General features: G+C 38.2%; 7 protein-coding genes and 1 pseudogene across 7 annotated transcripts; all 8 read left to right on the top strand.

Moving 5' to 3' along the window:
• The first annotated feature begins 12,687 nt into the window (after positions 1-12,687).
• Positions 12,688-20,465, top strand: LOC129430392 (uncharacterized). The gene is given in 4 exon segments (XM_073875533.1): positions 12,688-12,865; positions 12,980-13,469; positions 13,471-13,637; positions 19,033-20,465. Coding segments are annotated over 4 exon segments (1,299 nt in total). The 5' UTR covers positions 12,688-12,816; the 3' UTR covers positions 19,626-20,465.
• On the top strand, positions 17,557-27,822 carry LOC129430391 (uncharacterized; annotated as a pseudogene).
• Positions 27,823-30,737: 2,915 nt separating this feature from the next.
• Positions 30,738-33,586, top strand: LOC141369326 (uncharacterized). The gene is made up of 3 exons (XM_073875528.1): positions 30,738-30,879; positions 31,629-31,682; positions 32,405-33,586. The coding sequence occupies exons 2-3, from the start codon at positions 31,634-31,636 to the stop codon at positions 33,403-33,405; spliced, it is 1,050 nt and encodes a 349-aa protein (XP_073731629.1). The 5' UTR covers positions 30,738-30,879; positions 31,629-31,633; the 3' UTR covers positions 33,406-33,586.
• Positions 33,587-37,416: 3,830 nt separating this feature from the next.
• LOC129430942 (uncharacterized) lies at positions 37,417-39,672 on the top strand. The gene is made up of 2 exons (XM_055188594.2): positions 37,417-37,652; positions 38,419-39,672. Exons 1-2 carry the CDS (start codon positions 37,604-37,606, stop codon positions 39,417-39,419), a joined length of 1,050 nt encoding a protein of 349 aa, XP_055044569.2. The 5' UTR covers positions 37,417-37,603; the 3' UTR covers positions 39,420-39,672.
• A 2,970-nt stretch (positions 39,673-42,642) lies between these two features.
• Positions 42,643-52,588, top strand: LOC141369325 (uncharacterized). The gene is made up of 3 exons (XM_073875527.1): positions 42,643-43,922; positions 44,221-44,253; positions 49,773-52,588. Exons 1-3 carry the CDS (start codon positions 43,907-43,909, stop codon positions 50,939-50,941), a joined length of 1,218 nt encoding a protein of 405 aa, XP_073731628.1. The 5' UTR covers positions 42,643-43,906; the 3' UTR covers positions 50,942-52,588.
• A 2,703-nt stretch (positions 52,589-55,291) lies between these two features.
• Positions 55,292-67,180, top strand: LOC129430389 (uncharacterized). Its single transcript, XM_073874837.1, has 8 exons — positions 55,292-55,412; positions 55,610-55,663; positions 55,795-56,537; positions 60,558-60,602; positions 60,666-60,722; positions 60,843-61,008; positions 61,879-61,932; positions 65,084-67,180. The coding sequence occupies exons 2-8, from the start codon at positions 55,615-55,617 to the stop codon at positions 65,848-65,850; spliced, it is 1,881 nt and encodes a 626-aa protein (XP_073730938.1). The 5' UTR covers positions 55,292-55,412; positions 55,610-55,614; the 3' UTR covers positions 65,851-67,180.
• Positions 67,181-72,057: 4,877 nt separating this feature from the next.
• On the top strand, positions 72,058-106,220 carry LOC129430940 (uncharacterized). The gene is made up of 11 exons (XM_073874836.1): positions 72,058-72,110; positions 72,249-72,907; positions 91,676-91,783; positions 95,032-95,076; positions 95,317-95,482; positions 96,621-96,770; positions 96,908-97,902; positions 100,305-100,349; positions 100,591-100,756; positions 101,316-101,369; positions 102,853-106,220. Exons 1-11 carry the CDS (start codon positions 72,062-72,064, stop codon positions 103,506-103,508), a joined length of 3,093 nt encoding a protein of 1,030 aa, XP_073730937.1. The 5' UTR covers positions 72,058-72,061; the 3' UTR covers positions 103,509-106,220.
• Positions 106,221-111,595: 5,375 nt separating this feature from the next.
• LOC141369253 (uncharacterized) lies at positions 111,596-115,452 on the top strand. The gene is made up of 3 exons (XM_073874835.1): positions 111,596-111,709; positions 112,659-112,824; positions 114,071-115,452. Exons 1-3 carry the CDS (start codon positions 111,596-111,598, stop codon positions 115,069-115,071), a joined length of 1,281 nt encoding a protein of 426 aa, XP_073730936.1. The 3' UTR covers positions 115,072-115,452.
• Positions 115,453-118,754: the final 3,302 nt, after the last annotated feature.

Genomic DNA, 118,754 nt, shown 5'->3' with positions numbered 1-118,754 from the left:
ACTTTACCCAATGCGCCCACAGTAAGCCCACACTTTGCCCACAGTTAGCCCACGCTTTGCCCAATGTGCCCACAGTAAGCCCACACCTAGCCCACACTTTGGGCTGTCCCACTGGGGCCCCATTGTGGCCCCATAGTGTGGGGCCCACACGTGCCCCGCATGTCACGCCGGTAGTGGGGCCCACAGGGGCCGCCCGCGGTGGGCCCCAATTTTTTGCCCACAGTGGCCCCACCTGGGGCCCAATGGGACATGTTTGCTGGGGAAGAGTCGAACGAATGTCCGGTAGTGAATTAATTGTTTACAGTTTTTATGTTGCAATTCGGTCAGAAACGTCAAGATTGTGAGGCGAACAAATCGTTTTGGATTAAAAGGTTGGATATAACATTTCCTTGAACTCTAGGGATTTATGATCAATTTCTTTTGGACAATTTTACCAAAGCGGATAAAGGGAAGATTTTGAAGATAAGTAAACACACTGAAGGAAGAAAACAAGCAACTACGTTAACATTCAGCCTTTCATCCTCTCTAGAAAGATCAAAAATGATCTGTAAGTACAGTGACAGTCAGAAGACATCCGATTGAAGCTGATCTGTTTGCAAGAAGCCCCCATAAAGCAACATTGGTGAAAAAAAGCCATGAGCAAAATCACATCAACACATAAATTGCCCAAAGAAAAATGGCGTAACATGATGAGAATAAAATTGTTCTTTTCGAGTCAAGTGGTAATCGGCAGACTCGGATACTGAATTCAAACTAAAGATCGTTTTATCGAGCACACGTGCGGTGACGTGATAAGCGTCTGGTCCGAACTTTACTTCCGGTTTCTGTTTGTTTAATAGTCTGACTAGTTGCTGAAACTGAACTCTTAAACAAATACCTCGTCGAAAATAACAATGTTTTGGGTTCCTATGTAATCTACATGTTGTTTATTTTGCTTGTTATATAAATAAATTACTTTAAAATTACTTTGTTGTAGTGATGCTCCGATCGATCGGCCGCCGATCGTAATCGGCCGATAACGACATTAAATGACGCGATCGGCACTCGCTAAATTTGCCGATCTCATGAGCCGATTTTTCTGTTTACTTTTGTCATCATAGCGTTCCTGATACGGCTGCAATAAGAGACCATTTTACACAGTGCGAGCATTTTGTAACCTATTGCTCATGTCCAGGGCCGGAGTGGGACTCATTTTCAGCCCTGGAGTTTCATGCCTTAGACCGGCCCACTTTAGTTCACGACTGACTATTAAAATAATATCTTTAAACCCTCAGTACTATAAGTCTGCAGTAGTGCGCTGCTCTCTGCAGCCTTGCAATTCACTGTATTTTTCAAATCATATTCTGTGCAAATGCAGTAAACAATTATAATTTTGGCCATAATCATGCAGCCCTACCATAAGACCATAATATTACTAAAGTAAACTTATTCAAAAACTAAAGGAAACAAATGTGTTTGTGTTTTCCTCTATATTTCTATTTCTAAAAAATTGTGAGTCTTGAGATTAACTGTTGGGTTGATAACGTTTGGAAACCCCTGTACAATACACAAGCAAGATTTATCAAGTATGCATTGGAAACAAATGGAAAATATCTGTATCTTTTTTAGTACTTAGATCATGTCTATTGCTAAATAATGTAGGCCTACATTGTGTTAAAAAAAGAAAACATCATGGATATACTTTTGAAACTAGTTTTTTTTCAAATAAACTAATGAGTTTTGCATCAAATAGATTTTTGTTCCTCTTGCAATAAACGATGAATAATGACTATTCAATTCATCTATGACTTGGATAAAAAAATACGTTTTGTAAATTCTTTTCCTTTTAGAGGCCAGCCCGTTTGTATTAAGACGCGCTCAAGTTTATTTAAAATATAATAGACGCGCGGCCGGCAAGCGCACTCAAAAGACGCGCTCAAGTTCATTTAAAATATAGATGCGCGGCCGGTGTTGTGTCGAAGTCTGTTCCCCTTATGTTCCCCCTATTTTTCCCCTCAGTGCAGTGCTGTCACGGCGCCCCCATCACGTTATAGGTTTTATTATTTATATATTTAAAGTTTTAATGGCTACTGAGATGTATATGTGTGCATTTCTGTAATGTATCTGTATTGTTCTTAATGGTAAGTCAATTATTTTTACAGTATGAATCATATTATATGTATAATATTTTTTTAATTATGTATGCAAACGTTACATTTTTAAAACAACCAGTAAAAGGAAAAAAAGAAAAAGACAGGCTATATTTTAAAAGAAATACCCTAATAGAAAACTGTCAAATGTATGAAATATTTAATAAATTGTATTATAAAATACATGATATTATGCGTTTTAGTCTAACCAATTCAAATCTTTAATCTTTCTAAATGTAACGTGATGAAAACGCTATAAACGCACTACACTAAAGGGAAACATAGGGGGAACTGAGTTCGACACAACACCGGCAAGCGCACTCAAAAGACGCGCTCAAGTTTATTTTAAATATAGATGCGCGGCCGGCGAGCGCACTCAAAATAGGCGCTCAAGTTTATTTAAAATATAATAGACGCGCGGCCGGTGTTGTGTCGAACTCAGTTCCCCCTATGTTTCCCTTTAGTGTAGTGCTTTTATAGCGTTTTCATCACGTTACATTTAGAAAGATTAAAGATTTGAATTGGTTATACTAAAAAGGCATAATATCATGTATTTTATAATACAATTTATTAAATATTTCATACATTTGACAGTTTTCTATTAGGGTATTTCTTTTAAAATATAGCCTGTCTTTTTCTTTTTTCTTTTCTTTACTGATTGTTTTAAAAATGTAATGTTTGCATACATAATTAAATAAATATTATACATATAATATGATTCATACTGTAAAAATTATTGACTTACCATTAAGAACAATACAGATACATTACAGAAATGCACACATATACATCTCAGTAGCCATTAAAACTTTAAATATATAAATAATAAAACCTACAACGTGATAAAAACGCCATAAAAACACTACACTGAAGGGAAAAATAGGGGGAACAGACTTCGACACAACACCGGCAAGCGCACTCAAAAGACGCGCTCAAGTCCAGAAGCTTTGAAAACCAGAAGACAGCGGCACGTCCTGCGTTTCCCATGCGTTTAAGATGTCAATGAACCATAATGCAAGAATTCTTCCAGTAAGTGGTCGGGACTCGGACACAATCAACTTGTGCATAAAGCGGGGGGAACATCTCTCACCCGCAAATACGCGTCATCCCGGTGGCATGACAACACCGGCCCTCGTGGCCAAAAAAAACAGACCGGCCCACCGGGAATCCTCCCGGTTCTCCCTATGGCCAATCCGGGCCTGCTCATGTCTGTGTGACGTGCAGATTTGGATTTCCTCTCTGCCTTTAACAGAGATATGCGTATTTTCTATGAGGACGCGCGATGCGTCTTCACATCCCTATCAAACAGCGTATACAACACATATCTATCGCGGACAATTGCATCCTCGTGCCTAAAGTTTATTACTTGCATTCGTTTTAAAGTTTTGAAGGTTTAAACATCCATTTTCCTCACAGCTGCTCTTGTTTGCGGACTACGAGGACGCGCTCTGGTCCTCAGCGCAATGCGTCTTCACATCAGCGTATACAACACATATCTATCGCGGATAATTGCATCCTCATGCCGAAAGTTTATTACTTGCATTCGTTTTAAAGTTTTGAAGGTTTAAACTTCCATTTTCCTCACAGCTGCTCTTGTTTGCGGACACCCGCCGCACGCATACACAGCAGCCTGTCATCAGTGCACGTGAAGAGAATGATCTCTCTCACGTCTTAAAGCTACAGTATCCTAATTCATCTCTCAATAAAATTACTCTGTGCTCATCAGTGAAAAACTGTTGTACTTCATACGAATGCGTGTATATTTAATTCATACAGTAAAGACTGTGAAGTGTTTTATTTTAATCACTTTTAACAGACATAAACCTTTTTAAAGGCATATTACATTTCTCTTTGCAAGAAGAAATATTTGTTGTGCTTATTTATTTGATTCTCTTATTAAAACAATAATACACCTAATTTATAGTTAATTTCATTTCTACAAATGGTGCAAACTCTGCTAGATTATAGATAAAAGATTCCCATTCCACTGCCATTCTGTGATCGGCACTGATCGGCGATCGGCAGATCATGATTTTGGTGATCGGTAATCGGTGATCGGCCCCAAAAATGCTGATCGGAGCATCTCTACTTTGTTGTTATTTATTCTTTGCAGAGTTTATCGGAACTTACGTGATGACCACGAAAGACGCGTGTTTATGTTGTTGTTACTGCCGAAACAGTTAAACATGGTGGTGCAAAAATCATGGTATCGGGATGTTTTTCATACTACTGTGTATATTGTATACAAGAGAAAAAGGATCAGTTTGAATCCATCAGAATAAGATAAGATTATGTTGCCCTTGACCGAAGAGGAAATGGCCCTAAAATGGGTGTTTCAACAAGACAACAACCTCAAATACACAAGCAAGAGGGCAAAATCTTGGTTCCAGACAAAAAGGATTGAGGTTATTATGGAGTGTCCAGCTCAATCCCCTGATCTCTACCCCATTGAAAACTTGTGGGGTGACAATAAAAATGCAGTTTTTGACGTAAAACCTAAAAATGAACAGGAACTGTGGATCTTGGGGTAAAATAGCTGTTTCTGGGTGCCAGATGTGCAGCAGTTATCAACAACAATGGTTATGCAACTAAATATACTAAATATAAATAATTCAAAAGTTTAAAGTGAAGTTAAATCTTAACACATTTTTTCAGTTTTAAGTGTCTACAGAGAAAAATGTTACACTGCTATATATTTTTTTTAAACAGATTAATATTCATTTTATTTGCTTCCCTTTAAAACAGGAGTGGGGAACCCTGGGTCCTGGAGGGCCACTGTCCTGCAGAGTTTAGTTCCAACCCTAACCAAACACACCTGAATTTCATTTACAAGTAATCCTGAAGACTTGAATAAGATTTTTTTTAGGTGTGTTTAATTGGCGTTGGAACTAAACTCTGCAGGACAGTGGCCCTCCAGGACCCAGGGTTGGTTACCCTGCTTTAAAAGAACAAGACAGACTTGTAAACTGTGTTAATGCTTTGATTCGTAGTTGAATGTGTAATGTTTTCAATACTTTGAAATTTTTTGCACTTTATTCACTTTTATTAGTACACTGCTATTATTTTGAACACAACTGTATGTGTGTAACTATGATAAAAGACTGTTGTTAAGCAGCTGTTGCGTCACGCTCCCGTCCAGCAGATGGCGCAAACTCACCGCGTGTTTCATAAAACAACAGAAGAAGAAGAAAAAGAGAAACTCGATTAGAGCAGCAGTAAATGTTGTTTGCTTTTTATATGTGTGTTAAAATTCTGTGTGTAATCTTTGTGGTGAACGAAGTTTTATTCTTGCTTACTGTAAATAGTTGTATTTTCATACACTTTGTTTCCAGAGTTGGTTCTGTAGTCAGTAAGGTTTTGTTTCTTGATTTAACAAAGCTGCAGTCGTTTATTGAAATGATGTTTTTGTGTGAATATTATAATGTTGATGTGTTTGTGTTCAGATGTTCATCATGAGAGATCAGATGGATGTGATGTGCTGTAAATCAGTAGGAACTGATCTGTCCATGCTGGATATTGATGATTTGATGACAGAAATCTCTCAGCTGAAGAAAGAGGTGGCGTTACTGGAGTCAAAGCTCAGACAGAGAGATGAACTGAACACAAAGGTTTGTATAAATTAAAACACTTAAACACTCTTTGTCATCATGATTGAAGTTTGTGTGTTCAGTGTTGATCCTATAGTAAAAGTACATCATCACAGTCTGTTTGTTTTAATGTTATTTCCAGGATGTATCTGGTGTCTCTTTCTGTGTCTTTACTGATCAAACATCTACAGATCTTCTGGTTTCTGTCAGTAATGAAGACCAGAAGACATCAGTGAATCTGCTGGACTGTGGGATAGAAGTGAAACAAGAAGACACAGAAGCAGATGATTTGATTTATTTGGGTATTTATAGGTTTTTCCTGAGACAAAATCTAATAAGTTTCAGTGTTGGACCGATTAGTTGTTTCAATCTTTCATTAAAATAAATCCGTACAAATTAGTAATTTGTTCCTGAATCGAACATTAAAGAAAGTAAACGCGTTGTGTGCAAATCCCAGCTGGGCATGTAAAACTTTAGTTCCCTTTCAGTCGGTCACTACGACGTCACGTCGTGACCGACGAATTGGGAACTCGCTTAGAGAGACCAATCTGCTTCGAATACTACTAAAACGCCAATGAACTTGGCATTGAGATATTTGCATAATGCTGGCGCCGCCCCGCCAGGTGCGTATATAAGGCGCACGTGCAAATAGAGAAATCAGCTTTTTATCGCTTCGAAAGCCGGCTTTATCTGACTGAGAAGCTACTCTCTGCTCTTCTGGGAACGGTTGCTTAAGTTGATTGACAAGCAGTACTAACACAGCGGACGCTTGCAGTATTCCACTGCTCTGCATATTTTTTGTTTTGAGTTTAGTGTGTGCGTTGCCTTTCCCTGTGCGCATCATCAGCTGAGCACCTAAAGAGTGATTTCCCTAAAAGAGTGATACGTGAGAGCCCTGTGTCTTTTTAAAGACAGCCACTCTCTCGTATATACGGAGATCAGCGTCCTTTTCAGGATTGCTTTTCGTCCGTGCGATCTTGGATGTGAGAGGTATAGGGTTCCAGTTACGGTCACGAGCGCTGTCTTCATGCTTGGGCATCAAACACTCTGAGGCTGCGTTCGTGGAGAGTTTTTGTTCTCTCTGTGAGAGCATAACCCTCTTGGATTGCGGAGACGAGTGACGTTTCTACGGGAATGCTGTCCGCGCCTTTGCAGTGCTGACACCGCCATGGTGCGGCTGTCAAGCGCTCGCATGACGCTCTTCGCATCACTACGCTGAGTAGGTCGGGGGATGCGTCCTCCACCTGCCGGCCTTTCATCCTCAGCCGGTTGAGGCTCCGGTGGAGACGGCAGAGTCGTGTTCTACGATTTCTGCCGAATCCATTGGACCTCCTTCTGGTCCCGTTCACTTCTGCAGCAGCAGAGGGGTGTCCAATTTTCCTCCGAAGTGGAGTCGTTCCGGAGATGGCGGCCGTGCCCGCTCGAGCGGCGGAAACGGTAGAGTTGGAGAGGTTAACCCCTCTCCGCCCGAACCGTACCGCCCACGTGATTGGTATTTCGGAGCTGCTCGGGCCTCTCGGTCCTCTGCTCCTGTGCCTTTCTTCCCGACGGCACGAAGAGCTGACGTGATTTGCGTCCATCCGGCCGTTCAGCTTCAGCTTTCACCCCTCACCTCCCTCACCAATGGAGCCGCTAAGGGCAGGGACCTTCAGTGGAGCGGGGGGTTGCGATGCAGCTGCGTTCCTGGAGGGACCACCCAACCCTTCCCTCCCGTGTTTGTAGACAGTCGTCCGGTTACGGGCGCTGTCCGTCAGGCATGCGGAGAGGCGGCTTCAGCCCTGCACGCAATAACGTTGCTACGGGTTCACCAAGGATTTACGAGGGAAGCCGCGACCTTCAGTCGTGCGATGTTCACGACAGTGGTTCAAGATCGCCACCTTTGGCTGTGTCTGGCTGACGGACGCAGGCGAGAACAACTTCTTGAATGCTCCTGTCTCACAGACCGGCCTCTTCGGCGAGGCCGTGGAGTCGTACAGCTCCGCTGCGCAGACTGAGCCGATCTCTGAGGTCATGCCCCGGCGAAGGAGAGCTGCCCTTGGTAAAAACCACCACGCCGGCTCCTCAGTCTGCCTCTCGCCGTCGGCGTCCTGCGGCGACCACCTCCGTTTCCCTCCTCGGACCCCATCTCGGCAGCGCGGGGGAACCGGTCGTCAGCAGCGACCCGGATTGGCAGAGGATCACTCTTCAGGAGACGGTGATTCGCTCCTTCCCCCGATAGAGGGTCGGGTGGAAAATTCTTGGTTTGCATATGTTCCACCGGCTGTTTAGCCGGTACCCACTAACCACACATAGAGTGCATTCCTCTTCCCTCTCCAGGTCTCCAGAGGATCGAGAGAGCCGTGAGCGGGCACACACCAGCTCACCCTACCTCTCCTCTATCGCCAGCGGGTGTTCTGAGGAGTCCGAGCCCTCCACTCAGGAGACCGGACCACCAGCACCCTCATCGGAGTCTGCGATCTCCGCAGAGGAGACCAGACGACCGTCACCTTCAGCGGGGTCAGTGTTACACACACATACTGTAGATGCTTATGCTGTCACAGCAGACGCACCGGCAGTCTCACCTGTCTCGCTTCGCTGCCCCACCGCGGGTACTTTGGTAGTGTCGTTAATTCTCCTCGTACGGTGCCTGGGTGCTTGGCTTCAGTTCCCAGCCCGTTTCGTTGGGTTTTACGCACGATCCGCCTCGGTTACGAAATACAATTACTGGCACAACCCCAAAATTCTCGGGCTTTCGTTTCACTATAGTGAAAGTGTCCGATGCACATGTACTGCGTGCATAAGTCGATGTCCTGCTGGCGAAGGATTATCGAGCCGGTCCCTCTTACCGAGATGATGATATGATGATAGGGTTTTCCAGCCTTTATCTCATAGTACCCAAAATACGCGGTGGGTTACGATCGATTTGATTTACGCACCGGCTCTACAAAGGTGGTCTTTTTTTGGATGATAACGCAGAGGCTCGTATTTCAATATTCAGATCGGTTTGCAGCCTTAGACCTGTAAGACGTGTACTTTTTGTGTCCATCTCCCCTCGCCTTAGACCGTTTTTTCGCTCTGCGTCGTGGGGTGGGCATATTAATATTAAGTACACCATTCGAGCTGTCTCTCTCTCTCCGTGTCTCCATGAAAGTGCTAGTCACGGCATTAAAATATCAGAGAGAGAGCGTTGTTCGCATTCTGCTTTATTTACGTTGACTTATAATAGCCCGTTCTTGGCAGAAGTGCGCGAACACAGAGAGTTAATGCTTCGGCATCTCGCTCGTTTAAGTCATCAGGTCGACTGGGAAAGAGCAACTTTGCCCCGTGCAGAGGATCCTTTTTCTCAGTATGGAATTAGACTCGATCAACTAATTGGCGTGTTTTACAAAAGCGCGCAACTAGTCAGTTCTGACTTGCCTCGGTTTAATTCGAGGGAAGTACGCAGTCCCTCTGAAACAATTTCAGAAGCTCCTGGACATATGACAGCATGCTGCAGCTGTGACTCTGCATTCAGCGTTGGCTTTACGATCGAGTCTCGAGGAGAGCGTGGCGCACCGGCATACATTGCGTAAACACTACACCTGCGTGTCATTTAGATTTCCCCGTAGTAGACCCAGCATTTCTGATAGCAAGATATGCCTCTGAGGGGTCTCCTGGCATTCTGTAGCATGCGATGCCCTAAGCACGGGATGTTCAGCCACGTATGACGGGCTTGCAGTCTCTGGGGTGTGCATAGCACCCCAACTGCCGCGAGCGGTGCGCTGTATATCTGGGACTTGTACGCTCCGCTATGGAGATGCGAGGGAAGGATGTATTTGTCGACACCGATAACATTGCGACTGTTGCGTTATTTACCGTTAAGGCGGTTTTGCGCTCTCGTCACCTGTCGCATCTCGCTCGTCATCTCCTCCTTTGGAGTCAGAAGCATCTGAGGTCCCTTCGTGCCATTTACATCCCGGGATCGCTCAATACAGCGGTACGCGCCTCCCGAGCTGCGCCCCGGCGAATGGCGACTCCACCCCCAGACGGTCCAGCTAATTTGGAAGAAGTTCGGTTGTGCGTAGATAGATCTGTTTGCGTCGCCGGACGATACCCACTGTCACCTATTTTTCACTAACCGAGGGCAGCCTCGGCGTGGATGCGTTGGGACACAGCTGACCGCGGGGGGTGCGTAAATACGCATTCCTTCCAGTGAGCTTTATTGCGCAGACACTGTGCAAAGTCAGGCAGGACGAGGAGAGCCTTTTATTAATCGTCCGTACTGGACGACCTAGAATTGGTTTTCATAGTTAATGCTCCTCACGACAGCCCTCCCTGGCGGATTCCCCTGAGGAAGGACTTTCTTTCTTAGGAAGGGGCACATTTGGCACTCGCGCCCCGACCTGTCCATGTATGGTCGTTGAGCGCGCGCAAGGTTTAGGTGATTTATCGCAAGCGGCATCTAACACCATCGACGCGGTTCGAGCACCGTCCACAGGACGGGCTTACACGCTTAATGAAACCTTTTCGTCACCCGGTGCTCTTCGCAACGCGAGGACCCAGAGAATGCCCTTTAACATTATGCTTTTATATCTTTAACATGGGTTAGATGGTAGGCTGTCCCTCCGCCATTAAAGTTGATATCGCCGCTATTTCTGCTCATCACTCACTTATCTACGGCAGATCAGTTGGCCAGCATGATTTAATTATTACATTTTAAGAGGCGCTCGCAGGCTAAACCCCTCGCGCCCTCCCTCTTTCCTCCTGAGACCTGTCCATGGTGCTGAAGCCTTCAGGTCTCCGATTTTAGCCTTTGCAGTTTGCGAGTCTGAAGTTTTTATCAATGAAAACTCTGACCCTGCTAGCATTGGCCTCCATGAAGAGAGTAGGGGATTTACATGCATTCTCGGTTGACGATTCGTGCTTTTAGTTTGGTCCTGCTGTCTCACTGAAGACCCAGACCAGGCTACGTGCCCAAAGTTCCCACCACTCCCTTCAGAGATAAGGTGGTGAGCTTGCAAGCGTTGCCTTTGGAGCAGGCAAACCCAACCGAGGCTTTGCTGTGCCTCGTACGCGCACTGCGATTCTACGTAGTCCGCACGCAAAGCCTCAGGACCTCAGACCAGCTCTTTGTTTGTTATGGTGGCCAGCAGAAAGGGAAAGCTGTCACTAAGCAGAGGATGTCTCATTGGATAGTTGATACTATCGCCCTGGCTTATAATTTGCAGGGCATTCCTTGCCCTTTAATTTGGCAGTTTGGGCATTAGCTCGTGGTTCCTCGCTGACAGACATCTGTAGAGCTGCTGGTTGGGCGACACCTAATACGTTCATTAGATTTTACAATGTTCGTATCGAGCCTGTATCCTCTCGTGTTCTTTCCTCACCAGGGAGGGCACGGAGAGCAGACTCGCAAGTCGGCTTGCAGTCTCCGACTGAGGCTCCAAATTGTGTTTTCCGTATGGAAGGCTAACAGAGCAAAAATGCGTAATGGTTTGATTTGCTCTCTCCACTGCCTTGACAGCCTTTGTTGCGGAGCATTGGCTGTCAGCCTTTCACTAGCTGTATTCTTACGAACCTACGTGTTTGGCCAGGGCCCCACATTGTGTCCCAACGGGTTCCTTTGTGAGTATTATTCCGTGGGGTTAATCCTACCAGCCCACGTTTCCCTTAGCAGAGCACTGCTTTGCTTACACAGCCACGGCTGTCATTTATACCTCAACTTCGGTTGACTTTCGCCCACCAATAGCCCTTAACGGGGCGGTGGCTTCCGCAGCGTCCCTATACCGCTCAGGGCGCTTCCCAGTCGCTGGCACTACTGTGGGTTAAAGGAACATCTAGTGCCCGGCCTTCTGCCTTAAAACCTAATTCTCCTTATCCTAAAGTGGAACTGGAGGGCTTTACGCAGACACTGGAAGAGGTCAGCCCTCAGTGGCGTTTTGGTAGGGATTCCCAATTCGTCGGTCACGACGTGACGTCGTAGTGACCGACTGAAAGGGAACGTCTCGGTTACGGATGTAACCCTCGTTCCCTGAAGGAGGGAACGGAGACGTCACGTCCCGTCGCCACAGGTGCTGCCACCTGCTGTTTAGGCCGGTCCTTCCGGCTTTCTCAGCGAACAGAAGCTGATTTCTCTATTTGCACGTGCGCCTTATATACGCACCTGGCGGGGCGGCGCCAGCATTATGCAAATATCTCAATGCCAAGTTCATTGGCGTTTTAGTAGTATTCGAAGCAGATTGGTCTCTCTAAGCGAGTTCCCAATTCGTCGGTCACGACGTGACGTCTCCGTTCCCTCCTTCAGGGAACGAGGGTTACATCCGTAACCGAGACGTTTTTCCTCACTAGATTAGGATTTAGTCTTTTGACCACTGTATCAGTATTGTTTTGATCAACTTGTGCAAGGAAGAGAGTGAGAGCAGAGAGAAAGAGCCATGCCTGTCAACATTGGGATTTGAAAATAAGGAAAATTTCCAGAACCCTAACAGCCCCCCCATTACTATGTAAGGGAATGGATGGGTACACTGCAAAAAATTATTTTCTTACTTTGTATTGTTGTCTTGTTTGTAGTTCAAATATCTAACATTTCTTAATCAATATGATTAAAATGACCTAAGAATATAATTCTAGTTTTTAAACAACAAATATCAGATTAAAGTGAATTTGTGCTTAAAATTATGAAAATAGTCCCCTACCATTAAAAGTAACCAAGGGGACTATTTTATATATATCACTACGCCTGCTGCAGCCATGTTACATCAGCAAAGTCCTTGATTATTACACCAGAATGAGAGTAAAGTCCTAACCATATCTTCCTAGAAAATCACAACTTTTAATTTTCTGTCGGTCTTAGTACAGAAGAGTCAAGTTTTAAAAAGGAAAAATATCAAAACTCTTTACTATATGAATTTAATATACACACATTCGTATGAAGTATAACAGTTCCTCAGTCAAGAGCAGAGAGTGATTTTATTAAGAGATGAATTAGGTTACTATAGCTTTAAGACATGAGAGAGATCGCTCATGTACAGCATGTGCACTGATGACAGGCTGCTGTGTGTGTGCGTGTCAGGTGTATACAGACAAGAGCAGGTGTGAGGAAAACAAAACCTTAAAATGCATTTTCTGTTTTCGCTTCAGACCTGATGGAGCCAAAAGAAGAAATCACAAATGCAAGAGAACAAACTGATCAAGGTGATTTGATTCATTTAAGGATCTGCCTCTAATTGTGTTTGTGTCTTTGTCATTACTGGTTAAACATTATAGTTGCAGAAGTTTCTTCATAATTACTTTCTCTGTTCATTTAAGATCTGAAAGCGGTAAAGGAGGAAATTTCACAACTCAATGAAATGGAGGAGAGACCTCATCATTTGATACCCAAAGAAGAATCTCTGAGCTGCTTGATTACTGGGAGGAATTTGTCACCTAAAAGGAACAACACGCAAAAGGCAACAGCCAATGATCCTCTTATTTGCCCTCAGTGTGGAAAGACCTTCACAAATAAATATAAACTTAATAAGCACATGAGAATTCACACTGGAGAAAGACCTTACAGCTGTGATCAGTGTGGAAGAAGTTTCATGATTAAATGGAACCTTTATGTTCACATGAGAATCCACACTGGAGAAAAGCCCTACAGATGTGATCAATGTGAAAAAACCTTCACTCGCAAGTCTTGCCTTAATAAGCACATGACAATTCACACTGGAGAAAAACCTTTTAGATGTGACCAATGTGGAAGAACCTTCACTCGCAAACCTGACCTTAATAAGCACATGACGATTCACACTGGAGATACTGTACAGCTGTGATCAGTGTGAAAAGACCTTTACTAGTAAATGCAGCCTTAATGTTCACATAAAAATTCACACTGGAGAAAAGCCTTACAGATGTGATCAGTGTTGAAAGAGCTTCATTGCTAAGTGCAAACTCAACAGGCACATGAGAATTCACACTAAATAAAGGCATTAAAAGCCCTACTATGCCTATTTTACATTTGATGAGTCACCTCCGTTGAAAAATGAGTAAATGATATTATCCGAATACTCTTGGCACGTATTATATGTTAATCAAATACTTGTAGACCATTCAGAAATACAAGTTTGTTGGCACAATCCATTAAAAGAGTTGTCGTCTTTAACAGAAATCACTTTATTAAGATTACAGCGAACATTTAAGTGTTTGTACTCCCAACAGTTAAATGTCAATGTGGGCTTGGTACAAATTAGCAAATTGCTCACTGAGAAGAGAAGCGCAAGAATAATGTAAAATATGTGACATAAATAAATGTGAGGTGCCGATAAATAAGAGGTTTGTGTACTTAGGATCACCTTGTAAAATTGAAGTTTCTGTCCCTGCAGTTTGGAATGAAATCTGTAAGTTGACTTTGAGGATTTGCCAAAGTTTGCCCGGTTAATGGATACATTTTCTATTTTAATAATTACATTTAAAGCATAAGCAGAGTTGTTTATTAATTATATGAAAATCTGTATGTCACTTGTAACTTGTATGTGATGTATTTAAGATACATGCAAAGAAACATGCACTCTCTCATCCACGTCTGTCTCATTGCACCTCTCTCACATGCACGCGCTCTCGTATCTGTCCGAAGTTCACATGTATTTGTTCAGTTTTATGCATTTCATTAAAGTAAGTAAAAAAATTGCCAAAAAATAAAACGGAATTTGCAAAAATTAAACTAAATTGAACTAAAATTTCAAAACCATAACGCCATTTTTCAAGAAGCACAATCATTTTGCTGAACCATAAACCTTACTCCCCTGCTTTAACATATGATTCAGATTTGAGTAACTGTTACTAGAAAAACTCTACACAGAAATCCCTACATTTCTCAGTGCTTACACCATCTGGTCATATGGAAAGCACTAGCATTCAATACTGTTCACTCAAGTCAGCACAGCTTAGGCTCAATTAGCAAACAGTTACCAAGGTGGAAACACTAAGAGTCAAAATTGAACACACATCAATCAGATCCTTCAATAGATAGATTAAAGGGCCCAAATCAGTTCACTGTGCTTTGGAACAATGGATCCACAGATAAATGAAGGAAAAGGTCGAGGTCAAGGAGGAGGAAGCGGGAGAGGAGGTGGCAGAGGAGGAGGGAAAGAACGAGGATGTGGTGAAGGAGGAGGAAGAGGACATAATGAAGAAATAAGTCGAAGAGGAGGAGGGAAAGGAGGAGGACGTGGTGAAAGATGAGGAGGAAGACGAAGGGCAAGGTGACAACCAGTCTCAGATGAAATTTGAGCCACTCTAGCTGACCATGTCCTTGTCCATGGTATGACTATGAGGGAGGCTGAGCAATAAGTAAAGCCTAATTTGAGTCGCTTCACCGTTGCCTCCCTCTTCAGAGACATCAGGGAGGGAAACATGTAGAAGTACTTACAGTAAGATTGCTCTGTACAGTAACTTTAGTGTGCATACACTGTTGGACTATATGCTACTGGAATAAAGAAATGCTTCAAATTGCCTTCCATACAGATAAACATATCAGTAGATGAATGCCAGGGGTGAATCATGCAAGAGGATTTTGCCCTCGCTGTTTGGCTAGGGCCAATATAGCCTGTGATGTGGTTGAGATTCTCTGGCCTGACCCAGAACAAAGACGGGATGTTGAGGCGGAATACTTAAAAAAAAAATTACAGTTGTGCTATGTAGCACTTGAATGAATAAAAATGTGCTAATGCATACATTGATTGTGTCTTTTTTGGTCATGTGAAAAGGTTTTGAGGGGGAGAACCACAAGCAACTTACCAGTTTTGGATATATTGTTTTGAATTTATTGCACCAGTGTGTAATACTATGTTCTAGTGTGTGTGTTTTTGAATGCTTGTGTGTGATGTCTGAGGGGAAAGTTTGGTTGTTCAGAATGGTTTTGTAGTGTAGAGCTTCATTTTGGCCTGAAAATAGGATGTTTGGAGAATTGTGTGAGACATTATGATATTGTGTTTACTGTTTTGAGAATATGAGGCATAGTTTCAAGAAATGTGCTTAAGCAACCGAGAAAAACTGTAACATTTTGACATACATCAGGTAAGTCATTAATGTAAAGATTGGAATAGAATTATACCTAGTATCGAGCCTTGAGGTACCCCTACTGGACAATCAAGAAGGAGGGATTTGGTGTTACTAACACAGACACATTGCTTACTGCTGGACATTCATCCAGCAGAGAGCTTGCTCAGAAAAATTAAAGTATGTACATTTGGATAAAAGAATTTATCTGAAATTCTGCATCGGAAATGCACTGAAACAGAGGCTACTAGAGATGGGTAACAATCTTTTCCTACAAGCTATTTCGAGCAAACAACTTTTGAAACTCATACACCTATTTAACTTGTGGAAAAGCATGCATAAGATGGGGACTTTAAGGATATATTTATATTGCTGTTCTTCAAACCTTTTCAGATATTTTCAAGATAATAAATAATATGTATAATGATTATGTTTGACAAGTGTTGCTTTCTCAAATGCATGTTTTTAAACAAGAACTTACTGATCAAAAGCCGTAGAACATGAAATAGCTGTGAATAATATCGGGTGTGCGAATCAGAATAGTTATCGGCCATGTATTATTAGTGTTTCAGCATTTATTGGAGCACCCCTAATTAATCTCTTCAAATAATTACTTTTGGTTGATTGTCACTTTTCTACAAAGAGCAAATAATATCACAGAAATGATCTGATCAGTATAATGCTTTTGAAATAAAATGCATTATTTTCTATTGTGACATTTAAAGATACAATTTGTAACCACAAATAACCATGGTTTTGACAACTATGGTTTTCAAAATCTATAGTTAACCCTGGTTAGTGTAGTAAAACCATAGTTTTGCTGATAGTAATCAATACACCAAAAAAACATGCACTTTTACCACAAAGGCAAAGTAGCACTGCTTCAAACGTTTTTATTTGCTGATTTCTTCACATAATATACTGGTCACACATTCTTCACATATTTACTGTTTATTACTTGTTTATTAAATCATTTTAGATACCTGGTGTGCTGTAGACGTGCATCAAATCGCGTGAATCCTGTGCTCTTCATTTATTCACCTGACTGAACTTTTAACTAAACCACAAACTCTGTGAACGGTTTCTCTTTTAAACGCATAAATACAGTGTTGGATATTTCTCTTGTTTCCCTCAATATGATAACTAACTGTGGTAAATCGTAGGGATGTGTGTGTAACTATGGTAAATGACTGTTGTCAAGCAGCTGTTGCGTCACACTCCCGTCCAGCAGATGACGCCAACTCACCGCGAGTAACCTAAAACAACAGATGAAGAGGAAGAGAAACTCACACGCTCACAATTTGAGTAGCAGTAAGTGTTTTGTTGTTTATACTTTTAATTTTTGTGTGAATATAATGTTTGTGTTGTCTTTGTGGTAAACGAAGTTTTAATCTTGCTTGAGAAGAAAAAATTTACCAGACATTTGTTTTCAGAAGTTAAAAGTTATCTCTTTAGTCAGGAAGGTTTCGTTTCTTGATTTAACAAAGCTGCAGTCGTTTATTGAAATTATGTTTTTGTGTGAATATTATAAAGGTGATGTGTTTTTGTTCAGATGTTCATCATGAGAGATCAGATGGATGTGATGTGCTGTAAATCAGTAGGAACTGATCTGTCCATGCTGGATATTGATGATTTGATGACAGAAATCTCTCAGCTGAAGAAAGAGGTGGCGTTACTGGAGTCAAAGCTCAGACAGAGAGATGAAATCAACACAAAGGTTTGTATAAATTAAAACACTTAAACACTCTTTGTCATCATGATTGAGGTTTGTGTGTTCAGTGTTGTTCCTATAGTGAAAGTGCATCATCACAACTGTTTGTTATAATGTTATTTCCAGGATGTATCTGGTGTCTCTCTTTCTGGCTTTACTGATCAAACATCTACAGATCTTTTGGTTTCTGTCTGTAATGAAGATCAGAAGACATCAGTGAATCTGCTGGACTGTGGGATAGAAGTGAAACAAGAAGACACAGAAGCAGATGAAGGTGATTTGATTTATTCAGGTATGTACCGTTTTTTCCTGGGACTAAATTGGTCTTTGGTGGTGGTTGATGAACATTTTTATACATTCACACATTAAAAAGTACCTCACCCATTTAAACATAATGTTTGTAAAATGTATTTCATATTTAAAAATGTCAATTAAACACAAAGTATGCTTAAAAATGTTATAACCTCCTCCATGTTATATATAAAGGCTATGCATTTATCAGACACAGATATTATTTATTACTTGTCAATCTCGCCACCATCATTTTCCAGGTGAAAAAGTAGTACACTTCCATTGTGTACTTAAAGTACTTTATTTTCGCAAACTAATTTTGTACTTAATGAACTAAAATTCATCTTTAGTACTTCTTGAGATAATCTTAAAAACATTTAAGTGTACTTCACTGTGCTACAGTATTTTTGAGACACCATAAATATGAACTAAAATATGCTAAAATTTATTTCAGTACCATTTGTAGTAAACTTGAACCAATCTTTGTATAAAAGTTGAGTTTAAGTTTAATACAAGTGTTAACTAAATAATTTTTTTTTATTACAGAGATAGTATGTTAAAAGTAAATTTGATTTCAAATTCATGGTGTCTCAAAATAGTGGAGTACACTTAGATAATCTTAAGATCATTTTTAAAAGTACTAAAGATGAATTTTTAGTATATTAAATACAAAATTAGTGTGTGCACTTTAAAATAAAGCAGTTTAAGTACACTGTGGAAGTGTACAACTTTTTCACCTGGGTTCTTGCCCTCTCAGCAAAAAAGTATGGTTGTTTATTCACTTTTATTGCTTTGTAGGATATCCTTCTTTGGTAGACCTGATTATTAGACTAAGCTTGGTATATAATCATACCAATAACAATTTTACAATATAAAACTAAATTAAATTAGAAGCTAACTTGTGCTTGTTCTGCTTTCACATCACTCCAGTCTAAACTAATAAACCTTTACTACACAATGTCATAAATAATAAATGTTGGCCAGTATTGACATAAAAGACAGGAAAACTACAATTGCAGTTTCAAAAATGATCTGTTTTATGTTTTTACAGACCTGGTAAAAGCCAAAAGAAGAAAAGACAAATGCAAAAGAACAGACAGATCAAAACAATTATAGTTGCAGAAGTTCTCAGTGCTGTCAAATTCTTCATTTCCTCTGTTCATTTTAGATCAGAAAGCGGTAAAGGAGGAAATTTCACAACTCAATGAAATGGAGGAGAAACCTCATCATATGATACCCAAAGAAGAATCTCTGAGCTGCTCGATAACTGTGAGGAATTTGTCCCCTAAAAGAAACAACAAGCAAAAATCAACAGCCAAGGATGCTCTTACTTGCCCTCAGTGTGGAAAGACCTTCACCTATAAATATATGCTTAATAATCACATGAGAATTCACACTGGAGAAAAGCCTTACAGATGTGATCAGTGTGGAAAGACCTTCAATAAAAAATCGCATTTAAGTGAGCACACAAAAATTCACACTGGAGAAAAGCCTTACAGATGTGATCAATGTGGAATGAGTTTTATGCGTAGGTTTCATCTCAACGTGCACATAAGAATTCACACTGGAGAAAAACCTTACACATGTGATCAATGTGGAAAGAGTTTCATTCGTAAGTCTGACCTTAGTCAGCACATAAAAATTCACACTGGAGAAAAACCTTACAGATGTGATCAGTGTGGAAAGAGTTATGGTCGTAAGAGCGATCTCAACAGGCACTTGAGTATTCACACTGGAAAAAGGCCTTACAGATGTGATCAGTGTGGGAAGAACTTCAAGAATAAAGCCCACCTTATTGAACACACAAGAATTCACACTGGAGAAAAACCTTTTAGATGTCACCAATGTGGAAAGAGCTTCATTCGTAAGATTGATCTCAACAGGCACATGAGGATTCACACTAAAGAAAGGCCTTAAAATGCCCCTACGGTGATTTTCGTATTTGAAAAGTTCAGATGCATAAACCACTAAACGCAACCTTGGTCAAAAATGAGATAATAATATTAACCGAATGCTCTTGGCATGTATTATACGTTCATCAAGTAGTTTTGCTTCAAATTCCCTTAATCCCAGCCTCAGGCCATTCAGAAATACCAGTTTGTTGGCAGAATCCATTAAGAGTCTGATAGAAATTTAATTTTTGTTAGAAAACACATCAGGGTGGTTCTTGACCAGAGGTTCTCAAAGTTTACATTCAAAGGTCCAAATCTGAATTCTCATCATTTTCATAGGTCCGGAAAAACTGGTTATTACAAAAATTGTCAAGCATGGTAATAATTTTATGTAAATCATTTGTTTATATAACAAATCAACACAAATCCCTACTGAAAAATCCAGCTAAGACCAGCATAAGCTGGATTTTTCAGTAGGGATAGCTTGGGAAAAAGTATTTTCTATTAAAGTACATTCATAACACGTGTATTTTGCATTTAAAGTAAAAAAATTAAACATGAAACAAGAGAAGTATACCAAAAGTAACCAGGTGCAAATTGCAGAGCAACATAATTAGAGAAATGGCAAAGTCTGGCACCGTCCATGAATTCGAATTACAGGCGAAGACAGCAGTTTTACCTAGCTACTTCCTAGGACAAGACCCCTGTTCCAAGATGGCGGCGGTTTTAACGCATGAACCCCAAGGCGACATCTAGTGTATATATCTATGGCACAGCTCCAAGAAATGTCTTAAGGATATATTTATATTGCTGTTCTTCAAATTGTTTCAGGTATTTTCATGATAATAAAGAATTTGTCTAATGATTATGTTTGACAAGTGTTGCTTTTTCAAATGCATGTTTTAAATGACTCAAACCAACAGTGATTTCAGATTGATAAGGACTTACTGATCAAAAGCCGTAGTACATGAACTAGCTGTGCATAATATCTGGGTGTGATGGCTGCAGTGCGTCTCACAGGAAATTTTTAAATAACTAGTTTTTATTTTCGGGCCAGGAATACTCTTAAATCGCTAAAGATAAAAAACTAAACTAATGGTTTACAAGTTTAAATTGAATTTTTAAAGAAGCAAATGCACACATTTAATCAATCACATAGAAATTAATGCACTTGCAATATGAAGTGTATGCGAGTCCAGGTGAAGTTCTCTTTGGGTCCGGACTATCAGATATACAGTTATGTTTAAAATATTAGCAGTGCCAGATCAGTAACGTGATAAATCACTGTTATCCGTAATAGTTTTATTTCTGCATTAGAAATGATTTATTTACAGTTGTAGTAGTGTAATAGAAAAACAATAGACCCATTTGTTATGTTATCCACACTACTTGTTCTGAGTTATAGACTCATTTATTGAAAGTGGCGTGATCAAAATAATATTAGTGTGAAATGATGTTTTATATTAAACAAGGTTTGGGAGGAGCTGATCAGTCAATGAACACGGCTGGCTCTCGATCATTAATCAATGAACACGGCTGGCTCTTAATCACTAATCAATGAACACGGCTGGCTCTTAATCACTAATCAATGAACACTGCCGGCTCTCAATCACTAATCAATGAACACTGCCGGCTCTCAATCACTAATCAATGAACACGGCTGGCTCTCGATGATTAAGCAATGAACACGGCTGGTTAGCAATCACTAATCCACACAACAACTTAGTACCAGCTCTATAAATAATCATAGAGTCATTGTTCTCATTCTCTGGAAAATTATCGCAAACCCACCTCCACCCCTTCGCCTCCGTTCGTACATTTAGCTCAACACCGGGGATAACCCTGGTAAGGGCACGCCCGGGGCTCCTTCCCCGGTCAAGGGATGAACGTCCGAACTCGGGGGGGTATTTCCCGAGCTCGGAACCTTTGCCCCGGGACAGCACGCCACTCGCGCACATTAGCAGTCCCACTTTATTGTCAGTGAGGCGAACTCGTAAAGTTTAATTGGAAAATGAGTTTATTCTGTGAAGAAAAAAACACTTCTTATTTGTCATTTATTAGGAAAGGGTGAAAGCAAATGTTTCACCAATTGTTATAAAATATATCTGCTGCTGAATTACTAAGTAAAATCGACCGTAGACCGTAGGAACAACACAATTTGATTAAAACGTTGATTTGAGAGGAAACGTATAAAGAAATGTAGCAAAGTTTAGGATGCTTAGTTAAAATGATCTCAAATGCTTTAAAAGGGCAACAAAAACCCAAAGCACATGGAAGAAAACAAGCAATACGGTTAATACAGATTGAAGAATAGTCAGGATGGTAAAGATTCAGCATTTCATCCCCTCTAGAAAAATCAAAATACATCAAAAGAAATATTGGAAGACATCTGATTGAAGCTAAGCTGTTTGCAAGAAGCCCTCATCAAGCACCATTGTTGAAAAAAAGGCATGAGCAGAATCACATCAACTGGCCCAAAGAAAAATGGAGTAACATTTTGTGGCCTGATGAGAGTAAAATTGTTCTTTTCGAGTCAAGTGGTTATCGGCAAAACCTCAGGCGACTCCCGGATACTGAATTCATGCCACAGTACACTATAAAGACAGTTAAACATGGTGGTGCAAAAATCATGGCATTGTATCATATACAAGGAAAAAAGATCAGTTTTGTAAGGTGATGGCAAACCCTGACAAAAGGTATTTGTAAAACTGGCACAAAATGGCTGAATCCACAGATAACCGTTTATCAAAGACACTACATTCTGGTGAGAAACTAAAAAGATCTCATCAAGCTCATATCTACCTCAAAGACAACCACCCTTTGTTATTACACAGAGGATCTAAAAGATCTAATCAAATTTACATCTTATCTCAGGACAGCTACCCCATGTGGGGACAGAAGAGTCACACCCTACTACACTTTCTCATCCCTTCTCCTCATTTTCTCAAAGCAAACTGTATATTTGTTAAAATTGCTTTAGTCATGAACCTCTGGTTATTGCATGTTAGATTAATTATTTAACCTTAACTAAGTTGTTATGTAATCATACTGTATGCGGGCTATCGGAGTGATAAGTCAAAACCGCTGGTCATTATTTCTGCTATAGCCTAATTAAGTTGTATATAGTAATATGATTTTACTTTATTCAGCAAGATGGTGCTAAGCCCGAACCTCTGGTTATAGTTTGAATTTTATACTAAGTTGTATACAAACGATTGCATGGGGTTACATGGAACTTTTAGCAAGAGATTGCGTGAGCGGCATTGTTAAACTCCTTTTCCCATAACCTTTAGTACGGTTGAGTTTGTGTTCGGAACACGCACTACGGCTGGTGTGGGGCGATACGACATTGGTAATCGAATGAATGATTTCAATATAAACATGAGTCAAACAGAATGATCAAACGTTTATCCAAATTCTACAATAACATAAATTTGATTCATAATTACTCAAAAACGTGTTTTTTCTTTATCTCTTGGAGTCAGAAGAAGCTACCTGAGTTGCGTAATGTTAAAACGTCATTGGTAAACGCCGGAAAGACCGAATGCGCGACGATCCTTCTGCCATGATGTTTGGTTTTCGCCATTGGGCCAAACGGATTGATTGATATATATTTTATTTTTTCCCCTTACAGTTTGAATACATCAGAATACTTGGTAAGATTATGTTGCCCTTGGCCCGAAGAGGAACTGGCCCTAAAATGTGTGTTTTAACAAGACAACAACCCCAAATACACAAGCAAGAGGGCAAAATCTTGTTTCCAGACAAAAAGGATTGAGGTTATTATGGAGTGTCCAGCCATTGAAAACTTGTGGGGTAGCAATAAAAATGCAGTTTCTGACACAAAACCTATAAATGAACAGGAACTGTGGATCTTGGGCTAAAATATCTGTTTCTGGGTGCCAGAAGTTGGTTGAGTTGATTTGACACAGATGTGCAGCAGATATCAACAACAATGGTTATGCAACTAAATATTATTAATTAAATAGTTTAAAGTGGAGTTAAATCTTAAGAAATTATTTCAGTTTATAAGGTTTACAGAGAAAAATGTTGACTGCAATTTTTTAACAGATTAATATTCATTTTCTTTGCTTCCCTTTAAAGGAACAAGACAGACTTGTAAACTGTGTTAATGCTTTGATTTGTAATTAAATGTGTTATATTTTCAATACATTTGAGATATGGAAATAAACTCAGTTTTTACATGTTTTGTACTTTATTCACTTTTGTTAGTACATTGCTATTATTTTGAACACAACTGTATGTGTGTAACTATGGTAAATGACTGTTATCAAGCAGCTGTTGCGTCACGCTCCCGTCCAGCAGATGGCGCAAACTCACCGCGTGTTACATAAAACAACAGAAGAAGAAGAAGAGAAACTCGATACGAGCAGCAGTAAGTGTTGTGTTGTTTTTGCTTTTTATTTGTGTGTGAATGATGTGTGTCTTATTCTTAGTTTTATTCTTGCTTACTGTAAACAGTTTTTTTTACCATACACTTTGTTTTCGGAGTTATTTCTGTAGTAAGGAAGGTTTTGTTTCTTGATTTAATAAAAAGCTGCAGTCGTTTATAATCCTATTAAATAATGTATTTTTGTGAATATTATAATGTTGATGTGTTTGTGTTCAGATGTTCATCATGAGAGATCAGATGGATGTGATGTGCTGTAAATCAGTAGGAACTGATCTGTCCATGCTGGATATTGATGATTTGATGACAGAAATCTCTCAGCTGAAGAAAGAGGTGGCGTTACTGGAGTCAAAGCTCAGACAGAGAGATGAACTCAACACAAAGGTTTGTACAAAGTAAAACACTTAAACACTCTTTGTCATCATGATTAAGGTTTGTGTGTTCAGTGTTGATCCTATAGTGAAAGTACATCATCACAACTGTTTGTTTTAATGTTATTTTCAGGATGTATCTGATGTCTCTCTCTGTGGCTTTACTGATCAAACATCTACAGATCTTCTGGTTTCTGTCTGTAATGAAGATCAGAAGACATCAGTGAATCTGCTGGACTGTGGGATAGAAGTAAAACAAGAAGACACAGAAGCAGATGAAGGTGATTTGATTTATTCAGGTTATGCACAGTTTTTTCCTGGGACAAAATTAGTCTTTGGTGGTGGTTGATGAACATGTTCATACACTCACACACATTAAAACGTACCTCACCCATTTAAACATAATGTTTATTAAATGTATTTAATATTTAAAAATGTCACTTTAACACAACGTATGGTTAAAAATTGTATAACCTCCTCTACGCTATATATGGCTATGCATTTATGAGACACAGATATTATTTATTACTTGTCACTCTCGCTGCCATTATTTCCCAGGTGAAAATGTGGTACACTTCCATAGGGTACTTAAAGTGCTTCATTTTTGCAGACTAATTTTGTACTTGATGTACTAGAGATTGATCTTTCGTATGTCTTGAGATGATCTTGGGAACATCTAAGTGTACTTCACTGTGCTGTTTTGAGACACCATAAATATGAACTAAAATGTGCTAAAAATGTATTTAAAAATGTATTTTGGTACCACTTATAGTAAACTTAAACCCATGTTTGTATAACAGTTGAGTTTAAGTTTAATACAAGTAAATTTTTTTATACAGAGATAGTATGTTAAAGGGATACTTCACCGATTTAGCATTCAGCTTTGTATCTGTAGAAACCCGGCAGTATTACTGAATGACCATGTTTCCCTCCCTCATTTCCCCCTGAGAGGAGAGATATCTGCATTTTGGTTCTGCAAAAAAGTCCTCCGATGATGTAATATGACGATTTTTGCATCATCGGAGGACTTTTTTGCAGAACCAAAATGCAGATATCTCTCCTCTCAGGGGGAAATGATGGAGGGAAACATGGTCATTCAGTAATACTGCCGGGTTTCTACAGATACAAAGCTGAATGCTAAATCGGTGAAGTATCCCTTTAAAGTGCAGTTTAGTTCATATTCATGGTGTCTCAAAGTAGCGCAGTGAAGTGCACTGGGATGATCTTAAGAACTTCTTAAGAAGTACTAAAGATGGATTTTTGGTGTATTAGGTGCAAGGTTGGTGTGTGAAAATAATGAAGCACTTTGGGTACACTATGGAAGTGTACTTCTTTTTCACCTGGGTTCTTGCCCTCTTAGCAAACAAGTATGGTTGTTTATTCACTTTTATTTCTTTCTAGGATATCCTTCTTTGGTAGACCTGATTATTAGACCAAGCTTGGTATATAATCATACCAATAACAACTTTACAATATAAAACTAAATTAAATTAGAAGCTAACTTGTGCTTTGTTCTGCTTTCACCTCACTCCAGTCTAAACTTAAAAACCTTTACTACACAATGTCATAAATAATAAATGTTGGCCAGTATTGACATAAAAGACAGGAAAACTACAATTGCCGTTTCAAAAATGATCTTCATCATTTCAGACCTGATGAAGCCAAAAGAAGAAATCACAAATGCAAGAGAACAAACAGATCAAGGTGATATGATTCATTTAAAGGATTAGTCAATTTTCTTTAAAAAAAAAATCCAGATAATTTACTCACCACCATGTCATCCAAAATGTTGATGTCTTTCTTTGTTCGGTCGAGAATAAGTTGTGTTTTTTGGGGAAGACATTGCAGAGTTTGTCTGGTTTTGGTGGACTTTGATGGAACCCAGCATTTGGTGCTTGGCTCGACACTTGACAGTTTTTTTCAGCGGAGTTTCAAAGGACTATAAACAATCCCAAACGAGGCATAAGGGTCTTGTCTGGCGAGGCGATTGTCATTTTTGACAAGAAAAATAACAAATATTCACTTTTAAAGCACAACTTCTCGTCGTGTAGATCCGGTCGTGATGCGCCAGCTGACCCCACTACGTCATCGCAATACGTCATGACGTCAAGAGGTCACAGAGGACGAACGCGAAACTCCGCCCCAGTGTTTACAAGCGTCTTAGAAGAGGATTGTTCCTACGTTGTTGTATGTCAACTGATACTAATTAATGTCTTTGTGTCAGTTTATTGTTTAAAATGGTCCGCAAATGTGCGTTTTATATATGTAACACGTGACCTCCCTACGTCACTACGCATTTACGTTAGGTCGCGCTGGACCGGACCTTGACGAGAAGTTGTGGTTTAAAAGTATATATTTTTTATTTTTTTGTCAGGGGTGGCAGTCGTTTCGCTGGATGGGACCCTTGTGCCTCGTTTGGAATTGTTTGTGGTCCTTTGAAACTCCGTTGAAAAAGGACTGTTAAGTGTTGAGTTAAGTATTAAATGTTGGGTTTTATTAAAGTCCATTAAAATTAGAAAAATTCTGCAATGTTTTCTTCAAGAAACATGGTTTCTTCGTGACTGAGCGGGGAGAGACATTGGCATTTTGGATGACATGGTGGTGAGTGAATTGTCTGGATTTTTCTTTTAAGAAAATGGAATATTCCTTTAAGTATCTGCCTCTAATGTTTAACCAGTAATGATAAAGACACTAACACAATTATAGTTGCAGAAGTTCTCAGTGCTGTCAAATTCTTCATAATGATTTTCTCTGTTCATTTAAGATCTGAAAGCGGTAAAGGAGGAAATTTCACAACTCAATGAAATTGAAGAGAAAACTCATCATTTGATACCCAAAGAAGAATCTCTGAGCTGCCCGATAACTGTGAGGAATTTGTCACCTAAAAGAAAAAAAAAGAAAAAATCCACAGCCAAGGAAGCTCTTTCTTGCCCTCAGTGTGGAAAGACCTTCACATATAAATATATACTTAATAATCACATGAGAATTCACACTGGAGAAAAATGTCACCAATGTGATCAGTGTGGAAAAAGTTTCTCAAATAAATGTCACCTTAATGAGCACAAGAGAATCCACACTGGAGAAAAACCCTACAGCTGTGATCAGTGTGAAAAAAAATTCACTCGCAAGTCTTGCCTTATTGTTCACATGAGACATCACACTGGAGAAAAACCTTACAGATGTGATTATTGTGGAAAATCTTTCATTCGCAAGTCTTGCCTTACTGTTCACATGAGACTTCACACTGGAAAAAAACCTTACAGCTGTGATCAGTGTGGAAAAACCTTCAATAAAAAAATCGCATTTAAGTGAGCACACAAAAATTCACACTGGAGAAAAACCTTACAGATGTGATCAGTGTGGAAAGAGCTTCATTCGTAAACTCGAACTCAACAGACACATGAGAATTCACAATAAAGAAAGGCATTAAAATGCCCCAACTATGGTGATTTACATAAATTAGGAGTTCAGATGCAAAAACCATTAAACGCAACTTCGGTCAAAAATGAGATAATAATATTAACCGATTGCTTTTGGGATGTGTTATACGTTCATCAAGTAGTTTTGCTTCAAATTCCCTTAATCCCAGCCTCAGGCCATTCAGAAATAGCAGTTTGTTGACAGAATTCATTAAGAGTCTGATAGAGATTTCACATCACGGCGGTTCTAGACCCTTTTTTAGGGGGGCTTCAGCTACCCTACAATTAATAAATCTATCAAACTATCAGATATACTGTTATGTTCAAAATAATAGCAGTGCCACATCAGTAACGTGATAAACCACTGTTATCCGTAATAGTTTTATTTCTGAATTAGAAATTATTTATTTACAGATGTAGTAGTGTAATAGAAAAACAATAGACCCATTTGTTATGTTATCCACACTACTTGTTCTGTGTTATAGACTCAATTATTGAAAGTGGCATGATCAAAATAATATTAGTGTGAAGTTTAATTGGAAAATGAGTTAATTTTGTGAAAAAAAAAAACACTCCTTTTTGTCCTTTATTAGGAAAGAGTGAAAGCAGATGTTTCACCCATTCGTATAAAATATATCTGCTGCCGAATTTCTAAAATTAATAGGAACTGTGGATCTTGGGCTAAAATATCTGTTTTTGAGTGCCAGAAGTTGGTTGAGTTGATTTGACACAGATGTGCAGCAGACATCAACAACAATGGTTATGCAACTAAATATTAATAATTCAATAGTTTAAAGCAGGGGTCTTCAACCTTTTTTGGGTTGGGGACCCCTTAGATTAGAGAGGCATGGAGCAGGGACCCCCTGATACTAAATGTGTAAAACTGATATTTAAGTAATCAGTAAGTTACGAGAGGCTGCCTTTTCGTATTAGGCACAACGCAAAGTGGACTAAAGTACAACTATTGACAAATCAGAATCAAGGACTGGAACTGTTTTATAAATAGAAACAAACCATATTGTCACACAGCCATACTATATTAAGACAGTACATTGGCACTATTATGCTGTTGTTGTACATGCATAATTTTTTTGTTAAAGTAGATTTCGTTTTTATATTAATATAATCATAATAAAAATATTAATAATAATATGAATATGAATATAATAAAAATAATATAATATTATTTAAAGGTATTTGCAGTGTAATAGATTTTCATTTTACTGTGAATTTACCTGAACCTGGGCTTTCAGTTTATAAAGATGACTGATCATGATGAATGGCACAAAGACTCTCTATTCTGGTGGGGATAGAGGTTGTGCTACTTTATAATTCAGAGGTTTGTTGCCTTTCTCGTGTATCGTCATTGTCATGAGTTTGAGTAACGCAGATTTATTTTCTGCATAGCTTCATATCAGACTCAGGAGAAAACATGGATTGAGTCCGCGCGCATCTCTTTGGGCAACTTTTTGAGAGGCGGATTTCAACTTGACTATGAATCTTGCACAAAGCACCATCACTGTGCGCGTTTCATACATTTTTAAATGCGAGCGATAGTTTTGTCAAAGTTTATAATGCAGACGCGGTCTGGCGTCATTTGCCTTTTGAGTTAGCGCTTTAAATCTGAACTGCGTGAAACAGCTGTCCAAGTTCAGAAATGTAACTTAGATGAGACAATGTCGCACTGATCCTAAAATAACGTTCTGAAAGAAAGACACACATGCCTATAAGATTTACCTGTTTTATGATGCCTTTTCTGTCGCTACTGCTGCTTCCTGAGTGTACATTTATAGTCTTCAGATATTTTATTTTGGTCCGCTTGTTAAACTGAACGCGCGCCTTCGCGGCCACGCACGTGCACAACTTAAAGGGGACATGTAACTTTTTTTGTACATATATTTTACGTTTTTAGCAAAATATAGCTTGTGGTCAAACATCATTTGGCGGACCCCCTGCAGTTCCGTCGCGGACCCCCTGGGGGCCGCGGACCCCCGGTTGAAGACCCATGGTTTAAAGTGCAGTTAAATCTTAAGAAATTTCAGTTTATAAGTGTCTACAGAGAAATATGTTGACTGCTATTTTTTTTTAACAGATAAATATTCATTTTATTTGCTTCCCTCTAAAAGAACAAGACAGACTTGTAAACTGTGTTAATGCTTTGATTTGTAATTGAATGTTTAATGTTTTCAATACATTTGAAATATGGAAATAAAATGTTTGCACTTAATTCACTTTTATTAGTACACTGCTATTATTTTGAACATAACTGTATGTGTGTGTAACTATGATAAATGACTGTTATCAAGCAGCTGTTGCGTCACACTCCCGTCCAGCAGATGGCGCAAACTCACCGCGTGTTACATAGAACAGATGAAGAAGAAGAGAAGCTCACATTTCGAGCAGTAGTAAGTGTTGTGTTGTTTTGCTTTTTATATGTGTGTTAATAATCTATGTGTTATCTTTGTGTCGAAGTTTTATTCTTGTTTACTTTAAATAATTTTTTTAACATACACTTTGTTTCCATGATGATTTTTGTAGTAAGGAAGATTTTGTTTCTTGATTTAAAAAAGCTGCAGTCATTTATTGAAATGATGTTTTTTTGTGAATATTATAATGGTGATGTGTTTGTGTTCAGATGTTCATCATGAGAGATCAGATGGATGTGATGTGCTGTAAATCAGTAGGAACTGATCTGTCCATGCTGGATATTGATGATTTGATGACAGAAATCTCTCAGCTGAAGAAAGAGGTGGCGTTACTGGAGTCAAAGCTCAGACAGAGAGATGAACTCAACACAAAGGTTTGTATAAATTAAAACACTCTTTGTCATCATGATTGATGTTTGTGTGTTCAGTGTTGATCCTATAGTGAAAGTAAATCATCACAACTGTTTGTTTTGATGTTATTTCCAGGATGTATCTGGTGTCTCTCTCTGTGGCTTTACTGATGAAACATCTACAGATCTTCTGGTTTCTGTCTGTAATGAAGATCAGAAGACATCAGTGAATCTGCTGGACTGTGGGATAGAAGTGAAACAAGAAGTCACAGAAGCAGATGAAGATTATTTGATTTATTCAGGTATGCACATGTTTATAAAATGTATTTTATATTTAAAAAGTCACTTAAACACAAAGTATGGCTAAAAATGTTATAACCTCCTCCACGCTATATATAAAGGCTATGCATTTATCAGACACAGGTATTATTTATTACTTGTCACTCTCGCTGTCATAATTTCTTGCCCTCTTAGCAAACAAGTATGGTTGTTTATTCACTTGGCTTTCATTGCTTTGTAGGATATCCTAATTTGGTACGCACAAAATGGGCATAGAAATATGCAAATGCAATTTTCCACGCACATATCGGGATTTTTAAAAAATAAACTTGGCGTAAATAAGTGTGCGCCATACGGATGTTCTCGACCGCGCGTATATATATGTATATGTATATATGTATATGTATATGTATATACACATACATACATAATACTTTCATTATTTTTTAACACATCTATAGTTATGCGCTGGCACAGAATTAGACTCTTTTGACTCCACACAGAAACAGCAATGCGTGCGGCATGACATAAGGAACATCCTGGATCTGTTTTTTCGCTCTTCTTTATTCTTTTTTTATGTATAATAGAAGTATTGGATCAGGACTATGTATCGGTATATACTCAAAATCAAATGAATCAGACTCGAGGGCAAAAAAACATGATCGGGACATCGCTAGCCAATATTGACAGGAAAACTGCAATTGCAGTTTAAAAAAATGATTGGTTTTAAGTTTTTACTTTCATATTGTTTATAATGATTTTCTCTTTTCAGACCTGATGGAGCCAAAAGAAAAAATCACAAATGCAAGAGAACAAACAGATCAAGGTGAATTGAATAATTTAACGATCTTCCTCTAATGTTTAAAGGGACACTCCACTTTTTTGGAAATATGGTAATTTTTCAGCTCCCCTAGAGTTAAACATTTTACCATTTTGGAATCCATTCAGCTGATCTCTGGGTCTGGCGCTAACACTTTTATCATAGCTTAGCACAATCCATTGAATCTGATTAGATCATTAGCATTGCGCTAAAAAATAACCAAAGAGTTTCAATATTTTTCCTATTTAAAACGTGACTCTTCTGTAGTTAGGTTTTCTAGGCAGATATGGTTAGGATTATACTCTCATTCTGGTGTAATAATCAAGGACTTGATGTGAAATGATGTTACGCACTACCTGAAAATAGTCCCTTTAATAACTTTCAATGGCAGGGGACTATTTTCAGGCAGTGCGTAATATCAAGTTTCAAATAGGATAAATATCGAAACTCTTTAGTTATTTTTTTAGTGCGGTGCTAATGTTCTAATCAGATTCAATAGATTGTGCTAAGCTATGCTAAAAGTGCTAGCGCCAGACCCGGAAATCGGCTGAATGGATTTCAAAACGGTAAGAATTTAATGTTTATCTCTAGGGGTGCTGGAAAATGAGCATATTTCCAAAAAATTGGAAAGTCCCTTTAACCAGTAATGACAAAGACACAAACACAATTATAGTTGCATTTTTTTATTGTTTCAAATTCTTCATAATGATTTTCTTTGTTCATTTTAGATCAGAAAGCGGTAAAGGAGGACATTTCACAACTCAATGAAATGGAGGAGAAACCTCATCATTTGATACCCAAGGAAGAATCTCTGAGCTGCTCGAGTACTGCGAGGAATTTGTCACCTAAAAGAAAAAACAAGCAAAAGGCAACAGCTAAGGATGCTCTTACTTGCCCCCAGTGTGGAACGACCTTCACATATAAATATATACTTATTAAAAACACGAGAATCCACATTGGAAAAAAACCCTACAGATGTGATCAGTGTGGAAAAAGTTTCATGCATAAATTTCAATTTAATGAGCACAAGAGAATCCACACTGGAGAAAAACCCTACAGCTGTGATCAGTGTGGAAAAACCTTTAATCGCAGGTTTTGCCTTATTGTTCACATGAGACTTCACACTGGAGAAAAGCCTTACAGATGTGATCAGTGTGGCAAAAACTTCATGCGCAGGTCTTGCCTTTTTATTCACATGAGACATCACACTGGAGAAAAACCTCACACCTGTGATCAGTGTGGAAAGACCTTCCATAGAAAATCGCATTTAAGTGAGCACACAAAAACTCACACTGGAGAAAAGCCTTACAGATGTGGGCAATGTGGAAAGAGTTATGGTCGTAAGAGCGATCTCAACGGGCACATAAGAATTCACACTGGAGAAAAGCCTTACAGCTGTGATCAGTGTGAAAAGAGTTTCGTTCGTAAGTCTGACCTTAATATGCACATAAAAACTCACACTGGAGAAAAGCCTTACAGATGTGATCAGTGTGGAAAGAGTTATGTTCGTAAGAGCGATCTCAACGGGCACATGAGTATTCACACTGGAAAATGGCCTTACAGCTGTGATCAATGTGGAAAAAACTTCATAAATAAAGGCCACCTTAATGAACACACGAGAATTCACACTGGAGAAAAACCTCACAGCTGTGACCAGTGTAAAAAGAGCTTCATTCGTAAGATTGATCTCAAAAGGCACATGACAATTCACACTAAAGAAAGGCCTTAATAATGTCCCTACTATGGTGATTTTTGTAATTTAAGAGTTCAGATGCAAAGAGCACTAAATGAAAAAAACTTTTGCTTCAAATTCGTTTAATCCCAGCCTCAGGCCATTCAGAAATACCAGTTTGTTAGCAGAATTCATTAAGAGTCTGATAGAGATTTCACATCAGGGCGGTTCTAGACCCTTTTTTCTTACAGATGTAGGGCCCTATTTTTAACGATCTGAAACGCAAGTGTGAAGCGCAAGTGACTTTGTGGGTGGATCTTGGGCGCTGGTGCTATTTTTCCCACGGGACTGGCTTTAGGGGACTTTCCCAGTAGACGTAAGGATCAAAGGCGTGCCATGAGGCCCTGAATATGATTCCTGGAATTCGGGCCCGAGACTGTGCCTATAAATTGATGCTGGTGCAGAGCTTAGGCAGATCTGGAGACCGCGCAGCATCCAGCATATCCGTTGTCTGACAGCCTGAAATCTTGTGTGCCCAAGACGTAGTACTTTTTAGACTTTGTATTTTTGTCTCATTACCTTTAGTTAACTTGGTATTTTTATTTATTTTCTTTTTAAATTCGGCAAAACTTGTAATCGCAACTAGCTAAATTGTATTAATAAATTTTATAAAAGACAAGAAGAAGTGTGCTTGCGTGAATTTAGCTCAAATAATCAACCACGGGGAAGTCTTCTGACAATTATGTGAGTATAATCTAATCTGTCGAATTCTACCTGAAGGTAATGTGGGATTGGTATACTTAGGGAAGTAATTGTTAGATTTGACTGTCCTTGCCTACCCTAAATAGAAAGAATAGGCAAAAGGTACAAATTTGATTACCGTAAAACAGCAGCCACACAATAAATAAAAACTATCACCACAATGCCCACCACAATGATTTCCCTTATCTCATGTGTTAATATTTTTTATTGTAACAATTTATGATTAGCAAAAAATAACTGTTGCATCTGTGTAGATTAGATAAGCAAAGTGTGTGCGCGTTGTGCACGCTATACATTATGGTCAAGCATGCGCCCTTAAAATAGCATAATGAACAACGCGCAATGCGCCACTGACTTTAGACTAGTTTTTTTTTTGGTCAGTGGCGCAATTGTTTTTTGAAACTGCAAAATAGCATCAGGGATGGTTTGCGCCGGAACACGCTCCTTTTTTCGCTGAACCGCAAGTTCATTCCCTAGTTTGCCGACGTGCGTCTGTGGAGGGAAAAACCCGCTGTGCGCCGGTGCAAAATACGAATGATGAATGCGCCACTGACAAAGTCAATTGCGCTGGGTGCAAGATAGGGCCTGTAGTAGTGTAATAGAAAAACAATAGACCCATTTGTTATGATATCCACACTACTTGTTATGAGTTATAGACTCATTTATTGAAAGTGGCATGATCAAAATAATATTACTGTAAAGTTTAATTGGAAAATTAAACACCTTTTTGTTCTTTATCAGGAAAGAGTGAAAGCAAATGTTTCACCAATTGCTATAAAATATATCATCTGCTGAATTACTAAGTAAAATCGACCGTAGAGGAACAACTGAATTTTATTAAAAAGGTGATTTGAGAGGGGGAAATGTATAAAGAAATGTAGCGAAGTTAGGATGCTCAGTTAAAATGATCTCAAATACTTTAAAAGGGCTACAAAAATCCGAAGAACATGGAAGAAAACAAGCAATACAGTTAATACAGATTGAAGAATAGTCAGGATGGCAAAGCTTCAGCCTTTCATCCCCGAAAGATCAAAAATGATCTGTAAGTACAGTGACAATTACAAGACATCTGATTAAAGCTAAGCTGTTTTCAAGAAGCCCCCATAAAGCACCATTGTTGAAAAAGGCATGAGCAAAATCACATCAACTGGCCCAAAGAAAAATGGCATAACATTTTGTGGCCTGATGAGAGTAAAATTGTTCTTTTGGGTCAAGTGGTTTTCGGAAGAACCTCATGCGACTCTCGGATACTGAATTCAAGCCACAGTCCACTATAAAGACAGTTCAACATCGTGGTGCAAAAATCATGGTATACGGGTGTGTTTCATACTAATGTGTTGGGCTTATTTATTGTATACAAGGAAAAATGGATCAGTTTGAATACATCAGAATACTTGATAAGATTATGTGGCCGAAGAGGAAATGCCCCTAAAATGGGTGTTTCAACAAGACAACAACCCCAAATACACAAGCAAGAGGGCAAAATCTTTGTTCCAGACAAAAGGATTAAGGTTATTATGGAGTGTCCAGCTCAATCCCCTGATCTCTACCCCATTGAAAACTTGTAGGGTGACAATAAAAATGCAGTTTCTGAGGTAAAACATAACAATTAGCAGGAACTGTGGATCTTGGGGTAAAATAGCTGTTTCTGGGTGCCAGAAGTTGGTTGAGTTGATTTGTAAACTGTGTTAATGCTTTGATTTGTAATTGAATGTTTAATGTTTTCAATACATTTGAAATATGGAAATAAACTCTGTTTTTACATTTTTTTGCACTTTATTCACTTTTATTAGTGCACTGCTATTATTTTGAACACAACTGTATGTGTGTAACTATGGTTAATAACTGTTGTCAAGCAGCTGTTGCGTCACGCTCCCGTCCAGCAGATGGCGCAAACTCACCGCGTGTTACATAAAACAACAGAAGAAGAAGAAGTGAAGATACGAGAAGCAGTAAGTGTTGTCTTGTTTTTGCTTTATATTTGTGTGTGAATAATGTGTGTTTTATCTTTGTGGTGAACATCCTTGCTTACTGTAAATAGTTTTTTGCCATACACTTTGTTTTCGGGGTTATTTCTGTAGTCAGGAAGTTTTTTTTATTTAACAAAGCTGCAGTCGTTTTTAATCCTATTGAAATTATGTTTTTGTGTGAATATTATAATGTTGATGTGTTTGTGTTCAGATGTTCATCATGAGAGATCAGATGGATGTGATGTGCTGTAAATCAGTAGGAACTGATCTGTCCATGCTGGATATTGATGATTTGATGACAGAAATCTCTCAGCTGAAGAAAGAGGTGGCGTTACTGGAGTCAAAGCTCAGACAGAGAGATGAACTGAACACAAAGGTTTGTATAAATTAAAACACTTAAACACTCTTTGTCATCATGATTGAGGTTTGTGTGTTCAGTGTTGATCCTATAGTGAAAGTACACCATCACAGTCTGTTTGTTATAATGTTATTTCCAGGATGTATCTGGTGTCTCTCTCTGTGGCTTTACTGATCAAACATCTACAGAGCTTCTGGTTTCTGTCTGTAATGAAGATCAGAAGACATCAGTGAATCTGCTGGACTGTGGGATAGAAGTGAAACAAGAAGACACAGAAGCAGATGAAGGTGATTTGATTTATTCAGGTATGCACAGTTTTTTCCCGGAGACAAAATTGGTCTTTGGTGGTGGTTGATGAACATTTTTATACACTCACACACATTAAATGTACCTCACCCATGTAAACATAATGTTTATAAAATGTATTTTATATTTAAAAATGTCACTTAAACACAAGGAATGTTTAAAAAATGTATAACCTCCTCCACGCTATATATAAAGGCTATGCATTTATCAGACACAGATATTATTTATCATTTGTCACTCTCGCTGTCATCATTTCTTGGCATCATCTTGGCAAACAAGTGTGGTTGTTTATTTACTTGGCTTTCATTGCTTTGTAGGATATCCTAATTTGGTACGCACAAAGTGGGCATAGAAATATGCAAATGCAATTTCCACGGACATATCGGGATTTGTAAAAAATAAACTTGCCGTGAATAAGTGTGCGCTATACGAATGCTCTCGACCGTGCGTACGCACTCTTTTTGAGCGGAGTGAAAGAACACAAACTCTGTTCTGTACATATATACATAATATTCTCATTATTTTTAACACATTTATAGTTATGCGCTGGAACAGAGTTAGACCCTTTTGACTCCACACAGAAACAGCAACGCGTGCGGCATGACAAGGAACATCCTGGATCTGTTTTTTCGCTCTTCTTTATTCTTTTTTTATGTGTAATAGAAGTATTGGATCAGGACTCAGTATCGGTAGTTCAAATGAAAATGAATCGTACTCGAGGGCAAAAGAACCCTGATCGGGACATCGCTAGTTAATATTGACATAAAAGACAGGAAAACTACAATTACAGTTTCAAAAATGATTGGTTTTATGTTTTTACTGTCATATTGTTTATAATGATTTTCTCTTTTCAGACCTAATGGAGCCAAAAGAAGAAATCACAAATGCAAGAGAACAAACAGATCAAGGTGATTTGATTCATTTAAGGATCTGCCTCTAATGTTTAAAGGGACCGTCCACTTTTTTGGAAATAAGCTAATTTTTCAGCTCCCCTAGAGTTAAACATTTTACCAATTTGGAATCCATTCAGCTCATCTCTGGGTCTGGCGCTAACACTTTTAGCATAGCTTAGCACAATCCATTGAATCTAATTAGATCATTAGCATTGCGCTAAAAAATAATCAAAGAGTTTCAATATTTGACTCTTCTGTAGTTACATCGTGTACTAAGACTGACAGAAAATTAAAAGTTGTGGTTTTCTAGGCAGATATGGTTAGGACTATACACTCTCATTCTGGTGTAATAATCAAGGACTTTGCTGCCGTAACATGGCTGCAAGAGGCGTAATGATATTACACACTGCCTAAAAATAGTCCCTTTAATAACTTTCAATGGCAGGGGACTATTTTCGGGCAGTGCGTAATATCAAGTTTCAAATGGGAAAAATATCGAGACTCTTTGGTTGTTTTTTGGCGCGGTGCTGATGTTCTAGTCAGATTCAATAAATGGTGCTAAGCTATGCTTATAGTGCTAGCGCCAGACCCAGAAATCAGCTGAATGGATTTCAAACCGGTAAGAATCAAATGTTTATCCCCAGGGGAGCTAAAAAATTAGCATATTTTCAAAAAAAGTGGAATGTTCCTTTAACCAGTAATGATAAAGACACAAACACAATTATAGTTGCATTTTTTACTGTTTCAAATTCTTCATAATGATTTTCTCTGTTCATTTTAGATCAGAAAGCGGTAAAGGAGGAAATTTCACAACTCAATGAAATGGAGGAGAAACCTCATCATTTGATACCCAAAGAAGAATCTCTGAGCTGCCCGATTACTGTGAGGAATTTGTCACCTAAAAGAAAAAACAAGCAAAAGGCAACAGCCAAGGATACTCTTACTTGTCCTCAGTGTGGAAAGACCTTCACATATAAATATATGCTTAATAATCACATGAGACTTCACACTGGAGAAAAACCCTACAGATGTGATCAGTGTGGAAAAAGTTTCACAAATAAATTTCAGTTTAATGAGCACAAGAGAATCCACACTGGAGAAAAACCCTACAGATGTGATCAGTGTGAAAAAACCTTCAATCGCAAGTTTTCCCTTATTATTCACATGAGACTTCACATTGGAGAAAGGCCTTACAGATGTGATCAGTGTGGAAAGACCTTCAAAAGAAAATCATATTTAAGCGAGCACACAAAAATTCACACTGGAGAAAAGCCTTACAGCTGTGATCAGTGTGGAAAGACCTTCAATAGAAAATTGCATTTAAGTGAGCACACAAGAATTCACACTGGAGAAAAGCCTTACAGATGTGATCAATGTGGAAAGAGTTATGTTCGTAGGTTCGATCTCAACGGGCACATAAGAATTCACACTGGAGAAAAACCTTATAGCTGTGATCAGTGTGAAAAGAGTTTCGTTCGTAAGACTGACCTTAATCAGCACATAAAAATTCACACTGGAGAAAAGCCTTACAGATGTGATCAGTGTGGAAAGAGTTATGTTCGTAAGAGCGATCTCAACGGGCACATGAGTATTCACACTGGAAAATGGCCTTACAGCTGTGATCAATGTGGAAAGAACTTAAGGAATAAAGCCCACCTTAAAGAACACATGAGCATTCACACTGGAGTAAAACCTCACAGCTGTGATCAGTGTGGAAAGAGCTTCAGTCGTAAGATTGATCTCAAAAGGCACATGACAATTCACACTAAAGAAAGGCCTTAATAATGTCCCTACTATGGTGATTTTTGTAATTTAAGAGTTCAGATGCAAAGAGCACTAAATGAGAAAACTTTTGCTTCAAATTCGTTTAATCCCAGCCTCAGGCTGTTCAGAAATACCAGTTTGTTGACAGAATTCATTAAGAGTCTCATAGAAATTTCACATCAGGGCGGTTCTAGACCCTTTTTAGGGGGGCTTCAGCCACCTTGTCTGTCATCTTAGCCACTCTACAATTATTAAATCTATCAAACTATCAGATATACAGTTATGTTCAAAATAATAGCAGTGCCACATCGGTAACGTGATAAACCGCTGTTATTCGTAGTAGTAATATTTCTGAATTAGAAATGATTTATTTACAGATGTAGTAGTGTAGTAGAAAAACAATAGACCCATTTGTAATCAGGCTTGTGCACAATTCAGAATTTCAGAATTGGCCTCCATTCAATTCATGAATTGGAATTTGAATTGAATTGACTCCGCCCTACAGGAAGTTGAATTTGAATTGGAATTGGAATGACAGGAAGTGGAATTAAATTCATGGCAATTCAAAGAAATTCCACAGTCACACAACAGAAAGAATCTCACATACATTCAGTGTTAGGAAATTGTTTGGCAACCATTTTAAATACTTAGTTAAAGTAAAGCATTCTGGGAAATGAAGTCATGTTCCATCGTGTTCCACAAAATTACAATTACAAAAAAATGTAACTTAATTATTTGTTATGTGACTGGAGTTTTTAACATTAATTGCTGAGGGAAAACATTTCTTGTTAATGTAATCTGTACAAGTAGTTCAAATTAATATAATAGAATATGTAATACAATTCTGACATATACTGAAAGCTTTATTTTTAACACTTTACTTACTTTATAATATGTATATGAATTTATTTGAATTTCTATTGAATTGTAATTCTGCTTCCTTTAATTCAAATTCGAATTGTAATTCTAGATCCTGTTTTTGACATCAATTCAAATTCAATTCAAATTCAAGAATTGAATTGGAATTTAGGAGACATTCTCAATTCAATTCTGAATTGTGCACAAGCCTGTTTGTAATGATATCTATATCAGGTATCAGGTAGGCTATATCAGGTTAGACGGTGCTAACTTGGACCTCTGGTCATAGTTTGAGATCTGTATTAAGTTGTATATAGGTAGTTGGCTGGGGTTACGTAAGTATTTTTAATAAGGGCACGCCAGCATGGGGCAGTTGCTTCAACCATTTCCTCTGGTTACACAGATAGACTATTTATTTAACCCTAGGTTGTGTGTAATCTTGATTACTATAGGCAGGCTATAAGGAGATACGCCTGGACCTCTGGTTATTACCTCTACTTTGATGAAGTTGTTGTATAGTATATGATTCGCTATACCAAATTAGAAGGTGCTAGTTTGGACCTCTGATCATCTTATGGGTTTGTATCAAGTTGTATATAGATGGTTACAGTGGCCGATGTTGTCAGACCTCTGGTGTGGTCGAGTTTTATGTTTTAGAATCCGCACAACGGCCGGTGTGGGCTGATACGACATTGGTAAGCGAATGAAGAGTTCAATGTAAACATGAGTAAATAGAATGATCAAATGTTTATCCAAATTCTACAATTACATCAATTCGATTCATAATTACGAACAATGTGGTTTTTCTTTATCTTTTAGAGTCAGATGAAGCTACCTAAGTTGCGTAATGTTAAAACGTTGCTGGTAAGCGCCGGAAAGTCCAAGCGCGTGATGATCCTTCTGCCATGATGTTTGGTTTCCACCATTGGTCCAAACGGATGAATATATATTTTATTTTTCCCCTTACAGTATAAATACATCAGAATACTTGATAAGATTATGTTGCCCTTGGCTGAAGAGGAAATGCCCCTAAAATGGGTGTTTCAACAAGACAAAAACCCCAAATACACAAGCAAGAGGGCAAAATCTTGGTTCCAGACAAAAAGGATTGAGGTTATTATGGAGTGTCCAGCTCAATCCCCTGATCTCTACCCCATTGAAAACTTGTGGGGTGACACTAAAAATGCAGTTTTTGACGTAAAACCTAAAAATGAACAGGAACTTTGGATCTTGGGCTAAATAGCTGTTTCTGGGTGCCAGAAGTTGGTTGAGTTTTTTTGACACAGATGTGCAGCAAATATCAATGAGAATGGTTATGCAACATTAATAATTTAATAGGTTAAAGTGAAATTAAATCTTAAGAAATTTCTTCAGTTTTAAGTGTCTACAGATAAAAATGTTGACACTGATATTTTTTGAGCAGCTTAATATTCATTATCTTTGCTTCCCTTTAAAAGAACAAGACAGACTTGTAAACTGTGTTAATACTTTAATATGTAATTAAATGTGTAATGTTTTCAATACATTTGAAATAAACTCTTTTAATATAAACTCTTCAAATAAACGTTTTAAATTTTTTTTGCACTTTTCACTTTTATTAGTACACTGCTATTATTATGAACACAACTGTATGTGTGTAACTATGGTAAATAACTGTTGTTAAGCAGCTGTGGCGTCATCCTCCCGTCCAGCAGATGGCGCAAACTCACCGCGTGTTACATAAAACAACAGAAGAAGAAGAAGAGACGCGCACAGTTAGAGAAGTTGTAAGTGTTGTGTTGTTTTTGCTTTTTATTTATGTGTGAATAATATGTGTGTTATCTTTGTGGTGAACGAAGTTTTATTCGTGCTTACTGTAAATAGTTTTTTTACCATATCCTTTGTTTCCAGAGTTACTTTTTTAGTCAGGAATGTTTTGTTTCTTGATATAACAAAGCTGCAGTCGTTTATTTAATTTTTTTGTGAATATTATATTGGTGATGTGTTTGTGTTCAGATGTTCATCATGAGAGATCAGATGGATGTGATGTGCTGTAAATCAGTAGGAACTGATCTGTCCATGCTGGATATTGATGATTTGATGACAGAAATCTCTCAGCTGAAGAAAGAGGTGGAGTTACTGGAGTCAAAGCTCAGACAGAGAGATGAACTCAACACAAAGGTTTGTATAAATTAAAACACTTAAACACTCTTTATCATCATGATTGAGGTTTGTGTGTTCAGTGTTGATCCTATAGTGAACGTACATCATCACAACTGTTTGTTTTAATGTTATTTCCAGGATGTATCTGGTGTCTCTCTCTGTGGCTTTACTGATCAAACATCTACAGATCTTCTGGTTTCTGTCTGTAATGAAGACCAGAAGACATCAGTAAATCTGCTGGACTGTGAGATAGAAGTAAAACAAGAAGACACAGAAGCAGATGAAGGTGATTTGATTTATTCAGGTATGTATAGTTTTTCCTGAGACAAAATTGGTCTTTGGTGGTGGTTGATGAACATTTTTATACACTCACACATTAAAAAGTACCCATGGTAACATAATTTTTATTAAATGTATTTAATATTTTTTAAACATGTCACTTAAACACAAAGTATGGTTAAACATGTTATAACCTCCTACACGCTATATATACATTTATCAGACACAGATATTATTTACTACTTGTCACTCACGCTGTCATCATTTCTTGCCCTCTTAGCAAACAAGTATGGTTGTTTATTCACTTTTATTGCTTTGTAGGATATCCTTCTTTGGTAGACCTGATTATTAGACTAAGCTTGGTATATAATCATACCAATAACAATTTTACAATATAAAACTAAATTAAATTAGAAGCTAACTTGTGCTTGTTTTGGTTTCACCTCACTCCAGTCTAAACTAAAAAAAAACTTTACTACAAAATGTCATAAATGATAAATTTAGGGGTGTAACGATACACCAATGCCACGGTTCGGTCCGATTCGGTTTGCTGTGGGTGTAGGGTTTCTGTCATTTTAACAGCAATGCTAAGGAACAATAGATTAACTTAACTTAATAATAACAACAAAAATAACTTGACACTTTCTTTATTGACTTTGGCAAACAAACTTAAAATCAAACTTTTACTGTAATAATGCAGGACTGTAAATAGCTGTTTATAAGGTGATGAATATCATTACTTAATTAAAATGCTGAAAATGTTACTGTCTAAGTCAACTAATGGATGAAATAAATGTACTATGAATCTGTAAATTTGAGTATAATGTGGGTTTATTATCAGTAATGAACTAATCAAGGTTATCATCACACACACACCAAAGGTCGCGTTAGACTAAAAATTCCGACAACACTTATTATCAGTCATTTCATGCTTTAATGATTAAAATTGTTTCTATTTACATGTTCATTTTTAATCATGAACTTACAAAACAAGCATACAAGTTCAAATGTGTTTATTTATTTGTGAAGAAGAGAACCGATGAACAGAGACCATGCATCACTTTACATGTTTAACACCATGAAACTGATGAATTAATTATTTTTTTCTCTCAGTGACAGCGGAGGCGATTAAACACGAAAACTTTGTTCATCATTTGTTGATCTGCAATCTCAGGCGGAGCAGCCATTCTGCGACCTGCGTTCACTCCCAAGTCAAGTGACATGACATGCACTTGGAAAACAGTAACTTTGGAATATAATATTTAGAACAGCATTTAAAAAGCTCTTATTAGTTGTTACTAATACAATTTAATCAAATGTATGCAATTTTTTTTATAAATAAATTAGTTAGTCAGAGATAAGTGACATTAACCTCAATAATAGGCAGCAGGAGGCATGAGAGTACCACGGCACACCACGAGAGTTTCGCGTTGGCCAGTATTGACATAAAAGACAGGAAAACTACAATTGCAGTTAAAAATGATTGGTGTTATGTTTTTACTGTCATATTGTTTATAATGATTTTCTCTTTTCATTTCAGACCTGATGGAGCCAAGAGAACAATCAGATCAAGGTGATTTGATTCATTTAAGTATCTGCCTCTAATGTTTAACCATTAATGACAAAGACACAAACGCAATATAGTTTTAGAAGTTCTCAGTGCATCTTCATAATGATTTTCTCTGTTTATTTTAGATCAGAAAGCGGTAAAGGAGGAAATTTCACAACTCAATGAAATGGAGGAGAAACCTCATCATTTGATACCCAAGGAAGAATCTCTGAGCTGCTCGATAACTGTGAGGAATTTGTCCCCTAAAAGAAAAAAAAGAAAAAAATCAACAGCCAAGGATGCTCTTATGTGCCCCCAGTGTGGAAAGACCTTTACATATAAACATATGCTTAATAATCACATGAGAATTCACACTGGAGAAAGACCTTACAGCTGTGATCAGTGTGAAAAACGTTTCGCGAATAAATGTCACATTAATGAGCACAAGAGAATCCACACTGGAGAAAAACCTTACAGATGTGATCAGTGTGGAAAAAAATTCACTCGCAAGTCTTGCCTTATTAATCACATGAGACTTCACACTGGAGAAAAACCTTACAGATGTGATCAGTGTGGAAAGAACTTCATTCGTAAGATTGATCTCAACAGGCATATGAGAATTCACACTAAAGAAAGGCCTTAAAATGTCCCTACTACGTTGATTTTCGTATTTGAAAAGTTCAGATGCAAAAACCACTAAATGCTCACTAAAAGTGAGATAATAATATTAAATAGTATTTGATTCGTTCGACTTTGCTCCTCAAACGTGACACCCAAATACAGCATTATAAGTCTTGAATGAGAAGTAAGAGTCGAACGAATGTCCGGTAGTGAACTAATTGTTTACAGTTTTTATGTTGCAATTCGGTCAGAAACGTCAAGATTGTGAGACGAACAAATCGTTTTGGATTAAAAGGCTTGGATATTACATTTCCTTGGACTCTTGGGGATTTATGATCAATTTGTTTTGGACAATTTCACCAAAGTGGATAAAGGGAAGATTTTGAAGATAAGTAAACACACTGAAGGAAGAAAACAAGCAACTACGTTAAGATTCAGCCTTTCATCCTCTCTAGAAAGATCAAAAATGATCTGTAAGTACAGTGACAGTCAGAAGACATCTGATTGAAGCTGAGCTGTTTGCAAAAAGCCCCCATAAAGAACCATTGTTGAAAAAAAGGCATGAGCAGAATCACATCAACACATAAATGGCTCAAAGAAAAATGGCGTAAAATTTTGTGGCCTGATGAGAATAAAATTGTTCTTTTCAGGTCAAGTGGTTATCGGCAGAACCTCAGGCGACTCGGATACTGAATTCAAGCCACGGTACACTATAGACCGTTTTATCGGGCGCCCGTGCGGTGACGCGATAAGCGTCTGGTCCGAATTTTACTTCCGGTTTCTGTTCGTTTAATGGTCTGACTAGTTGCTGAAACTTGTGAACTCTTAAACAAATACCTTGTCGAAAATAACAAATGTTTTGGGTTCCTATTTAATTTATTTTCCTTGTTATATAAATAAACTACTTTAAAAGGACTTTGTTGTTATTTATTCTTCGCAGAGTTTACCGGAAGTTACGTGATGACCACGAAAGCTGCGTGTTTTTGTTGTTACTGCTGAAATCGTCTATAAAGACAGTTAAACATGGTGGTGCAAAAATCATGGTTTTGGGATGTTTTTCATACTACTGTGTATATGGTATAGAGAAAAGGGATCCGTTTGAATACATCAGAATACTTGATAAGATTATGTTGCCCTTGACCGAAGAGGAAATGCCCCTAAAATGGGTGTTTCAACAAGACAACAACCACAAATACACAAGCAAGAGGGCAAAATCTTGGTTCCAAACAAAAGGATTAAGGTTATTATGGAGTTTCCAGCTCAATCCCCTGATCTCTACCCCATTGAAAACTTGTGGGGTGACGATAAAAATGCAGTTTCTGATGTTAAACATAAAAATGAACAGGAACTGTGGATCTTGGGCTAAAATAACTGTTTCTGAGTGCCAGAAGTTGGTTGAGTTGATTTGACACAGATGTGCAGCAGTTATCAACAACAATGGTTATGCAACTAAATATTAATAATTCAATAGTTTAAAGTGAAGTTAAATCTTAAGAAACTTCTTCAGTTTGTAAGTGTCAAGAAAAATGTTGACTGCTGTTTTTTTACAGATTAATATTAGTTTTATTTACTTCCCTTTAAAAGAACAAGACAGACTTGTAAACTGTGTTAATGCTTTGATTTGTAATTAAATGTGTAATGTTTTCAATACATTTGAAATATGGAAATAAACTCTGTTTTTACATTTTTTGCACTTTATTCACTTTTATTAGTACACTGCTATTATTTTAAACACAACTGTATGTGTGTAACTATAGTGAATGACTGTTATCAAGCAGCTGTTGCGTCACGCTCCCGTCCAGCAGATGGCGCAAATTCACCGCGTGTTACATAAAACAACAGAAGAAGAAGAAGTGAAGATACGAGCAGCAGTAAGTGTTGTCTTGTTTTTGCATTATATTTGTGTGTGAGTAATGTGTGTGTTATCTTTGTAGTGAACATTCTTGCTTACTGTAAATAGTTTTTTTACCATACACTTTGTTTTCGTAGTTATTTCTGTAGTCAGGAAGTTTTTTTTTTAACAAAGCTCCAGTCGTTTATTGAAATGATGTTTTTGTGTGAATATTATAATGTTGATGTTTTTGTGTTCAGATGTTCATCATGAGAGATGAGATGGATGTGATGTGCTGTAAATCAGTAGGAACTGATCCGTCCATGCTGGAAAATGATGATTTGATGACAGAAATCTCTCAGCTGAAGAAAGAGGTAGTGTTACCGGAGTCAAAGCTCAGACAGAGAGATGAACTGAACACAAAGGTTTGTATAAATTAAAACGCTCTTTGTCATCATTATTAAGGTTTGTGTATTCAGTGTTGATTCTATAGTGAAAGTACATCATCGTAGTCTGTTTGTTTTAATGTTATTTCCAGGTTGTATCTGGTGTCTCTCTCTGTGGCTTTACTGATCAAACATCTACAGATCTTCTGGTTTCTGTCTGTAATGAAGATCAGAAGACATCAGTGAATCTGCTGGATTGTGGGATAGAAGTGAAACAAGAAGTCACAGAAGCAGATGAAGGTGATTTGATTTATTCAGGTATGCACAGTTTTTTCCCGGAGCGGAGACAAAATTGGTCTTTGGTGGTTGATGAACATTTTTATCCACTCACACACATTAAAAATACCTCACCCATGTAAACATAATGTTTATTAAATGTATTTTATATTTAAAAATGTCACTTAAACACAAAGTATGGCTAAAAATGTTATAACCTCCTCCACGCTATACAGTTGTGTTCAAAATTATTCAACCCCAACTGAAATTGATTGTTTTGGCCGGTTTGACATTGATTTTGATCATTCAGTCATCCTGCTTACAATTACATCAAAGAGGCATGTGTAGGTCAGACAAATATAACATAACATTTATAATGAAATAACCACAAATGTCTTTTCTGTGCTCACATCATTATCAGTTTTATTCAACCCCCAAGTGACATTCAATCTTAGTACTTAGTACAACATCCTTTTACAGTTAAAACAGCTTTTAAACGTGAAGCATAGCTTGACACAAGTGTCTTGCAGCGATCTACGGGTATCTTCGCCCATTCATCATGGGCAAAAGCCTCCAGTTCAGTCACATTCTTAGGCTTGCGCACTGCAACTGCTTTCTTTAAGTCCCACCAGAGGTTCTCAATCGGATTTAAGTCTGGTGACTGCGATGGCCACTTCAAAATGTTCCAGCCTTTTTTCTGCAACCATGCTCTAGTGGATTTGGAGGTATGCTTGGGATCATTGTCCTGTTGAAAGGTCCAACGTCTCCCAAGCCTCAGGTTTGTGACGGACTGCAACACATTGTCATCCAATATCTCCTGGTACTGAAGAGAATTCATGGTACCTTGCACACGCTGAAGTTTCCCTGTACCTGCAGAAGCAAAACAGCCCCAAAGCATGATTGACCCCCCACCATGCTTCACAGTAGGCAAGGTGTTCTTTTCTTCATAGGCATTGTTTTTCCTCCTCCAAACATAGCGTTGATCCATGGGCCCAAACAGTTCTAATTTTCCACAGAACACCATCCCAAAACTTCTGTGGTTTGTCCACATGACTTTTGGCATACTGCAGTCGACTCTTCTTATTCTTTGGAGACAGCAAGGGGGTGCGCCTGGGAGTTCTGGCATGGAGGCCTTCAGTACGCAGGGTGCGCCGTATTGTCTGAGCAGAAACTTCAGTACCCACATCTGACAAATCTTTTCTCAGTTCCTCAGCAGTCACACGGGGACTTTTTTCCACTCTACGCTTCAGATAGCGCACAGCAGTCGCAGTTAGCATCTTTTTTCTGCCACGACCAGGAAGCGTTTCAACAGTGCCCTTTGACTTGAATTTGTGAATGATGCTTCCTATGGTGTCTCTTGGGCCCTGTCCCAAATGGCGCACTTCATGTGGACTTTCGGTCTCGTGGCCTTAAATTGCGCATTCTCGCTTAGTCTACGAGTCCGTAGGATGTCCTGTCATTTCTATGCTTTGATGTGTGCTCGTCAGGGCCTCCTTTGCCCCCTTGATGCGGTCTTCAGCGAAGCCCTCACTGCAGCAGGCTTCACGCACTTTACCAACCCAGAAGTCCTTGTGAAAGGGCAATCAGACCAATCAGACAATGGAAGGGAGGAGTTCACACTGACGGGGAACTTCTCTACCTATTTCCGGTGTGATGCTCGAGTCTGTCCCAAAATACGACTCCGGTGCACCCACGTGGACTCGCATCAAGGGTCCCTAAAGTCTGGACTACGTGGTGTCATCAAAGTGTGGACTCTGAGGAGGACCACAAGTCCGGAGTGTGCCATTTCGGACAGGGCATTGGTATGTTTAACATCTTTGCAATCTTCTTATAGCCATTGGCCTTCCTGTGAAGATTAATCACTTCTTCTCTTGTTTTCCTGGACCATTCTTTTGACTTCACTATGTTTGTAACCACACCAGTAAATGTTTAGAAGGAGTTGAGTATCACAGTCATTTTAAAGCTGCCTAATTGGTGCTTATTAGGCTTTATTGCTGTTCCCTGACATCCATAGGTGTTTTCAATACCTGATTGAAAACACTTCATTGAACCTCTGTTCTTCAGAGTGGTAGTTCTTTAAGGGGTTGAATAATTGTGTCAATGAAGAATTCACAAAAGAATCATTTACTACTATATTACAAAAGCAATTGATGTCATTTTAGTTGCATATGGTTCTTTAAGAAGTCATTGTAGGATTTCATTCTGAATACAATTACAAATGTACACTAAATTCCCTAAAACCCTTAACAGCATTGGGGGGTTGAATAATTTTGAACACAACTGTATATAAAGGCTATGCATTTATCAGACATATTTTCAAAAAAAGTTGAATGTTCCTTTAACCAGTAATGATAAAGACACAAACACAATTATAGTTGCATTTTTTACTGTTTCAAATTCTTCATAATGATTTTCTCTGTTCATTTTAGATCAGAAAGCAGTAAAGGAGGAAATTTCACAACTCAATGAAATGGAGGAGAAACCTCATCATTTGATACCCAAAGAAGAATCTCTGAGCTGCTCGATTACTGTGAGGAATTTGTCACCTAAAAGAAAAAACAAGCAAAAGGCAACAGCTAAGGATGCTCTTACTTGCGCTCAGTGTGGAAAGACCTTCACATATAAATATATGCTTAATAATCACATGAGAATTCACACTGGAGAAAAACCTTACAGCTGTGATCAGTGTGAAAAAAGTTTTACAAATAAATTTCAGTTAAATGAGCACCGGAGAGTTCACACTGGAGAAAAACCCTACAGCTGTGATCAGTGTGAAAAAACCTTCAAACGCAAGTTTTGCCTTATTATTCACATGAGACTTCACACTGGAGAAAGGCCTTACAGATGTGATCAGTGTGGAAAGACCTTCCATAGAAAATCGTATTTAAGTGAGCACACAAAAAATCACACTGGAGAAAAGCCTTACAGATGTGGTCAATGTGGAAAGAGTTTCATTCGTAGGTTTAATCTTAACGGGCACATAAGAATTCACAATGGAGAAAAACCTTACAGCTGTGATCAGTGTGGAAAGACCTTCAATAGAAAATTGCATTTAAGTGAGCACACAAAAACTCACACTGGAGAAAAGCCTTACAGATGTGATCAATGTGGAAAGAGTTTTGTTCGTAGGTTCGATCTCAACGGGCACATAAGAATTCACAATGGAGAAAAGCCTTACAGATGTGATCAATGTGGAAAGAGTTTTATTCGTAGGTTTAATCTTAACGGGCACATAAGAATTCACACTAGAGAAAAACCTTACACCTGTGATCAGTGTGGAAAGACTTTCAATAGAAAATTGCATTTAAGTGAGCATACAAAAATTCACACTGGAGAAAAGCCTTACAGATGTGATCAATGTGGAAAGAGTTATGTTCGTAGGTTCGATCTCAACGGGCACATAAGAATTCACACTGGAGAAAAACCTTACAGCTGTGATCAGTGTGAAAAGAGTTTCGTTCGTAAGACTGACCTTAATCAGCACATAAAAATTCACACTGGAGAAAAACCTTACAAATGTGATCAGTGTGGAAAGAGTTATGTTCGTAAGATTGATCTCAAAAGGCACATGAGAATCCACACTAAAGAAAGGCCTTAAAATGTCCCTACTATGGTGATTTTTGTAATTTAAGAGTTCAGATGCAAAGAGCACTAAATGAAAAAACTTTTGCTTCAAATTCGTTTAATCCCAGCCTCAGACCATTCAGAAATACCAGTTTGTTAGCAGAATTCATTAAGAGTCTGATAGAGATTTCACATCAGGGCGGTTCTAGACCCTTTTTTAGGGGGGCTTCAGCCACCCTGTCTGTCATCTTAGCCACCCTACAATTATTAAATCTATCAAACTTTCAGATATACAGTTATGTTTAAAATAATAGCAGTGCCACATCGGTAATGTGATAAACTGCTGTTATCCGTAGTAGTAATATTTCTGAATTAGAAATGATTTATTTACAGATGTAGTGTTGTAAAAGAAAAACAATAGACCCATTTGTTATGTTATCCACACTACTCGTTCTGAGTTATAGACTCGTTTATTGAAAGTGGCGTGATCAAAATAATATTAGTGTGAAGTTACTGGAAAATGAGTTCATTCTGTGAAAAAAAAACACCTTTTTGTCCTTTATTAGGAAAGGGTGAAAGCAAATGTTTCACCAATTGTTATAAAATATATCTGCTGCTGAATTACTAAGTAAAATCGACCGTAGACTGTAGGAACAACACAATTTTATTAAAAAGGTGATTTGGTGAGTCACACCCTACCGCACTTTCTCATCCCCTCTCCTCATTTTCTCAAAGCAAACTATATTTGTTAAAATTGCTTTAATCATGAACCTCTGGTTATTGCATGGTAGATTAATTATTTAACCTTAACTAAGTTGTTATGTAATCATACTGTATGTGGGCTATCGGAGTGATAAGTCGTAACCGCTGGGCATTATTTCTGTTGTATATAGTAATATGATTGAACTATATTCGGCTAGATGGTGCTAAGCTCGAACCTCTGGTTATAGTTTGAATTTTGTACTAAGTTGTATACAAACGATTGCATGGGGCTACATGGGAACTTTTAGCAAGAGATCTCAGGAGCCGCATTGTTAAACTTGTAAGACAATTTCCTGAATAAAGATAGCCCCTCCCCAAAGGAGACAGCATGAGTTCGCCATGTGAGCCCAGGAAAACAACTCTCCATGATTCACAGTGGACTTCCTACGAGAGCACATTTGGTTTTCGAAGATCACACCTTAGGGCGTCATACATTTGTATTCTCATTCTCTCAAAGCAAACTGTATATAAAATGCCACATTCTACATGCACAAATAATCTAAAACTGATCTTATTTGTTTCTATTGAAATATCTCATTGCAAGTGGTTACAATGGTCTCACTCATATAACAACAGAATTCAATGTTAAAGTATAGGTGAAACTTCATTCAATGTTGACAGACACTTCCCATTCTAAGCACGAACCAATCACTCACTGTATACAAATTAAGGACAGCTTTTAGTTTTAGAACAACCTATCAGTACCAAATTCCTATATGCTTTGTTCTCTGGTTATTTAAGGAGATGTGTAGAAGATTCAGACGGGACTTTCGATATCTAGAAATGCACCCCCATGTCTCCTTACTAGGTATGCAATGGTTTTTCGTTGGTTTCGTATTTGAATTGGAATGTAAATTGGCTTCTGAATTATGTTTTACCTACCTGGTTAATAAATTGTTACGTTTTGCATTCATTCTAATTTGTTATGTATTATTGACTCTTCTAAGTTACTATAAGTATTGTCACCATAAATCTACGACCAGGGTATAAATTCATGCTAATTGTCTATACCGGTGAACTAATATGTCCAGCAATTACATTACTATAGGCAGGCTATAGGGAGATAAGCCTGGACCTCTGATGATAGTCCTTACTTTGATTAAGTTGTTGTATGGCATATGATTCGCTATACCAGGTTAGACGGTGCTAACTTGGACTTCTTGAGATCTGTATTAAGTTGTATATAGGGGTTACGTAAGTATTTTTAATAAGGGCACGCCAGCATGGGGCAGTTGCTTCAATTATTTCCTCTGGTTACACGGATAGACTAATTATTTTACCCTAACTAAGTTGTGTGTAATCTTGATTACTATAGGCAGGCTATAAGGAGATACCCTGGACCTCTGGTTATTACCCCTACTTTGATCAAGTTGTTGTATACTATATGATTCGCTATTCCAAATTAGAAGGTGCTAGTTTGGACCTCTGATCATCTTATGGGTTTGTATCAAGTTGTTTATAGACGGTTACAGTGGCCGATGTTGCCGGACCTCTGGTGTGGTCGAGTTTCAGAATCCGCACAACGGCCGGTGTGGGCTGAAATGACATTAGTAATCGAATGAAGAGTTTAATGTAAACATGAGTAAATAGAATGATCAAATGTTTATCCAAATTCCAAAATTACATCAATTTGATTCAGAATTACGTACAACACTGTTTATATCTTTTTGGAGTCAGATATGAAGTTGCGTAACATTAAAACGGCATTGGTAAGCGCCGGAAAAGACCGAACGCGCGACGATCCTTCTGCCATGATGTCTGGTTACCGTCGTTGGGCCAAACGGATGGATGTATATTTTTATTTTTCCCCTTACAAACTGCTTTAGCCAAAACCTTTAGAACGGTTGAGTTTGTGTTCGGAACCCACACGAATTAATAAATTGAATATAAACATGAGTCAAACAGAATGATCAAATGTCTATCCAAATTCTACAATTACATCAATTTGATTCATAATTACGAACAATGTGGTTTTTCTTTATCTTTTAGAGTCAGATGAAGCTACCTAAGTTGCGTAATGTTAAAACGTTGCTGGTAAGCGCCGGAAAGTCCAAGCGCGTGATGATCCTTCTGCCATGATGTTTGGTTTTCACCATTGGTCCAAACGGATGAATATATATTTTATTTTTCCCCTTACAGTATAAATACATCAGAATACTTGATAAGATTATGTTGCCCTTGGCTGAAGAGGAAATGCCCCTAAAATGGGTGTTTCAACAAGACAAAAACCCCAAATACACAAGCAAGAGGGCAAAATCTTGGTTCCAGACAAAAAGGATTGAGGTTATTATGGAGTGTCCAGCTCAATCCCCTGATCTCTACCCCATTGAAAACTTGTGGGGTGACAATAAAAATGCAGTTTTTGACGTAAAACCTAAAAATTTACAGGAACTGTGGATCTTGGGCTAGAATAGCTGTTTCTGGGTGCCAGAAGTTGGTTGAGTTGATTTGACACAGATGTGCAGCAGATATCAACAACAATGGTTATGCAACTAAATATTAATCATTCAATGGTTTAAAGTTAAATCTTAAGAAACTTCTTCAGTTTATAAGTGTCAAGAAAAATGTTGACACTGCTGTTTTTTTACAGATTAATATTAATTTTATTTACTTCCCTTTAAAAGAACAAGACAGATGTGTAAACTGTGTTAATGCTTTGATTTGTAATTGAATGTTTAATATTTTCAATACATTTGAAATATGGAAATAAACTCTGTTTTTACATTTTTCTGCACTTTATTCACTTTTATTAGTACACTGCTATTATTTTGAACACAACTGTATGATGTAACTGTTGCGTCATCCTCCCGTCCAACAGATGGCGCAAACTCACCGCGTGTTAAAAAAAACAACAGAAGAAGAAGAGAAGTTTACAGTTCGAGACTCGAGCAGGGGCCCGTACCATGAAAATGGTTAAACAAACTCAGGGTTACAGGATTAGTTTCAGGTTGACAAAACCAAGCCAATGTGCAGGCCTTGTTGGTAAAAGCTATTTTCATGGTACCCAAAACCCAGGATTTGCACAAACTAATCCTAAACAAAGCTGGCTAACCAACTAAACCAGCTTCATGGTATAGGCCCCTGTAGTAAGTGTTGTGTTGTTTTTGCTTTTTATTTATGTGTGAATAATATGTGTGTTATCTTGTGGTGAACGAAGTTTTATTCGTGCTTACTGTAAATAGTTTTTTTACCATATACTTTGTTTCCAGAGTTACTTTTTTAGTCAGGATTGTTTTGTTTCTTGATATAACAAAGCTGCAGTCGTTTATTGAAATAATGTTTTTGTGTGAATATTATAATGGTGATGTGTTTGTGTTCAGATGTTCATCATGAGAGATGAGACGGATGTGATGTGCTGTAAATCAGTAGGAACTGATCTGTCCATGCTGGATATTGATGATTTGATGACAGAAATCTCTCAGCTGAAGAAAGAGGTGGCGTTACTGGAGTCAAAGCTCAGACAGAGAGATGAACTCAACACAAAGGTTTGTATGAAATTAAAACACTTAAACACTCTTTGTCATCACGATTGAGGTTTGTGTGTTCAGTGTTGATCCTATAGTGAAAGTACATCATCACAGTCTGTTATTTTCAGGATGTATCTGGTGTCTCTCTCTGTGGCTTTACTGATCAAACATCTACATATCTTTTGGTTTCTGTCTGTAATGAAGACCAGAAGACATCAGTGAATCTGCTGGACTGTGGGATAAAAGTGAAACAAGAAGTCACAGAAGGAGATGAAGGTTAGCAGCTAACTTTTGCTTTGTTCTGGTTTCACCTCACTCCAGTCTAAACTAAAAAAAACTTTACTACACAATGTCATAAATAATAAATGTTCGCCAGTATTGACATAAAAGACAGGAAAACTACAATTGCAGTTTCAAAAATGATCTGTGTGTTATGTTTTTACTGTCATAATGATTTTCTCTTTTCATTTCAGACCTGATGAAGCCAAAAGAAGAAATTACAAATGCAAGAGAACAGGCAGATCAAGGTGATTTTGATTCATTTAAGTATCTGCCTCTAATGTTTAACCAGGAATGACAAAGACACAAACACAATTATAGTTGCAGAAGTTCTCAGTGCTGTCAAATTCTTCATAATGATTTTCTCTGTTTATTTTAGATCAGAAAGTGGTAAAGGAGGAAATTTCACAATTCAATGAAATGGAGGAGAAACCTCATCATTTGATACCCAAGGAAGAATCTCTGAGCTGCTCGATAACTGTGAGGAATTTGTCCCCTAAAAGAAAAAACAAGCAAAAGGCAACAGCCAAGGATGCTCATATTTGCCCTCAGTGTGGAAAGACCTTCAAATATAAACATATACTTAAAAATCACATGAGAATTCACACTGGAGAAAAACCTCACCGATGTGATCAGTGTGGAAAAAGTTTCTTAAAGAAATGTAACCTTAATGAGCACAAAAGAATCCACACTGGAGAAAAACCTTACAGCTGTGATCAGTGTGAAAAGAGTTTCTTTCGTAAGTCTGACCTTAATATGCACATAAAAATTCACACGGAAGGCAAACCTTACAGATGTGATCAGTGTGGAAAGAGTTATGTTCGTAAGAGCGATCTCAACGGGCACATGAGTATTCACACTGGAAAATGGCCTTACAGCTGTGATCAATGTGGAAAGAACTTCAGGAATAAAGCCCCCCTTAATGAGCACACAAGAATTCACACTGGAGAAAAACCTTACAGCTGTGACCAGTGTAAAAAGAGCTTCATTCGTAAACTGGAACTCAACAGGCACATGAGTGTCCACACTGGAGAAAAACCTTTTAGATGTGACCAATGTGGAAAAAGCTTCAGTCGTAAGATTGATCTCAACAGCCACAAGAGAATTCACACGAAAGAAAGACCTTAAAATGCCTCTATGCTGATTTTTGTAATTTAAGAGTTCAGATGCAGAGACCACTAAATGCCACCTTGGTCAAAAATTAGATAATAATATTAACCGAATGCTCTTGGCATTTATTATACATTCATGATTCAAGCAACAATACACTATAAAGACAGTTAAACATGGTGGTGCAAAAAATCATGGTATTGTATCATATACAAGGAAAAAAAGATCAGTTTTGTAAGGTGATGGCAAACCCTGACAAAAGGTATTTGTAAAACTGGCACAAAATGGCTGAATCCACAGGGAACCGTTTATCAAAGACACTACATTCTGGTGAGAAACTAAAAAGATCTCATCAAGCTCATATCTACCTCAAAGACACCACCCTTTGTTATTACACAGAGGATCTAAAAGATCTAATCAAATTTACATCTACCCCCAAGACAGCTACCCCATGTGGGGACAGAAGAGTCACATCCTACCGCACTTTCTCATCCCCTCTCCTCATTTTCTCAAAGCAAACTGTATATTTGTTAAAATTGCTTAAGTCATGAACTTCTGGTTATTGCATGGTAGATTAATTATTTAACCTTAACTAAGTTGTTATGTAAGTGTAACCCTTATTTCATACTGTAGTCTGTATGTGGGCTATCGGAGTGATAAGTCATAACCGCTGGTCATTATTTCTGCTAAAATTAAGTTGTATATTGTAATATGATTTAACTATATTCGGCTAGATGGTGCTAAGCCCGAACCTCTGCCATGATGTTTGGTTTCCACCACTGGGCCAAACAGATGGATACATATTTAATTTTTTCCATTCCATGTTCCAGGCAAAAAGGATTGAGGTTATTATGGAGTGTCCAGCTCAAAACTTGTGGGGTGACAACAAAAACGCACTTTTTGACACGAAACCTAAAAATGAACAGGAACTGTGGATCTTGGGCTAAAATAACTGTTTCTGGGTGCCAGAAGTTTGTTGAGTTGATTTGACACAGATGTGCAGCAGATATCAACAACAATGTTTATGCAACTAAATATTAATAATTAAATAGTTTAAAGTGAAGTTAAATCTTCAGAAATTTCACTACAGAGAAAAATGTTAACACTGCTATTTTTTAACAGATTAATATTCATTTTATTTGCTTCCCTTTAAAAGAACAAGACAGACTTGTAAACTGTGTTAATGCTTTGAAATTAAATGTGTAATGTTTTCAATACATTTGAAATATGGAAATAAACTCTGTTTTTAACATTTTTGCACTTTATTCACTTTTATTAGTACACTGCTATTATTTTAAACACAACTGCATATTGTTCACAAGTTATCAGAAAAGAAAAAAAATTACAAAAATGTGAGTATTTTTAAAATATTATATGTTTTCTGAGCTTTTTTGTTCTTAACTTTTTTCAAAGGGGTACTGTATAATTTGAAATCATTTATAAAATGTGACAGGTTTGGTTTACAAAGGGCCCATTTTGTTTTGTGTATATGATATTTTCCTAATACAATAAATAGCTGTATAATATATTGTTCATTACTTTCCAAATTATCTCTCTCAAAATAAAAAAAACACATCAATTTCTACCACACGAACCAATTTTCTACTAATATAATTTCCACATCTTTCCAGTGTGTAACTATGATTATTACACGGCTCTCTGGAATGCTTGATTCTGATTGGTCAGCTGAGACATTTGCAGGTTCGTTCTTTTCAAATAATAACCGCTCCAAAGTAATAACGCATATCCGGCGCTACTTGCATGTTTTAAATCCCTCCGCACCAACAAAGATTACTGTTTGGCGCCATCTTGTGACAAACACTGGACAACCACAATTAAGAATGGAAAGAGCTTACTGAGACTGAACTTGACAAAATAGAGCATGACAGCTACGAAGCCAACACAAAAAAAAAATACAGAATGGGCATTAAAACTTCTCAAAGACTGGCTAAAAGAGAAAAAAATGGAGACAGACAAGTATGAAGCAGAGGATCTTAATAAGGTATTACGATCGCATCTGTGCAAAGTTTCGCGGAAGGATAAAAATGTTAATTTAAAACAAATATGCCAATAAAATGTTTCAAATTCATATTCGTGACCAGTTTTTTATTATTATGTGGCAAGTAGCTGTGTAATAAGCAGGATAATGTAGAGGCAGCCGGTAGTTATCGGGAAAATAAGCCCCTTCAGTGTGATACAAGACACTCCGCTTCGCGTCGGGTCCTGATCACACTGTCGGGGCTTATTTCCCGATAACTACCGGCTGCTAGGGTGACCACCTGCTAATAAGCCCAAGGGGGGACAAGGGGTGTGTTTCTGAGGGACAATGTGGGACACTCCCTGGCCCGGCGGTGCACCCGACCCACGGGCCGACTTATTGATAGTGGTTTACCCATTTCTAGCACATACCACCTTACACTGCAAAAAATTTATTTTCTAGAAAAAAATCTTGTATTTTTGTCTTGTTTTCAGTAAAGATGTCAAACAGTTCTTGGATGGAGGTGCTTTTTCTTGATGAGCAAGGCAGCCCAAGAAAATAATCTAGTTTTTGGACAAAGATATTGAATTTGGGTGATTTTGTGCACAAAACAAAAAAATCTGCCAATGGGGTAAGCTAAAAAATCTTGAACATTTTTCTAAAACACTTAATTTAAGATTTTTTTCCTTGTTTTATGCACAAAATCACTTAAATTTCATATTTTTGGTCTAAAAACTAGACTTTTCTTGGGCCGTTTTGCTCCTTAAGATAAAGCATCTTAATTTAAGAATTTTTAGATATTTTTACTGAAAACCAGACAAAAATACCAAGACTTTTTTTCTTGAAAATCATTTTTTGCAGTGTACATGGCATATTAATAATGCCCTATTCCCCTAAACATGATGTATGCTCATGAATAGGCCAACCAATGTGTATTTTTTTAAAATAAAGATTCATAATATTTTGAACATTCAATGATTGACAGATGCACTTTCATTTACGATTTACTTTAGCTATTTAATTTATTTTTCATTATAATTTATTCACTTTAAATAAATTATAATATAAAATTATAGAATTAACAGGAATTAAAGTTGGTCAACAACACAGATACAGTTAAAAAAAAGTCTTAACTCACAACTCCAGGTGTTCACGGAACGAGAAGGGGGAGGAAGGATGGTGAACTTGCATGTTAGTAAAGGCAGGCGCAGGAAAAAAACTGTTCAGTGCTTTGGAGACACCTTTACGACTTTCAGCCACAAATATTTATTTTCCCAGTCTTTCTTGTACCCACACCTTCTCTTTTTAATTGCTGATGGCGGTGCAGAGTCAGACTCAGTCTCTTTCTCCATTTTTCGAATTGGAAAGCGCGCATCTAAAAGGGATGCACGTGCGTGGCTGCGTGCGGACTGCGCTGTCATGACAACAACGAAAAGTTGACAACAACCTAGTCAGCAGTTCAGCTGAGGGGCAACAGTAGCGTGCGAGTAGCGAGCGAGCCTGAACTGTCTAGTAATGTCCGTTTGGCTGCGTGAGGCTTTTTTAAGCAAGCATTGATTATGCGTGACACGGTCTCAATTTGCGTGACGCATGAATTGGGCTTCAAACGCTGTGCGTTCACGCGCTACGCGGGACGGGTGGTCACCCTACCGGCTGCCCCTACATTATCCCTTACTAAATAACTGTTGTTAACCAGTTGTTGCGTCACTTTCCCGTCCAGCAGATGGCGCAAACTCAGCGCGTGTTACATAAAACAACAGATGAAGAAGAAGAAGAGACGCTCACAGTTCCATAGATATGCACACACAGTTCGAGCAGTTGTAAGTGTTGTGTTGTTTTTGCTTTTCATTTGTGTGTAAATAATGTGTGTGTTATCTTTGTGGTGAACGAAGTTTTATTCTTGCTTACTGTAAGCAGTTTTTTACCATACACTTTGTTTCCAGAGTTATTTCTGTAGTCAGGAAGATTTTGTTTCTTGGTTTAACAAAGCTGCAGTCGTTTATTGAGGTGATGTTTTTGTGTGAATATTATAATGGTGATGTGTTTGTGTTCAGATGTTCATCATGAGAGATCAGATGGATGTGATGTGCTGTAAATCAGTAGGAACTGATCTGTCCATGCTGGATATTGATGATTTGATGACAGAAATCTCTCAGCTGAAGAAAGAGGTGGCGTTACTGGAGTCAAAGCTCAGACAGAGAGATGAACTCAACACAAAGGTTTGTATAAATTAAAACACTTAAACACTCTTTGTCATAATGATTAAGGTTTGTGTGTTCAGTGTTGATTCTATAGTGAAAGTACATCATCACAACTGTTTGATTTAATGTTATTTCCAGGATGTATCTGGCGTCTCTCTCTGTGGCTTTACTGATCAAACATCTACAGAGCTTTTGGTTTCTGTCTGTAATGAAGACCAGAAGACATCAGTGAATCTGCTGGACTGTGGGATAGAAGTGAAACAAGAAGACACAGAAGCAGATGAAGGTGATTTGATTTATTCAGGTATGCACAGTTTTTTTCCGGAGACAGAATTGGTCTTTGGTGGTTGATGGACATTTTTATACACTCACACATTAAAAGTACCTCACCCATGTAAACATAATGTTTATAAAATGTACTTAATATTTAAAAATGTCACTTAAACACAAAGTATGGCTAAAAATTTTATAACCTCCTCCACGCTATATATAAAGGCTATGCATTTATCAGACACAGATATTATTTATTATTTAACAATTTACAGTTGTGTCACTCTTGTTGTCATCATTTCTTGGCATCATCTTGGCAAACAAGTATGGTTGTTTATTCACTTGGCTTTCATTGCTTTGTAGGATATCCTAATTTGGTACGCACAAAATGGGCATAGAAATATGCAAATGCAATTTCCACGGACATATCGGGATTTGTAAAAAATAAACTTGCCGTGAATAAGTGTGCGCTATACGAATGCTCTCGACCGTGTGTACGCACGTTTTTTGAGCGGAGTGAAAGACCACAAACTCTGTTCTGTACATATATACATAATATTCTCATTATTTTTTAACACATCTATAGTTATGCGCTGGGACAGAGTTAGACCCTTTTGACTCCACACAGAAACAGCAACGCGTGCGGCATGACATAAGGAACATCCTGGATCTGTTTTTTCGCTCTTCTTTATTCTTTTTTTATGTATAATAGAAGTATTGGATCAGGACTCAGTATCGGTAGATCAAATGAAAATGAATCGTACTCGAGGGCAAAAAAACCCTGATCGGTACATCACTAGCCAGCTTTGACATAAAAGACAGGAAAACTGTAATTGTAGTTTCAAAAATGATTGGTGTTATGTTTTTTACTGTCATATTGTTTATAATGATTTTCTCTTTTCAGACCTAATGAAGCCAAAAGAAGAAATCACAAATGCAAGAGAACAAACAGATCAAGGTGATTTGATTCATTTAAGGATCTGCCTCTAATGTTTAAAGAGACATTCCACTTTTTTTCGAAATAAGCTAATTTTCCAGCTCCCCTTACCGTTTTTGAATACATTCAGCTGATCTCCTGGTCTGGCGCTAGCACTTTTATCATAGCTTAGCACAATCCATTAAATCTGACTAGACCATTATCATCGCGCTAAAAAATAACGAAAGTTTATTTCAAATATTTTTCCTATTTAAAACTTGACTCTTCTGTAGTTTCATCGTGTACTAAGACCGACAGAAAATTCAAAGTTGTGATTTTCTAGGCAGATATGGTTAGGACTACACACTAGAGGTCGACCGGCCGATTAATTGGCCGATTTTTGGCATATTTTAAAAAATCGGCTTTGGCCGATTTTGCTGCAAAATTAGGCCGATTAATAGGCAGGCGCATCTGCGGGCACCTAAGCGCTGTTGTAGAACTCGTGACGCTGCCTCTTGCTGCAAGCAGATCGCTCCCGTCTCGGGTGTGTGCAGCGATGCCTTGTTCACAAACAGCTTTACTAAATGATGGCGGATCGCGCAAATTAAGCAGACAGTACAACAGCGCGACGGGCTTATGTCTCGCGGTGCACTGTCCGTGCAAAGATTAGGCTCATTTCATGTGATTAATGAGTGATGATGAGTTTTGTTTGCGTGACAGAGAGAGAAGAGCCGCGCGCGCACGCTTTCTGTCTCCCTGCTTTTATTACTCAAAACAAAACTGACTCGATGGCAAAAGGTCGGAAGACCAAATCATATCCACAAAGGAAATGTTTTTCGTGTTGTTACAGTAAGACTTTGTTTACAGTTTTGCGTTGCTCAGCCTGGATTACAACACAGCGCGTCCGATTCGCGAACTGACTCCTTTGAACAGAGTCGTTTGAATGAACAGATCAGTCCCAACACTAAAATCACAAGACGTCACTGTCAGCACAATAAGTCACTTATATCGTATCAGAAATGAGAATGTATATGTGTTTAGAAAGATTTGCCCTAAATAACAGTCTCAACTAAAAACCATAGACATTTACTATGTTAACTTTATGATGAATAAATATTTTATCAGGTCTACCAAATAAGGATTTTATCCTACAAAGCAATAAAAGCCATGGTAAAAAACTGATCAAAGATGATGACAGCAGAGTGTCAGGTAATATCTGTGTCTGATAAATGCATGGTGCAGAGGAGGTTGTAAAACTCTTCAGAAAGACCAGTCATATATTTTTAAATACTTTGACTTAAATAGTGACATTTTTGCATTTAAAATATCTGCTAATAATGATGAGAACATTTTGATTATTATGTACATATAGAAAATCGGCCAAACATATCGGCCATCGGCTGCCCTGATTTCTAAAAAATCGGCATCGGCCAGAGAAAAAGCATATCGGTCGACCTCTACTACACACTCATTCTGGCATAATAATCAAGGACTTTGCTGATGTAACATTGCTGCAGGAGGCGTAATGATATTACGCAGCACCCGAAAATAGTCACCTGCTATTGAAAGTTATTAAGGGGACTATTTTCGGGCAGTGCGTAATATCACTACACCTGCTCCAGCCATGTTACATCAGCAAAGTCACTGATCATTACGCCAGTTTGAGAGTATAGTTCCTAGCCATATCTGCCTAAAAAAATCGCAGCTTTTAATTTTCTGTCGGCCTTAGTACACAATGTGATAGAGTGAGTCACCCTCAAGGGGATAATACTGGTCTGACAGTTTCCTTTGACTTTATTATTGAAGTTTTAGTACAGGCATTTATGTACGAATAGGTACATATATGATTGTGTTGTAGGTGTGTGGGGATGCAGCATGTGTGTTCTATAAAAGAAACAAAGAATAAAAATATTATTAATCACAATGTACAAAGTATAATGAAATGTACAAAGGTATACAGTTATATCCAATACAATAATAAACATTGAATCAGAATACTGAAATATAATTATTAAGTCAAATAACCTAGAAAGAGTCATAAACAACTAATATACAGGCATACAAAGGGTAATAAAGCAAAGTACTAAAGGGCTTTGGTGGTCTTTGCCTCCCTCTAGTGGAAGCGGATGCAACTGCACCCCATGCGCTCATTATGTAAGGGCCCGTGACCAAGACGTGCTGATCTACACACTAATTGCGTCTAACCCCCATTCAGACAGCCAGCGACCAGCAGTAGCAGAGCGACGCGATCTCATTCATTTCAATGGAAACTGGGCGACATGAGCGAAGTGACCGTTGGCGACCGTATGGGCGTGTCCAGCGACGCGAGAAAGTTAAGAAAAGTTTAACTTTATGCAAATGTGGAGCGATTTTCCGGAGCGACTACCAATGAGAACGAGGTAGTGGAGTCACGTCATCCTTCTCTCCTCAGTTATTGGCGTGGATGGTACTCATTTGTGTATGACAAGCAGATTTATAAACGCCTCATTGAAAGGGACGAGCGACACACAGCGATAACATCGCTGTCTGTCTGAATGCGGCGTAACAGTGACACAGATGTTTAATACGATTTAGCAGTAATACAAAAGGGTACAAGAACTAAAATATAGCACACATGAGTACAACGTAAAGCTGACATAATGTAAAGGAAATAATCTCCAGTCTAACAATGGCTTATAGCAGTCACTTGATATCTATTAACTAAAGAAATACACGCAAAAGTATTAAACCACGCGCATAATATACTTAACAGAAAAACAGGTGAAAGTAAACAACAATATCTAAACAAGTCCGATAGCAATATTTGCGTCTTAGTGCGAAATAAAACTTACTTTCTCTTAGATTACGCACACGAGAGCCACCATCCCACAGAATATGGAGTCGTGAATGAAGATGTGGAAATTAAATGACGTCGATGCAATTTCAGAATAAAACTACCGGAAATAAAATACTTTCTGACACACAATGTAACTACAGAAGAGTCAAGTTTTAAATAACCAAAGAGTTTTGATATTTTTCCTATTTTTTTAGCACGATGCTAATGGTCTAATCAGATTCAATGGATTGTGCTAAGCTATGCTAAAAGTGCTAGCGGCCGAAGTGGAATGTCCCTTTAACCAGTAAGGACAAAGACACAAACACAATTATAGAAGTTCTCAGTGCATTTTTAATGTGTAAAATTCTTTATAATGATTTTCTCTGTTTGTTTTAGATCAGAAAGTGGTAAAGGAGGAAATTTCACAACTCAATGAAATGGAGGAGAAACCTCATCATTTGATACCCAAGCAAGAATCTCTGAGCTGCTCGATTTCTGGGAGCAATTTGTCACCTAAAAGGAACAACAAGCAAAAGGCAACAGCTAAGGATGCTCTTGTGTGCCCTCAGTGCGGAAAGACCTTCACTACGAAATATATACTTAATAAGCACATGAGAATTCACACTGGAGAAAACCCTTACAGCTGTGATCATTGTGGTAAAAGTTTCATGAATAAATTTCACCTTAATGACCACAAGAGAATCCACACGGGACAAAAGCCTTACAGATGTGATCAATGTGGAAAGAGTTTCGTTCGTAGGTATAATCTTAACGGACACAAAAAAATTCACACTGGAGAAAAACCTTACAGATGTGATCACTGTGGAAAGAGTTATGTTCGTAAGAGCGATCTCAACAGGCACATGAGCAATCACACAGGAAAATGGCCTTACAGATGTGATCAATGTGGAAAGATCTTCAGGAATGAAGCCCCCCTTAATGAACACATGAGAATTCACACTGGAGAAAAACCTTTTAGATGTGATCAGTGTGGAAAGAGCTTCATTCGTAAACTCGAACTCAACAGGCACATGAGAATCCACACTGGAGAAAAGCCTTACAAATGTGATCGGTGTGGAAAGAGCTTCATTCGTAAGATTGATCTCAAAAGGCACATGACACTGCACACTAAAGAAAGGCCTTAAAATGTCCCTACTATGGTGATTTTTGTCATTTAAGAGTTTAGATTCCAAGAGCACTAAATGAAAAAACGTTTGCTTCAAATTCGTTTAATCCCAGCCTCAGACCATTCAGAAATACCAGTTTGTTGGCAGAATCCATTAAGAGTCTGATAGAAATTTCACATCAGGGCGGTTCTAGACCCTTTTTAGGGGGACTTCAACCACCCTGTCTGTCATCTTAGCCACCCTACAATTAATAAATCTATGAAACTATCAGATATACAGTTATGTTGAAAATAATAGCAGTGCCAGATCAGTAACGTGATAAACCGCTGTTATCCGTAGTAGTAATATTTCTGAATTAGAAATGATTTATTTACAGATGTAGTAGTGTAATAGAAAAACAGGAGACCCATTTGTTATGATATCCACACTACTTTTTCCGAGTTATAGACTCATTGAAAGTGGCATGATCAAAATAATATTAGTGTGAAGTTTAGTTGGAAAATTAGTTTATTCTGTGAAAAAAACACCTTTTTGTCCTGTATTACAGTGAGAGTTTCACCAATTGTTATAAAATATATCTGCTGCTGAATTACTGAGTAAAATCGACCAAGACGGGGGCAGAAGAGTCACACCCTACCGCACATTCTCGTCCCCCTCTCCTCATTAATAGGGTTTGTGCCCAGCTTCACTACTTCCTGGGCGTCGGCCGGCTCCTTGTTTCCTGTCTGCCATTGTTGGACAAACTGATTAATCCAGGTGTGCCTGACCTCAGTAGTCACAAACGAACTGATTAATCCAGGTGTGCCTGACCTCAGTGGATTGGTCGGTTTGTCCAGTGATGGCGGACAGGAGGCGGGAGGCTGGCTGGAGTTCAGGAGGTAGTGTAGCTGGGCATAAAGCCAGTTGTATATAGTAATATTATTTAACTATATTCTGCAAGATGGTTCTAAACCCGAACCTCTGGTTATAGTTTGAATTTTGTACTAAGCTGTATACAAACGATTGAATGGGGCTACATGGGAACTTTTAGCAAGAGATTGTGGGAGCGGCATTGTTAAACTGCTTTAGCCATAACCTCTAGTACGGTCGAGTTTGTGTTTGGAAACCGCACAACGGCCAAAAATGCACTTTTTGATACGAAACCTAAAAATGAACAGGAACTGTGGATCTTGGGCTAAAATAGCTGTTTCTGGGTGCCAGAAGTTGGTTGAGTTGATTTGACACAGATGTGCAAGAGATATTAACAACAATGGTTATGCAACTAAATATAAATAGTTCAATAGTTAAAATGAAGTTAAATCTTAAGAAATGTCTCTACAGAGAAAAATGTTGACATTGCTATTTTTTTTAACAAATTAAAATTCTTTTATTTTTTGCTTCCCTTTAAAAGAACAAGACAGACTTGTAAACAGTGTTAATGCTTTGATTTGTAATTGAATGTGTAATGTTATCAGTACATTTGAAATATGGAAATAAACTCTGTTTTTACATTTTTGCACTTTATTCACTTTTATTAGTACACTGTTACTATTTTGAACACAACTGTATGTGTGTAACTATGGTAAAATGACTGTTATCAAGCAGCTGTTGCGTCACGCTCCCGTCCAGCAGATGGCGCAAACTCACCGCGTGTTACATAAAACAACAGAAGATGAAGAAAAGAAGCGCACAGTTCGAGCAGTAGTAAGTGTTGTGTTGTGTTGTTTTTCATTTGTGTTTAAATAATATGTGTTGCTTTCACTTGTTTATTCACAAGATACAACCGGAACTTCAAACAGACACTAGATGGCAGTACATCTCAATGTAACTCAATAGCACCACTCATTGTCAAAATTACTGTATTACAACACTCCCACTAAATTTTTACAATGGCATTAAGGCACTTCATACTAAATTATATTACTAAGAGCCGTGCTCTCCTTCATATACAGTATCAAGATAATTTTTATTCAGACTAAACAACAACAACAAAAAACTTTGTAAGAATCCATTTTTCTTACTTCTTTTACCTTAACATTTACCATTCTTTTACTCAACACAAAAACAGTGCCTATACCAGTAATTACTTTAAACAATTACATGGGAAAAAGCCCAATCTCTCTTCTAAGATATTCAAACTTCTGTTTAGTCAGTGGCTTGGTCAGGATATCTGCCTTCATGGACAATATTTTAGTTCTATTTGCCCATTCTGCACACATTCACGAATGTAGTGGTAGCGAATGTCTATGTGTTTAGTTCTTGAGTGATCCACTGGATTCTTCGCAATTGCAATTGACTCCGTAATGAGAATTAGATCATCTACATAAACAGCAAGAATCTCAAGCTCTTGTGTTGATCTCACAAACACACAGGGACCTGATGTGCTCTGTTTGAATCCAATGTCTTTCATGTACTCCGTAAAAGCCTTGCTCCAACAGCGCGGAGACTGCTTAAGTCCATAGATTGACTTATTCAATTTGCACACCAGGTGTTCTTGTCCAGGTTTGATGTATCCCTCTGGTTGCTCCATGTAGATTTCTTCTTCTAGGTGTCCATTTAGGAATGCAGTCACGACATCCATTTGGTGCACATGTAGATTATTCTGGATAGCATAAGACAGTAATGTACGAATTGAGCTGAATCGTACCACGGGTGAAAAGGTTTCATCATAGTCAGCACCATACAACTGTGAGTAGCCCTTGGCGACTAGTCTGCACTTGTATCTCTCTACTCGTCCATCACTACGATGCTTAACTTTGAACACCCATCTTGATCCTATGGCCTTCCTATCCCTTGGTAAATCCACTAAGTCCCACGTCTCATTTTCCAGCAGTGACTCATATTCCAAGTCAGCGGCCTCCTCCCATTCCTTTGCATTAGGACTCATCATTGTTTCTTGCAGTGTGCGTGGCTCTGTAACACAACACATATTGGCATAATGATCAACAGTCACCATATCAGCAAACTCCTCATATCCATATCTCCTCGGAGCCCTTCTGATTCTGCTGCTTTTTCTAACAGCTTCATCAACAGCAACCTCTTCTTCTTGTGTTCCACTCTCATTTGTGTTCACAGTTACCTCGTTCTCTGAACAGGTTACTTCCACTTCATCTTTCCAGTCAAAATCTGATGACATCACGACGAATTAGAATTCTCCTTTTCTCTTCATCAAACAGACGATAGCCTTTTGCGTTGTTTGCATATCCCACAAAACGAAGCTTCACAGCTTTCTTGTCCAGTTTTCTCCTTTCTATGTCAGGGATATGCGCATAAGCAACACAGCCAAACACTCTCATGTGACTCATGTCAGGTTTTTTGTCACACCATCTCTCGTAGGGTGTCTCTGACTTCAGGAGAGATGTTGGAAGCCTGTTCTGTATGTAAGCTGCAGTTGCTACAGCCTCTGCCCAGTACATCTTTGGCAACTTAGCATGAGATAGCATACTTCTAGCTGCTTCTATTAATGTCCTATTCTTTCTTTCTGCAACTCCATTTTGCTGTGGTGAGTGAGGTACAGTTAACTCATGGTGAATACCTTGATCCTTCAAATATTCTTGAAACTCCTTTGATGTGTACTCACCACCGTTGTCTGTTCTCAGTTTTGTGATGTTTTGTCCACATTCTTTAGAGTATGTTTTCTCAAATTCCTTGAATTTGCTTAGGACCTCACTTTTCTGTTTCATGAAATATACCTTGCAGCATCTAGAGTAATCGTCGATAAAAGTCACAAAGTACTTTGCTCCACCTATAGACTCAGTCTGCATGGGACCACAGACGTCACTATGGATCAGCTGCAACTTGCGTTTGGAGCGTATTTCTCCCACTGGCTTATATGGCTTTCTAGAGAGCTTGCCCTCCACACATCCTTCACAGAAAGGAATCTCTTTCTCTGCAGAGAACTCCACTCCATTCACAAGATCTTTCAGTTCCTTCAGCTTTGTGGTGTGTCCCAGGCGCTGATGCCACAGGCTGGCGGATACTGATACACTTGATGCACCATAACAAACAGACGAACTTCCTTCATCGTCCAGCTGATACAGTCCATCAGATCTTTGCGTTCCCATTCCTTGGAGTGTTCCATCTTTCCAACGTATGTAGCAGCGAGACCTCTTGAACTCCACTGTGTTTCCTTTTCTTGTAGCAGCTCCCACTGAGAAAAGATTTCCAGATAGCTTTGGAACATACAACACATCATACATTTTTTGCATCACTGATTTTAAAAGTCATTCTCAGTCTGACATTGCCAAGTCCTAGGGCTTCAACCACTCTGCCATCACTGAGTTTCACAGACTGTGCTTTTGAAAATTCCTGGTAGTCATGAAGAATTTCTTTATCACATGTCATGTGCTTTGATGCTCCTGAATCAATCAACCATCGATACTGTTGTGGCTTCTTAATCGGGTTTGCCTCTTCAGCAACAAAGGCACATTCAGACGAGTCATCTGCATCTTTACACATCATACTTTTGGCTTTGTGGGTTTTCTTTTTCTTTTTCCAGCTTTAAATGTCCTTCTTTTCCACATTTGTAACATCTCCACGAGCTGGGTCTTTCAGCTCCCACTGCTTTGGAGTTAGCCTGCATATTTTCACGAAACTGTGATGACATGGCGGATGCACCACCTGACGTAGCATCATTGATATCAGTAGCATTGACTCGTTTTTGCTCTTCATTTATTAATGCTTGCTGAACAAATTGCAGTGTCAAATTGTCTATCTTTGTTTCTAGTGCAGTGACAATTGTAGCATAACTTGGTGGTAAGCTACCCAGGAGTGTTACAATCTGGTCTTCCTCTTCAATCACAGAACCTATTGCTCCTAGCTGATCAGTAAGTTCCTTCATTCGTTTTAAGTGTTCATTTAATCTTTCTCCTTCCTTCATTTCACATCTGAAATATTTTTTTCTTCAGAAACAATTTATTTGCCAGAGTATCTCTCTCAAAATGTCATTTTAGCGTGTCCCACGCCTCTTTTGGAGTTTTGCAGCTTGTTATCAGATACAACTGGGGTGTACTTACATTCAGCACTAACATAGAGAATGCCTTCTCTCTCCGTTTTGCGAATTCAGCTTGTGTGTGTGCGTTAGCATCATTAGCTAGGACATCCGTCTCCATTAGCATGCCCCATAGTCCTTTCGCTTTCAGAAAATGTTCCATCTGAAATTTCCATGTTGCCCAGTTCTCTGGTCCGCTCAGCTTGTCAATAAACAGCTTATCTTCCATTGTGAATTCCACAACACTGTTTATCTAACACAAATCTCCGTGTAACACAGCTTTTTAGCGATGCACTGGGCCCATAACCTGTTGCTTTCACTTGTTTATTCACAAGATACAACCGGAACTTCAAACAGACACTAGATGGCAGTACATCTCAATGTAACTCAATAGCACCACTCATTGTCAAAATTACTGTATTACAACAATATGTGTTTGTTATCTTTGTGGTGAACGAAGTTTTATTCTTGCGTACTGTAAATAGTTTTTTTTAACCATACACTTTGTTTTCGGAGTTATTTCTGTAGTCGGGAAGGTTTTGTTTCTTGATTTAACAAAGCTGCAGTCGTTTATTGAAATGATGTTTTTGTGTGAATATTATAATGGTGATGTGTTTGTGTTCAGATGTTCATCATGAGAGATCAGATGGATGTGATGTGCTGTAAATCAGTAGGAACTGATCTGTCCATGCTGGATATTGATGATTTGATGACAGAAATCTCTCAGCTGAAGAAAGAGGTGGCGTTACTGAAGTCAAAGCTCTGACAGAGAGATGAACTCAACACAAAGGTTTGTATAAATAAAAACACTTAAACACTCTTTGTCATCATGATTGATGTTTGTGTGTTCAGTGTTGATCCTATAGTGAAAGTACATCATCACAACTGTTTTTTTCATGTTATTTCCAGGATGTATCTGGTGTCTCTCTCTGTGGCTTTACTGATCAAACATCTACAGATCTTCTGGTTTCTGTCTGTAATGAAGACCAGAAGACATCAGTGAATCTGCTGGACTGTGGGATAGAAGTGAAACAAGAAGACACAGAAGCAGATGAAGGTTAGCAGCTAACTTGTGCTTGTTCTGGTTTCACCTCACTCCAGTCTTAACTAAAAAAAACTTTACTACACAATGTCATAAATAATAAATGTTGGCCAGTATTGACATAAAAGACAGGAAAACTACAATTGCAGTTTCAAAAATGATCTGTGTGTTATGTTTTCACTGTCATATAATGATTTTCTCTTTTCATTTCAGACCTGATGAAGGCAAAAGAAGAAATCACAAATGCAAGAGAACAGACAGATCAAGGTGATTTGATTTATTTATCTGCCTCTAATGTTTAACCAGTAATGACAAAGACACAAACACAATTATAGTTGCAGAAGTTCTCAGTGCGTTTTTTTACTGTGTTAGATTCTTCATAATGATTTTCTCTGTTTATTTCAGATCTGAAATTAGTAAAGGAGGACATTTCACAACTCAATGAAATGGAGGAGAAACCTCATCATTTGATACCCAAAGAAGAATCTCTGAGCTGTTCGATAACTGTGAGGAATTTTTCCCCTAAAAGAAACAACAAGCAAAGGGCAAAAGTCAAAGATGCTTTTAAGTGCCCTCAGTGTGGAAAGACCTTTACATATAAATATATGCTTAATAATCACATAAGAATCCACACTGGAGAAAAACCTCACACCTGTGATCAGTGTGGAAAAACCTTCAATAGAAAATCGCATTTCAATGAGCACACAAAAATTCACACTGGAGAAAAGCCTTACAGATGTGATCAATGTGGAATGATTTTTCTTCGTAGGTTTAATCTCAACGTGCACGTAAGAATTCACTCTAGAAAAAAACCTGGCACATGTGATAAGTGTGGAAAGAGTTTCATTCGTAAGACTGACCTTAATCAGCACATACAAATTCACACTGGAGAAAAGCCTTACAGATGTGATCAATGTGGAATGATTTTTCTTCGTAGGTTTAATCTCAACTTGCACATAAGAATTCACACTGGAGAAAAACCTTATAGCTGTGATCAGTGTGGAAAGAGTTTCATTCATAAGACTGACCTTAATAGGCACATGAGGATTCACACTAAAGAAAGGCCTTAAAATACCCCTACTACAGTGATTTTCGTATTTGAAAAGTTCAGATGCAAAAACCACTAAACGCAACCTCGGTCAAAAATGAGATGATGATATTAACCGAATGCTTTTGGCATGTATTATACGTTCATCAAGTAGTTTTGCCTCAAATCCACTTAATCCCAGTCTCAGGCCATTCAGAAATACCAGTTTGTTGGCAGAATTCATTAAGAGTCTGATAGAAATTTAATTTTTATAAGAAAACACATCAGGGTGGTTCTAGACCAGTAATTCTCAAAGTGTGGTCCGCCAAAAGATGACCTAAACTAGGCAAGTGAATGCACTTGCGAAACTGTGATATCAGTTCTTGCCTTTCTGTTTCAATAACGTAAAATGGATCGGTTGGTTAAACCACAGAGGAGTAAAAATAAAAGATCAAGCGTCAACTGAAGGCAGCTAAAATCCACAGATCTATTAGTTTTGAAATGTAATAGTTTTTGTTCATGTGTAAAATCCCTGTAATTTCAGTTATTTTGGACATTAAGGGGAACATTTTTTTTCAGTATTTTATTGTTACCATAGTTACAACCATAGACTTCATATACCCACCACCTCAGTTTTAAACTAATGGCTCTTTATGACATTAAGTGGGACCTAGGCTGTTACAGTATGTTTAATTGCATTTTTTTTCACACGTGCAGTTTGTTGTTCATATTAAGCTGCAACTCATTTCACATTTACTTTTTCAGATGAAATAAAATTCATATAATAATTTCTGAACGTAGCATTGCATTTGTTTTAAACAAAATAGTTTTTGACTTGAAACAGTTGCATATTAAACTTAATCTTAGCTTATCCTTCCTATTTTGTTGTTTTTTTGGAGGAGTGTGATTCTGTTAGGTGGTCCTCAGAAAAAAATTGGAAGATAAAGTGGGCCTTGGGCTGAAAAAGTTTGAGAAACACTGTTCTAGACTCTTTTTAGGGGGGGGCTTCAGCCACCCTACAATTATTAAATCAATCAAAGTATCAGATATACAGTTATGTTAAAAAAATAGCAGTGCCACATCAGTAACGTGATAAATCACTGTTATCCGTAATAGTTTTATTACTGCATTAGAAATGATTTACTTACAGATGTAGTAGTGTAATAGAAAAACAATAGACCCATTTGTCATGATATCCACACTACTTGTTATGAGTTGTAGACTCATTTATTGAAAGTGGCATGATCAAAATAATGCTTTAAAATGGCAACAAAAACCCAAACAATTCAATTCAATTTTATTATGTTGGCTTATTATTATTCTACCCCAAAATTTCTGAAACTAACTCGTCCTAGAGCTTTCAAGCTACATGCACCAAATTTTCCACAGACCTTCAGACTGGTCTGACTTAGTGTGCTATATCTTTTCTAACTGATGGGACCTTCCGAATTCCTAAACGGGGCGCTCAAACACCCCAAAATTCCCATTGACTTAACATTGAGACAAACTCATAGCTGAGAGTGAGAAACTTGTAGAAACTTGTGGCTTACCACATTTAAGGAGGTTGACAGGCTGTGTAAGAACATACATCACAATGGGGTGTAAGCTGTACCCCTGGGGTGTAAGAGGCCCCCAAAATTTCCCATTGACTTATAATGGGGCAGGAAACATGCCCATATAAGGGAATAAAAGCATCCCAGATGGAATATCTTCACTTTAAAGTGTCGCAGAGACATGGGGATGGGCTCATTTTACTCAGGCATCCAATCAGTCTCTTAGGTGGCTCCCCAGAGCTATTAAGCCACGCCCCTAGCAACAATTTGGGGTACCCTAGCAACATCTCCCATAGACGACCATTATAAAAAGCCCAGATGGATATCTTTGCACCAGAGTGTCATAGAGACATAGGGGTGGGCTCATTTTACTCAGACATCCAATCAGTCTTAATAGGATTTTTATTGAGGTATTAAACCACACCCCTAGCAACCAAATATGAGCACCCTAGCAACATAATAAACAATGCCTTATATCTCTGGATCTGAACATCATGGAGACATGGGGGTTGGGTCTTTGGGTCATGTTAGCTTCATGCTAGCTTCACGCTAAGTCATACTAGCTTCATGCTAGTTTCATGCTAGCTTTATGCTAATTTCATAATATATCTTGCTAACTTCATGCTAAATCATGCTAGCTTCATGTTAAATCTTGTTAGCTTCACTAGAGGTCGACCGATTTATCGGCCGGCCGATTAATTGGCCGATTTTTAGCATATTTTAAAAAATCAGCTTTGGCCGATTTTGCTGCAAAATTAGGCCGATTAATAGGCAGGCGCATCTGCAGACACCTAAGCGTTGTTGTAGAACTCGTGACCCTGCCTCTTGCTGCAAGCAGATCGTTCCCGTCCCGTGTGTGTGCAGCCATGCCTTGTTCACAAACAGCTTAAAAGATGGCGGGATCGCGCGAATTAAGCAGCCAGTACAACAGCGCGATGGGCTTATGTCTCGCGGTGCACTGTCCGTGCAAAGATTATTTAATGTGATTAATGAGTGATGATGAGTTTTGTTTGCGTGACAGATAGAGCAGAGCCACGCACGCACGCTTTCTGTCTTTAATCTGTCTCCCTGCTTTTATTACTTAAAACAAAACTGACTCGATGGCGAAAGGTCGGAAGACCAAATCATATCCCCCGAGGAAATGTTTTTCGTGTTGTTACAGTAACACTTTGTTTACAGTTTTGCGCTGCTCAGCCTGGATCATAACACAGCGCGTCCGATTCGCGAACTGACTCCTTTGAACGGATTAGTTTGAATGAACGGTTGAAACAACAGATCTGTCCCAACACTAAACTCACAAGACGTCACTGTCAGCACACAATCAGTCACTTATAGCGTCTCAGAAATGTGAATGTAAATGTGTTTAGAAAGATTTGCCCTAAATAACAGTCTCAACTAAAAACCATAGACATTTACTATGTTAACTTTATTATGAATAAATAATTTATCAGGTCTATCAAATAAGGATTTTATCCTACAAAGCAATAAAAGCCATGGTAAAAAACTGATCAAAGATGATGACAGCAGAGTGTCAGGTAATATCTGTGTCTGATAAATGCATGGTGCAGAGGAGGTTGTAAAACTCTTCAGAAAGACAGAATTTTTTTAAATATTTTAACTAAAATAGTGACATTTTTACATTTAAAATATCTGCTAATGATGAGAACATTTTGATTATTATGTACATATAGAAAATCGGCCATTGGCTGCCCTGATTTCTAAAAATCGGCATCGGCCAGAGAAAAAGCATATCGGTCGACCTCTAAGCTTCACGCTAAATAGTGTAAGCTTCACGCTAACTAGTGCTAGCTTGATGCTAATCATGCTAACATCATGTTAATTATGTTAGCTTCATGTTAATCATGCTAGCATCATGATAACTTCATGCTAATCATACTAGCATCATGCTAGCTTCATGCTTATCATGCTAGCATCATGCTAATCATGCTGGCATCATGCTAGCTTCATGCTAATCATGTTAGCTTCATGCTAATCATGCTAGCATCATGCTAGCTTCATGTTAATCATGCTAACATCATGCTAGCATCATGTTAGCTTCATGTTAATCATGTTAGCATCATTCTAGCTTCATGCTAATCATGCTAACATCATGATAGCTTCATGCTAATCATGCTAGCTTCATGCTAATCATGCTAGCATCATGTTAGCTTCATGCTAATCATGCTAGCTTCATGCTAATTTCATAATATATCTTGCTAACTTCATGCTAAATCATGCTAGCTTCATGTTAAATCTTGTTAGCTTCACGCTAAATAGTGTTAGCTTCACGTTAAATAGTGCTAGCTTGATGCTAATCATGCTAACATCATGTTTATTATGTTAGGTTCATGCTAATCATGCTAGCTTCATGCTAATCATGCTAGCTTCATGGTAATCATGTTAGCATCATGTTAGCTTCATGCTAATCATGCTATCATCATGGTAGCTTCATGTTAAGCATGCTACCATCATGCTAGCTTCATGTTAATCATGCTAGCTTCATGCTAATCATTACTGGCTTCATGTTAATCATGCTAACATCATGGTAGCTTCATGCTAATAATGCTAACTTCATGTTAGCTTCATGCTAATCATGTTAGCATCATGTTAACTTCAGGTTAATCATGCTCACATCTTGTTAGCTTCATGCTAATCATGCTAGTTTCATGCTAGCTTCATGGTAATTATGCTAGTTTCATGCAAGCTTCATGCTAATCATGCTAGTTTCATGTAAGCTTCATGTTAATCATGTTAACATCATGCTAACTTCATGCTTATCATGCTAACATCATGCTAGCTTCATGCTAATCATGCTAACATCATGCTAGCTTCATGCTATTCATGTTAGCTTCATTCTAGCTTCATGCTAATCATGCTAGCTTCATGCTAATCTTGCTTGCATCATGCTAGCTTCATGCTAGCTTCATGGTAATCATGCTAACATCATGTTAGCTTCATGCTAATCATGCTATCATCATGGTAGCTTCATGTTAATCATGCTACCATCATGCTAGCTTCATGTTAATCATGCTAGCTTCATGCTAATCATGCTAGCATCATGCTAACTTGATGCTAGCTTAATGCTTATCATTACCGGCTTCATGTTAATCATGCTAACATCATGTTAGCTTCATGTGCATCCTGCTAGCTTCATGCTAATCATGCTAGCATCATGTTAGCTTTATGTTCATCATGCTAGCATCATGCTAGCTTCATGTTCATCATGCTAACATCATGCTAGGTTCATGCTAATCATGCTAGCATCATGCTAGGTTCATGCTAATCATGCTAGCATCATGCTAGGTTCATGCTAATCATGCTAGCATCATGCTAGGTTCATGCTAATCATGCTAGCATCATGCTAATTATGCTAGCATCATGCTAACTTCATGTTAATCACACTAACATCATGTTAGCTTCATGTTTATCATGCTAACATCATGCTAATCATGCTAACATCATGTTAGCTTCATGTTAATCAAGTCAGCATTATGTTAGCTTCATGTTAATCATGCTAACTTCATGTTAATCAGGTTAGCATCATGCTAGCTTCATGTTAAATCATGGAAGTATTACACTTAAACATGCAAACATTTAGACTAAACTAAATTTCATAAGTAGAGGTTTATCCTGCAAAACTGTTAAAAATGTTCAGGCTACGCTTTTTCAAGCCAACATAAAGTTTGTCTTCAAACTTTAATATCTAGTTTATATAGTGCTTTTCACAATAGTTAATTGTTTCAAAGCAGCTTTACATTAAGCAGTGAAAAGCACAGAAAAACGACCGATAGCACAACATAATACACGATAGCATAAGCAGCTAAATTTGCTGCGGCTATGAATCAACATTATAAGCAAGCGTATTACTAATGTAACATATAGAAGATGGTGCTAAGTTAAGCCCAAGAAGGCTGCCTCCCTGGGTTGAAAATAACCCCATAGGAGAAAAAAAACAGGCTTTTTAGCAGAGGAAATAAAAAAAGTCCTAGGAGGAAAAAACCCTTTGGAGATATATATATATAATGTAAACAGATAGGGAGATTAAGCGGAGATAAAGCGGGTTCTGTCGGTGATCGTTGGTTAGGCATCAGCTGGACATTACGTTGAAGGACGGTTATTGACTGTGTCTGATTCTCGGACATCGATTGGTAAATCATTCCAGAACTTAGGGGCTAAGTAGGAAAAGGATCTTCCACCTTTAGACACTTTTGATAGGGATAATCAAGTGACCAGAATTTTGCGACCGTAGTGTACGTGATGGATTGTATTCTGATAGTAATTCTCTAAGATATGAGGGTGTAAGAATTTTGATTGATCCTGACCAAAAGGTCAGCCCTTCCTGAGAACACAACATGGATGCCCGAGAGTGGAGTGTGTGTGCCCTGTAGGTGCCCGAGGCAGCAAGGACATCAAAAGAGAACTTTTTGCAACACAACAAGGACTCCAGGACTCACGGCAGGGGACAAAGACCCCCAAAACACCTCTCGAGAACCAGAACTTTATTTTGAATACAGTAGACTCCCCGGAGAGCTACCCTTGATTTTCAAACATCACATCTCCATACAAATGGTAGATCTGCAGACAAATGTCTGACCCCTCTACCCCTCCTTTCATTGTTACTTCCTCAACACAGGACATTCTACAGCACACCAGATGATTATGTGTAAGAAAGGTCATATCACATGTAAATAACAGTGGAAAATATTCATGTTTAATTTCATTACAAATGTTTTATCGCGACTGGTACACAGGTCTCATTCCCACAGCAATAAAACAAATAATAAAAAAGGTTTAATAGAGTTGAGAAAACATAACTCTTATACCCCACTACAAATGTATCCAGGACGAGGTGCCTCCCACAGGTCTGTAAGAACCAATCACTGCAAACTTCCATTGGTAAATAATGTCTACATAATGTTTATTCTATCTGGGTATAGGAATATATAGAATAAATAAGGAGAGCTGACAAACATTTCAAGGAATCTGTATACAGATATCCCACACGATTGCTGTGTGTAGTTTACATCTCCAAGTAACATTTTCAAGCCTTCTCATTTTGTACCATTAAGGTTTTTTTATGATTGATCAATGTATTATATATCTTGAATTGAAGATTCGCTTTCATATTATTGAATGTTTTTTTATGTGATTGATCAATGTATTATTTGTTTGAGTTGGTTTGAATTATTTCATATTTCTTATGATTGATTTATATGTATTATATATTGATTGAATTGACTTTTGAATTATTGATTGAATTGACTTTGAATTATTGTGTCGTTTACCTGGTAAATAAATTGTTACATTTGTATTCATTCTGATTTGCTATCATTGACTCTTCTAAATTACCATAAAGTACAGTGGCGGTCCTGGCTAGATTTACGCTCTGGGCGAACCATCCCTTGACCGCCTCAGAAAAAAAGAATTACCCCCAAACCCCGCCACCAACATGTATTATTTTATTATATATAATCTTAAATACAAAAAGGTAACAAGAACAGAGAAAAACATGTAATACAGACAGTATAAACACCCACTCATGCACACACACACACACACACATGCGCACACACACACACACACCTTTGAAATCCTGCAAGGATCATGTGGCTGAGGAGGTAGATGGCTCCAGGACCATTCCTGAAGAGCCCTGTGTGGCTGCAGAGGTAAATGGCTCCTCATCAGACTCCACAACCATGTCTGTTGCTGCTGTTGAAGTATCTGACTCCTCATTTTGGCCAGTGGGTGCTCTAGCTCCAAAATATTTCAGAAGTGCCCCTGAATTTACAATTAAGATACACTATGTTAGATACACTTACTTCACACATGCATCAGTTACCCAATTAAAATGACAATAACACACATTTTATTAGCATTTGTTAACATCCTATAAACTAAGCATAACACAATACAAATTATTTAAAAAGCTATATCACTGTAGCTTACAAAATGCCATGTCAATGTATATTAGAAGTTACATACAGCGTAAAGCAATAAAAAATTACAAAGTCACGAGGTCTGTGTGAATTTGCACTTTTTGTTGCCTATGGGTGAATTTAGTTGCATGACATGATGCCTTAATTCTAATAGTTGCTATAGTTCAGCAAAACTAAAACCAAATACAGTCGTATTCTGTGGCTAATAGCAACAAATTAGCAAGAGACCGAGGCTAATTTAAATAGCCTATTTCCTACTGTCACTCAGGTCTTCACTCATAGAAAATCGGCATACCTTTATCATTTGCCCGTTTCTCCCCATCTTCTTGTCTTCTTTTTCTGAACTGGGCAACTGATGGCTCATTTGGTCTTTTAATTTGATCCATGATGATGAAGACTCAACATCATTAACTTTGCATATACATTTTGCCAACAACAACATCCGTTCGCCCGTCAATCAACCGTCAATCAACATGAGTCACGTAGATGACTATACTTTTTTTCACATAACCCTATTAATTACATGTTCGTAGGTATATGGGTCTATGTTCATTTTAGGAATGAAAAATGCTATTTATTTGGAAGCAGACACAGTAGTTTGTGTCGTGTGGCCTCTGGCCTGGGATCAGTCAATCCCTCGCTCGCCCCCCTTAAGGCTATGTGTGAGTGTCAGTTACCAGTCTGCAGCTTCGAGCCAAGGGCCCTGTGTCGACGTGGGACTGTTCTACAACGTATTTGAAGTCCATGTTCAAGTGCTGCGCTGGAAGCCTGTCCTAGCAAGGAAGGCTAGAAGCTTGCTGTGTGTCCTACATCCTCTCCTGCCACCTAAGCCCCAACGAGCTAAAGCTTGACATCCGCCTATCTACGGGTCTGTGAGTTGTATTTAGGAATGGGCGGTATCTTATCGTTTGCGATATACCACCAAAATTTCTCCTCTCGATGAAAATCTGTCACCTCGCGATAACAACGATAAATCTTGTTGATGGGGTAGTTTGTGCGCGCCCAATTCACTGTTCATGTGCGGAGTGAAAACAAACATGGCGGAAGGCGGACATGAGGCTGAGGAGGTGCTTGTTGTTATTACCATGAATTTACCAGAATGAATTTACCAATACATACAAAAATGTGCTGTTCACACATGCAGTGACGTTCCATCTTTTTACCAGTAAGACATAATTCTAGGGTTGCCAACCGTTCCGTATAATACGGAATCGTCCCGTATTTGACACATAAAATTCTTGTTCCGTATTGAACTGATACGGAACGCAGTTTGTTCCGTATTTTATGAAAATGAATTCAGTGCAAATACATGACAGACACATAGCTTATAATGTCAGCCATGAACGAAGACCGCATCATTTGTATAAGAAAACCCTGACGGTGCGGTAATTTCTCCCTCTGTCTATGATCTGCGTAGCGTTTTTAACATCTTGCAGCCCCATCAGGGAATGCCCATTGGTCGTTTCAGTCATTGTGATGTCACGTATCATAGCAACGATGACGACAAGTGACAATAGCTGGAAATGTAAAAATGATTGCATTCAAGCAGCCGGCGAAAAAGAAACGAGCACAAAAATATAGAATTGAATGGGAAAATGAATACTCTTGGCTGGAATGCGTGAGGGACAATGAATACAAGGCCAATTGTACCATATTCCGTCGCGTTTATAATGTTTGTCACGGCGGAGTGTGTGACATTAAGCAGCACGCATCAGGAGAAAATCACATGAGAGGAGCGAGAGGCTGCGGGGACAGGGAGCAATGTTAAGGTTCCTTGTCCGTCAGTCGTCTCCAGAGGCTCATATGGTATGTAATTATTTGGATTTTTAAAACTCAAATATAGTTGATAAGAAAGTGATTATATTAAAAGAGATAGTACAGATTTAGCCTAACAATCCACATATATCTCTCTCCAGTGCTCTCCCTCTGTTCCTGTATCCCGCATCCTCCCGTCTCATAATGTGTCAATCATTTCTGATGGGTTTCTTATTAAATAATTATGGATTTAGATGGCTCAAGGTTTAAAAAGGGGTGGGGTCTTTGAAGAGGGCGAATTATAAACTTAAATTAAAACCATGGTTCATTGTTGGCAAAATGATCATGATAGCCTTTATATTTCACATCTATGTGGTTCAGTCTTGTATACTTATGAGGCATACTTTGCTATTTATTAAATATTTAGGCCTAAGAAGTTGTATAAAATATATTTATCTAAATGTATTAATTAGTTTCCACTATTTTCACCAGAAGTCTTCATTTCAGGTTTTTTTTTTTCAAATTTATCTTCTGTGGGGGCATGTCACCGGACCCAGGCAAATACCCCCCCCCCCCCCCGTTCCTTATTTCTATTTCAGAAAGTTGGCAACCCTACATCATTCACACATATCAAAATACCAGTAAACTCTGAGAAAAAGCGGAAGTTATTTGTGGCGCGCGGCCGGTGAGCTCAGTGTCGTATCTGTAAACAATGGTGGGTTTTTCACATCTGTGGCAAATGCTGACGGTCGCGAAGTTGCTCGTGACCAAACAACATTGCCTTAGGCGTCGTCAAATGGAACCTGTGTAGGCTTCACAGAGGAGCAAGGTAAAGTTAGTTTTAGGTTTGATATTCGGTTAGGTTTGATCTGCCTATGCTGCTATAGGGGTCGTCTGCAAATCACAGAGGGTGTGCTAAGGACGTCGGCAATTTGGCAAATAGATAAGCTGTTTGAAACAACTTTGGTGAAGAAATGTGGATGTTAACTTTAGGTGTGCTCGACTTTTAAGCAACACATGTGTGGAAACGTCTGTGAACAGTGCGGGGGTAAAAGCGTCATCTATAAAAAAAACTTTCTGATTGGGCCGAAGCTGTCAGCGCTGTCGTCTGTTCTAAATGATGGTTATCCTATATTTTTCGTTCACAAATAGCACTTACTGGTAAATTACTGGTAATCTTAAAACCTGTCTTACTAGTAAATTGGGAGTACTGACTGTTTACACACGAGATACATTTTTTAGGCCATATCGCCCATCCCTAGTTGTATTTATTTCAAGCCTGTGCACCTACCTGTATACTCCCTCAAGAGAGGAAAAAGAAGATGAAGACAGGCTGAGAGGACTCACCTGTGATCCCCGTGAGAGTCAGAAGCGACTCAGAGCTATTCAACGTCCCCGTACTCACCCTTTTTATGAGTCCCTTCCCCTTTCCCCCTTCTTTCAATATTTAATAAAGACTTGTTATATTTCATCTGACTCTTTCGTTTGTTTGGTCATTGGGGAATTTTGAGATCTCCTCTGGGTGAAAAACTGAGGGAGGGGCGTGACTCACATTAGAAGTGGTCCGCTCCGACCTGTGACAGATTCATATTTGTTTGTAAACAAATCTCTTTAACCCATTCTGTTATGTTGTGTAAAGGAAAGACAGTAACGCGTAAGAATCCTTCTGCCGCGCCATTCGCTACCGTCGTTGGACATGTGGGTGGACCCGGAAAAGGGATCTTACAAGGGTGCTAGGCCATTTAAGGCTTTGTAGGTGATTAGTGATATTTTAAATTGTATGCAATTATTTAACTAGTAGCCAGTGTAAAGATGCCAGAATTGGGCTTATGTGGTCATACTTTTTAGATCGAGTAAGTACCCTTGCAGAAGCGTTTTGAACTAGCTGAAGCTTGTTTACCTGATTTGCATGGCATCCCCCGAGTAACGAGTTACAATAGTCTATTCTAGAGGTCATAAAAGCGTGGATAAGCTTCTCTGCTCAGATGTAGACAGTATATGGCGTATTTTTGAGATATTTCTAAGATTGAAGAATGCTGTGCTGAAGACGTTGGCGATATGACTATCGAAGGATACGTTGCTGTCGAACATCACACCTAAGTTCCTAACCGTGGAAGATGGCACCACAGTGCAGCCATCTATGTGCAACTTGTAATCTGACAATGTTTGTAGCGATTCGGTTCAATAATAAGTATTTCTGTCTTATTGGAGTTTAGCTTAAGAAAGTGATGTGCCATCCAGTCACTAACATCGCTAATGCAGTCTGTTAGCTTGGAGAACGTATGTGTTTCGCTGGGATGTGAGGAGATGTAAAGCTGGGTATCATCCGCATAGCAATGAAAGCTTATGTTATGTTTCCTGATAATGTCTCCTAGGGGTAACATATATAACGAGAACAGGATAGGACCTAAAACTGATCCCTGCGGTACACCGTATTTAACCAGGGAGTGATATGACTCTTCCTCATTTAATTCAATTCAATTCAATTCAATTTTATTTATATAGCGCTTTTCACAATACTCAATTGTTTCAAAGCAGCTTTACATTAATAGAAGCAGTAAAAGCACAGAAAAACGACAGATAGCATAACATAATACACAATAGCATAAGCAGTCAAATTTGCTGCGGCTATGACGCGACATTATGAGCGAGCATATTACGAATGTAACGTCTAGAAGAAGAAGCTAAGTTAAGCCAAAGCAGGCTACCTCCCCGGGGTAAAAAACCCCCTAGGAGAAAAAAAAAAACAAAAACCCCGGGTTGTTTAGCCGAGGAAATAAAAATGAAAGTCCTAGGAGGGAAAAACCCTTGGGAGATATACATGTATATACACACATATAAATGGATAAGGAGCTTAAGCGGAGATTAAGCGGAGATTAAGCAGAGATTAAGCGGATATTAAGCGGGTCCTGCCGGTGGTCGTTGGTCAGGCATCAGCTGGGCATCACATTGAAGGACGACCAGTAGATCAGAGGTGTGCCGACTTTCACATCTACCGGAACTGGGTCTGTTTGTCCCATTGTCCTCAGGGTCAATGGGACCCAGGGACGAGACAGGGAGAGAAAAACAAAATCATATTAGCGTATGGGCCGTTCACATGTAATGCAAGTGTCACACAGTGATGTGGTTTAATCAGCTTAGTTTCAGACAGATTAACTATTGAGGCATAATTGTTTTATCCACAGTTGAGGATTTTGCAAATTGGGGGCCCACTGCGACGGTATATATGGTAACTAAGGGTCACCCTCCGATTTTTAAGAGAAAATGAAACCTGTCGACCCGTTTGACTAAGGCCTGTAACCCCACTGTCGTCGTTAATGCAGGTTCAGTGGCAAACGGGTCTATATTGCATACTATTTACAAGATCACGAGAAAACGGCAACATCGCAACCTGACCATACGTTTCAACCCGTTTGACTAAGGCTGGAGGCCCCACTGTCGTCGTTAATGCAGGTTCAGTGGCAAACGGGTCTGTATGGCATACTATTCACAAGACACAATAAAGCACCAAAATCGCAACCCGACCATGCGTGCCAACCCGTTTGACTAAGGCCGGAAGCCCCACCGACGTCGTTAATGCAGGTTCAGTGGCAAACGGGTCTGTATGGCATACTATTCGCAATAGAAAGAAAGCGCCAAAATCACAACCCAACCATACGTGTCGACCCGTTTGACTAAGGACAAAAGCCCCACTGTCGTCGTTAATGCAGGTTCAGTGGCAAACGGGTCTGTATGGCATACTATTTGCAATACAAAGAAAGCGCCAAAATCACAACCCAATCATACGTGCCAACCCGTTTGACTAAGGCTGGAGGCCCCACTGTCGTCGTTAATGCAGGTTCAGTGGCAAACGGGTTTGTATGGCATACTATTCACAAGAACACGAAAGTTCCAAAATCGCAATCCGACTATAGGTTAAGATAAGGTTTTTATTTATTTAGTTGGTCTGTGTTATGACCGCGAGTGCTTTGTTCCGTACAGATAACTATTTCGAGTTAAGTACTTTTACTAGACAAATTATGCGAATGCTTTGTTGAAGAGAAAAGTTTTAAGTCTAGATTTAAAATTATCGACTGTGTCTGATTCTCGGACATCGGTTGGTAAATCATTCCAGAGCTTAGGGGCTAAGTAGGAAAATGACCTTCCACTTTTAGACACTTTTGATAGTCTAGGGATAATCAAGAGACCAGAATTTTGCGAACGTAGTGTGCGTGATGGATTGTATTCTGATAGTAATTCTCTAAGATATGAGGGTGCTAGGCCATTTAAAGCTTTGTAGGTGATTAGTGATATTTTAAATTGTATGCGATATTTAACTGGTAGCCAGTGTAAAGATGCCAGAATTGGGCTTATGTGGTCATACTTTTTAGATCGAGTAAGTACCCTTGCGGAAGCGTTTTGAACTAGCTGAAGCTTGTTTACTTGATTTGCATGGCATCCCTCGAGTAGCGAGTTACAATAGTCTATTCTAGAGGTCATAAAAGCATGGATAAGCTTCTCTGCGTCAGATGTAGACAGTATATGGCGTATTTTCGAGATATTTCTAAGATGGAAGAATGCTGTGCGGCAGACGTTGGCGATATGACTATCGAAGGATAAGTTGCTGTCGAACATCACACCTAAGTTCCTAACCGTGGAAGATGGCACCACAGTGCAGCCATCTATGTGCAACTTGTAATCTGACATATTATGTTTGTAGCGATTCGGTTCAATAATAAGTATCTCTGTCTTATTGGAGTTCAGCTTAAGAAAGTTATGTGCCATCCAGTCACTAAGATCGCTAAGGCAGTCTGTTAGCTTAGAAAACGTGTGTGTTTCGCTGGGATGTGAGGAGATGTAAAGCTGGGTATCATCCGCATAGCAGTGAAAACTTATGTTATGTTTCCTGATAATGTCTCCTAGAGGTAACATGTATAACGAGAACAGGATAGGACCTAAAACCGAACCCTGCGGTACACCGTATTTAACCAGGGAGTGATATGACTCTTCCTCGTTTACATAAACAAAGTGATAGCGATTGGTTAGATATGACCTAAACCAGGCTAGCGCCTGACCACTGATACCAACATAGTTTTCTAGTCTATTGAGTAAGACTGTATGATCTATTGTGTCAAAGGCTGCACTAAGGTCTAATAATATAAGAATTGAGATTTCACCACGATCGGATGTTAATAGGAGGTCATTTGTAACTCTAAGCAACGCTGTCTCTGTGCTATGGTGGGGCCTGAATCCTGATTGGAACTTTTCATATGTACTATTATTTGTCAAGAATGTGCGTAACTGGCTTGCCACTACCTTTTCTAATATTTTCGAAAGAAAAGGGAGATTTGAGATTGGTCTAAAGTTATTAAGCTCTCCCTGGTCAAGCTGCGTTTTTTTAATCAGCGGTTTAATAACTGCTAGTTTGAAAGCTGTTGGAACGTATCCTATTTCTAGCGATGAGTTAAAGATATTTAGAACCGGGGTTGACACTACAGGGAATACCTCTTTAAGCAGTTTTGTGGGAACGGGGTCTAATATACAGGATGATGATTTGGATGATGTAACTAGTCTAGAGAGCTCATCTATTGTAGTAGGTTTAAATGAATCAAGATGTTCGTATGGTAGTCTAGTGTTAAGTGAACTAACGGGTAGACTGGTGGCTGCCTGGGTAGCTACGATGTTTTCCCTTATAGCCGTAATTTTGTTAGAAAAGAAGTTCATGAAGTCGTTACTATTGTGTTGAAGTTTACTATTGGTTTCTGTTTGTTCTTTATTTCTAGTCAGTTTTGCAACGGTGCTGAAGAGGAAACGAGGGTTATTATGATTCTCATTTATAAGCTTGCTAAGATAGGTAGATCTGGCGGTTTTAATAGCCTGTCTGTATTGTTTAACACTCTCTTTCCATGCTGCACGCCATACCTCTAACTTTGTGCTTCTATAATTTCTTTCCATTTTCCTAGTTGCCTTTTTGAGTGCTGCGGTGTGATGATCATACCATGGAGCTGGCGGTTTTTCTTTGATTCTCTTTTTTCGAATGGGAGCAACGGCATCCAATGTGTTAGAACAGACATTGTTTAGGTTTTCTATTACAATATCTAGATCGTCACAGTTATCTGCTACATGTTTAATTTGGGACAGGTCTGGAAGAGTGCTAATAAATCTATCTTTAGTGGTGGAAATTATTGTTCTGGCTAATCTGTAGCATGTTGTGGATTGAGTGATCCTATCTAGAAGTACAGTGTATGACACAAGGTAATGGTCAGAAACTGCATCACTCTGAGGTGATATTTTGATGTCATTAATATTGAGCCCGAGTGACAGAATTAAGTCTAATGTGTGCTTACGAGTATGCGTTGGCCCTGTCACGTTTTGTCTAATATTGAGAGAATTTAGAACATCCATAAATGCACGTCCTAGTGCATCTTTTTGGGTTATCCACATGAATATTAAAATCACCAACGATAAGAGCTTTATCTACAGTGACTACAAGCTCAGACAGGAAATCTGCTATTTCTTTAAGGAAATCTGCATGGTGGCCCGGAGGTCTATAGATTGTAGCTAAGACAAAAGAGAGCCGTTTGTGGTTACGATCGGTTATTTCCGTATTTAACAACATTAGTTTGAATGATTTAAATTTTACTTCAGATTTTTGGTTTACTTTAAAAATTTTGTTGTATATTGTAGCTACACCACCCCCTCTCCCCTTTAATCGAGGTTCGTGTTTATAATAATAGTCTTGTGGGGTGGATTCGTTTAAACTAATGTAGTCGTCTGCTTTAAGCCAGGTTTCTGTTAAACAGAGTGCATCTAAGTTTTGGTCTGTAACTACTTCATTGACAATAGGTTCTTTATTGGTAAGCGATCTAATGTTAAGAAGGCCGAATTTTAACATTCGAGGTTCATCTGTTAATGTATTGTTTTCTAATTTTATATTAATCAGATTTGTACCAGATGTGGCAAGCGGTGCTCTGTATTTATTTGTTCGGGGAACAGATACAGTTGAAATGTGTTGATATTCTGGTAAGATTGACTCGAAGTGCTGGGATATAAGTGATCTTGACATATCACGGCAGCTAACAGATGGACGGTTAAGCCGATCCGTCTGTTGTCTGACTTGTACCCTGGATAGTCAGACTGTATTCGAAGTAAGACTATTGGTCAGATTTATAGAGAGAATCGCCCTTCCTTCCTGAGATGGATGGAGGCCATCTCTCTTTAGCAGGTCAGGTCTCCCCCGAAAATGCTTCCAATTGTCTATAAACCCTACGTTATGCTGAGGGCACCATTTTGACATCCAGTCGTGAAGAGACAATAATCTACTGTAAGTTTCATCCCCCCGGTAGGCGGGGAGGGGACCAGAGCATATTACATTGTCTGACATTGTTTTAGCAATTTCACATATCTCTTTAATATTATCTTTGGTGATCTCCGACTGGCGGAGTCTGGTGTCATTCGTGCCGGCGTGAATAACAATTTTAGAAAACTTACGCTTAGCATTAGCCAGCACTTTAAGTTTTGATCTAATGTCTGAAGACCTGGCTCCCGGTATACAATCGACTATGGTGGCTGGTGCCTCAATGTTCGCGTTCCTAAGTATCAAATCTCCAATGACCAAGGCACTTTTAACAGACGTCTCAGTCTGTGTATTGCTTAGAATATCGAACCTGTTTGAAATTACCAGGGGGGTCCCGGGTGGGCACCGGAAACGACCCCGCCGCCCGACAGCCACCCAGCCAGTCGGCCCCCCCGACCCAGATGATGGAACCGAGCCATGTGTATTACGTTTAACACTAGGCGCACCCGAAACAGTGTTTGTAGCATTAGCGGTATTAGCGTTTGTAGCATTAGAGGTATTAACGTTTGTAGCATTAGCGGTATTAACGTTTGTAGCATTAGCGGTATTAGCGTTTGTAGCATTAGAGGTATTAACGTTTGTAGCATTAGCGGTATTAACGTTTGTAGCATTAGCGGTATTAGCGTTTGTAGCATTAGCGGTATCGCCGTCATCAACTAGCGTTTGGATGCGCGCTTCTAGTTCTGCAATCTTCTCCGTCAGCCTTACTACTTCAATACACTTAGCACAAGTAAACCCCTCTGTGCTGATGGAAGAAGCTAAACTGTACATGTGGCAAGTAATGCAGGTTACAATAACAAGCGGAGTCTTACCGCTTTCATGTTGGGTGATGGCGTCTTCGGTCACCTGGACGCGGTCCGTGAAGCTACATCGCGAGGGAAGCTCACTCGCAGCACGCCCCGATCGCCTGCGGACGTCTGTAGCCAGTGTGATGTGAGGCACGCTGAATCTGCGACGGCCGGGCAGCGGCTCCTCCACGGCATCCCGATCGCTTTCATTCTGGGCGATGGCGTCTCCGTTCCCTCGAGCGCGGTCCGTGAAGCTGCACCGCGTAGGGTGTTCGCTTTTTGCACTTCTCGGTCGCTTGTGGATGTCTGGAGCCTGGGTGAACTGGGCGCTGTACGTCGCGTAGGATCTGCAATAACCGGGTATCAACTGCTCCACAGCTTCCCGCTCAGGTGAGGACAGGTCTGAATAGCATACAGTGGATGAGTCCGCCATTAGATCGGCAAAATGGTAACTAAAACCGGCACCTGTTTGTTGATGTTAGCGGGCTATATGCTAACACTGGGTGTTTAGCAGTGATAAATCGTTTCATATGGTAGTACTGCTCAATAGTCCTCACGGTAAAGTATTCTTGAGATAAACGAATATGTTATATTATATAAATAGGAACAAGGTAGTCAGAAAATAGGATTTGGATGATAAACTCGACGGAGCTCTGATGCACGACGTGGAAAGGTCACGTGATTTACATAAACAAAGTGATAGCGATTGACCACTGATACCAACATAGTTTTCTAATCTATTGAGTAAGATTGTGTGATCTATTGTGACAAAGGCTGCACTAAGGTCTAGTAATATAAGGATTGAGATTTCACCACGATCGGATGTTAATAGGAGGTCATTTGTAACTCTAAGCAGCGCTGTCTCTGTGCTATGGTGGGGCCTGAATCCTGATTGGAACTTTTTATATGTACTATTATTTGTCAAGAATGTGCGTAACTGGCCACTACTTTTTCTAATATTTTAGAAAGAAAAGGGAGATTTGAGATTGGTCTAAAGTTATTAAGCTCTCCCTGATCAAGCTGTGGTTTTTTAATCAGCGGTTTAATGTCACACAGGTTGGAGCGGACCCGAGATAGCTAAAGGGTCACGCCCCTTCCTAGTTTCCACCTTGAGGAGGTTCCCAAAGCCACCCCAATGACCAGACAGAGTATACTAAGTCTAAAATAAATCTTTATTTAAATATTTAAAAGTGAGGGGAAAGGGGAAAAGGCAAATTAAAACAACTCTCTCTTCTTGCTCCCAGGACTGAACTCTGCGTGGAGCAGAGGGTGGAACTCCTGTTTAGGGGCTCTCTGCTGTCCGTGGCGCCCTCCGCTTCTCCTGGAGGCAGAACAAAGGAAATGCAATGAGTATTTGGTTCAGTGTTTTCCGGCTACTTGCCACTTGTGTTCGTGGAGGTCGTGTCTGAGGTGGTGTTTTTCTTTTCTCGCCCTTAGGGTTCTCTTCAGGATTGTGTTGGAGCAGGGGTCGAGGATCTGCGTTCCAGGACCTCTCGTCCTTCTTCGGAGTTGTACTGCAAGATAGAGGTAAGTGGCACCACAAGGGTAAGTTCTTCGTACACTGGGGCTTTTCGTTCCTCCTCACAGGCGTACCAGAAGCAGCGATAAGTTATACTTCATAGACCTAAGTTGTACACAGACTAGAGCTTTCCGTTTCTCCTCACAGGCGTGCTGAGAGCAGAGGTAAATTACACTTCATAGACATAAGTGATACACAGACTGGGGCTTTTCGTTTCTCTTCACAAACATGCTAAAAGCAGAGGTAAGTTACACTTCATAGGCACAAGTGATACACAGACTGGGGCTTTTCGTTCTTCTTCACAGACGTGCTGAAAGCAGAGGTAAGTTACACTTCATAGGCACAAGTGATACACAGACTGGGGTTTTTCTTTCTCTTCACAGGCGTGCTGAAAGCAGAGGTAAGTTACACTTCGTTGACATATGTTGAAATCATACCTCACCCAACGCTCCTCCCGGAGGCGGTGGACTTACAGTGCCACGGCAGACAGGGCGTACGGGGCCGAACGCTTCCCTAGCTCTCCCCCTCCTATCTGGTTCCGGGGGTACTGAACAGGGGCGAACTCTTTGAAGAGGCTCCGCACGCAGGTGGTTAGTATGAATAGCTGCACACAACAATGGCCTTCGGCCCAAACAGAAAATACCAATAGGTTACTCACTCTGGTGCACAACGTGATTCACCACCGCCCTCTCTCAAGATCAGCGATGGTTAATGTGGTCACACTGAAGATCCTGATATTTGTTTCCCTTCACTTTCACTGGTCTAGCCTCAACGTGTTGGTATTCTCATACGGGGTCTCTGGGCTAAGGGCAACCTCTATCTCTAAAAGCACAGCACTGCACGCTTTAGTGTACATACACAAAATAAAGGTCAAGACTCACCCACAGCATCTCACACACACACTTCGTGAACTAAGGATATGGCCTGTTCAGTCTCAGGTCTCTCGTGTGGCTCGTCGGGCGTGGTTTTCAGCACAAAGGAAGAGATGTTTGGGGCTTATCAATGGATCTCCTGTCCGTTCCCACTACGCGTCGTTCGGCTCGCCCACGCTTCTTTCACCAATGGGGCCGAAGCTGTATAATAACACTCACAACACACTTCAAACAATTCCTCCTTCTCAAGGTTTGTATAATACTCCAGACGCTACTCACATATCAGCACATCAGTGATTCCATACTGTTTGTCCGTCTCATTCCAGTCACGTAGTGTATCGATCTCCTTTTCACCCAGTCACCTTCAATATGACTCTCTCCTAGCTGGAATTATTAACAGTCTTCCACTTCTTTCCCCAAGGGAATAGTTTCGTCATACACCAGCCTACAGAGCAGCCGAACAAAGCACCACAACAGGCACAACAGAGAAGCACACCGTTTGTGTTTTCAGGGCTCTTTTTATATCCAGCTCCTCCTCTTCAGTATCCTATCAGTGATCGCTTCGTTTATTATCCCCACCTGTATCTAATACGGGCTGATTTGTCTTCGGGGGAAACCCGGAAGTTCCGGTGTTTTCGCTTCCTTCCGGGCGGAACTCGTCGTCGGGTGGAACCCATCTTCCCTACTTTTTGTTCCGCCCTCACAAACCGTCACCTTGTGACATTAATATCTGCTAGTTTGAAAGCTGTTGGAATGTATCCTATTTCTAGGGATGAGTTAAAGATATTTAGTACCGGGGTTGACACTACAGGGAATACCTCTTTAAGTAATTTTGTGGGAACGGGGTCTAATATACAGGACGATGATTTGGATGATGTGACTAATTTAGAGAGCTCATCTATTGTAGTAGGTTTAAATGAATCAAGATGTTCATATGGTAATCTATTGTTAAATGAACTAATGGGTAGAGTGGTGGCTGCTTGGGTAGCTACGATGGAAGAAAACAAGCAACTATGGTTAATACAGATTGAAGAATAGTCGGGATGGTAACAATTCAGCCTTTCATCCCATCTAGAAAGATCAAAGATGATCTAAAATGATCTGCAAGTACAGTGTCAGTAAGAAGACTTCTGATTGAAGCTGAGCTGTTTGCAAGAAGCCCCCATAAAACACCATTGTTGAAAAACACATCAACTGGCCCAAAGAAAAATGGCGTAACATTTTGTGACCTGATGAGAGTAAAATTGTTCTCTTCGAGTCAAGTGGTTATGGGCAGAACCTCAGGTGACTCCCGGGTACTAAATTCAAGCCACAGTACACTATAAAGACAGTTAAATATGGTGGTGCAAAAATCATGGGATTGGGATGTTTTTCATACTACAGAGTTGGGCTTATTTATCTTATACAAGAGAAAAGGGATCAGTTTGAATACATCAAAATACTTGTTAAGATTATGTTGCCCTTGACCGCAGAGGAAATGCCCCTAAAATGGGTGTTTTAACAAGACAACAACCCCACATACACAAACAGGAGGGTAAAATCTTGGTTCCAGACAAAAAGGATTGAGGTTATTATGGAGTGTTGACCTCAATCCCCTGATCTCTACCCCATTGAAAACTTGTGGGGTGACAATAAAAATGCAATTTTTGTGACGTAAAACCTAAAAATGAACAGGAACTGTGGATCTTGGGGTAAAATAGCTGTTTCTGGGTGCCAGAAGTTGGTTGAGTTGATTTGACACAGATGTGCAGCAGATATAAACAACAATGGTTATGCAACTAAATATAAATAATTCAAAAGTTTAAAGTGTCTATAGAGAAAAATGTTGACACTGCTATTGTTTTTTTTATTTTTTTGAAAAGATTAATATTCATTTTATTTGCTTCCCTTTAAAAGAACAAGACAGAAGTGTAAACTGTGTTAATGCTTTGATTCGTAGTTGAATGTGTAATGTTTTCAAAAAAAATGTTTTGCACTTTATTCACTTTTATTAGTACACTGCTATTATTTTGAACACAACTGTATGTGTGAAACTATAGTAAATGACTGTTGTTAAGCAGCTGTTGCGTCACGCTCCCGTCCAGCAGATGGCGCAAACTCACCGCGTGTTACATAAAACAACAGAAGAAGAAGAAGAAGAAGAGAAGCTCACGAGCGGCATTAGTAAGTGTTGTGTTGTGTTGTTTTGCTTTTTATATGTGTGTTAATAATCTGTGTGTTATTTTTGTGGTGAACGGAGTTTTATTCTTGTTAATTGTAAATACTTTTGTTACCATACACTTTGTTTTCAGAGTGATTTTTGTAGTCAGGAAGATTTTGTTTCTTGATTTAACAAAGCTGCAGTCGTTTATTGAAATGAGGTTTTTGCGTGAATATAATAATGGTGATGTGTTTGTGTTCAGATATTCATCATGAGAGATCAGATGGATGTGATGTGCTGTAAATCAGTAGGAACTGATCTGTCCATGCTGGATATTGATGATTTGATGACAGAAATCTCTCAGCTGAAGAAAGAGGTGGCGTTACTGGAGTCAAAGCTCAGACAGAGAGATGAACTGAACACAAAGGTTTGTATAAATTAAAACTCTTATACACTCTTGTCATCATGATTGAGGTTTAAATGACACAGTGCTGGTCCAATAGTGAAAGTTCATTTGTTTTACTGTTTGTTATAATGTTATTTCCAGGATGTATCTGGTGTCTCTCTCTGTGGCTTTACTGATCAAACATCTACAGATCTTCTGGTTTCTGTCTGTAATGAAGACCAGAAGACATCAGTGAATCTGCTGGACTGTGGGATAGAAGTGAAACAAGAAGACACAGAAGCAGATGAAGGTGCTTTGATTTATTCAGGTATGTACAGTTTATCCTAAGACAATATTGGTCTTTGGTGGAGGTTGCTGAACATGTTCATACCGGGTGTGCCTCATAAGCCTTGAAAAGTGAAGCCTCTGGCTCTTTGATCGCCCCCTGGTGGCTGGCTGCAGTACAAGTCATAAACCCGCCCTCTCCATTCAAACAAATGGGACTCTGCTCTAAATAAAAAAATATTTACACTTCCAATAAAAGTTTCCGAAAGATAGTTTTAGTCCTTTTAAGTAGTTGTTATCACATTGATATATGTTCAAGTGTTCATTTTTGTGATAACTTTCATTTTAGCTAGTTATTTCATGCTATAGAAACAGGGCGTGTTATTAAGATTGGAGTCGTTCAATTGGTCACGCGAGCGTTTGGGCGGAAGTTTGATACCGCGGCTCCGCCTCTGGCTCCACGGACGATTCCTTCTGCTCATGCCCTGGCTCCAAACTGACGTTTTTACGTAACATGGCGGCGACCCTGGACGGACATTTTTGGCTTCAATTCATTACAATGGAGGGAGGCGACGTCGCGTCGTCCATCTTTTTTTACAGTCTATGGTTCATACACTCACACATTAAAAAGTACCTCACCCATGTAAACATAATGTTTATTAAATGTATTTAATATTTAAAAATGTCACTTAAACACAAAGTATGGAAAAATAAAAAAATGGTATATCCTCCTCCACGCTATATATAAAGGCTATGCATTTATCAGACACAGATATTATTTACTACTTGTCACTCTCGCTGTCATCATTTCTTGCCCTCTTAGCAAACAAGTATGGTTGATTATTCACTTGGCTTTCATTGCTTTGTAGGATATCCTTCTTTGGTAGACCTGATTATTCGACAAAGCTTGTTATATAATCATACCAATAACAACTTTACAATATAAAACTAAATTAAATTAGCAGCTTACTACTACACAATGTCATAAATAATAAATGTTGGCCAGTATTGACAAAATGTTTATAAAATGTATTTAATATTTAAAAATGTCACTTACACACAAAGTATGGTTAAAAACTGTTATAACCTCCTCCACGCTATATATAAAGGCTATGCATTTATCAGACACAGATATTATTTATTACTTAAATAATAAATGTTGGCCAGTATTGACATAAAAGACAGGAAAACTACAATTCCAGTTTCAAAAATGATCTGTATTATGTTTTTTTTACCGTGTCATATTGTTCATAATGATTTTCTTTTTTTTATTGCAGACCTGATGAAGGCAAAAGAAGAAATCACAAATGCAAGAGAACAGATAGATCAAGGTGATTTGATTTATTTATCTGCCTCTAATGTTTAACCATTAATGACAAAGACACAAACACAATTATAGTTGCAGAAGTTCTCAGTGCATTTTTTACTGTGTCATATTGTTCATAATGATTTTCTCTGTTCATTTTAGATCTGAAAGTAACAAAGGAGGAAATTTCACAACTCAATGAAATGGAGGAGAAACCTCATCATTTGATACCCAAAGAAGAATCTCTGAGCTGCTCGATTACTGTGAGGAATTTGTCATCTAAAAGAAACAACAAGCAAAGGGCAACAGCCAAGGATGCTCTTACTTGCCCTCAGTGTGGAGAGACCTTCACATATAAATCTGTACTTAATAAGCACATGAGACTTCACACTGGAGAAAAACCTTACAGATGTGATCAGTGTGGAAAAAGTTTCATTCGTAAGATTGAACTCAACAGGCACATGAGGATTCACACTAAAGAAAGGCCTTACAAATGTGATCAGTGTGGAAAGAACTTCAGGTATAAATGGCACCTTACTGACCACACGAAAATTCACACTGGAGAAAAGCCTTACAGATGTGATCATTGTGGAAAGAGTTTTCTTCGTAGGTTTAATCTCGACGTGCACATAAGAATTCACTCTGGAGAAAAACCTTACACATGTGATCAGTGTGGAAAGAGTTTCATTTGTAAGACTGACCTTAATCAGCACATAATAATTCACACTGGAGACAAACCTTACAGATGTGATCAGTGTGGAAAGAGTTATGGTCGTAAGAGCGATCTCAAAGGGCACTTGAGTATTCACACTAAAGAAAGGCCTTACAAATGTGATCATTGTGGAAAGAACTTCAAGTATAAATGGCACCTTAATGAACACACAAGAATTCACACTGGAGAAAAGCCTTACGGCTGTGATCAGTGTGGGAAAACCTTCAATAGAAAATCGCATTTAAGTAATCACACAAAAATTCACACTGGAGAAAAGCCTTACAGATGTGATCAATGTGGAATGAGTTTTCTTTGTAGGTTTAATCTCAACGTGCACATAAGAATTCACACTGGAGAAAAACCTTGCATCTGTGATCAGTGTGGAAAGAGTTTCTATCATAAGATTTATCTCAATAGGCACATGAAGATTCACACTAAACAAAGGCCTTAAAATGCCCCTACTACGGTGATTTTCATATTTGTAAAGTTCAGATGCAAAAACCACTAAACGCAACCTCGGTCAAAAATGAGATGATAATATTAACCGAATGCTTTTGGCATGTATTATACGTTCATCAATTAGTTTTGCTTCAAATGCGCTTAAAGGCACACTGCCAAACTTTTTGGCCACTAGGGGTCGCTAGACATGTATTTTTCATGCCTAGCACCCCTAGAGGCCACAAGCGCCGCAGCACTGTCGCAAAGGAAAAGAACTAGCCAACCTTAAAACTAAACTAAAAACTAAACCTTTAAAACGTTAAACGATCAACATTTTGAGGCATCAGGGAGAAACGCAGTCATGTTACAACTTTCTGATGAGGAACTCAGAAGCCATTTCTCAATCTTAAGGTTGCTGCCTCCGGATGTCGTATTTCTAAGCTGCATACGTCATCAAGACTGCCTTATTTCAGAATATTAACAATTATAAACTTGACTATTATACTTAGTTAATCGTAAATTGTTGCAGTATGCTCATGACTTGCGAATGTAATGCTCAGTTTACCTTAATAAACCAAGCTTGATGACGTATGCAGCCTGCATATTTGACCTCCGGAGGCTGCAGTCTTCCAATTGAGAAATGACCAGAAGTATTTCCTTGCCTTTTTCGAAACAAATATTGTTGCATCGTCCCTCTCTTCCTCGCCACCAGGATTTTCCGCAATGGCGCTCGTTTTCCTCTCTTTTGTGTCAAAATTGTCGCTCCGAATCCAAGTAAACCGATGTGTTCACGTCTGCCGCTTTGTAATATGTCACGTGAGTGACAGCGGAACGCAGCAAGTGAGGAAGAGAGAAATGCTCGGATCTAATTGGTGAATGAATAGGGTTTGGTTTTACACTGTTTAAGTTTGAGCAAGTTTGACTGACTGCTATAGCGTCCTGGATTGTAATGTAAATACCATAGACAGTAAAAGAAATGAAAAAAAACAAGCAATACGATTAATACCGATTGAAGAATAGTCAGGATGTAAAGATTCAGCCTTTCATCCCCTCTAGAAAGATCAAAGATGATCTAAAATGATCTGTAAGTACAGTGACAGTCAGAAGACATCTGATTGAAGCTGAGCTGTTTGCAAGAAGCCCCCATAAAGCACCATTGTTAAAAAACACATCAACTGGCCGAAAGAAAAATGGCGTAACATTTTCTGACGTGATGAGAGTAAAATTGTTCTCTTCGAGTCAAGTGGTTATCGGCAGAACCTCAGGCGACTCCCGGGTACTGAATTCAAGCCACAGTACACTATAAAGACAGTTAAACATGGTGGTGCAAAAATCATGGGATTGGGATGTTTTTCATACTACAGTGTTTGGCTTATTTATCTTATACAAGAGAAAAGGGATCAGTTTGAATACATCAAAATACTTGATAAGATTATGTTGCCCTTGACCGAAGAGGAAATGCCCCTAAAATGGGTGTTTCAACAAGACAACAACCCCACATACACAAACAGGAGGGTAAAATCTTGGTTCCAGACAAAAATGATTGAGGTTATTATGGAGTGTCCAGCTCAATCCCCTGATCTCTACCCTATTGAAAACTTGTGGGGTGACAATAAAAATGCAATTTTTGACGTAAAACCTAAAAATGAACAGGAACTGTGGATCTTGGGCTAAAATATCTGTTTCTGGGTGCCGGTTGTTTGAGTTGATTTGACACAGATGTGCAGCAGATATAAACAACAATGGTTATGCAACTAAATAATTCAATAGTTTAAAGCAAAGTTAAATCTTTTTAACGTTTTAAGTGTCTACAGAGAAAAATGTTGACACTGCCTTTTTTTTAACAGATTAATATTCATTTTATTTGTTTCCCTTTAAAAGAACAAGACAAACTTGTAAACTCTGTTAATGCTTTGATTTGTAATTGAATGTGTAATGTTTACAATACATTTGAAATATGAAAATAAACCATTTTTAAAAATTTTGCACTTTGTTCACTTTTATTACTACACTGCTATTATTTTATACACAACTGTATGTGTGTAACTATGGTAAATGACTGTTGTCAAGCAGCTGTTGCGTCATCCTCCCGTCCAGCAGATGGCGCAAACTCACCGCGTGTTACAAAAAACAACAGAAGAAGAAGCGCACAGTTCGAGCAGTAGTAAGTGTTGTGTTGTTTTTGCTTTTTATTTGTGTGTGAATAATGTGTGTGTTATCTTTGTGGTGAACGAAGTTTATTATTGCGTACTGTAAATACTTATTTTGTTACCATACACTTTGTTTCCAGAGTTATTTTGTAGTCAGGAAGATTTTGATTCTTGATTTAACAAAGCTGCAGTTTTTTTTTTTTTTTTTGAAATAATGTTTTTTGTGTGAATATTATAATGGTGATGTGCTTGTGTTCAGATGTTCATCATGAGAGATGAGATGGATGTGATGTGCTGTAAATCAGTAGGAACTGATCTGTCCATGCTGGATATTGATGATTTGATGACAGAAATCTCTCAGCTGAAGAAAGAGGTGGCGTTACTGGAGTCAAAGCTCAGACAGAGAGATGAACTCAACACAAAGGTTTGTATAAATTAAAACACTTAAACACTTTTTGTCATCATGATTGAGGTTTGTGTGTTCAGTGTTGATCCTATAGTGAAAGTACATCATCACAGTCTGTTTGTTATAATGTTATTTCCAGGATGTATCTGGTGTCTCTCTCTGTGGCTTTACTGATCAAACATCTACAGATCTTCTGGTTTCTGTCTGTAATGAAGATCAGAAGACATCAGTGAATCTGCTGGACTGTGGGATAGAAGTGAAACAAGAAGACACAGAAGCAGATGAAGGTTATGTGATTCATTCAGGTATGGTCTTTGGTGGAGGTTGCTGAACATTTTTATACACTCACACATTAAGAAGTACCTCACCCATTTAACCATAATGTTTATAAAATGTATTTAATATTTGAAGTTGTCACTTAAACACAAAGTATGGTTAAAAATGTTATAACCTCCTCCACGCTATATATAAAGGCTATGCATTTATCAGACACAGATATTATTTATTCCTTGTCACTCATGCTGTCGTCATTTCATGCCCTCTTAGCAAACAAGTATGGTTGTTTATTCACTTGGCTTTCATTGCTTTGTAGGATATCCTTATTTGGTAGACCTGATAATTAGACCAAGCTTGGTATATAATCATACCAATAACAATTTTACAATATAAAACTAAATAAAATTAGCAGCTAACTATAAGCTATGCATTTATCAGGCACAGATATTATTTATTACTTAAATAATAAATGTTGGCCAGTATTGACATAAAAGACAGGAAAACTACAATTGCAGTTTCAAAAATGATCAGTATTATGTTTTTTTACCCTGTCATATTGTTCATAATGATTTTCTTTTTTCATTTCAGACCTGATGAAGCCAAAAGAAGAAATCACATATGCAAGAGAACAGATAGATCAAGGTGATTTGATTTATTTATCTGCCTCTAATGTTTAACCAGTAACGACAAAGACACAAACACAAATATAGCTGCAAGCAGCGATGGCGGGCCCTCGCACGTTTTTTTACCGCTACACTGTGCTTCCGAGAAAACGATGCCAGTGGGCATGTGCATAAAGTGGGTAAATATCAGTGGACTATTTCATGTTGCTACTGACCCATTTAGGTACAGTAGGTAAAAGAAACCCCACATTTTAGACAAACGGGTGCCCTAGTCAGCCACTAAATAGACACGCCTTCATCTGACGTTTTTGTCAACACTTAACAGCCGACAACTCTGATGTGTGTGCCAAATTTAAATTTAATCTAAGCACGCCAAGAGTAAATATGCATGAAATAAAAGTAAAGTTTGATGCGTTGCCATGGGAACAGCATTGGAGATGTCAAAAATTCCTTCGCAATTTAGCATCTACAATGTCTCGCCATCATGTTGACCACTTTTGGTGTTAATCGCATGAATATCCTAAAAGGTGTATTTAAAAGAACATTGCATGGAACTGTCAAAAAATCCACCTTTGTGACTGACACACTTCCTGGCACCTGGTGGTGGCGCTATGCCCGGGAGTCACAATAGGCACATCAATGCGATCGGAATCTTCAGACAAACAAACACCCCGCGTGTCATCACAATAAGACCTTTTTTACCGTAGATAATAAACACTTTTTGTTTCTCTGATTTCGCCATGAATTTGTCGCCTCGCCATGACAGAACCGTTCAAGATGTCAAAAATCCCTTAGCAATTTATCATCTATAATGTCTCGGCATCATGTTGAACTTGTTGGGTGTCAATCGCATGAATCCTCTAGAAGGAGTATTTAAAAGTTCACAGCATATAACTGTCAGCTTTATGCTGGAAAATGAAAGCAAAGTTTGACGCGTTGCCATGGGAACAGCGTTTGAGATATAAAAAATCCCTTTTCGCAATTTAGCAAGTACAATGTCTCTGCATCATGATCACCACGTTTGGTGTCAATCCCATGAATCCCCTAGAAGGAGTATTTAAAAGTTTACCGCATGCATTTTTTAAACAATCCAAAATGGCCGACTTCCTGTTGGGTGGAGCTAAAATGTTTGAGGGCGAAAGTTGTTTGGGTCGATGAGATCTATATGCGTACCAACTCTCGTGCATGTGCGTACATGTTTGCCCGATCTGTGCACAAATTTTTGTTTTTGCATTACAGGGGGCGCTACAGAGCCCCCCTGCCACGCCCGTTACGCTGACGTCTCTGCCAATTTTCAATAGTTTTTGAGTATGTTAAGGCCCCCAAAATGTAAATTAAAAAAAAAAAAAAATCCGAGCAAAAGCAATAGGGCTTTGCACCTTTCGGTGCAGGCCTGCTCCTCAGTGCTCGGGCCCTAATTATAGTTGCAGAAGTTCTCAGTGCATTTTTTACCGTGTCAGATTCTTCATAATGATTTTCTCTGTTCATTTTTGATCTGAAAGTGCTAAAGGAGGAAATTTCACAACTCAATGAAATGGAGGAGAAACCTCATCATATGATACCCAAGGAAGAATCTTTGAGCTGCTCGATAACTGTGAGGAATTTGTCACCTAAAAGAAACAACAAGCAAAAGGCAACAGCCAAGGATGCTCTTATTTGCCCTCAGTGTGGAAAGACTTTCACATATAAATATATACTTAATAAGCACATGAGAGTTCACACTGGAGAAAAACCTTACAGATGTGATCAGTGTGGAAAAAGTTTCACGAATAAAAGCCACCTTAAGGAGCATACGAGAATCCACACTGGAGAAAAGCCTCACAGATGTGATCAATGTGGAAAGAATTTTCTTCGTAGGTTTAATCTCAACAAGCACATAAGAATTCACACTGGAGAAAAACCTTACACATGTGATCAGTGTGGAAAAACCTTCAATAGAAAATCGCATTTCAATGAGCACACAAAAATTCACACTGGAGAAAAGCCTTACAGATGTGATCAATGTGGAAAGAGTTTTATTCGTAGGTTTAATCTCAACTTGCACATAAGAATTCACACTGGAGAAAAACCTTATAGCTGTGATCAGTGTGAAAAGAGTTTCATTCACAAGACTTATCTCAATAGGCACATGAGGATTCACACTAAAGAAAGGCTTTAAAATACCCCTACTACGGTGATTTTCGTATTTGAAAAGTTCAGATGCAAAAACCACTAAACGCAACCTCGGTCAAAAATGAGATGATGATATTAACCGAATGCTTTTGGCATGTATTATACGTTCATCAAGTAGTTTTGCTTCAAATCTGCTTAATCCCAGCCTCAGACCATTCAGAAATACCAGTTTGTGGACCGAATTCATTAAGAGTCTGATAGAAATTTCATTTTTATAAGAAAACACATCAGGGCGGTTCTAGACCCTTTTTAGGGGGGACTTCAGCCACCCTGTCTGTCATCTTTGCCACCCTACAATTATTAAATTTATCAAAATATCAGATATACAGTTATGTTCAAAATAATAGCAGTGCAACATCAGTAACGTGATAAACCCCTGTTATCCGTAATAGTTTTATTTCTGCATTAGAAATGATTTACTTACAGATGTAGTAGTGTAATAGAAAAACAATAGACCCATTTGTCATGATATCCACACTACTTGTTATGAGTTATAGACTCGTTTATTAAAGGTGGCTTGATCAAAATAATGCTTTAAAATGGCAACAAAAACCCAAACACATGGAAGAAAATAAGCAATACGGTTAATACAGATTGAAGAATAGTCAGGATGTAAAGATTCAGCCTTTCATCCCCTTTAGAAAGATCAAAGATGATCTAAAATGATCTGTAAGTACAAAGACATCCGATTGAAGCTGAGCTGTTTGCAAGAAGCCCCCATAAAGCAACATTGTTGAAAAACACATCAACTGGCCGAAAGAAAAATGGCGTAACATTTTCTGACGTGATGAGAGTAAAATTGTTCTCTTCGAGTCAAGTGGTTATGGGCAGAACCTCAGGTGTTAAAGATGTTTAAAGACAGTTAAACATGGTGATGCAAAAAGCATGGGTTTGGGATGTTTTTCCATACTACCGTGTTGGGCTTATTTATCTTATACAAGAGAAAAGGGATCAGTTTGAATACATCAAAATACTTGTTAAGATTATGTTGCCCTTGACTGAAGAGGAAATGCCCCTAAAATGGGTGTTTCAACAAGACAAATCTGGTTCCAGACAAAAAGGATTGAGGTTATTATGGAGTGTCGAGCTCAATCCCCTGATCTCTACCCCATTGAAAAGTTGTGGGGTGACAATAAAAATGCAATTTTTGACGTAAAACCTAAAAATGAACAGGAACTGTGGATCTTGGACTAAAATATCTGTTTCTGGGTGCCAGAAGTTGGTTGAGTTGATTTGACACCACTGATCTATATAAATGACTGGATTGCTCATGACGTCACACTTGTGAAGCCACCGCGCCGCCATGTTGGTATACCCAAACGTTCTATTAAATCAATGGACGTTGTCAGATTTTAATGATAAAACATCACTTTACTTGTCTTCGTTTTTATATGTGAAGTTACCCTGTACATTATTACAACACAAACGTCCAAAGCATGTAAATAGTTATTTACTGAAAGTTGTACATTTTGCGTTTTAATCAGTTATTATACATTCATCTTTATTACAGTATCAGATCAGCAGACAGACCGCAGCATATTTAGTATTAATGACAATAAACGTGCTCATTCTGAAATCTAAATAAATAATCATGCATTGTACCGTATGTGCATGCAATAATTTGCTAGTTTTGTAATTATGTTATCTTAACTTACAAGTTACCTAAACTTATTTAGAGAAATAACGCTGACCATCACAGTGTAGCTGAATGTCAAAAAAAAAAACTATTTATACCGGTGTCATTAACAAATGCAACAGACACACTCACCTTAACGGTTTTTTATAAATCCATTATCCTGCCTGATTAAAACATAAACATTGCAAATAACACCAGAATTAACAAATAATTAACGTACACATATCCTAAAAATGAACCTTGTGTAACTGATATGCTGTAAAGGGGGTAAATTTTGATCATGATTTTGAATGGAAGTCAATGACGCTCTCTGCCGGTTGGGTATACCAAGATGGCGGCTCGATCTCTGTGCTGGCTTCACCTCACGCAGTTACGTCAAGCGTTCTATGCGCAATCCAGTCATTTATATAGATCAGTGTTTGAGACAGATGTGCAGCAGATATCAACAACAATGGTTATGCAACTAAATATTTTCTTCAGTTTTAAGTGTCTTCAGAGAAAAATGTTGACACTGCTATTGTTTTTTTTATTGTTTTTTTAACAGATTAATATTCATTTTATTTGCTTCCCTTTAAAAGAACAAGACAAAATTGTAAACTGTGTTAATGCTTTGATTTGTAGTTGAATGTGTAATGTTTTCAATACATTTGAAATAAACTGTTTTTAATTTTTTTTTGCACTTAATTCACTTTGATTAGTACACTGCTACTATTTTGAACACAACTGTATGTGTGTAACTATAGTGAATAACTGTTGATAAGCAGCTGTTGCGTCATCCTCCCGTCCATCAGATGGCGCAAACTCACCGCGCGTTATATAAAGCAACAGAAGAAGAAGAGAAGTGCACAGTTCTTGCAGTAGTAAGTGTTGTGTTGTGTTTGCTTTTTATATGTGTGTTAATAATCTGTGTGTTATCTTTGTGGTGAACGAAGTTTTATTCTTGCTCACTGTACATAGTTTTTTACTATATACTTTGTTTCCAGAGTTATTTTTGTAGTCAGGAAGGTTTTGTTTCTTAATTTAACAAAGCTGCAGTCGTTTATTGAAAATGTGTTTTTTTGTGTGAATATTATAATGGTGATGTGTTTGTGTTCAGATGTTCATCATGAGAGATCAGATGGATGTGATGTGCTGTAAATCAGTAGGAACTGATCTGTCCATGCTGGATATTGATGATTTGATGACAGAAATCTCTCAGCTGAAGAAAGAGGTGGCGTTACTGGAGTCAAAGCTCAGACAGAGAGATGAACTCAACACAAAGGTTTGTATAAATTAAAACACTTAAACACTCTTTATCATCACGATTGAGGTTTGTGTGTTCAGTGTTGATCCTATAGTGAAAGTACATCATCACAGTCTGTTTGTTTTAATGTTATTTTCAGGATGTATCTGGTGTCTCTCTCTGTGGCTTTACTGATCAAACATCTACAGATCTTCTGGTTTCTGTCTGTAATGAAGACCAGAAGACATCAGTGAATCTGCTGGACTGTGGGATAGAAGTGAAACAAGAAGACACAGAAGCAGATGAAGGTGATTTGATTTATTCAGGTATGGTCTTTGGTGGAGGTTGCTGAAAATTTTTATACACTCACACATTAAAAAGTACCTCACCCATTTAACCATAATGTTTATTAAATGTATTTAATATTTAAAAATGTCACTTAAACACAAAGTATGGCTAAAAATGTTATAACCTCATCCACGCTATATATAAAGGCTATGCATTTATCATACACAGATATAATTTATTATTTGTCACTCAACCTGTCATATTTTCTTGCCCTCTTAGCAAACAAGTATGGTTGTTTATTCACTTTTATTGCTTTGTAGGATATCCTTTTTTGGTATACCTGGGCCCGTATGTATAAAACATCTCAAAAATGCTCTTAAGAATAGTCTTAAGCTATGACTTAAGTGTCAAAAAATTCTTAGTAAGGAGTAGGACCAGTCCGAGAATAGGAGACGTTTATAAAGAAGCTGAAAGTAACTTTCAGTAAAGTGTAAGACTCATTCTTAAGTGCTGACTTAAGTGCCGCAAACTGAGGACTACAATGATTTCAAACTAAAATGGCCGCCCTTAAACTCTGAATCAGCCAAATTAGAATGCCGGCAATAGTATACAGTCACAGCAGCATGTGACACCATAAATTCATGAATCATGAAGACATTACAATTATATTAGTATTTTAATTTAAATTTGCTTCAAGAAATGTTTAACAATATTACAAATAAGTACATGCATTTATTTTACACGATTTTGCACTATTTTAATTAAGTTTCAACCTGTTAATGAAATATACAAACGTAATACTATTTAAAAAGTTTAAGATGATGAATCACATCATTTGATTTCACTCACAAGCTGTTTATAAAAAAGCCTAAAGTTTGCAAACACTTAGATAAAAAAATACTTTGATGATCAAGCCTGAACAAGATGATCAAGTTAAGTTGGATTTCTCAACTTAAAAACCATTATATTGTTTGCCATCTTTGTCACTTTCACCTTTGGCTTGCTCACTGCTAACATTATGGTTTGGGTCAGGGTTTTATACTCTATTTAATATCACTTTACATGTAATGGTGTTACTGCAATCTTGAACATACTAAACTTTTTTTGGGTTAATAATGCTATTGTAAATTTAATTGACATTTTATGGTATTTTATTTACCTGTCATAAACTGTAAAACGTAAAAGTAGCTCTACTTTAAAAAACTTCAATTGGTACCACCTATTATTTAAACATTTTTAATTATTTCACTTAAAATCAGAAAATTTAAGTTGATAAAACATCATATTTTTTAGGCCTTATCTGTAATTTTATCCAACTTTTTACAATGTAGACCTCTCCAGCTCTCTTAAATAATTTAGGAGCTGAGACCTAGCCTTAACACTTATGAGACTTTATAAATCACATTTATTCTTATGTCTTGGAATAAGAGTAAAATTATGTCATTCTTAAAATTTTGACACAGTTAAGACAAAAATGTTACTCTGAGTGGCTTTATACATATGGGCCCTGATTATTACACAAAGCTTGTTATATAATCATACCAATAACAATTTTACAATATAAAACTAAATTAAATTAGCAGCTTAATTGTGCTTTGTTCTGCTTTCACCTCACTCCAGTCTAAACTAAAAAAACCTTTACTTCATAATGTCATAAACAATAAATGTTGGCCAGTATTGACAAAATGTTTATAAAATGTATTTAATATTTAAAAATGTCACTTACACACAAAGTATGGTTAAAAACTGTTATAACCTCCTCCACACTATATATAAAGGCTATGCATTTATCAGACACAGATATTATTTATTACTTAAATGTTGGCCAGTATGACATAAAAGACAGGAAAACTACAATTCCAGTTTCAAAAATGATTGGTATTATGTTTTTTTACCGTGTCATATTGTTCATAATGATTTTCTTTTTTTCATTGTAGACCTGATGAAGCCAAAAGAAGAAATCACAAATTCAAGAGAACAGACAGATCAAGGTGATTTGATTTATTTATCTGCCTCTAATGTTTAACCAGTAATGACAAAGACACAAACACAATTATTGTTGCTGAAGTTCTCGGTGCATTTTTTACTGTGTCAGATTCTTCATAATGATTTTCTCTGTTCATTTTAGATCAGAAAGTGGTAAAGGAGGAAATTTCACAACTCAATGAAATGGAGGAGAAACCTCATCATTTGATACCCAAAGAAGAATCTCTGAGCTGCTCGATAACTGTGAGGAATTTGTCACCTAAAAGGAACAACAAGCAAAAGGCAACAACCAATGATGCTCTTACTTGCCCTCAGTGTGGAAAGACCTTCACATATAAATCTATACTTAATAATCACATGAGACTTCACACTGGAGAAAGACCTTACACATGTGATCAGTGTGGGAAAAGTTTCACGAATAAATGGCACCTTAATGAGCACAAGAGAATCCACACTGGAGAAAAGCCTCACAGATGTGATCAATGTGGAAAGAGTTTTCTTCGTAGGTTTAATCTCAACGTGCACATAAGAATTCACACTGGAGAAAAGCCTTAAAATGTCCCTACTACGTTGATTTTCGTATTTGAAAAGTTCAGATGCAAAAACCACTAAATGCTTGGTCAAAAGTGAGTTAATAATATAAAATAGTATTTGATGCGTTCGACTTTGCTCCTCAAACGTGACACCCAAATACAGCATTATAAGTCTTGAATGAGAAGTAAGAGTCAAACAAATGTTCGGTAGTGAACTAATTGTTTACAGTTTTTATGTTGCAATTCGGTCAGAAACGTCAAGAATGTGAGGCGAACAAATCGTTTTGGATTAAATGGCTTGGATATTCCATTTCCTTGGACTCTTGGGGATTTATGATCAATTTCTTTTGGACAATTTTACCAAAGTGGATAAAGGGAAAATTTTGAAGATAAGTAAACACACAGAAGTAAGAAAACAAGCAACTACGATAAGATTTAGCCTTTCATCCCCTCTAGAAAGATCAAAGATGATCAAAAATGATCTGTAAGTACAGTGACAGTGAGAAGACATCCGATTGAAGCTGAGCTGTTTGCAAGAAGCCCCCATAAAGAACCATTGTTGAAAAAAAGGCATGAGCAGAATCACATCAACACATAAATGGCCCAAAGAAAAATGGCTTAAGATGATGAGAATAAAATTGTTCTTTTTGCAATAAGCGTCTGGTCCGAATTTTACTTCCAGTTTCTGTTTGTTTAATAGTCTGACTAGTTGCTGAAACTGAACTCTTAAACAAATACCTTGTCGAAAATAACAATGTTTTGGGTTCCTATGTAATCTACGTGTTATTTTGCTTGTTATATAAATAAACTACTTTAAAAGGACTTTGTTGTTATTTATTCTTCGCAGAGTTTACCGGAACTTACGTGATGACACGAAAGCCGCGTGTTTTTGTTGTTACTGCTGAAACTGTCTATAAAGACAGTTAAACATGGTTGTGCAAAAATCATGGTATTGGGATGTTTTTCATACTACTGTGTATGTTGTATAGAGAAAAAGGATCAGTTTGAATACATCAGAAAATTTAATAAGATTATGTTGCCCTTGGCTGAAGAGGAAATGCCCCTCAAATGGGTGTTTCAACAAGACAACAACCACAAACACACAAGCAAGAGGGCAAAATCTTGGTTCCACACAAAAAGGATTGAGGTTATTATGGAGTGTCCAGCTCAATCCCCTGATCTCTACCCCATTGAAAACTTGTGGGGTGACAATAAAAATGCAGTTTTTGACGTAAAACCTAAAAATTAACAGGAACTGTGGCTCTTGGGGTAAAATATCTGTTTCTGGGTGCCAGAAGTTGGTTGGGTTGATTTGACACAGATGTGCAGCAAATATAAATAATTCAATAGTTTAAAGTGAAGTTAAATCTCAAGAAATTATTTCAGTTTATAAGGTTCTAAAGAGAAAAATGTTAACACTGCTATTTTTTTTTTAACATTAATATTCATTTTATTTGCTTCCCTTTAAAGAACAAGACAGACTAGTAAACTGTGTTAATGCTTTGATTCGTAGTTGAATGTGTAATGTTTTCAATACATTTGAAATAAACTCGGTTTTAAAACTTTTTTTGCACCTTATTCACTTTTATTAGTACACTGCTATTATTTTATACACAACTGTATGTGTGCAACAATGGTGAATAACTGTTGTCAAGCAGCTGTTGCGTCACGCTCCCGTCCAGCAGATGGCGCAAACTCACCGCGTGTTACATAAAACAACAGAAGAAGAAGAAGAAGAAGAGAAACTCGATACGAGCAGCAGTAAGTGTTGTGTTGTTTTTGCTTTTTATATGTGTGTTAATAATCTGTGTGTTATCTTTGTGGTGAACGAAGTTTTATTCTTGCTCACTGTACATAGTTTTTTACTATATACTTTGTTTCCAGAGTTATTTTTGTAGTCAGGAAGGTTTTGTTTCTTAATTTAACAAAGCTGCAGTCGTTTATTTAAATAATGTTTTTGTGTGAATATTATAATGGTGATGTGTTTGTGTTCAGATGTTCATCATGAGAGATCAGATGGATGTGATGTGCTGTAAATCAGTAGGAACTGATCTGTCCATGCTGGATATTGATGATTTGATGACAGAAATCTCTCAGCTGAAGAAAGAGGTGGCGTTACTGGAGTCAAAGCTCAGACAGAGAGATGAACTCAACACAAAGGTTTGTATAAATTAAAACACTTAAACACTCTTTGTCATCATGATTAAGGTTTGTGTGTTCAGTGTTGATCCTATTAAGAATGACGACATGCGTCACGGTAGCTTGCTGTCACGTGACAAATTGAGCCCGTCCACCATTTTGGGAGGGCACGCTAACGGTTGCCAGGAGCAACAGTGTATGAGCAATTCAAAGACGGAGCGGGAAAGAGCAGAAATTGCAATATAAATTTCGAGGAAAATTTAGCAGAAATGGAGAAGAATGCGGCAGAAGAAAAGGGTCCTTACAGGGAGAAGCTTACAACCAATGCCAAACAGAGATATTTAGAGAAGCTCGCGGATATTAAAAACGTCAATCCATACGAGGTGCCTGTAGCTGAGTGGAAGAGAGACCTAGACTCTTTACAACCTTGCACGTATTTGGAAATCGTTAATTACTTGGTTTTCGGCATCAGTTATTACACTATGCAAGAATTTTAAAGCCTGAAGTCATTGGAAAGCTACGAAACATTCTGCTGCGGCTGGGTGCGGGACTTGGTCATCTAACGTTACAGCCTCCAAATTGTGAAAAAAACCATTGTACTGCCAAATGTAAGTTGCTTCACCTTTAGTCAAGTCACTTTTATTTATATAGTGCTTTTTACAATCCAGATTATATCAAAGCAGCTTAACAGTAATTACAGGAAGATAACAAAGTTTGCTTCTGCTGTACAGCAGCTGTGGATCAAACAGTGATGTATCATCCAGCTCAGTTAAGTTCAAATGAAATAGTGTCTATATATATATATATATATACACACACACACACACACACATGTTTGTTAATGTGTTACATGCAGTGATGTACATTCTATGTCTTTGTAAAAGAGTACAAAAATAGTGTCAATGCAGGCAGATCAATTTTTTTATTGACTATAAGGTGAATATTATGTTGTATGAAAATGCAGAGAACACACTCTCATCGACTCGGAGATGCGGTCAAAAGTAATGTCCTTTCTTCTAACTGCAGCCACCCAAGAAATCCGACGAGACATGCTCTCCTTGAAACTTTTTCCATTTAGGGAAACGAAAAAACCATAACAAATGGTTCCTAGACTTTCCACGACAATCGTGGGAGACACTGGAGCAATTTTTACACAGCAGTGTTTTCCAGGCATTCTAAAATAGCGCGAAAACCTCCTCTACTACCAATACAAACAATGAACGAGTTTGGCGGGTTACCACCCAAAATGGTGGAAAGGGGAGGATGACATCTCCTCATTCTCAATAGTGAAAGTACATCATCACAACCTGTTTGTTTTAATGTTATTTTCAGGATGTATCTGGTGTCTCTCTCTGTGGCTTTACTGATCAAACATCTACAGATCTTCTGGTTTCTGTCTGTAATGAAGACCAGAAGACATCAGTGAATCTGCTGGACTGCGGGATAGAAGTGAAACAAGAAGACACAGAAGCAGATGAAGGTGATTTGATTTATTCAGGTATGTACAGTTTTTCCGAGACAAAATTGGTCTTTGGTGGTGGTTGATGAACATTTTGCACACACACATTAAAAGTACCTCACCTAGTGATGGGAGAAACAAAGCTTTTCGAAAGCTTCGAATCAATTGAACAATTGCTTCGAAAATTGATTCAGTTTTTCGAAGCAGCTCGAAACACCACACACGCTGGCGACCCCTGCTGGTCAAAATAGTGTAAAAGCAGATATGGCCAAACATTTTACATTTGTTTTTACAAAAGAATAGCAAGATTTTTATTGAAATATGTTTTAAAAATTATTTAACTTAATTAAGACATAGTTAAAAGTGTATTATGTGTTTTTAGTTTTGTTTAGGGCAAACAAATCATTAAAACTAACTACCCTTTTAATCAAGCACATTTTTGTCATTAAATTTGTCTATAAACAATAAATAGACAAAATGGCAGTGTTATTAGTCAGAAGGATAAATGTTATATGAACTTTCATAATAAAACTGACCTGAGTTCACCTAAACATATTAGACACTGGTCATGTGATCAACTCCCCCTAGTGGTGAACCATCAGATTTTCAAAACGTTTCAAAACAGTTATGACGTAATGAAGCCTCGTTTGCTAAAATTGCGTGACTTGGGCCAGTTTGAAACACGCTCCGAACCACTGATTCGAAACAAAAGATTTGTAAGTGTTTCGAAGTCTCATGAAGCAGTGCTTCGAAAACGACCATCACTAACCTCACCCTTGTAAACATAATGTTTATTAAATGTACGTTATATTTAAAAATGTCACTTAAACACAAAGTATGGCTAAAAATTGTATAACCTCCTCCACGCTGTATATAATGGCTATGCATTTATCAGACACAGATATTATACTTGTCACTCACGCTGTCATCATTTCTTGGCCTCTTGGCAAACAAGTATGGTTGTTTATTCACTTGGCTTTCATTGCTTTGTAGAATATCCTTCTTTGGTGGACCTGATTATTAGACCAAGCTTGTTATATAATCATACCAATAACATTTTTTACACTATAAAACTAAATTAAATTAGCAGCTAACTTGTTCTGGGTTCTGGTTTTACCTCACTCCAGTCTAAACTAAAAAAAAAAACCTTTACTACAAAATGTCATAAATAATAAATGTTGGCCAGTATTGATATAAAAGACAGGAAAATTGCAGTTTCAGAAATGATCGGTGTTATGTTTTTTACTGTCGTATTGTTCATAATGATTTTCTCTGTTCATTTCAGATCTAAAAGTGGTAAAGGTGGAAATTTCACAACTCAATGAAATGGAGGAGAAACCTCATCATTTGATACCCAAAGAAGAATCTCTGAGCTGCTCGATTACTGTGAGGAATTTGTCACCTAAAAGCAAAAAAAAGCAAAAGGCAACAGCCAAGGATGCTCTTACTTGCCCTCAGTGCGGAAAGACCTTCACATATAAATATATACTTAATAAGCACATGAGAGTCCACACTGGAGAAAAACCTCACAGCTGTGATCAGTGTGGAAAAAGTTTCACAAATAAGAGTTACCTTAATGAGCACAAGAGAATCCACACTGGAGAAAAGCCCTACAGCTGTGATCAGTGTGAAAAAAACTTCATTCGCAGATCTTGCCTTATTGTTCACAAGAGAAGTCACACTGGAGAAAAACCTCACAGATGTGATCAGTGTGGAAAAACCTTCATTCGCAGATCTTGCCTTATTGTTCACAAGAAAAGTCACGCTGGAGAAAAACCTCACAGATGTGATCAGTGTGGAAATACCTTCATGGATAAATGGCATTTAAGTGAGCACATAAAAATTCACACTGGAGAAAAACCTTACAAATGTGATCAATGTGGAAAGCGTTTTATTCGTAGGTTCGATCTCACCGGGCACATAAGAATTCACACTGGAGAAAAACCTTACAGCTGTGATCAGTGTGAAAAGAGTTTCATTCGTAAGACTGACCTTAAAATGCACGTGAAAATTCACACTGGTGAAAAATCTTACAGCTGTGATCACTGTGGAGAGAACTTTATGAATAAATCTCACTTAAATGAGCACACAAGAATTCACACTAGAGAAAAATCTCACAGCTGTGACCAGTGTGGCAAGAGCTTCATTCGCAAATTCGAACTCAACAGGCACATGAGTGTCCACACTGGAGAAAGACCTTTTAGATGTGACAAATGTAGAAAGAGCTTCATTCGTAAGATTGATCTCAACAGCCACAAGAGAAAACACACTAAAGAAAGGCCTTAAAATGCCCCTACTACGGTGATTTTTGTATTTGAAAAGTTCAGATGCAAAAACCACTAAAAGCCATCTCTGTCAAAAATGAGATGATAATATTAACCGAATGCTGTTGGCACATATTATACGTCCATCAAATACTTTTGCTTCAAATTCGCTTAATCCCAGCCTCATGCCATTCAAAAATACCAGTTTGTTGACAGAATTCATCTGATAGAAATTTCATTTTTATAAGAAAACACATCAGGGCAGTTCTAGACCCTTCAGCCACCCTGTCTGTCATCTTGGCCACCCTACTATTATTAAATCTATCAAACTATCAGATATATTTTTCAGAAGTTTTATTTCAAAATTAAAATAAAAACCGGACTTGCTCTGCCAGAAATGTTATTCAACCTTTCTTCAAGACATTGGTTCAAAACGAACATTAAAATCAACAAAAAATGGGTTACTGAGCACAAAATCAAGGGTCTGCCACAGCCATCCCAGTTCCCTGACCTGAACCTTACAGAAAATTATTGAAGTGAACTGAAAACAGCAACTTTTGAACGGAAAAAAATGGAAAAAAAATCTGTATGCAGAAAATTCTGTATGCAGGAATAATAGAAGATCACCCGTCATGAATTCTTTAACCTTATCAGACATTATAAGAGAAGACTCTGAATTTCCTTGCAAATGGAGGTGGCAAAAAGGTTTAAATAAAGGGGTGCCAATAATTAGGTCCATTGTGTATTAGAGAAAAACATTTATCTCATCATCTAATTTCCCTTACTTTCAATTGTTTTACTTTGTGATTTTTTTTTGTATGTAAGCTTAAAAACGTAGATTATTAAACTTTGTTAAAAAAAAATGCTGTGTGCATCTGTAGTGTCTTACTTTAAATGCTGTTGAGTACAATGACAGCAAACAGGTGGAGAAAGAGTTAGAGAGTTAGAGAGTCTGAAGGCATCAGCGACAGGTAAAAGATAATGAATAAAGTTAATGTAGCAGTTTCGTAGTCATGATACAGGTTATAAGCCCCTAAAATAAACATCATTGCATTATTTACTCACCTTTATGTTGTTCCAAACATAACCACTTTTAATTTTCCAATTAGGAATTAAAGGGGTCATGAATAATTTCATGTTTAATCAGTGCAGGTTAATGTTAGTTAGTTTATGAATTAGAATTGTCCCCTACAGGTCGCTATGCAGGACGCAAGACTAAAACTTGTTTGAGGGCAAAATACCAGTGAAATCAATAAGCCAAATCAATCACGCACAACATCCTTGTCGCATTTTACGGCACAATGCACAGCCTAAGGCCATCATTAATTTTGTAAAAATTATATTATGGGAGAAAATGTTGATTATTTAGTGATGTATATAGGGTAGGCATAGTAAAAAAATGCTTTTGCCTACAGATTATTTGGTCATGTATATATAAATTATTTTTTTGTTTGTTTATTATGAAACATGCAGGTGAAGACCAAAATAAAATTGCTCTATTTTCAGGCACTAAATCTATACCATTTTGAGACACCAGAAGAATGAACTAAAATGTGTTACAATATAAAAAATGAACTTGGGTACTGGGGTATGGATCGAATCGATGTGTGCCCATATTTATGTAACGTAAATGAAAATAAAATAAAACGGAAACCACTCAATTCAATGATAAAATCTACTAATAACTAAAAGCATAACTTTTTGCATTTTAAGGACATACATATATTTAGAATAAAATGTTTTCTGTGGTTTGACTGCAATTTTTTTAATCATGAAGAAATGTCCAATAAATTGAGTAAAATCATTAAAGAAACAAAATTTTAACCAAACAATTAAAGGAATAAGCTAAAAATAACTTTGTCAATCTAACAATGAAATGGGCAGTCATATTTACTGTTTATTACTTTATTATTAAAACACTTTAAAGAGCAACTATGATCCGATTCAAGATTTTACATTTTATTTGGTGTGTAAGTGTGTATTAGTAGGCTACATGTTAACGAAATGCAAAAGTAAACGATGAGGCAAGTTTACGTCTCCAACGTAAATATGCTTAGAAATTACTGTATGCTATGAAACAAACTTGAGTTCGATTCAATTGAAACAAACAAGACGGGTGTGAATGCGCTTAGAAGTTTTAGGATGTTTTGTCAAGTTGCTTCTGTAATACCACTTTCCTATCTGCAGTTAAGATAATGCACTTGGGGATTAATAGCTTGTCTTAAATGAGGTCCTAACTAAAATTACTATGGTAACTAAACAGTTAAGATAAGATTTTAAAGTTAAGATTTTTCTGTTTTATGCCTCCTGGTGTGCTGTAGACGTGCACGTGCAGATTTCACATGTAAACCGCGCGAATCCTGCATGTGCTCTTCATTTATTCACCTGACTGAACTTTTAACTAAAACACAAACTCTGTTAACGGTTTCTCTTTAAATAAATATACAGTGTTGGATACTTCTCCTGGTTGCCTCCATATGATAACTGTGGTAAATCCCTTTTTGTACAGTCTATGGGTAAATCGTAGGGATGTGTGTGTAACTATGGTAAATGACTGTTGTCAAGCAGCTGTTGCGTCACGCTCCCGTCCAGCAGATGGCGCAAACTCACCGCTTGTTACATAAAACAACAGATGAAGAGAAGCTCACACTCACAATTCAAGCAGCAGTAAGTCTTGTGTTGTTTATGCTTTTTAATATTTGTATGAATGTAATGTTTGTGTTATCTTTTTTTGTGGTAAACTAAGTGTTATTCTACCTTACTGTAAATTGCTGTGTTTTACCAGACAGTTTCTAGAATTGTATTTCTGTAGTCAGTAAGGTTCTGTTTCTTGATTTAACAAAGCTGCAGTCGTTTATTGAAATGATGTTTTTGTGTCAATATTATAATGGTGATGTTGTTTTGTGTTCAGATGTTCATCATGAGAGATCAGATGGATGTGATGTGCTGTAAATCAGTAGGAACTGATCTGTCCATGCTGGATATTGATGATTTGATGACAGAAATCTCTCAGCTGAAGAAAGAGGTGGCGTTACTGGAGTCAAAGCTCAGACAGAGAGATGAACTCAACACAAAGGTTTGTATAAAAAACACTTAAACACTCTCTGTCATCATTATTAAGGTTTGTGTGTTCAGTGTTGATGCTGTAGTGAAAGTACATCATCACAGTCTGTTTGTTATAATGTTATTTCCAGGATGTATCTGGTGTCTCTCTCTGTGGCTTTACTGATCAAACATCTACAGATCTTCTGGTTTCTGTTTGTAATGAAGACCAGAAGACATCAGTGAATCTGCTGGACTGTGAGATAAAAGTGAAACAAGAAGACACAGAAGCAGGTCAAGGCGATTTGATTTATTCAGGTATGTACAGGGATTTTCCTGTGTCAAAATTGACATTGCATGGTTCATTAACACGGGGCGTCAGCATTAACGCTTCTGATTTACTTTGAATCAGCAAAGCCACTGGTGTGTTTCAGTGACATTCTCATAGGGTTCGATAAGTTTCAGCTTTAAATGTGTACCAGAGGTTGACCCAAAATATTTTAAAAGGAGCGTCTGAACTTTAAATGATGCAAATCTATGAGTTTGACACCCTATATCCATTTGTTGCACTCTCCTCTCTTCTCCTCATTTGCGATGCGACGTTTGGCTGTCACTCGCGTGACGCGAAACAAAGCGGCAAACATATACACATCGGTTTACTTG

The sequence above is a fragment of the Misgurnus anguillicaudatus genome, chromosome 13 (assembly GCF_027580225.2).
Source record: "Misgurnus anguillicaudatus chromosome 13, ASM2758022v2, whole genome shotgun sequence".
NCBI lineage: Eukaryota > Metazoa > Chordata > Actinopteri > Cypriniformes > Cobitidae > Misgurnus > Misgurnus anguillicaudatus.
The sequence above is the reverse complement of the archived record's forward strand: the minus strand, read 5'-3'. Positions and strand labels throughout refer to the sequence as shown.

What these genes read in the sequence shown, in the direction of transcription:
- LOC141369326 (XM_073875528.1), top strand. Translation starts at nt 31,634, where the DNA reads ATGGAGCCAAAAGAAAAAATCACAAATGCAAGAGAACAAACAGATCAA. An exon ending in AAGAGAACAAACAGATCAAG is followed by an intron (nt 31,683 to 32,404) that starts GTGAATTGAATA and finishes TGTTCATTTTAG; the next exon opens with ATCAGAAAGCGGTAAAGGAG.
- LOC129430942 (XM_055188594.2), top strand. Translation starts at nt 37,604, where the DNA reads ATGGAGCCAAAAGAAGAAATCACAAATGCAAGAGAACAAACAGATCAA. An exon ending in AAGAGAACAAACAGATCAAG is followed by an intron (nt 37,653 to 38,418) that starts GTGATTTGATTC and finishes TGTTCATTTTAG; the next exon opens with ATCAGAAAGCGGTAAAGGAG.
- LOC141369325 (XM_073875527.1), top strand. An exon ending in AAGAGAACAATCAGATCAAG is followed by an intron (nt 44,254 to 49,772) that starts GTGATTTGATTC and finishes TGTTCATTTTAG; the next exon opens with ATCAGAAAGCAGTAAAGGAG.
- LOC129430389 (XM_073874837.1), top strand. Translation starts at nt 55,615, where the DNA reads ATGAAGCCAAAAGAAGAAATTACAAATGCAAGAGAACAGGCAGATCAA. An exon ending in ATGTGATGTGCTGTAAATCA is followed by an intron (nt 60,603 to 60,665) that starts GTAGGAACTGAT and finishes TCTCAGCTGAAG; the next exon opens with AAAGAGGTGGCGTTACTGGA. An exon ending in GAGATGAACTCAACACAAAG is followed by an intron (nt 60,723 to 60,842) that starts GTTTGTATAAAT and finishes TGTTATTTCCAG; the next exon opens with GATGTATCTGGCGTCTCTCT.
- LOC129430940 (XM_073874836.1), top strand. Translation starts at nt 72,062, where the DNA reads ATGAAGGCAAAAGAAGAAATCACAAATGCAAGAGAACAGACAGATCAA. An exon ending in GGATTCACACTAAAGAAAGG is followed by an intron (nt 72,908 to 91,675) that starts CCTTAAAATACC and finishes TCTCGCCCTTAG; the next exon opens with GGTTCTCTTCAGGATTGTGT. An exon ending in AGGTTATGTGATTCATTCAG is followed by an intron (nt 100,757 to 101,315) that starts GTATGGTCTTTG and finishes TTTTCATTTCAG; the next exon opens with ACCTGATGAAGCCAAAAGAA.
- LOC141369253 (XM_073874835.1), top strand. Translation starts at nt 111,596, where the DNA reads ATGGAGAAGAATGCGGCAGAAGAAAAGGGTCCTTACAGGGAGAAGCTT. An exon ending in AAAACGTCAATCCATACGAG is followed by an intron (nt 111,710 to 112,658) that starts GTGCCTGTAGCT and finishes TGTTATTTTCAG; the next exon opens with GATGTATCTGGTGTCTCTCT. An exon ending in AGGTGATTTGATTTATTCAG is followed by an intron (nt 112,825 to 114,070) that starts GTATGTACAGTT and finishes TGTTCATTTCAG; the next exon opens with ATCTAAAAGTGGTAAAGGTG.